This window comes from Pristiophorus japonicus, chromosome 23 (genome assembly GCF_044704955.1).
Source record: "Pristiophorus japonicus isolate sPriJap1 chromosome 23, sPriJap1.hap1, whole genome shotgun sequence".
NCBI lineage: Eukaryota > Metazoa > Chordata > Chondrichthyes > Pristiophoridae > Pristiophorus > Pristiophorus japonicus.
Window position 1 is genome coordinate 61,787,643 of NC_091999.1, and position 144,179 is coordinate 61,931,821.

A 144,179-nucleotide genomic window follows, 5' to 3' on the forward strand; every position below is an offset into this window, starting at 1 on the left:
TAACAATAAGAAATAGGAGCAGGAGTAGGCCATTGGATCCCTCGAGCCTGTTCTGACATTCAATAAAATCATGGCTGATCTGATCTTGACCTCAACTCCACTTTCCTGCCTGCTCCCCATAACTCTTGACTCCCCTGTACTTCAAAAATCTGTCTAACTCCCCTTTAAATATATTGACTGACTCAGCCTCCACAGCTCTCTGGGGTAGAGAATTCCAAAGATTCACGACCCTCAGAGAAGAAATTCCTCTGCATCTCCGTTTTAAATGGGCGACCGCTTATTCTGAAACTAGTTCGAGATTCCCCCACGAGGGGAAACATCCTCTCTTCATCTACCCTGTCAAGCCCCCTCAGAATCTTACACGTTTCAATAAGATCACCTTTCATTCTTCGAAACTGCAATGAGTACAGGCCCAACCTGCTCAATCTTACTTCATAAGACAACCCCTTCATCTCAGGAATCAACCTCGTGAACCTTCTCTGAACTGCCTCCAATGCAAGTATAGCCCTCCTTAAATAAGGAGACCAAAACTGTACGCAGTACTCCAGGTGTGGTCTCACGAACACCCTGTACAGTTGCAGCAAGACTTCTCTACTTTTCTACTCCATTTCCCTTCAATAAAGGCCAACATTCCATTTGCCTTCCTGATTACTTGCTGTACCTGCACGCTAACTTTTTGTGTTTCATGCACAAGGACCCCCAGATCCCTCTGTACCGCAGCATTTTGTAGTCGCCATTTAAATAATAATTTGCTTTTTTATTCTTCCAACCAAAGTGCATAACCTCACATTTTCCCTCATTATACTCCATCTGCCAAATTTTTGCCCACTCACTGAACCTGTCCATAACCCTTTGCTGATTCTTTGTGTCCTCCTCACAACTTGCTTTCCCACCTATCTTTGTATCAGCAGCATATTTGGCTGCAGTGCACTCCGTCCCTTCATCCAAGTCATTAATATAGATTGTAAATAGTTGAGGCCCCAGCACTGATCCCTGTGGCACCCCACTAGTTATAGTTTGCCAATCTGAAAATGACCCATTTATCCTGACTCTCTGTTTTCTCTTAGTTAGCCAATCCTACATCTATGCTAATATATTACCCCCAACCCTGTGAGCTCTTATATTGTGCCGTAACCTTTTATCTGGCACCTTATCGAATGACTTCTGGAAATCCAAATACACAACTGCTACTGGTTCCTCTTCATCCACCCTGCTCGTTACATCCTCAAAGAACTCCAGCAAATTTGTCAAACGTGATTTCCCTTTCATAAAACCATGCCGTCTCTGCTTGACTATTATGATTTTCTAAATGTCCTGCTACTATTTCTTTAATAATGGCCTCCAGCATTTTCACAATGATAGATGTTAGGCTAACTGCTCTATAGTTTCCTGCTTTCTCTCTCCCTCCCTCCCTTGTTGAAAAGAGGTGTTGCATTTGAGGTTTTCCAAAACACTGGGACCTTGCCAGAATCCAGGGAATTTTGGTAGATTACAAACAATCCATCCACTTCCTCTGCAGCCACTTTTAAGACCCCAGGATGCAGGCCATTAGGTCCAGGAGACGTCCACCTTTAGTCCCAGTAGTTTGTCTAGTACTTTTTCTCCAGTGATAGTAATTGTTTTAAGTTCCTCGCTCCCTGTGACCCCTTAATTATCTATTATTATTGTGATGCTTTTAGTGTCTTCCACCGTGAAGACCACACAAAATATTTGTTTCAAGTCTCTGCCATTTCCCCTTTTAATCCTCTCAGGGACCAATGTTTATTTTAGCTATCTCTTCCTTTTTATATATCTGTAGAAGCTCTGATTGTATTTACATTTCTTGCCAGTTTAATCTCAGTCTATCTTCTCCCTCTTTATTATTTTTTAAAACAATACTTAAAACCACACAGCAGAAGGAAAGAATGTTCCATAGAAACTCGAATTGTCTCTTCTGAATTTCAATCCTGTACTTACAGTGATGACTTTTGTAAACTCCTTTTGCAGGGTGTTAGAAGGGGAGGATTTGAAGAAGGGAAACTCAAACTAAACATCACGTCGTGATCAGATAGAGTCACTCGATGCATCAGAACTTGAATATCATCGGCCTTTGAATGTGGAAGGAGAAATGTTTGTTTATTCTGTCTGTGGGGAAAGATTACAAACATCAGTGTGACTGAAAAAGCAGAGACACACACACCCGAGTGAGAGTGTTTCAGTGCACTGATTGTGGAAAGAGCTTTAACCAGTTACACAGCCTGAAAAACCATCGCACCATTCACAGCGGGGGAAAACTGTAAACGTGTTGTGTGTGGAGGAGGATTCAACTGATCATCCAACCTGGAGAGACGGAAGCACACCCGCACCACGGAGAAACCGTGGAAATGTGGGGACTGTGGGAAGGGATTCAGCTACCCATATGCGCTGGAAATTCATCAACACATTCACACTGGGGAGAGGCCGTTCACCTGCCCCGTCTGTGGGAAGCGATTCACTCAGTCATCCAGCCTGGTGAAACACCAGCTTGTTCACACTGGGGAGAGGCCGTTCACCTGCTCTGAATGTGGGAAAGGATTCACTCAGTCATCCGACCTGGTGGCACACCAGCGAGTTCACACTGGGGAGAGGCCGTTCACCTGCCCCGTGTGTGGGAAGCAATTCACTCAGTCATCCAGCCTGGTGAAACACCAGCTTGTTCACACTTGAGAGAGGCCATTCACCTGCTCTGAATGTGGGAAAGGATTCACGCAGTCATCCAGCCTACTGACACACCAGCTTGTTCACACTGGGGAGAGGCTGTACATCTGTTCAGAGTGTGGGAAGGGATTCACTTGGCCATCCCACCTGCTGACACACCAGCGAGTTCACACTGGGGAGATGCCGTTCTCCTGCTCTGAGTGTGGGAAGGGATTCACTCGGTCATCCCACCTGCTGAGACACCAGCAAGTTCACAAGTGACTGCAGTGGTTGGATTCTGCTATCATTGCTGCTGTTAATCACATCCTGACTGAATCGTGTCCATTCCGACAGTTGAAGTTTGTTTCTGATGATAACAGCCCTATAACTGGGCTGGAATATAATATTTTGATATTTCAATAACAGAGTGTGTCGGTATTTAATGTTCCAAGATAAGAGGAGACTAATTGATGTCCTGTTACTGACTGCACCATTTTGGGGTTTTTTCTCCTTTCTAACTCTGGATTATTTCAGTTTTCATACCTTTGGTTACTCTCGTGGACTAGTTCAAGTTCCCCATATCTTCCAGAGTGCCTCTCCTAGCCTTGGTATTGTGGGAAGGTGTCGGTAACATGCCCGGGATCACCAAACACTAAACCCAGTCTGTGAATCACTTTCAGATACTGGACTTAGTGTGTGCCCCACAGCATCTCTCTCACCTTCGATGTGTGAATGGAGCATCACGCCTGCAAACCTGGGTTCAATTTAAATTTGAATCCATTCAGGAAATGTATTTAAGAAAATACAGGTCACATCAAATAATTGGCAACGGTTTAGAGTCAACAAGATGAACAAGTAAATACATCCCGGCCCAATATTCCAGCTCTACATTCACAGGAAAAATCTGTTATCACACTCCTCGAGTAGACAGAATGTAGAACAATGCTAACTCTAAGAATATCGAGCATCTATTGTAAATATCTTTCAAATTCCGACTGATGCAATCTGGTGTTTTCCTTTCAGGTGAAGTGAAAGGAAGATGTGAGGGGTGTTGGTATAGGGAACTCGGTTAATTCAGCTTCTGAAAGGTGTTCATGTTTAGTTCATTCCATATCGGGGAAAATGTGGTTGTTATCATTAGAGAAAGATTTCACTGAGCAACAGTTGGTGTTTCCAACCAACTGGCCATGGATATTTTCATCATCGAATGTTTAGATTAGAAATATTATGTTAGAATAAGTAAAGTTCAGAGACTAGTGGTTTGTGCTTGCCACAGGAAGACCAGTGTTTTACGTGCTTCTAACATTGTTGATAGATGTTGAAGAAAATGCAGACTTGTGTCTCTGGACTATGCCATAGCCAAAGACTACCATATCAGGCAATGCCAGTTCCAGTTGGATAAGAGGTTGATGGCATAGCATAAGATCCAGCAGTTAAAACAAAATTATCTCCAGTTATCTGCAGACATCGAATGTCGCAGCATGCTGACAAAGTTGGACTTAAGAATTTAAAGTATTGAGTTAAATTATTGGAATCGATTGTTTTAGAATTGAATTGTTATCGAATGGAAAAGTGGTGAAGTTATGCTAAACTTGTATCGAACCTTGGTTAGACTTTGTGTGTGCAATTCTGGTCACCATATTATAAAAAGGGTATGGAGGCACTGGAGAGGGTGCAGAGAAGATTTACAAGGATGATACCAGAAAGATGCGTGTGTACCTATCGGGAAAGAATGGACAGGCCGGGTCTCTTTTCTCTTGAAAAAAGAAGGCTGAGGGGTGACATAATGTCTCTAAAATGATGAAAGGTTTTGATTGAGTAGACACAGTGTTCCCACTTGTGGGGAGCAGCATAATTAGAGGCCATCAACATAAGATAGTCACCAAGAAATCAAATGGGGAATTCAGAAGAAACCTCTACCCAGAGAGTGGTGAGAATGTGGAACTCACTGCCACAGGGAGTTGTTGAAGCGAATAGTATCGATGCATTTAAGGGGAGGCTAGAGAAACATATGAGGGAGTAGGGTATCGAGGGTTATGTGGATATAGTTAGATGAGGAAAGAACGGAGGAGGCTCGAGTGGAGCATAAACGCTGGCATGGACTGGTTGGGCCGAATGGCCTGTTTCTGTGTCGTATATCCGATGTAATCCTATTGTCCAAGTCACACTGCTCGAAGGGGAAGATAAATGACTTGCATTCAAACGCAATTGTTACTTTAGTCTTCTTTGTAAAATGACAAAGTCTGGGCATAATTTGTTTGTGAAATTAAAACTGATTGTATATATATATATATATATATTGCTAAGCTTCGCTGGTCAAACCCATGGGAAGGAAAATTTACTGAAAATTGAGATAAATATGTTTTATTTTTGAATAAGTCCCGTCTCTGTGGTTCTGTCCAAACTATGTATTCAGAAATAAGTTTTTGGGGGTGACTGTTATGCCAAAGGTAACTAACATGCTTCCTCTTGGAGACTGATTTGCTCTCTGGCATATTTTGGAGAATAAAAGGTCCAAGAAGAGGTTCGGTTAAATAAAATTAAACAAAGAAACTGGGTCAAAACTTGGACCAAGTGGGATTATTTGATCGATGTTTAAAGACAGTATGATATTGTATCAGACAGTAAAGTTCCTCCGGGCTCATGAATGAAATGGTGAACACTATAAAATGTAATGAGAGGAAATGAGTGAGGATATAAAAGGAAAACAGGAAAGTTACACCTCCAAATAGAAATGTTTCTTCACTCATTGTTCCTGGGCGAATTGTCATAAATCACCTGGGTACAATCTGGTGTTAATGTAAATTCTTGTTAAAGTCAGGGAAGTGTAGGAAATTGCTAAGATTTCTCTCAGATGTTTGTGTCATTGCCTACACTGAACAATAAGAAAACTGAATTTGATCGCCTGGCCACTACCCCAGACATCGGGACCGTGCAGAGGGAGATGAGCAAAGATCTTCAGACACCCCACGATCTTTTGATAAGATCACCTCAAATGGCTTGGATCAGATGTCACATGTGGCATGATACTGGGATACCGCTGCGTGTGTGTGTGAACGAGTCTCAGGCATGCTCAGTTATCGACAACAGCACAACATGAAATAGCTAATGTGCCACAGGAGAGCGAGACAACTTTTTAAACCATCAAGGTCGTGACACATTCTCCATAGAGAAAGCGACTTTGAAATAATCCGGATAGAGTTAAACACACTGCTACCTGTCAGAGGCATTAGAATTAACAGGAGCGAGAATGCTGATCAAATGAGGATTTCCTTACAGCTGGAATGGTCATCAGTTTCAAGGCCTCCACTAAGTACTGAACAAAGAAAGCTTGTAGAGAGGCTAAAAACAAAAAAAGTCAGCCTGTCTCTGTCTGGACAAGGTGGCCATGGCTGTGTACAGATCAGCTACAAGCTGAAGGTGGGAGATAAGGAGGCCAGACCTCTCAGGCTCCATAACAAAACATGGATCCAAGTGAGAGGCGATCTCCAGGAGGAAGCAGAGGACCTCAAAAGGGTTAGTTTTGGAATCCTTGATAAACCGAGAAGAGACCCTCAAAAGCATAATTTTGGTGGTAATAGAGAAAGAACCCTAAAGCCTGCTCCTTGGGAAGATTGGGAGACCAGGAAGATTCCCCTGAACCAGGTGGGTTGGGACACATCCTGACCCCAAACACTAAATTTATAGTGTTCACTTAAAGAGTTAGTATCACACCAGGACAATAAGTAATTCAAGACCATTATAAAATACTTCAATAGTGATCATCATATGCGGGACTTAAATAAAATGACATCCCACCTCACAAAAAGAACTCGACCTGTCCGATCCAGTAAAAGAACCCACATTTAATGGACTAGAAGTAACTGAATCAGGAAATGTATTATATAACAATGTGTATTTTTAAATTGTTAATTGAAATCAAAAGTTTTAAACATGAGCTTGAATCTATCAACTAGATTTTGTGAAGGGAGATAATCACAATTAATAGATAAAATGGGAAGAGAATTTGTAAAAGGATGTATTAGGAAAGAATAGAAAACAGGAACCAAGGGATGAAGAAGATGGGGAACACAAGGAGAATCAGTTTAAATCGCAAGGAAAGTGAGAGCTGACAGGATAGCTCAGAATAGGAGCCACAGTAAGGTTAACAGGAGTAAACAAAATAGATATAGAAAGTGAATGGGAACACGATGTGGCTCACTGGTGGTATTGTGTGTCGCCTCTGTGACATTTATGATGGATGTGGTACAGAAGGGACTGGACGAGAGAGAGTAATCAAATCCCTTTGTTTATTCATGAAGAACAACTGAGAAAATGGTTTAGGGGAACCAAGTCATAGGCTTTGATGTGATGCAGCCAATAGGAATGGGGATTTTGGCCCCGAGGGAAGGAGAAAGAAGTGAAGATATTAGACCAGTGGGATTGATCTTGCATTTGCTCAGGAAAAATGGAAATGAAACGAAACCTTGGACGGTGTATAGGGTGGAATCTTTTGCAAGGGTGGAAGACTGAGTTAGGTCCGATCCATAAACAGTATGAGGAATATCCAAGATATCTGATTAAGAGGGAAGGAACTTGGATAGCACCAGATATGCAGTGTTGTACTCTGAAAGGGACAACATGGGTTTGTAGATGTTGCAGCTTCTGGGTTCACCCTCGACAAAGAATCTCCAGAATGCCAGATTGAAATAAGTAAATGGGGCGAAGGCCAAACTAATACTGTGTATAAAGGAAAAGGACAGTATTGTGTGACTACTACTGTCACGTATATGACTGTGGGTTCAACCCGATGCCCCATACTAGAACATCACTTTAGCTTGATTCCACCGAGGAACACATGTATCGGGGCTAAACGTTGGTTCTGGTACATCATCATAACGCAACTTATCTGCAGACAAGACTGCCTCTGGAGGATGAAGCCATTCGAGTCATTCCACATATTGGACACTATATGTTCCCTGTTTCTGGCTTTAAAGCTCATAATTCTGCGAATTAGGACATCCCAGAAACACACAGTGCAAATCATATAGAGGAATAGAGAGACAGAACAGGCAATCCCGAGACTTGCCAATCAGGAATGGTGGAAAGTCGGATCTAGTTAGATTGTTCCAGCTGGGATTGGTGATAGCACGGATAATAGCTTCAGGGATTCTGGTCATTGCATTATGCTGTAAGGAAGTTAATAAGGGACATTGAAAATATAAGGAAAGGGAAGGACGCTGAGAGGAAACCAGGATTAGTAAAGACAAAGAAAGATATAAAACACTTTGTCAACAGGTAATGTAACCCATAAAAAAAAACCTGTGGGACTGGTTGACATGTGGACCCTGGTTAATTCAGCTTCTGAAAAGGGTTTATGTTTCATTCATTCGATAGAGGAAAAAATGTGGTTCGTATTATTAGGGAGAGAGAGACAGATTTCACTGAGCAACAGCTGGTGTTTTGCGACCAACCAGGCTTCGATATTAATAATAGAATTGATTAGAAATATTGTTTGGATAAGAAAAGTCAAGAACTGGTGGTTTATAATCACCGTAGCCAGGCCGCAATGCTTCTAAATGTGTTGCTGATGTCAACTTGTGTCTCTGGACAATGCAGTAGCCAGAGACTACCAGATTAGGCAATGCCGGCTCCAGTTTGAAAAGAAAACAGTCAATAAATGTAAGCTTTTTCCTTTGTTTGTTAGCGTGGAGATACCCGTGCCTGGTTACACGTGCTCCATCTGTGACTATACTCCACTTGTAAATTGATTATAAGCAGAAGACTGAATTCGTTACTACTCAAGTGAACAAACAGAAGTTTGTTTTAAATCAACACTTGATTCTTTTTTTTAAGTTTGGAACTTCAAAACTTCCTTCGGAATTAAAAATTCGTTAAAACAGCAGAAATCATTCGTAAAGCTATCATTATTGACCTTGAATAAAACATAGCTTAGTTAATTTCAATAACTCCAATTTAATTCAGATTAATATTTTATGAACTAAACACAATACAGTGCAGAAAAAATAAAACAAAATAGCACATGCTTACAGAACACAGTAAATTACATCATTGTTACCTTCAGGTGCTTTTAAGGAAAGATAAACTTGCTATAGAGGGAGTGCAATGAAGATTGACCAGATTGATTCCTGGGATGGGGGATTGTCCTATGAGAGATTGAGTAGACCAGGCCTATATTCTCCAGCGTTTAGAAGAATGAGAGGTGAGAGGTGACACCCACATCCCATGAACGAATGTTTAAAAAGAGATGAGGTATTTAAATTTGATCAAGGACACCAGCCAAATTAATAGAGACACTCCCTGTCCTTCAGGACCTATGTCCAGGGGAGAAGCTGATGGGTTTGTCTGATCATCTTTGAGTTAAATGTTGTGCTCATCGAGCTGAGCAGCCCATGCCAGCATCAAACAATCTCCAGTCAGGCACAACACAGGTCAGATACAGAGTGAACCCATTGGTCGCTACCTGACACAGATACTGAGGGACAGGGAGTGTCCGGGACACTGACATTTCTCATTCAATAAGGTATAAATTGATCCTGTACCTTTCCCCATTAATCCTGGGCTCCACACGGCTCGAATCCTGCTCCTGTTTCCCTTCCTGCAACAGCACTGAGCTCAACCCAGCCCATAATGATCAGGGCTCAGGGAGGCTGGTTGCTCGGCACTGCAGTGATGTCATAAAGCAGAGCCATTCAGCCCAGCTGGTCCTCTCCTTGTCCCTTTAAAGGTGGAGAGCTGGGGCATCCTGTCTCAACACACATCCCCCTGTTCATACTGAGAGTCCCCGGGGAAGGCCCAAGGCCCAGAGTGTGGAACACAACCAAGGGGGAAAGAGGAGGAGAGAAGGGGAGGTAAATCAAGGAGTGTGGACTGAGGGCCACCAAGCTTCAGTTTTAGAGCCTGTAGAATTCAGGAGGGATCAGTGAGTTCTGTAGTTTCAGGATCCAGGGAGAGAACAAGGAGCAGATGGGGAGACTGCTGTGGATTCCAGCACAGTGAGGATGTCGGGGGAGGGAGATTGTGTCGGGCCGTGTATTAGGGATGTAGGAGGGACAAGAGAGGAAAGGTCAGAGGAGCAATTACTGCAGCAGTGTCCATCAATAGTGAGAGAGAGAAGGTGGGGGTCAGAGTTGGCCTGGACAGGCCGGGAAACTGTTTGTTTGCTGTGACCAGCTTTCCTTCTGTCTCAAATAGCCTACTGTAGCCCAGTGACACAAACAGCCCATTAAACGCCACCAATGTCCTTTCGTCTGGTGAGGTCTCCCTTTGTGAAACATCGGCTGTGGTTAAAGCTTCTCATTCTGACTCGCTCACAGTGAGACAGTATCCACTGTCCCTTTTATTCCATGGGCTTCATCTTTGCTGGTAGTGGTAACATGCCCGGGATCACTAAGCACAAAACCCAGTCTGTTAATCACTTTCAGCTACTGGACTGAGCGTGTGCCCCACAGCATCTCTCTCACCTTCAATGTGTGAATAGAGCATCACGCCTGCAAAGCTGGTTAAGTTTATATCCAGGCAGAAAATCTATTTAAGAAACACCTGTAGGCCAATGAAACACTGTTCAGGTGCCAATGTGCTGCTGGTTTGTCCGGAATTTTGCAGTAATGGAAAATAACTGATCATTTCTCCCAGTGTAACCTTTGCTGTAATGAAATATGTATTTTAATAAGCCTCAGGGCCTTGCTCATGTCTGCTGCAATTGTGTAGAAAGGGGATGTGTGAAGAGATGGTGTTTGTATGGAGATGTGAAACAAGGAAACGGTATCTGTGTGTGGCAGTGACACAGCCTTGTGGTCAGAGGCAGAACCATGCACCGATATCCTTGAGCTTATGGTTTGAGCAGGGTCAGTTCATGAATGCTCAAGCTCAGAGGTGTCAGGGATCGGGAGCAGCGGCAGTAAATAAAATCGAAATGTAAATTCCGATGTAGTTTATCTTCAATTATTCCTATTTTAATAGCTTTTGCTGAATGTGTCCCATGCCAAGTGCCAGGATATTGGATCAGGCCCACCCTAGAAAATGAGTTTGACACCTTGAGGTAGACAATGTCAACCAGATTCCCCCATCCACCAACCTAACAACTTCTTTACAGACTCAAGCTAGTTTGTAAGACGTGACCTTGTTTTCCGGAATCCATGTTCAGTATCTCTAATGGCCCCTTCACTTTCCCCATGATGGAAAACAGCATCTCTCTGGATCCCTTCAAGCACCTTCGCAGTGATCGAGGTCACGTTGATGGGCCTTCAGTTCCCGAGCTCTGACTTGTGCACAATTGAAAAATGGGAACTACATGTGCTACCTTCCAATCTCAGGGAACAACCCATGAATCCACTGAGCTGTTGGCGATATGAGCAAGAGGCTGGCAGAGCTCCCATCCTATCTCTTTTAGCACCCTTGGGTGGATATCATCCGCACCTTACACTGTCAAGATTAACCCGCACGGGTTGCTGTCAGTGAAGAGAGTTGAGAAAGAACAAAGTGCCATTTGCCCCTCTCAGTATGACCCTGAAGGACTGTGTCCATGCTGAAGTTCTTCACCCATATGATCCTCCCCACAGATTGTCCTCTCTGAGCTCCAGCCAGGTGATGCTAAACATTCGAGTGGGAAAGAGAAAAGCCTGCAGCAATGTGTTGAAAGCAACATGAATTTGTTTGTCTATATCCCGAATATTACAGGAGTTTTCATCAGCAGAAACAAACCCCAATTGTCAGAATGAACATGGTTCAGTTGGGTTATGATTAACAGCAGCAATAACAGCATAATCCAACCCCTATAATCATTTGTGAACTCGCTGGTGCCTCAACAGGTGGGATGACTGAGTGAATCCCTTCCCACACTCAGAGAAGGTGAACGGCCTCTCCCCAGTGTGAATTTGCTGGTGCCTCAACAGATGGGATGACCGAGTGAATCCCTTCCCACATTCAGAACAGGTGAATGGCCTCTCCCCAGTGTGAACTCGCTCGTGCCTCAACAGGTGCGATGACTGAATGAATCCCTTCCCGCACTCATAGCAGGTGAACGGCCTCTCCCCGGTGTGAATTCTCTGGTGTGCCAGCAGGTTGGATGACTCATTGAATCCCTTCCCACACTCAGAGCAGCTGAACGGCCTCTCCCCAGTGTGAATTCGCTGGTGTGTCAGCAGGGCGGATGACTGAGTGAATCCCTTCCCACACACGGAACAGGTGAACGGCCTCTCCCCAGTGTGAATTCGCTGATGTGTCAGCAGGTTGGATGACTGAGTGAATCCCTCCTGACACTCAGAGCAGGTGAACAGCCTCTCCCCAGTGTGAACTCGTTGGTGTGTTTCCAGCTGGGACGGGTAGTTGAAACGTTTCCCACAGTCCCCACATTTACACAGTTTCTCCCCAGTGTGACTGCGCTTATGTCTCTCCAGGTTGGATGATCGGCTGAAGCCTTGTCCACACGCAGAGCATGTGTACACTTTCTCCCCGCTATGAACAGTGCTTTTTGCATACATAGCTGCTGGATGATATTCCATTCCCGATGAATCGAGTGATTTCGTCAGATGTTAATGTGATGTTTGAGCCTCCGGTCGATAAATCCTCCCCTTTTAACACCCTGTAAAGTGAATTTCATTCATGAAAAAGGGTGGATGAGAGAGAACCCACAAAAACACAAAGGCACTTTGAGAAATTGAACTTAATGAACTTGGTAATTTCTGGCACCAGCACTAGAAATAGTAGCCATGAAAGCTGCCAGTTTGTGGTAAAACCTAACTGGTTCATTAATGTCCTTCAGGAAAGGGAACCCACCTCCATTGACAGCCCCACATGGGGAATTGTTGGTCCCACTGGGCCCAGAAATACTGGGGGTGAAACCCAGCAGCTTCTCCTCCATCTCCACTCCAGCTCAAACAGATGCAACAAACAGACCCACACAGGAGGCCAGGTATCCAAAGCATCTTTCTAACATTTGCAGCATAGTTGAGAGGCGATTTATTCTAAATTGCCCTAGATTTGTAGACTTGTGATTCTAGATTTTGCTTTGTACCGGAATCCAGGTCAGCGATTGGAGCATGGACAGGATCATCAGAACGGCCCAGGTACAGCAGGTGGTGTGGCAAGCAGCAGAGGAGTGGTGAGGTCCAGGTGGAGTAGCGCCGGGAGATCGGGGCTGCGAGATTGTGGCCCACAAGGCCGAGAATTCGGGGCTGAGAGATTGGGGCCAAGGAGAAGAAAGAGTTCGGGGCTGAGAGATTGGGGCCAAGGAGAGGGAAGATTTCGGAATGGAGAGATTGGGGCCAAGGAGAAGTGAGTGTTCAGGGAGGAGAGATTGTGGCCAAGGAGAAGGAAGAGTTCGGGGCTGAGAGATTGGGGCCCAGGAGAAGGAAGAGTTCGGGGCTGAGAGATTGGGGCCAAGGAGAGGGAAGAGTTCGGAATGGAGAGATTGGGGCCAAGGAGAAGTGAGTGTTCAGGGAGGAGAGATTGTGGCCAAGGAGAGATGAGAGTTCAGGGCGGAGAGATTGGGGCCCAGGAGAGGTGAGGGATTGGGGCGGTGAGATTGGGGCCCACAAGCAGCGAGAGTTCTGGGCGGTGAGATTGGGCCCCACGAGAGGCGAGAGTTCAATGGGGGAAGAGATTGGGGCCAACGAAAGGCGAGAGTTCGGGGTGGAGAGATTGGGCCCCACAAGAGATAGGAGTTTGGGGTGAAGAGATTGGGGCCACAAGAGGCGCGAGTTCGGGGCCCGGGATAGACAAGGGCCCAGGGACAGCATGGGCCAGATCACACTGCGATCTATGGGCAGTAGGAGTATGTGCACCAGGTCTGCGCAGCAGAACTTGGTCTCCAGTCATCTTGGTTAACCCTTCCCACTGGACCAAGACCTCGTAATGTTCAGCCCGTGTGGTGGCTGGTATGCAACGGACACACGCGTTAAAAGAATCCACGCACAGGCATCTCCCACCCTTCAATATGTAGTACGGGACCTGGAATATCAAGTCTCATATTGAAACATCTGTGAACTCATCACGTTTTGGTGTGGAAGTGGGTCATCCTCGATTCAAGGGACTGCCTAATATTATACTGTACAGGAGACCAGGGAGTGACTTCCGCATCCAGCACCCACCCTGATACGGAGCGGCTGGGAATTGCTGGGCATGCTGTATTTCATGGTGTGGGGGAGGCACTGCCCCTGGGGTTTGCTGGTGTCGGGCCTGGAGGCTTTGACACGCAGGCTGAGAGCCGCAATCGGTGTTGCCCGGGACCTGAGAGCCACACCCGGTGTTGCCCGGGGCCTGAGAGCCACACTCGGTGTTGCCCGGGGCCTGAGAGCCGCATTCTATGATGCATGCGACCTGGTGCATGAGGCCTGGGAGCCACAATCGGTGCTGCCCGGGACTGAGAGTCACACTTGGTGTTGCCTGGTGCCTGAGAGCCACACTTGGTGATGCTGATGCCATGCTCGCTCCAATCAGTCCACGGGAGCCTCTCCACACAGGGGCATACTCTCCAGGGACCAGGCCTACCCACGTTGCCCCCCTGCTGATGGAGATAGGGCATATTCGGAGCACTCTGGGTAAGATCATCCACCATTGTCACGGAGAGTACGGCACAGGAGGCCATGCAGCCCATCCTGTCTGTGCCGGCTCTTTGGTGGAGCTGTTCAATGAGTCTCACTCCTCTGCTCTTTACCCATTGCTAGATATATTTTTCCCAGCAAGTATTTATCCAATTCCCTTTTAAAAGTTACAATTCAATCCACCACCCTTTAAGACCGTGCAATCTGGATTAGAACAATTTGCTGAGTAACAAATGATCCCACATCTCACCTCTCGTTATTTTGCCAATCATCGGAAGTCTGACTCCTCTGGTTACCTTCCCTAATGCCACTAGAAACACTTTCTCCACATTTACTCTACCTAAATCGTTCATAAATTTGTACATCTCCATCAAATCTCCTTTTACCCTTTCCTGCTCTCTGGAGAAAACTTCAGCAGGCTCTCCACATCACGGAAGTCCCATCTCCCTGGCACCATTCCTTCTGCACCTTCTCTAAAAGCTTGCCATCATTATGAAAGTTTGGAGCCCAAACTTGAACACAATTCTCCAGCTGAGGCCTAACCAGTGTTTTATAAAGGTTTAGCAAATTAAACATCAAATGCTGATATTTCTCTGATGGGGTTTAAAGGGCGAGGTCCATCTAGTCAGTTGGATGTGTCAATGAGACTGTGAACCTAAAGAAGTGCATTTAGAGTGCAGAGCCAGGGACATGCTGTGTAACCGGGCGCAAACACTCCTGCACAGCCCACACATCACTTGTTTCCCATTTGGCATGGAAGTAATGTGTTAATTGCAACAATTCATTTGATTTGATTTCAAATAGTTTAGGATAGAAATTGAATCATGTTTCTATGATTTTTCCCCAACTCAGATTCAAGGCCTCAATTGTTCTCTTCATCTGTGTGCAGTCACAGGATTCCAAACCTGAGACTGTACATTGGGATTCCAATTCTGGGACTGCACATGGGGATTCGAACCCTTGGCGAGTACTTGGGCATTCTAACATTGGGAGAGTACATGGGGATTCTAACCCTGGGACCATACATGGGGGTTCTAACCCAGGCACTGTAAATAGGGATTCTAACCCTGGGACTGGAAATGGGGATTTTATCCCTGGGCGAGTATGTGGGCATTCTAACCCTAGGAGAGTACATGGGGAATCTAACCCTGGGACTGTAATGGGGATTCTAACACTGGCATTGTACATGGGGATTCTAACACTGGGAATGTACATGGCGTCCAGGCATTCGGTCCCCCTTCAGAGATGACTGAGCCTCTACTTTCTCGCAGTCCTCCAGGTGTGCTCTAGCCAGGGCTTTGTGCAGCTGCAGTGGAATGGCAGCACCCATAGAACAGTATGAAGGCAGGTAGCTTACTACTGAGTTTCATTTTAAACTTTTAATCAACTTGGGAAAACTTTTAAAACCTCTGGAATAAATGTTAAATAACTTGGCAAACCATTTTTAAAACTCCGGGAGAAACTTAAAACTTCTGAAGAAACTTTTAAACAATGTGGAGGAACCTTTAAGAATAATTTTATTTTAAAAATGTTTTATTAAGCAATTGAATACTGTACCCCAATCTAAATAGAAAATAGTTTGGTGTGCTTTATTAGCATTATTTTCAGCCATTTGAAACTAGGTTACTCACGACGACGCCCAGCAAGCAGGTGTGCCTCCGACCCGGCGACCGCGACATCACCCGGCCCCTCCTGCGGCGGGCCGACATCCCTCGAGCGGCGGGTTTTCATCCCTGCAGCAGCGGGCCTGCATTCCTCTCCTCATCGACGGCTGGACCTCCTCTTCCCCACTGGTGACCTGGCTATGATTCTTTCACCCTCCTACTCCTTGCTGACCTCCCACTTGGAACTCCAGCGGACAACTGACTTCCTAATGCCTGTCCCCAACCAAGCCTCGGACCACTTACCAACAAGGGTGCTACTCAGCACCGAGCTTGCAGCCAACATTTTGCCTTCGGCAATTAGGCTCATACAGAAGTGCCTGGTCTCCAGTCGTCTTGGATCCCTTGCCACTGGACCAAGACCTTGCTCAGCTATGCCGCCCCACGTTAAAAGAACTGACACACAGGCATCTTCCACTCCGTTAACATGAAGTTCGGGACCTGAAACGACAGGACTCCCATTGGACAGGCCAGAATGCCGCACCACCATAGTTGCCCGGGAACTTAGAAGCTTTGACATCGACATCGCCACCCTAAGCGAGATCCGGCAGGCAGGGGAAGGCTAGCTCAAGGAACAAGATGGAGGTTACACCTTTTTCTGGAAAAGAATACCAGAGGAAGAACGCCACCTTCATAAAGTCGGCTTCGCCATCAAAATGAGCTGGTCGACAGCCGCAAGGACACCCCCTGTGGGGTTAACGAACACCTCTTGATGCCTCAACTCACCCTATCCCGGAACCAATGCGCCATAGTCATCGGTGCGTATGCCCCAACACTGGATGCAATGGATGATACCAAAGAGGATTTTTATTCCAACCTCGAAACATCCCTGTCCTGTGTCCCCGCAGGTGACAAACTGATCCTCCTCGGTGACTTCAATGCCAGGGTCGGCAAAGATACAGCCCACTGGGGAGGCGTGATTGGCAGTGAGGGGGTAGGGAAAGCCAACTCCAGCAGTATTCTACTCCTGACAAAATATCTAGAACATGAACTTCTCATCACCAACACCTTGTTCCGCCAGACAGAAAAATACAAGGCATCGTGGTAATACCCTTGCTCCAAACGCTGGCACCTGCTCGACTATGTCATCATCCGAGACAGGGATCGCAAGGTTGTGCGCATCACCCACATCATGACAGGAGCTGACGACTGTTGGCCGGACGACCGCCTGGCCCATCATCGACATTAACCCCAAAGTGGAGGGGACAGCAGAAGCAGTGCCGCAAGAACGTCAATGCCGGGGCACTTAAAGTCCCAGCTAAGAGAGTCCTATACAGCCAACGCTTCACAGCTAACCTGACGTGCCTTGATGACGCTGAGATGCTGAATGCCCACAGTGCTTGGTCTGCCCTCCAGGCCTCATAACCAGTGCCTGTGAAGAGACACTTGGTCATTCAACCAGAACACACGAGGACTGGTTTGATGAGAATGATCAGAGATCCAAGAATTTATATTTCTGAGGCTCAAGCAACAACCCAACTCAGGAGCAGCAAAGCAACACTACAGGCGGCTCAAAGCTGAGGTCCAACAAAAAACCTGGCACCTAAAGAACAGGTGGTGGATGGAGAAAGCACAGGAGATACAATAACTGGCCAACAGCCATGATGTGCGAGGATTCTTCATATCAGTCAAGGCCACCTACGGTCCAAACTCCCAAGGCCCCACCCCACTGCTGGCCAAGAATGGGGAAACACTCAACAAGGACACCGAGGTTGTCAAGGCCCACTGGAAGGAGCACTTCGAAGATCTCCTCAATCGAGATTCTGACTTTAACTTGAGTGTTCTCGACTCCATCCCACAGTATGCGTCCCGCCCCCACTTCAGTGAAACACCAACGTTACATGAGTAGGAAAAGCCATAAGACAACTCAAGAACAACAAGGCTACGGGAGCGGATGGAATCCCTACTGAGGCGCTAAAGCATGGCGGAGAAGTGTTGTTGGCACGAATACATGACCTCATCACTCTCATCTGGAGGGAGGAGAGCATGACGGGAGATCACAGAGATGCAGTGATCGTGACCATCTTTAAAAAAGGGGGGCAAGTCCAACTGCAGCAACTACAGAGGAATCTCCCTGCTAATCAGCCACTGGGAAAGTTTTTGTTCGAGTCCTCTTCAACCGTCTTCTCCCTGTGACCGGGGAGCTCCTCCTGAAGTCACAGTGCCCCACGGGGCACATCGGACATGATCTTTGCAGCGCGACAGCTGCAGGAAAAATGCAGGGACCAGCGCCAGCCGTGATACATGGGCTTTTTCAACCTTACGAAGGGATTTGACACTGTGAACCATGAGGTTCCATGGAGCATCCTCCTCCATTTTAGATGCCCTCAAAAATGTCTCAACATCCTTCGCCTGCTCCATGATGACATGCAGGTGATAATCCTTACCAACGGATCCATTACAGACCCAATCCACGTCGGGACCAGGGTCAAACAGGGCTGCGTCATTGCTCCCACCCTCTTCTCAATCTTCCTCGTTGCCATGCTCTACCTCACAGTCAACAAATTCCCTGCTGGAGTGGAACAAAACTACAGAACCAGCAGGAAGCTGTTTAATCTTCGCCGCCTCCAGGACAAAGTCCAAGATAACCCCAACCTCTGTCGTTGAGCTACAGTACGTGGACAACACCTGTGTCTGCGCACATTCTGAGGCTGAACTCCAGGATATAGTCGACGTATTTACTGAGGAACACGAAAGCATGGGCCTAACGCTAAATATCCGTAAGACAAAGATCCTCCACCAGCCAGTACTCGACGTACAACACTGCCACCCAGTCATCAAGATCCACGGTGCAGCCCTCGACAACATGGAGCATTTCCCATACTGCGGGAGCGTCTTATCAACAAAAAGCAGACATTGATGAGGAGATTCAACACCACCTCCAGTGCAGCAGTGCAGCCTTCAGCCGGCGGAGGAAAAGAGTGCTCAAAGACCAGGCCCTCAAAGCTACCACCAAGCTCATGGTCTACAGGGCTGTAGTAATACCCACCATCCTGAATGGCTCAGAGGCACGGACCATGTACAGTAGACACCTCAAGTCGTTGGAGATATATCACCAATGATGTCTCCACAAGATCCTACAAATCCCCTGGAATGACAGGTGCACCAACATCAGTGTGCTCGTCTAGGCTAACATCCCCAGCATTGAAGCACTGACCACAATCGATCAGTTCCACTGGGCAGGCCACACAGTTTGCATGCCAGACATGAGACTCCCGAAGCAAGTGCTCTTTTGTGGAGGTCCTTCATGGCAAACGAGCCAAACGTGGGCAGCGGAAACGTTACAAGGACATCCTCAAAGCCTCCCTGATAAAGTGCGACATCCCCACTGACACGTGGGAGTCCCTGGCCAAAGACCGGCCTTAGTGGAGGAAGTGCATCCGGGAGGGCGCTGAGCACCTCGAGTCTCAATGCAGAGAGCATGCAGAAATCAAGTGCAGGCAGCGGAAAGAGCGTGCGGCAAACCAGTCCTTCCCACCCATTCCCTCAACGACTATCTGTCCCACCTGTGACAGAATCTGTGGCTCTCGTATTCGACTGGACAGCCGCCAATAAACTCAGTTCAGGAGTGGAAGCAAGTCTTCCTCGATTCCGAGGGACTGCCTATGATAATGATGAGATGGAGATTCTAACCCTGGGACTGAACATGGGGATTCTAACCCAAGGATTGAATATTTCTGGCCCTTCTCTGTTACAATTATGTAGGACTTAACCCACAAGGTCGGTACTAAGCATCGCCTTTAGGGGAGATGTTGAGAAATTCGAGGTGTGGACAGTGAGAATAAAATATGTGACCAATTCCTTTACCCACTGGGACCCGGTTGGAAACACACTGTCATCGCTCACTTTGTTCCTGAACCAAGATGGCCGCGCATGCGCGGTGCGACTCACCGAATCAAGCTGGCCGAGCGCTGAGCCCGCCTTCCTGCACGAAGATGGCCGCCGTTAGCCTGGGCCTGTGACCGGGAGAAAGCCCCAAAACTGCAACCGCCGATATGCCGGTTGTTATTCCGGGCTTGCGGCGGGCACCGGTGCTTTATGAAGCCTTCCAAGCGACCCGCTGGTCCATTGCTCCCCTCCACCCGCTCAAATGGAGCCCTTCTGCGGAGGTCATGTTGCCCGTTTCTCCTTCGCCACTACATTCGCCGCGCATGCTCCAAAACCAGACACGACGCGCGCCTGCGCACTGAACTCCTGTAGTTTGGGTTCGGCACCTTCTCGCCCGTGGTGCATACTGGGTAAATAACCCGCCATTTAAAAGCTGTATTGGTGAATAGAACAGGATATAATTTGATTGCATTGGGCATTGAACGATATTCATTCTGGCAGATATTGTTTGTTTCTGCTGATCTTAATAACCCCTATACCTGAGCTGGAGATTAATGTTCTATACAAATATTGAATAAATCAGCTTGGTTCAAACACAGTGTGTCGAATGTTTGATTTCTCCATAATAATATCTACTTAATGTTCTGTTACCGACTGTTCCATTTCGGGCCTTTTCTTAATGTAGATTATTTCACTTCTCACCCAGTTCATCTTTTATGACATCAAATCCCAAGGTTGTTCTGTTTGAGTATTCGGCTTGTGGGTGTCATAAACTGAACCGGAGTGTCTCATGTTACACTCATATAACGTTCCTTTCAACCAACTATTGATTGAACTATGGTGCTTTCGACTTGAAATCTATTATTTTGTACATTGTTTAACGATTTTTGAATGTTGTTACTATATGTAATAGTCTTTGAAATGTGTGATCTTTGTAACTATCTTTGCTGATTTTGAAAGTTTTGTTGATATAATTTCTTGTTACTTACATAGCTTGCAGAATTTCTTGCATCAAGATAATTGTTTAAATATTTCCATTATCGGGTCTTTAGCTCCTCCACTGATCCCTGTGAACAACCTTTGGTTCGGGACTGGGTTTGGGTGCGAGTTTAGGGTTAGTGGTTGTGGTTATTTGTTAGGATTGGGGTTAGTGGTTGGGATCGTCAGTAGGATATTAGGCACCTTGGAATCCCTGGCCAAAGACCACCGGAAGTGGAGGAAGAGCATCCAGGAGGGCGCTGAACACCTCGAGTCTCATCGCCGAGAGCATGCTGCAAACAAACGAAGGTAGCGGAAGGAGCATCTGAGAAACCAGACTCCTCACCCAGACTTTCCATCAACGACTGTCTGTCCTACCAGTGACAGTGACTATAATTCCCACATTACACTGTACAATCACCTGAGAACTCACTTTTAGAGTGGAAGCAATTCTTCCTCAATTTCGAGGGATTGTCTATGATGATGATGATGAGGCTTAGGAGATAGTAATTCTCTGAACACCTCGAGTCTCAACGCCGAGAGCATGCAGAAGTCAAGTGTAGGCAGCAGAAAGAGCGTATACAAACCAGTCCCACCCACCCGTTCCCTCAACAACTATCTGTCCCATCTGTGACAAATCAGTGGCTCTCGTATCGGACTGTTCAGCCACCAAAGAACTCACTACAGGAGTGGAAGCATGTCTTCCTTGATTCCGAGGAACTGCCTATGATGATGAGTAATTAACATAGAAACCATTATTGACAATATAAGTGTCACTGGACGTGTCCTTTTCCATTTCATGCCTTTAACCTCATGCAGACGAGTCACAAAACTGCCTCACAAACTGTTCATTCAAAGAACCTTCTTTCCTGCAAGCCTCATTTTATCCCTTCTTCCACATCTCTACAAATCTCACCGAACATTTAATTAGTGACATTAGATTTTGGTATTTTGGAACAAGAACAGACGGATACATTTGCTGCGCTGGTTACATCAAATTATCAGCCTGTCTGAAAAGTGCTTCTGACAATAACCTATTACAAAATTTAAAAAAATAGAAAAGCAAATTATAATTTAAATGGAGAAAAATTGCAAAGTGCTGCAATACAGAGGGAGTTGGGGGTCCTTGTGCATGAAACACAAAACGTTAGTATGCAGGTACAGCAAGTAAACAGAAAGGCAAATGGAATGATGACCTTTATTGCAAGGGGGATGGATTATAAAAGCTGAGAAGTCCTGCTACAACTGCACAAGGTATTGGTGAATCCAAACCAAGAGTACTGCATACAGTTTTCATCTCCGTATTTCGGGAGGAATATGCTTGCATTGGAGGCGGTTCAGAGAAAGTTCACTGGGTTGATTCCAGTGATGAGGTGATTGACTTATGAAGATAGGTTGAGTAGGTTGGGCCTATACTCATTGGAGTTCAGAAGAATGAGAGGTGATCTTATTGAAAAATACAGGATAATGAGGAAGCTCGACAATGTTCTTGCAGAGAGGATATTTCCACTCACAAGGGAAACTAAAACTAGGGGGCAAAGTCTCAGAATAAGGGGCCGCCAATTTAAAACTGAGATGAGGAGGTATTTCTTCTCTCAGAGGGTTGTAAATCTGTGGAATTCTCTGCCCCCGAGAGCTGTGGAGGCTAGGTCATTGAATATATTTAAGGCGGAGATACATTGATTTTTCAGCAATAAGGGAATAAAGGGTTATGGGGAACGGGCAGGAAAGTGGAGCTGAGTCCATGATCACATCGGCCATGAGACCGATGCCTGTTCCTACTGCTTATGTTCCTGTACCAGGCCCCACCAGTCACCATGTGATTCCACCGTGATATCTTCATCCATTACTCACCTTTTGCCCTCACTAGAGCTGGTTTCACCATCATGACCATTGCCCACACAAAGACTCTCTAATTCCCGAATGGTGCACAAACGCCAGCATGGACTGGTTATTCCGAATGGCCCATTTGTGTGCTGTATATCCTATGTAATTTTGTAGTCTCAGTGTAAGTGGTCCCTGGATTTGGTGCCTCAGTGTAACTGGTCCAAGGATCTCGTGTCGCAGTGTAAGTGGTCCCTGGATTTGGTGTCTCAGTGTAAGTGGTCCCTGGATTTGGTGCCTCAGTGTAAGTGGTCCCTGGATTTGGTGTCTCAGTGTAAGTGGTCCCTGGATTTGGTGTCACAATGCGAGTAGCTTTTGGATTTGTTGTCGAAAGCACCTCGTCACTGGGACTGAGTGCAAACCCGCAGCCCAGCATTGCATTCAGCACAGAATGATCCCACTCAGTCTATTCCCAATTAACACGGTCCACATTAATTCAACAGAAACAACCCAGTGCCCACAAGTAACTGCTGCCCCGCATTTAACTTCAGTGAAACACGCAATTCTAAACATTTTAAAATAAAAATGAACCGCATCAAAGCACAACAGAGGTGATTAATTTCAGTATACGCCCTCACTCATACACCTTCTTCACCCCGACTCTTCAACTCCCTCTCTAAATACAACTCCTCACCCCAGCTCCTCTTTCACCCATACAATTTCATTTTTACCATCACTTACAGCAATGATTCACACTGGAGGTAAATCTCAGGAGCTTCTGTGTGACGGTGCGATGATCACTGGACAATAAAGCGCAGAGACGGCGGGGAGGGGGGGCGGGGCTGCTCATTATCCTCGATGTGATTTAATCCGCTTTCCCACTGATTACTGCAGACAGACATGGTCACCTTGTAACAGAATGGCCAGTGTGACGTCACGTTCTGAACATGAGCACACAAGACAATGTGTTATCAATAAATGGTAAAGTTATTAAACACCCCGCAATTGCATTGTAAACAAAATGGAAATAAATTGTTGGAAAATAATTGGTGAAGATAATTATTTATCTCTGTGCAATTGACTAGCAAACATTAAGAGTGTCGTGTTTTGTTCACACACACACATACATATTTATATATATAGCAAAGACTGTTTGTGTGCCCTTTTCAATTGTGCTGCTCAACCCGACATTGATCGAGGTGGAATTTAGGAACCTGCGGCAGCCCATCCGGCGGTGCTTGCTGGGTCAGGATGCAAAGAGACCGTGCGCTGTTCCTCCTCCCACTGCCTGGGGGAATGGGGCAGATATTTAAAGGGACAGGGACTCCCCTTTCTCTGCTACTTTATCGTTAAAGTGACAGTCCAGTTTATCTTGGGGTGTCGGAGGACTTCACTAACAGAGCTTCCATTAACAGTCTCTCCCTTCTGTACTGTGCAGTGATTGGAAAGCTGTCCATTTCAGTTACTTGAACATTTCTACAATGACTCACTGATTTTGATGATCCAATTGTATAATTTGGAAAGAGTCCAGAATTGTGCAGTGTGAGGAAGATTTCATTTAAAGGTGGAGTAAAATTTGTTTCAAAATATTCTGTTCTAACCGTTCCCCAACCCCCCCAAATTTTAGAACACTACAATACTGACTGGGAAGGTCCCAAGTTCAATCCTTGATCTGGGCTGTTGGTTGACCTCAGACAAGGCAGCAGTTCAGGGGTTATAATTATCCTCAGTAGCATTGGGCTAAATAAGAGTAAAAATCAGCCACTGCCTCTGCTCTTCAGACCGATCAAGTGACGTCAACTGGGAAGTGTGTGGATGTCATTTGAGGACAGGATTTGGGGCTGTGATGCCTACCACAGTGGAAATCCTGCTGGCACTCACTGTGTCAACTGACGGTGAGGCACGAGAGGTTTACTAATGTCTGTGGAATTGCACCCAGCCAGATTCAGCACGTTCTGGAGATAATACATCTCAGGCGATGAAAGGAATGTTGATTTTAGAGAGTGAGGATGGAGGGGAGAGTCTTGAATAAGGAATTTACAACTTAGGGGACACACGAGAGGACAGGATGTTCTGTAGAATCTGGAATAGTGTGTTCTGAATTTCAATCCTTTACTTAAAGTAACAACGTTTGTAACCACCATTTGCATGGGTATTAGAAGAGGAGGATCTGCAGCTGGGAAACTCAAAACAGACATCACGTCAAGATTTGACAGATTCCCTGGATTGATCAGGATCACCTTATCATCAGCCTTTGTAAAAACACCAATCACAGCGGGGAGAAACAGGACACATGTTGTGTGTGTGGATGTACCTTAAACAATCGTTCAGCCTGTGAGACTCGTGCGCCCACCTGACTCAACACTGCAAATGTGGGGACAGTGGGAATGGATGCTGTTGCACATGGACAGTGATTCAGTCGCTCATCTCACCAATTGACATTCGAGGCGTGAGATAACAGACTTTCTCCTGTGAATATAGAGCTAGGTTATTAGGCTGTGATGTGTTTACTTATTCATCTAGTTGATTCTAAACCTTTGCCAATTATTTGATGTGATTGGTTTGGAGAGAGATGCTGTGAGGTGTTGTGGAAAAATATTTCCGAGACTGTATAATATATAAAGAGATGTTTATTAAATCGGAGACAAAGCTTTGGGAGAAGTATTAGATACCCCTGTCTCTGAACCAGCTTCTCAATTTGATATCTCCAGTGAGGTTCTTTTATCTTACAAATTACATCACTTTACATCACGTGCTTTAGCACTAGTCCTTAAGTCTAATCGTCGAATTACAAGGTTTACAAAGCTTTTCATACAATTACTGTCCAAGGCTGAGCTCTTGATATAAACCAGCCTCACATTGTGACAGGAATTATATACATCCAAGAGGACTAGTTCCCCTTTTATCAACAAAAAAACAAGTGGCAGGCTTTTTGGCACCGGTATAGACAAACATACCCCCACTTATCTCTCCAATCGTTCATTATCTCACTTTCCTATCTCCATAACTCAAGGTCAGCATACCTTGAAGTCTAACTGTGTTTTTTTGCAAAAACAAATTGCATCAGTATTGTCCCTTACAAAATTGATTCAAGGGGAAAATAAAAACAAATGTTTGGTCCTGTATACTAGTCAAGTATATGTCCAAAAATCCGCTCCAACAATATTCCCCCTTTTGGTCCTGGAGGATGTTCACGAAATCCAGATGACCACAATGATAGAAGCATGGTGTCATATATTCGTCCTTTGGGATATGTTACTTCCCTGATGTTCCATATGTCCACCTTGCCTGTAGCTCCAGGCTACCCTTCAAAGATAGTGGTCAGTGTCAACGTCGTCTGTTTCTTCATCCTTGGTGTTTTCAGGTATTTCCATCAGTTGTGCTGCTGCTTCTTCGGCGATTACACTGGCTACTGGATCAGTCGGGCCATCATAACTTTACAGCAGATATTAAAACACCCGATAATCAGACAGCAAGTAATTATTATTACAACCAGAATAATTACTCCATGCATAAGATAGGACCCCCAGGATTCCCCCAACAGCCAGTCAAACCAGCCAGATCCTTCTGCTGTCGTGGATAACTTATTTACCTTCCTTCTTATGTGATCAGCGAGGTTGGTTATGTTTTCTGAATTATCGGGAATGTAAGTGCAACATTCAGCTCCAATTAAAGCACATGTGCCCCCACTTTGTACTAGTATCTAGGGCCATTCGTTTCTGGAGTACCATTGTGCGTATGGCTACCATTTCAGCCGTTATGCCCTCCATTGCTTCAGCAGTGTCGTTAACTATCTCTTCCAGTAACCTCTCTAGGTTACGTAATTCATCCATGGTGCATCCTATCCCGAATGGGAGCATCATGACCCCAAATAGCCTCTCTACCGGGGTAAGAGCTCATCTTACTCGACCTGGTGTCTGTACTTCTGCTAAAGTATGTACCCATCTGACAAAGGGGACCACATATCCCAAATAACAGGACCCCCTCCAGTCCTGTGGCAACCAGGGGTAGGCCTTGTGCTCGCACACAAAATAAGTGCCATTGTATGCTGTTAGATTCGATCCCAATCTCTCTCTCTCAACCCCCGTCGCCACCTAATCTCAGGGTCCCAGTCCTGGCTACTTGTCTGATTCTTCAAACCCTCCATTTCAAGGAACCCCTGGTTTATTGTTTCGCTGTCTGTTATGTTCCACCTGGTGAGGTTAAAGTATTGCGTACAATTGCTATATCCTGCTCAAAACCTGTTTCCTCATCAGTCAGGTTTCGAGTGAAACAAATGTCAGCGGTGGGTCTTCCAACTCCTGAGGTGTTGGTCAAAACCAGGAACGGGGGTCGTACCGACCTATTGTATTCCGGCTGGTACCATCCGTCAATGCATCCAAAAGGTAACCCCCCCATCTCCATGTTTCTTTATTACCCACTCCGCTACTTCCGAAATGTTAAAGGAGATTGACCTCAAAGGGATGCCTCCTTTGCTATGTATGGGGATGTGCGAACATACTCAGCAAATGGAAAAGTTCCCATTTTGCGCATAAACATAAGACATGTACAAAAAGGTATTCACATGTAACTCTCGTTTCGGTCTAGCTAGCAGGCCGGACCAAACACGAACTATGATAATTGCACCGATCGCAATATATAGTTTCATCTTATTACTCTATAATTAACAAATAGTCAAAGGCAAAATGGCCATATGGCTTGCTTGAAGAATCTCTCGCTGTCAATCTGTAAATAGACAAACAACAACAACTAATACATGTGCTAAACGGCTGGTTCAAAAATCTTAAGCTGGGTCCAATGCTTCCATTGTCCGTTCCATTTAACATCGATGCAGGCACAAGTGTCCCCGCTGATTATAACCTCATATTGTCCTATCCATTTTGGGGCAAACCCCAGTTTTCCCGGGAGGACCCTTACCATAACGCGACTTCCCGCTAACGGGACTTCAGGGAGCTTTGTAAGCTCTGCTTCCACGTCTCTTTCTTCCTGATTGTCCCTAACTAATTTACACATCCCTTTTAATTCAGTACTTAGTTCCAAAACATACCGTTTTATTTTGTCTTTTAATGGGCCTACATCGGCACCCCCTGTTATGATGTTCTCTGGTAATTGCATCGCCCTACCTGTCATTAGTTCATAAGGGGTTAATCCGGTTGTCCGGTTTGTCGTGGCTCTTAACTTCATCAAAATAATGGGTAATACTTCCGTCCACGTTTTTCCTGACGTTTGCATGGACTTTGCCAGGGCGTTCTTAAGGGTATGGTTCATGCGCTCTACCATCCCAGAACTCTGCGGGTGGAAGGGGATGTGGAATTTTTGTTTTATGCCCATCAACTGGCATATTGTTTTTACAATCTTCCTGGTGAAGTGGGTGCCTTGGTCAGAATATCCTTACCACTGTTGAGGCAGTGCAATCACGTGTGGGGAAAGCTTCTACCCACCGGGTAAATTGATCTATAATCACTGGGCAATATCTTTTTTCCATGGGATGGGGGCAAAGGAACTGTGAAATCAATTTGTACGTGTTCCCATGGCCCCCGTTGACGGGGCTGGTGTCCCATTTTAATATTAATGGGCCGGCCTGGATTATATTGTGCGCACGTAACGCATCGATGGCAATGTTTGGTGATATCTCTCCCCATCCCTTTCCACCACCAATCTCTCCCAAGACTCCCGGTCATGGCCTCTCATCCTGATTGAGACAGGCCATGATGCAACTCCAACAAGATATTCTGTATGCATTCAGGCGCCACTACCTTGTCGTTTCATCTACAAACGTTATCCTTCCCTTGCGTTGCGCTCTGCTTTGTCCACATACTTATTTCCTCCTCAGAAGTGTCCTGGTGTAGTTTCTCATTACTTATCTGTTCGTCTCGGGTCCCAGCGGCACTGACTTAATTTTAATAATTTAAAATCATTATCAATGGAGAGTGTTTTTTACCTCTTCAAATTCTTTTTTTTTCCAATTAAACCGATATCTTTTTCACAGCTGATATCAACTGGTATTTAGTAAGTTATGTCTTTATCCATCGCAAACACCCCTTTTTTTTCCAGCACCTAATTAGTGCATTACGTCATTTTTTTATTAGATCGCCTTTCTTCAAATTAGGTTTTGTATTTAAAATCATCAGACAATCGAAGACACTTTTTCTTTCCAATCGTTCAATTTGTTTATTTTCAAAGTTGCGTCTTTATCTTTTTCTTTTCTAAACTGCTAAAGCTTACTGTTTTAGCCTTTTGCAAAAGTCCATTTTACACCTTCACAGATAGCTCACCACTAGCCCAGGAGTTTGACCTGATCCCTGAAGGTATTTCTAGATTTAAAACTTTTTTTTTTAAACTGAGCTAGAAGCTTTTGTGTCAAGGTTTTACACAAAGGAAAATGCGAGCGTTTTAAAAGGCATTCTTTATCTCATTCCTCGAATAAATTTATGTCTTTCAACCCAATTGCATGTTTTCTTTCGACAAGCAAGTGAGCGTGACAAATAAATTCTTTATTTTTTTACTACCAGGACCATGAATTTTTATCTTTTATTCAACAAACCTATCCTTTGTGCATTTCCTATCTCTGTAACTTATTATCCGTATATATCCACACCTGCGTTTCTAACTTAAAATGTAATACCAGAAGGTTCACACTTTCTTAAACTTCCCATATACAGGACAATACTACGAAATGTTAAAAAAACTTTCACTCTGTTTGGAAAAGGTGGGTGGAGCTAAAACAGTCAACCACTCCATACCTTCCCAAACAGGCTTTTCATTCATTCCGCTGTCAAAATCACTCAAGTATTCTCATTCAAAATAGACATCACAAAAGTCTCTCTTCATTCAACAAAGCTTAAGTCTGGCCAGTTCTATTTTTGGATCCATATGTCACTTAAGATAGTCACCATCAGCTTTTTTATGGCATTACGTAATTACGCAAGTTACAATTAATGATAGGAATTAATTAATGACCCGGGCAGCCCGCGTTTTACATTCCCTTCCTTACCTTCCATGTTCGCCAGTCTCGGACGTTTCCCTTTATTTCTGTAATACTCACGGCCATGACTACTCTGTGGAGACCCTTTGTCTTCGCAACAAAGCTAGCGTGTTTCCTTACCACCGGAGTTTCGCCTCTAGGTTGGAGTGATCAGTTCCCTTGTGCACCGACCTTATTTACTAAAGGGACAACTCAAACTGGTTAGTCAGCCTCCTACTGCTATTTACTTACTCGTATCTTATACACGATCCCATCGTGCTCATACACCTATCTTTCAGTCTCGAACACCAGATTCCAGATACTGTCTTAAGTGATCATGTCTGATCGGACAGTATCCTGTTTGTGACGCCATTTTGTTGTGGAAAAATATTTCCGAGACTGTATAATATATAAAGAGAGATTTATTAAATCGGAGACAAAGCTTTGGGAGAAGTGTTAGAGACCCCTGTCTCTGAACCAGCTTCTCAATTTGATATCTCCAGTGAGGTTTTTTATCTTACAAATTACGTCACTTTACATCACGTGCTTTAGCACTCGTCCTTAAGTCCATTCATCGCATTACAAGGTTTACAAAGCTTTTCATACAATTACTGTCCAAGGCTGAGCTCTTGATATAAACCAGCATCGCATTGTGACAGGAATTATATACATCCAAGAGGACTAGTTCCCCTTTTATCAACAAAAAAACAAGTGGCAGGCCTTTTGGCATCGGTAAAGACAAACATACCCCCACTTATCTCTCCAGTCGTTCATTATCTCACTTTCCTATCTCCATAACTCAAGGCCAGCATACCTTGAAGTCTAACTGTGTTTTTTTGTATAAAGCACAATGCATCAGTATTGTCCCTTACAAAATACATTCAAGGGGAAAATAAAAACAAATGTTTGGTCCCGTATACTAGTCAAGTATATGTCCAAAAATCCGCTCCAACAGGGGCACACACTCAGTCCAGTATCTGAAAGTGATTAAGAGACTGGGTTTTGTGTTTAGTGATCCCGGGCGTGTTTCTGACACCTTTGCTCGATACCAAGGCAAGGAGAGGTACTCTGGAAGGTAAGAGGAACTGGGACTTGTTCCTGAGAGTAACCAAAGATATGAGACTGAAATAATGTAGAGTTAGAAAGTAGAAAATGACAAAATGGTGCAGTCGGTAACAGGAAATAACTTAGTCCCCTCTTATCTTGGAGACATCAAATATCGACACACTCTGTTATTTAAAATATCTAATTATTAAACTCCAGCCCAGTTATAGGGGTTATTCACATCAGCAGAAAAAAATTCCAACCAACACAAGAAACAAGATTCAGTGAGGAAGCCATTAACACCAGCAATAACAGCAGAATCTAACCCCTGCAGTCACTTGTGAACTCGCTGGTGTGTCAGCAGGTTGGATGACTGAATGAATCACTTCCCACACTCAGAGCTAGTGAACGTCCTCTCCCCAATGTGACTGTGATGATGCATTTCCAGTTTACAAGGTTGGGTTCAGTTCTGCACCCGCTGTGCGCAGAGTGAGAATAAAATCAATGAGCTGCTGATTCTCTCTGCTGGACACTGCGTCTTTTGTGCTGGTCCAATAGGGTGAACCCATGCTGCCCCAATAAGGTGAGCCCGGGATGGCCAGTAGGCTGAGCCTTGGCTGGCCCAAAAGAGTGCAATTGAGTGGCCCAATAGGGTGAGCCCGTGCTTGCCCAATAGTGAGATCCTGGGCTGGACCAATAGGGTGAGCCCAGGTTGGCCCAATGGGGTTATCCCAGGCTGGCCCAATAAGGTGAGTCGGGCTGGCCCAGAGTCACCAGGCAACAATCAGCACAAGAAGACTCCCTTTCAGGGGCCACTGACCTGGTCACAAACATGTGGTCCAATCAAACTGACAGACAACCTGAAGCCCCGCCCACCCATTGTCCCTGCTGAAAAAGCCACGCATGCGCCGCGAGACCCGCCCAGACCAAGATGGCGGCCGCTCAGCACGATCTCCCACCCCCCCACCCTGACCAAGATGGCGAAGATGGCGGCCGATGAGCCCGCTCCCTCCACCTGACCAGTATGGCGGCCGCTGAGCCTGCTCGCCCCGCCCTGACCAAGATGATGGCCGCTGAGCCCACTCCCCCGGACGCTCATTGACCGTGTCTGTAACCGATGGGTAAACACGGGGTCTGCAGGCTGTGATTCGAGGCCTGGGGACGAGCCCGGGTGTGTGTGAAGCGGATGGTGTGGAGTGTTGTCTCTCGGGCCTGGGCCCACACTCCCCGGGTTTAGTAAGCCAGGGAACTATTGGTTCTGCACTTTGTGATTGACAAGTGGCAAGCCCCGCCCCCTCCTGGCCCGAATCATTCCATGCAGGTGGTGCAGGGAAATAGGACTGGGGTGAGGCACTTCGGCTGGGGGAGACATGTACTGGGACTGTGGGTAGGCAATTCGGCTGGGGGAGACATGTACTGGGACTGGGGGAAGGCACTTCAACTGGGCGAGGGATACACTTGGACTGGGGTAAGGCACTTCAAATGTTGGAGGGATACATTGGGACAGGAACAAGGTACTTCAACTGGGGGAGGCACACACTGGGACTGGGGTAAGGCACTTCCACAGAGGGAGGGTTAGAGTGGGACTGAGGTAAGGCACTACAGCTGGGGATGGCATATACTGGGATTGGGGTCGGGCACTTTGGCTGAGGAGGCATGCACTGGGACTGGGGTAAGGAACTACGGCTGGGGGAGGCATATACTGGGACTGGGGTAAGGCACTTCAACTGGGGGAGGGATAAACTGGCACTGGGGTAAGGCACTTCAACTGGGGGAGGCATACACTGGGACTGGAGTAAGACACTTCGGCTGGGGAGCGAAACACTGTAACTGGAGGAAAGGCACTTCAACTGTGGGAGGGATACACTGGATCTGGAATAAGGCACTTCAACTGCGGGAGGCTTACACCGGGACAGTGCTAAGGCACTTCAGCTGGGGAGGGATACCCTGGGACTGGGGTAAGGCACTAAGGCTGGGGGCTATATACTGGGACTGGGGTAAGGCACTTGAACTGGGGCAGGGATACACTGGACCGGGGTAAGGCACTTCAACTAAGGGAGGGATACACTGGCACTGGGATAAGGCACTTCAACTGGGGGAGGGATACACTGGGACTGGGGTAAGGCACTTCAACTGGGGGAGGGATTCCCTGGGACTGGAGGAAAGGCACTTCAACTGTGGGAGGGCTAAACTGGGTCTGGAATAAGACACTTCAAATGGGGGAGGCATAAACTGGTACTGGGCTAAGGCACTTCAACTGGGGGAGGCATGCACTGGGACTAGGGTAAGGCACTTCGGCTAGTGGAGAATATACTGGCACTGGGGTAGGGTACTTCGGTTGGGTGAGGTGTGCACTGGGACTGGGGTAAGGCACTTTGGCTGGGATTGGCATAAACTTTGACTGGTTTAAGGCACTTTGGTTGGTGGAGGCATATACTGGGACTGGGACAAGGCATTTTGGCTGCGAGAGGCATGCACTGGCACGGGTGTAAGGGACTTCGGCTGGCAGAGGTGTGCACTTGGACTGGAGTAAGGCACTTTAACTGGTGGAGGCATACACTGGGACTGTGGTTAGGCATTTCAACTGGTGGAGGGATACAGTGGGACTGGGGTAACGCACTTCAACTGGGGGAGGGTTACACTGGGACTGGGGTAAGGCACTTCTGCTGGGGAGGGATACACTGGGACTGAGGTAAGGCACTTCAAATGTGGGAGGGATACATTGGGACAGGAACAAGGTACTTCAACTGGGGGAGGCACACACTCGGACTGGGGTAAGGCACTCCAACAGAGGGAGGGTTACACTAGGACTGAGGTAAGGCACTACAGCTGGGGGAGGCATATACTGGGATTGGGGTAGGGCACTTTGGCTGAGGAGGAATGCACTGGGGTTAGGCACTTCGGATGGGGGAGGGCTACACTGGGACTAGGGTAACGCACTTCAAAGGGGGGAGGGATACCTGGAACTTGTGTAAGGTACTTCAACTGGGGGAGGCATGCACTGGGACTGGTTTAAGGCACTTTGGCTGGGGGAGGCATTCACTGGGACTGGGGTAGGGCACTTTGGCTGACGGAGGCATGCATTTGCACTGAGAAATGCTACTTCAGCTGGGGGAGGCATATATTGTGATTTGGGGAAGGCACTTCAACTGGGGAGGGATACTGTGGGACTGGGATAAGGCACATCGGCTCGGGGAGGGATACATTGCGACTGGGGTAATGCACTTCAACTGGGGGACGCTAACACTGGGACTGGGGTAAGGCACTTCAACTGGGGGAGGGATACACTGGGACTGTGATGAAGCACTTCAACTGGGGGACGCTAACCCTGGGACTGGGATAAGGCACTTCAACTGGGGGAGGCATGCACTGGGACTGGGGTAAGGCACTTCAACTGGGGGAGGGATAAACTGGGACTGGGGTAAGATACGTCGGCTGGGGGAGGCATTCACTTGGACTGCATTAATGCACTTCGGCTGGGGGAGGCATGCACTGTGACTGGGATCAGGCACTTCGGCTGGGGGAGGCATATGTTGTGACATGGGTAAGGCACTTCGGCTGGGGGACGCATGCAATGGGACTGGGGTAAGGCACTTCGGCTGGGGGAGGCACATACTGTGACTGGGTCAGGCACCACAGCTGGGGGAGGCATGCACTTGAACTTTGGTAAGGCACTTCGGCTGGGGGGCGAATGTGCTGGGACTGGGGTAAGGTGCTTCAACTGGGGGATGCTAACACTGGGACTGGAGTAAGACACTTCAACTGTGGGAGGCATAAACTGTGACTGGGCTAAGGCACGTCAACTGGGGGAGGGATACACTGGGACTGGGATAAGGCACTTCAGCTGGGGAAGGCATATACTGGGATTAGGGTAAGGCACTTCGGCTGGGCAAGGCATGCAGTGCGACTGGGGTAAAATACTTTGGCTGGGGGAGGCATGCACTCACACTGTGGCAAAGCACTTCGGTTGTGGGGAGCTGTGCACTGGGACTGGGGTAAGGCACTTCGGCTGGGGGAGGCATAAACTGCGACTGGTTTAAGGCACTTCGGTTGGTGGAGGCATATACTGGGACTGGGACAAGGTACTTTGGCTGGGAGAGGCATGCACTGGCATGGGTGTAAGGGACTTCGGCTGGCAGAGGTGTGCACTCGAACTGGAGTAAGGCACTTCAACTGGTGGAGGCATGCACTGGGACTGCGGTTCGGCATTTCAACTGGGAGAGGCATGCACTGGGACTGGGGTAAGGCACTTCATCTGGGGAGGGATACACTGCGACTCGGGTAATGCACTTCAACTGGGGGAGGGATACCTGGGACTTGTGCAAGGTACTTCAACTGGGGGATGCTAACACTGGGACTGCGGTAAGGCACTTCAACTGAGGGAGGGATAAACTGGGACTGGGGTAAGGCAATTCGGCTGGGGTGGCATTCACTGGGACTGGTGTAACGCACTTCAGCTGGGGGAGGCATATACTGGGACTGGGGTAAGACAATTCGGATGAGCGAGAAATGCAATGGGACTGGATTAAGCCACTTCGAGTGGGGGAGGCATGCACTTGAACTGGGGTAAGGCCCTTCGGCTGGGGGAGGCATATACTGGGACTGGGGTAAGGCACTTTGCCTGGGGGAGGCATCGACTAGGACTGGGGTAAGGCACTTCGGCTGGGGGAGGCTTATACTGGTACTTGGGTAAGGCACTTTGGCTGGGGGAGGCATGCACTTGAACTTTGGTAAGGCACTTCAGCTGGTGGAGGCATGCACTGTGACTGGGGTAAGGCACTTCGGCTGGAGGAGGCATGCACTTGAACTTTGATAAGGCACTTCAGCTGGGGGGGTGATACACTGGGACTGGGGTAAGGCACTTCAGCAGTGGGAGGCATATATTGGGACGGTGGTAAGACACTTCGGATGAGGGAGAAATGCAATAGGACTAGGGTAAGGCACTTTGGCTGGGGGAGGCCTGCACTGGGACTGGGGTAAGTCATTTTGGCTGGGGGACGCATGCACTCTGACTGGGGTAAGGCACTTTGGCTGGGGGAGGCATGCACTGTGACTGGGGTAAGGCACTTCGGCTGGGGGAGGCATGCACTTGAACTTTGGTAAGGCCCTTCGGCTGGGGGAGGCATATACTGGGACTGGGGTAAGGCACTTTGCCTGGGGGAGGCATCGACTAGGACTAGGGTAAGGCACTTCGGCTGGGGGAGGCTTATACTGGTACTTGGGTAAGGCACTTTGGCTGTGGGAGGCATATACTTGGACGGTGGTAAGATACTTCGGCGGGAGGAGAAATGCAATGGGACTAGTGTCGGGCACTACTGCTGGGTGAGGCATGCAGTGGTACTGGGGTAAGACATTCAGCTGGGGGAGGCATATCTTGGGACTGGGGTAAAGCCCTTCTGCTGGGGAGGCATGTATTGGGACTGGGGTAAAGTACTTCAGCTGGGGGAGGCATGCACTGGGATGGGGGTAATGCATTTTGACTGGGGGAGGCATGCACTGGGACTGGGGTAATGTACTTCGGCTGGGGGAGGCATGCACTGGGACTGGGGTAAAGCCCTTCTGCTGGGGGAGGCTTATCTTGGGACTGGGGTAAAGCACTTCGGCTGGGGGAGGCATGTATTGGACTGGGGTAAAGCACTTCAGCTGGGGGAGGCAGATCTTGGGACTGGGGTAATGTACTTCGGCTGGGGGAGGCATGCACTGGGATGGGGGCAAGGTACTTTGGCTGGCCCTTGCTATCTTATGGGGAGCTCTGTCCTCTGTCACTTCAGGAATTCAAAGTGGATCAAGTTACAATTTGCAAAGTAAGTGAGACCTTGGGATGGGCGGTTCCAGTTACACATTCCAGTGAAATCTCAGGGTGTGGCTTATCCTCCAAGGGACCAATCAGAGACAAACGGTGCGGCGTGGCGGCCATTTTGGCAGTACAAATAAGCGCGTTCTTTATTAACCCGCTCCCTCCCTCCGCCCATCTCTCACCTGCTGACTCACCCACTGTGCATGCTCAGCTCACACTGCCCGGCTGATTGACAGCAGCTCCCGACCAATAGGGAGAATGGGGGCGGGGCTGGAGCACCAGGCAGGCGGTTGATCCTCCAACCAATCACAGTGTACGAGAGGTGGGGCTTGCAGCCCCCAGTGGGCTGGGCTGGGTCTGGATCTCGCTCATTGGCTGAAACTCTGCCCCATTGTTAAAGCTGATGTCCCTCAAACTCCAGGAGGAAATGGGACATTTCTGTCGTGGCTTTAAACAGATGGAACTCTGTGGGGTGGAGGATACATTGAAGCATTTGGTAGTGACATGATTCATTCAGGCCAGACAGCGGGGATTATTTCTGGAAATAAAACAGTGTAGTTGTTTCTGTTGAAACAGATGAAACCCTGTCGTTGTGGAACAACCACACTTCTCGTGTCCTGGTCAATCACGTGTGCAACAAGTGTCGTCATGGAAGTAAAGGATGGTATCAAATTGGAAAAAATGGCATATAATGTTGTGAAGGACAGTGGAAGGCCAGAGGATTGGGAATTTTTAGAAACTTGCAAAGGACAACTAAAAAATGAAAAAGACAGAGAAGATAGCAGATGAGAGCAAACTAGCAAGAAATATAAAAACAGACAGTAAGAGCTTCTACCAGGATATAAAAAGGAAATGATTATCTAAAGTAAACATTGCTCGCTTAGAGGATGACATTGGAGAATTACTAATGGGAAACACGGAAATGGCAGAGATTTTGAATGAATATTTTGTATTAGGCTTCACGGTAGAGGACACTAAAAACATCCCAACAGTTGCTAACCAAGGAGCTATTGCGGAGGGGGAGTTGGGGGGGATGACTTAAAACAATCACTATCACTGCAGATAAAGTGCTAATCAAACTAATGTGACAAAAGGTGGACAAGTCCTCTGGACCTAATGGCATGCATCCTTGGGTCTTAAAATAATTAGTTGCAGAGATAGTGCATGCATTGGTTGCAATCTACCAAAATACCCTGAATTCTGGAGAGATCCCAGTGGACTGGAAAACTACAAATGTAACACCCCTATTCAAGTAAGGAGGGAGACAGAGAGCAGGAAACTATACATCAGTTAACTTATCATCTGTCAGTGGGAAAATACTCGAGTTCATTATTAAGGAAGTACTAGCAGGATATTTAGAAAATCATATTGCAGTTAGGCAGAGTTAGCATGGTTTTGTGAAAGGGAAATCATGTTTGACAAATTTGCTGTAGTTGTTTGAGGATGTAACGAGCAGAGTGGATAAGAGAGAATCACTTGATGTTGTATATTTTGATTTCCAGAAAACATTCAATAAGGTGCCACACAAAATATTACTGCACATGCTAAGAGCTCACGGGTTTGGGGGTAATATATCAACATGGATATGGGATTGCCAAACTAACAGAAAACAGAGAGTCCGGATAAATGGGTCATTTTCAGGTTGGCAAACACTAACTAGTGGGGTGCCGCAGTGATAAGTACTGGGGCCTCAACTAATTACAATTTATATTAATGATTTGAATGAAGGGACCGAGTGTAACATTTACCGATGGTACAAAGATAGGTGGGAAAGCAAGTTGTGAGGAGGACGCAAAAGAATCTACAAAGGGATATAGATAGGTTCAATGAGTGGGCAAAAGTCTAGCAGATGGACTATAATGTGATAAAATATCAGGTGATTTACTTTGGTAGGAAAAAAAAAGCAAATTATTATTTAGATGTGGACGATTATAAAATGCTGTTATACAGAGAGATCTGGGGATTCTTGTACATGAAACTCAAAAAGTTTGCATGCAGGTACAGCATTAATCAGGAAGGCAAACTGAATGCTGGCCTTTATTGCAAAGGGGATGGAATCTAAAAGTAGAGAAGTACTGCTACAACTGTCAGACCACACCTGGGCTACTGCACACAGTTTTGGTCTGGACTTGTCTCCATTCTCGTGCCGAGATGATTGATACACCCAGATGGGTACACTGATTCCCCACCAATTCCCATTCCCCTTCTTTCTGGTGGATATGGAGGGGCCACTGTGTGTAATAGGCAAGTCATTAAGAATTGTCAGCAAGCTATTTCCAATTGGAGATTATATTCAGTGGAAACTTTCACACACTATTGTAGATTTTGTACCAAAGATCAATTTAGGATTAAAGTAAAAGTTCATAATTTTATTGCAAACTAAATTTCCGTTGAGAGTTGCTGAATTAAGGGGTAAGATAACCCACAGTGTTTATTAAATGGACACTGCAGCCCCGAGAACACAATCAGCAATATATCCAGAATATTAAAGTCCAGCCCAGTTATATGGTTATTAACATCAGCAGAGACAAACCCCAACTGTCCGAATGAACATGGTTCAGTCGGGATGTGATTAACAGCCTCAATAACAACAGAATCCAACTCCTGCAGTCACTTGTGAACTCGCTGGTGTCTCAGTAGGGTGGATGATGTAGTGAATCCCTTCCCGCACTCAGAGCAGGTGAACGGCCTCTCCCCAGTGTGTACTCGCTGGTGTGTCAGCAGGTGTGATGACTGAGTGAATCCCTTCCCACATTCAGAGCAAGTGAATGGCCTCTCCCCAGTGTGTACTCGCTGGTGTGACTGCAGGTGGGATGACTGAGTGAATCTCTTCCCACACTCAGAGCAAGTGAATGGCCTCGCCCCAGTGTGAACTCGCTGGTGTGTCAGCAGCGTGGATGAACAAGTGAATCCTTTCCCGCACTCAGAGCAGGTGAACGGCCTCACCCCAGTGTGAACTCGCTGGTGTGTCAGAAGACGGGATGACCGAGTGAATCCCTTACCGCACTCAGAGCAGGTGAATGGCCTCTCCCCAGTGTGAACTCGATGGTGTTTCAGCAGGTAGGATGACGTAGTGGATCCCTTCCCACACTCAGAGTCGGTGCACAGCCTCTCCCCAGTGTGAACTCGCTGGTGTGTCAGCAGGTGGGATGAACAAGTGAATACCTTCCCACACTCATAGCAGGTGAATGGTCTCTCCCCAGTGTGAACTCGCTGGTGTGTCAGCAGGTGGGATGAACAAGTGAATCCCTTCCCACACTCAAAGCAGGTGAACGGCCTCTCCCCAGTGTGAACTCGCTGGTGTTTCAGCAGGTTGGATGAACAAGTGAATCCCTTCCCACACTCCGAGCAGGTGAACGGCCTCTCCCCAGTGTGAACTCGCTGGTGTTTCAGCAGGTCGGATGATGCAGTGAATCCCTTCCCACACTCCGAGCAGGTGAACGGCCTCTCCCCAGTGTGAACTCGCTGGTGCGTCAGCAGGCTGGATGATACAGTGAATCCCTTCCCACACACAGGGCAGGTGAACGGCCTCTCCCCAGTGTGACTGCGTTGATGAATTTCCAGCACAGATGGTGATCTGAATCCCTTCCAACAGTCCCCACATTTCCATGGTTTCTCCATGGTGCAGGTATCCTTGTGACTCTGGACGGTTGGACGATCAGTTGAAGCCTCGCCCACACACACACAACACGTTTACAGTTTCTTCCCGCTGTGAATTGTGTGATGTTTCTTCAGGCTGTGTAACTGGTTAAAGGTCTTTCCACAGGCAGTGCCCTGGAACACTCACTCGGGTGTGTGTGTCTCGGTGCTTTTCCAGTCACACAGATATTTGAAATCTTTTTACACAGACAGACAAACATTTCTCCTTCCACTTTCAAAGGCCGATGATATTCAGGTCCTGATGAATCGATTGACTCCGTCAGATCTTGACGCGATGTTTGGTTTGTGTTTCCTGTCTGAAAATCTCCCCTTCTAATACGCTGTAAAAGGAGATAACAAAACTCATCACTGTCAGTACAAGACACAAATTCAGGATAGATACATATAGTTTCCATGGAACATTCTTTCCTCTCTTGTTCTTCCAAAGCTGTAAATCCCTGTCCCACACATTGTCCCTCCTGCTGTGCTGAAATACAAATCAACACACATTTCTGGCCTGTTTCTCCTCCACTCCCAGTTTTCAACACCAATTCTGGTTGGCTTCAGTTCTACATTCAATGGTTCCCGCCCCTATCCTCCACTGAACGTTCTGACTGTGGCTGGGTTCAGTTCTACACTCACTGTTCCCCACCTCCCCTGAAGGTGCTGACTCTGGCTGGGTTCAGTTCTACAGTCACTGGTTCCCTTCCCCTGAAGGTACTGACTCTGGCTGGGTTCAGTTTGACACACATTGGTTCCGTTCCCCTGAAGGTACTGACTCTGGCTGGGTTCAGTTCTACACTCATTGGTTCCCTTCCCCTGAAGGTACTGACTCTGGCTGGGTTCAGTTCTACAGTCACTGGTTCCCTTCCCCTGAAGGTACTGACTCTGGCTGGGTTCAGTACTACACTCATTGGTTCCCTTCCCCTGAAGGTACTGACTCTGGCTGGGTTCAGTTCTACACTCACTGGTTCCCTTCCCCTGAAGGTGCTGACTCTGGCTGGGTTCAGTTCTACACTCATTGGTTCCCTTCCCCTGAAGGTGCTGACTCTGGCTGGGTTCAGTTCTACACTCACTGGTTCCCCTCCCCTGAAGGTACTGACTCTGGCTGGGTTCAGTTCTACACTCACTGGTTCCCCTCCCCTGAAGGTACTGACTCTGGCTGGGTTCAGTTCTACACTCACTGGTTCCCTTCCCCTGAAGGTACTGACTCTGGCTGGGTTCAGTTCTACACTCACTGGTTCCCCTCCCCTGAAGGTACTGACTCTGGCTGGGTTTAGTTCTACACTCACTGGTTCCCCTCCCCTGAAGGTACTGACTCTGGCTGGGTTCAGTTCTACAGTCACTGGTTCCCTTCCCCTGAAGGTACTGACTCTGGCTGGGTTCAGTTCGGGACACAGACATCTTTCACTTTGTTCCTGCACCAAGATGGCCACGCATGCGCTGTGCTGCTCAGTGAATCAAAATGACGGCGTGAACATGCCTTCCTGCACCAAGATGGCCACCGTTAGCCTGGGCCTGTGACCGGGAGAAAGCCCCGAAGCTGCAAACGCCGATATTCCGGTTATTATTCCGGGTTTGTGGGGGGCACCGATTGTTCATGAAGCCTCCTTGGCTCCCCACTGGTCCATTACTCCGCTCCGTCCCGCTGAAAAGCACACTTCTTCGGTGCCTGTACAAAACGTGTCACCTCCGCCATTACACGCACCGCGCATGCTCCAAACACAGCCAGATCGCGCGTGCGCACTGAGCTCCTGTAGTCTGGGTGCGGCTCATTCTCCCCCGCCGGGCATGCTGGGTACATTAGACCATGAGAAATAGGAGCAGGAATGGGCCACCCGGACCCCCGAGCCTGCTCCCCATTCAATAAGGTCATGGCTGGTCTGATCATAGACTCAACTCCATTCCCTGCCCGCTGCCCAGAACCCTTTACTCCCTTATCGCTCAAAAATCTGGCTATCTCCACCTTAATATATTCAATGAACCAGACTCCACTGCTCTCTGCTGCAGAGAATTCCACAGATTTACAACCCCCCGAGAGAAGAAATTCCTCCTCATCTGAGTTTTAAATAGGCTGAGGAGAAAGATTAGAACATCATTCAACTACCACAGAAAGTAGTTGAGGCCAATTCACTAAATATATTCAAAAGGGAGTTAGATGAAGTCCTTACTACTCGGGGGATCAAGGGTTATGGCGAGAAAGCAGGAAGGGGGTACTGAAGTTTCATGTTCAGCCATGAACTCATTGAATGGCGGTGCAGGCTAGATGGGCTGAATGGCCTGCTCCTGCACCTATTTTCTATGTTTCTATGTTTCTATGATTTACTGTGATTGCATTGGGCACTGAACCACGTTCATTCTGGCAGCTCTTGTTTTTTTCTGGTTATCTTAATAACCCCTATATCTCAACATAAGAACATAAGAAATAGCAACAGGAGCAGGCCATATGGCCCCTCGAGCCTACTCCGCCATTCAATAAGATCATGGCTGATCTGATCATGGACTCAGCTCCACTCCCTGCCCGCTCCCCATACCCATATCGTTTAGGAAACTGTCTATTTCTGTCTTAAATTTATTCAACGGCCCAGCTTCCACAGTTCTCTGAGGCAGTGAAGTCCATAGATTTACAACCCTCAGAGAAGAAATTTCTCCTCATCTCTATTTTAAATGGGCGGCCCCTTATTCTAAGATCATGCACTCTAATCCTAGACTCCCCATTATCAGTGGAAACATCCTCTCTGCATCCACCTTATCAAGCCCCCTCATAATCTTATACATTTTGATAAGATCACCTTTCATTCTTCTGAATTCCAGTGAGTAGAGGCCCAACCTACTTAATCGTTCCTCATAAGTGAAACCCTCATGCTCAGAATCAACCGAGTGAACCTTCGCTGAGCTGCCTCCAAAACAAGTATATCCTTTCATAAATATGGAAACCAAAACTGCACGCAGTTTTCACATACAGCTGTCGCAAGATTTCCCTGCTTTTATACCCCATCCCTTTTGCAATAAAGGCCAAGATACCTGTTGCGTTTCATGCACAAGTACCCCCAGGTCCCGCTGTACTGCGGTACTTTGCAATCTTTCGCCATTTAAATAATATGTTGCTTTGATTTTTTCTGCAAAGTGCATGACCTCACACTTTCCAACATTATAGTCCATCTGCCAAATTTTTGCTCACTCACTTAGCCTGTCTATGTCCTTTTGCAGATTTGTTGTGTCCTCCTCACATATTGCTTTTCCTTCGATCTTTGTATCATCAGCAAACTTGGCTATGTTACACTCAGTTCCTTTTTCCAAGTCGTTAATATAGATTGTAAAGCTGGAGATCAATACCCTCTATAAATGTTGAATAAATTATCTTTGTTTCAAACAGAGTTTGTTGAATATTTGATTCCTCCATGATCAGAGGAGATTAATTGATGTTCTGTTACAGACTGTTCCCTTTTCGGGCTTTTTCTTAATCTAACTTATATCACTTCTCATCTAGTTCGCTTTCTAGCATATCAAACCCCAAATTTGTTCCAGTTGCATACATGAGTTGTGGTTGTAGTAGACTTAACTGCAGTATCCCACTTTAAACTCAGCTGAAATCTTTTGAACCACCCCTTTATTGAACTGTCTTGCATAAGATTTGAAATCCGTTACTTTCTAGATCAGTTAACACATTTTTGAAACCGATTGAATATTAAAAACTCATCCACACATTTTGCACGTGATAGCCTGTGAAATATTCTGATATTTGTAATCATCATTACCACAAGCTCCATTCCCGAGTGACCGACTCCATCCCTCTCCCCAACTTCTGTCTGAGCCTGAACCAGACTGTTCACAACCTTGGTGACATACTTAACCCTGAAATAAGTTTTTGACCACATATCCACAAACTAACTAAGAATGCCTATTTCCACCTCTGTAACATCGCCCATCTCTGCTCATGCCTCAGCTCATCCACTGCTGAAGCCCTCATCCATGCCTTTTTTTACTTCTGGACTTGACTATTCCAATGCACTCCTCCCACATTCTGACCTACATAAACTAGTGTTTGTACCCAGTGCTGTACATGCCCGAGGAGTGTTTGATGGACAGTGTAGAGGGAGTTTTACTCTGTATCTAACCCGTGCTGTACCTGTGATGGGAGTTTTTGATAGATCGGTGTAGAGGGAACTTTCCTCTGTATCTAACCCGTGTTGTACCTGCCCTGGGAATGTCTGGTTGAACATTATAGAGGGAGATCGCCTCAATATCTAATAAATGCTGTATCTGCCCTGGAATGCCTGGGACGTTAGAGGGAGATGTACTCTATGTCTAAACTGTACTGTACTTGCCCTGGGAACTGTATAGCGGAAGCTTTGGTCTGTATTGAATCCATGTTGTACCTGCCCTGGGAGAGTGTGATGGGACAGTGCATTGGGATCCTTACTGTGTACCTACTCATATCCGTTATACCCCTTGGAGGACGAAATGTGCACTGTGACTCCGGGAGGAGCTCCTCAGCCAGAGTGACTGGAGTGCATCATCACCCCCAGCAACCAAATTTTAATTTGATTTAAGTTTACTGTCCAAAGTTTAATTGGTTTATTTTGTTGGTTATAGTGCCCCCCACCCCAGCTTTAATCTGGGGGCACTTGATTTACAGATCAACAACAAAATAGTTGTGCTATACCTGCCCTGGGATTTTTTTATTGGAACAGTGTAGAGGGAGAAATTACTCTGTAATTATCCCGTGCTGTTCCTGCCCTGGAGTGTTTGTGGGACATGTACTTCATATGTGCTGTACCGGCCCTCGTCTGTTTGTTGCGACAATGTTGAGGGAGCTTTATTCTGGATATAACCCATGCTGTACCTGCCCTGGGACTGTTTAATGGGACCGTGTAGTGAGAGTTTTACTCTCTGTTTAAACCGTGCTGTACTTCACCTGAGAGTATTTAATGTGGCAGAGTAGAGTAGCGGGAGCTCTACACTGTATCTAACCCATGTATCACATCATGGGCCACCCCAACCTGCGAGAGAACATCTCCACAGGTTGGGGCTATAAAAAGAGCAGGAGCGAGCCACTGCAGCTTCAGTGTGATCTGACACAAATGTGTGACGGCTTCGAGGTAGATGACTGGGTGACATCATCAGGGCCCAGATTGCCATTTGGAGCGTGGGCAGGAGCATCGGCAGGGCCCTGGTACAGCAGAGGAACATGGAAGGTTGTGGTGGACTTGTGACGAGTGATCGGGGCAGAGGAGTGATGAGGGAGCATGCCTGAGATTTGGTGGGTGATCGTGATGGAGGTTTAGTGAATGTTTGGTGCAGAGATGGGGCAGGAGATCGTGGCGGAGGTGCGGCGAGTGTTTTTTTGAGGAGGAGCGGAGAGGGATCGTGGCGGAGGTGAAGCGAATGTTTGTGGTGGAGGAGTGGCGAGAGATCATGGCGGAGGTGCGGCGAATGAGGGTACCGGGTGCAAAAGAGGCGAGAGCCCAGGGGCAGCACGGACCAGCCCACACTGTTATATTTGTGTACACTAGCTCCGTACAGCAAAACAGGTCTCAAGTAATCCTAATTAACCCTTGCCACTGGACCAATCCTAGCTCTGTCATGCCCGTGTCGTGGCTGGTGTGCAACAGTCACCACACGTTAAAAACAATCCACCCATCGGCATCTTCCACCTCCTCAATTGGAGGTCAGGACTGGAACATTGGGTCCTTCATTGAAACATCTGTGAACTCATGTGGAAGCAAATCATCCTCGTTCGAGGGACCGGCTATGATCATCTAACCCGTGCTTTACCTGCCCTGGGATTGTTCAGAACAGTGTAGAGGGAGCTTTATTCTGTATCTATCACATGCTGTAGTTTCCTCTGGCACTGACTCTCACTGGGATACAGTTCCTTTGGCACAGATTTACTGTATATTTAATTCGTGCTGTACCTATCCTGGGAGTGTTTGATAGGATAGTGTAGAGTGAGCTTTATTCATTATCTAACCAATGCAGTATCTGACAATGTGTAAAGAAGGGTTGCGAATGTGGTAGATGGATAGAGAATGTGGCAAATGGATAGAGAATGTGGCAAAAGGATGGAGATAGGGAATCATGGGAAAATAGCTAAAGAAATGTCAAGATGCAGACAACTGCAGAATCGACAGAAAAAAAGGGGTTACCAAGAGTTGAAGTTGAGGTTAAACACGGGTCATGAGAAAGACGCAAGGCGGCACAAAGAAAGAAAACAATCCTAGATAGAAGGGGAAAAGTAATAGCTTTTACTGATAAGGAGGAAGGGAAACTAATTGGGTTCTTTACTGATAAGGGAAGACAGTGTAGCAAAGCTATAACTAACCTTACCCTGACACCAGCCCTAATTGGGAGACTTTCTTGCCTGCCATTGGACGTACTCGGGGGGGGGGGGGGGGCTGGGAGGCAGAAAGGGATTGGATAGACCAAGTGCTAATCAAATGTGCTCTGTTTTGAAAATGTATAACTGTTGTGTCGCGCTGAAAAGGTGCTTGTCCAGGGGATGGTAAATAAGCTCTGATTGAGAGTGTCCCTTTGTCTTGACAAGTCCTGGCCAGAGAATCTTCAATAAAGGTCTTTTACGAAAAGGCAAGAAGGTGTTCGCATCAGTGTATTCGCTGAAACAGATTGAGGGAAAAAGAATATCCACTCTGGAATGCGTGGGACAGGTTGAGGGAGATATACTCCATATCTCACCTTGGAATGTCTAGTGGGATAGTGTTGAGGAAGCTTTACTCTGTATCTAAGCAAGGCAAGGATATCCTTACTTAGAGAAGGAGACCAAAACAGTGCACAATACTGCAGGTGTGGTAAGGGAGTGAAGGGTTCTGGGGAGCGGGCAGGGAATGGAGCTGATTCCATGATCAGACCAGCCATGACCTTATTGAATGGGGAGCATGCTCGGGGGTCAGGGTGGCCCCCTCCTGCTCCTATTTACCCAGCATGCCCCGCGAGGGAGAATGTGCCGCACCCAGACTACAGGAGCTCAGTGCGCAGGCGCGGGCCCTGGCTGTGTTTGTAGCATGCGCGGTGCGTGTAATGGCGGCGGCAACACGTTTAGTACAGGCTCCTCAGAAGTGTCCTTTTTAGTGGGATAGATTGGAGAAATGGACCAGCGGGGAGTCGGGGAGGCTTCATAAACAACCGGCGCCCGCTGCAAGCCCGGAATAATAACTGGAATATTGGCGGTTGCAGCTTCGGGGCTTTATCCCGGTCACAGGCCCAGACTAACAGCGGCCATCTTCATGCAGGAAGGCAGGTTCAGCGCTCCGCTATTTTGATTCAATGAGTAGCAGAGTGCATGTGTGGTCATCTTGGTGCAGGAACAAAGTGAATGATGTTAATGTCTGGAACTTAACACAGCCATTTAGGACCGAGATGAGGAGAGACTTCTTCACCCAGAGAGTGGTGAACCTGTGGAATTCTCTGCCACAGAAAGTTGTTGATGCCAATTCACTAAATATATTAAAAAAGGAGTTAGATGTAGTCCTTACTACTAGGGGGATCAAGGGGTATGGCGAGAAAGCAGGAATGGGGTACAGAAGTGGCATGTTCAGCCATGAACTCATTGAATGGCAGTGCAGGCTCGAAGGGCCGAATGGCCTACTCCTGCACCTATTTTCTATGTTTCTATGTTTCTATGAGGGGGTTGACTTTTGAGAAAAGGTTGAGGTTGTGCCTCTACTCATTGGAATTCAGAAGTATAAGGGGTGATCTTAACAAAATGTGTAAGATTATGAGGGGGCTTGACAAGGTGGATGCAGAGAGGAATTTCCACTGATAATGGGGAGACGAGAACTATGGGGCATAATCTAAGAATAACAGGCCGCCCACTTAAAAGAAGAAATTTCTTCTTGGAGAGTTGTGGATCTGCGGAATTCACTGCCTCAGAGAGCTGTGCAAGCCGGGACATTGAATAAATTTAAGACATAAATAGACAGATTTATAAACGATAAGGGAATAAGTGGTTATGGGGAGCGGACCTGATTCCATGATCGGATCAGCGATGATGGTATTAAATGGAGGAGCAGGCTCGAGGGGCCGGATGGGCTACACCTGCTCCTATTTCTTATGTTAACTAGTGAGTGCAGAACTGAAACCAGACAGATTCAGCATCTGCATTGGATGAGAGGGGAGCCAGTGAGTTTGGAACAGATTCCAGCCACATTCAGCACCTTAAGGGGAGGGGATCAGTGATTGTAGAACTTGTTCCAGCCAGAGCCAACACTTTTAGGGGAGGAGAGGGAGGGGAACCAGTGAGTGTAGAACTGAACCCAGACAGAGTCAGTACCTTCAGGGGAGGGGAACCAGTGAGTGTAGAATTGAACCCAGCCAGAGTCAGCACCTTCAGAGGAGGAATGCAAAGGGAACCAATGAGTGTATAGCTGAACCCAGACAGAGTGATCATTTTCAGGTTAGGGGAACCAGTGAGTATCGAACTGAACCCTGCCACAGTCAGCACGTTAAGGGGATGGGAGAGATGGGAGGGAGGGGAAGCATGGAGTATAGAACTGAACCCAGCCACAGAAGGTACCTTCAGGTTCACTCCCTGGTTCCTCTCCTGTCTGGTGTAGAAATCCCCTCGGCACGGGAATGGAGACAAGTCCAGACCAAAACTGTGCGCAGTACTTCAGCTGGGTCTCACCAATATCCTGTACAGTTGTAGCAGGACTTCGACTTTTATACTCCATTCCCCTTGCAATAAAGGCCAACATTCCATTTGCCTTCCTGATTACTTGCTGTACCTGCATACTAACTTTTTGAGTTTCATATACAAGAAACCCCAGATCCCTCTGTATAACAGTATTTTGTAACCATCCATTTAAATAATAATTTGCTTTGTTATTTTTCCTACCAAAGGAGATCACCTGACATTTTACCACATTGTCGTCCATCTGCCAGATTTTTGCCCACTCAGTGAGCCTGTCTATATCCCTTTGTATATTCTTTGCATCCTCCTCACAACTTGCTTTCCCACCTATCTTTGTATCATCAATAATTTGGTTGCGTTACACTCGGTCCCTTCATCCAAGTCATTAATATAAATTATAAATAGTTGAGGCCCCAGCACTGATCCCTGCGGCACCCCACTAGTTACAGTTTGCCAAACTGAAAATGACCCATTTATCCCGACTCTGTTTTGTGTGTTACCCAATCCTCGATCCATGCTGATATATTACCGACAACCCCGTGAGCACTTAGCCTGTGCAGTAACCTTAGCGAATACTTTCTGGAAATCCAAATATACATCAACGGGTTGTCCTTTATCCACTCTGCTCGTTACATCTTCAAACAACTCCAGCAAATTTGTCAAATATGATTTCCCTTTCATAAAACCATGCTGGCTCTGCTTGACTGCAATATGATTTTCTAAATGTCCTGCTACTACTTCCTAAATGATGGACTCCAGTATTTTCCCATTGACAGATGGTAGACTAACTGGTCTATAGTTTCCTGCTTTCTGTCTCCCTCCTTTCTTAAATAGGGATGTTACATTTGCAGTTTTCCAGTCCACTGGGACCTCTCCAGAATTCAGGGAATTTTGGTAGATTACAACCAGTGCATCCACTATCTCTGCAGCCACTTCTTTTAAGACCCTGGGATGCATGCCATCAGGTCCAGGAGACTTGTCCACCTTTAATCGCATTAGTTTGCTTCCTACTTTATCTCTAGTGATTCTTTTCAGGTCCCCACCCCCCACAATAACTCCTTTAACAACTATTGGGATGCTTTTAGTGTCCTCTCCTGTGAAGACCGATAGAAAATATCTGTTCAAAGTCTCTTCCATTTCCGTGTTTCCCATGATTAATTCTCCAGTCTCATCTTCTAAGGGACCAACGTTTACTTCAGCGACTAGTTTCTTTTTTTACATACCTGTAGAAGCTCTTACTGTCTGTTTTTATATTTCTTACTAGTTTGATCTCGTATGCTATCATCTCTGTCTTTCTTATTATTCGTCCTCCTTCGCTGGTTTCTAAACATTTCTCAATCCTCTGGCCTTCCACTGTCCTTCGCAACATTGTATGCTTTTTTTTCAATTTGATATCATCCTTTACTTCCTTCGTTAGCCAGGGATGGTTCATCCTTCTCTTAGCATCTTTATGTCTCTGCTGAGATTATGAAATATCTCATTAAATGTTTGCCACTGCATTTCTGCAGTCTTACCCTTGAACATATTTTCCCAGTCTACTTGGTGTCAGTGACAAGGATTGGTTTATATCACATGGGAGGAAATTGGTGTCAGTGACTGTGGAATTGGTTCAACCTTCTTTGACCTGACCAAGGCCTTTGACACTGTCAACCGTGAGGGATTATCGGGTGTACTTTTCAAATTCGGCTGTCCTCTAAAATGTGTCACCATCCTCCACTTGCTTGGTGATAACATGCAAGCTGTGATCCTGAGCAATGACTCCACCACAGACCCAATTCATGTACGGACCGGGGTGAAGCAAGGCTGTGTCACTGCACACACGCTCTTCTCCATCTTCCTTGCTGCATTGCTACATCTCACCGTCAGTAAGCTTCCTGCTGGAGTGGAGATAATCTGCAGAATAAATGGGAAACTGTTCAACCTCCATCACCTTCAGACCAGATCCAAGGTCGTGCCATCCTCTGTCATCGAATTACAATATGCAGATGATGCTTGTGTCTGCGCTCACTCAGAGAACGAGCTCTAAACCATCGTCAACACGTTCACCGTAGTGTCTGAGAGTATAGGCCTTACGCTAAACATCTCCGTAAAAGAAAGGTGCTCCATCAACCTATCCCCACCACACAGCACTGCCCTTCACCAAAACCCCACCCCACCCTGGATGATCAAAATCCACGATGAGGCCTTTGGTAAAATGGTCCATTTTTCATACCTCGAGAGCCTCCTGTCAACAAGGGCACATATCAATGACTAGGTCCAACACCACCTTCTGTGTGTCAGCACAGCCTTCGGTCGCCTAAGGCATAGAGTGTTTGAAGACCAGAACCGTAAAACCGGCACAAAGCTCATGGTCTACCGAGCAGTAGTGATACCTGCCCTCAGACACACTTCTCAGACATGGACTATGTACAGCAAGCACATCAAAGCACTGGAGAAATAACATCAACGCTGCCTCCAGAATATCCTGCAAATCCATTGGCAGGATAGACACACCAACGTCTGTTCTCGCACAGACCAACATCCTCAGCATTGAAGCATTGACCTCGCTCGATCAGCTACGATGGATGGGACACATCGTCCACATGCCCGATACGAGACTCCCAAAGCAAGCACTCTACTTGGAGCTTCAACATGGCAAGCGAGCCCCGGGGAGCAGAGGAAACGCTTCAAGGACACCCTCAAGGCCTCCTTGAAGTTCAACATCCCCGCCGACACCTGGGAATCCCTGGCACAAGATCGCTCAAAGTGGAAGAGAATAATCCGTGAGGGCGTCGAACACTTCGAGTCTCTCCACCTGGAGCAAGCGAAGACCAAGCGCTGACGGCGGGAGGAGCACACGACAACCCAAGCACTTCAAAAAACCGGCACTTCAACCAACGTACTTTCAACCACCGTCTGTCCAACCTGCGACAGAGACTGTAGCTCCCGCATTGGACCTAACAGACATCTGAGACCTCATTTGTAATATGGAAGACAGGAGGAGATTGGTGTCAGTGACTGTGGGGTGGGTTTATATCAGACAGGAGGAGATTGGTGTCAGTGACTGTGGGGTTGGTTTATATTAGACAGGAGGAGATTGGTGTCAGTGACTGTGGGGTGAGTTTATATCAGACAGGAGGGGATTGGGATCAGTGACTGTGGGGTTGGTTTATATCAGACAGGATGCGATTGGTGTCAGTGACAGTGGGGTGGGTTTATATCAGACAGGATGGGATTGGTGTCAGTGACTGTGGGGTGGGTTTATATCAGACAGGATGCGATTGGTGTCAGTGACTGTGGGGTGGGTTTATATCAGACAGGATGCGATTGGTGTCAGTGACTGTGGGGTGGGTTTATATCAGACAGGAGGGGATTGGGATCAGTGACTGTGGGGTGGGTTTATATCAGACAGGAAGAGATTGGTGTCAGTGACAGTGGGGTGGGTTTATATCAGACAGGATGGGATTGGTGTCAGTGACTGTGGGGTGGGTTTATATCAGACAGGAGGGGATTGGTGTCAGTGACTGTGGAGTGGGTTTATATCAGACAGGTGACATTGAATCATAGCAGTTTACAACACAGAAGGAAGCCATTTGGACCACTATGTCTGTGTGGCTGAAAAACAGCTATCCAGCCGAATCCCACTTTCCAGCTCTTGGTTCATAGCCCTGTAGGTTACGGCACTTCCAGTGCGTATCCAAGTACTTTGGCAAATGCGATGAGGGTTCCTGCCTCTACTATTCTTTCAGGCAGTAAGTTCCAGACTCTGGAGGTTATGCTCGGACCGTGTCAAACACTAGTTAGACCACAGCTAGAGTATTCGCACAGTCTGGTCACCACAGTGCAGGAAATATGGAGAGGGTACAGATGAGATTTACCTGGACTGGACTGAAGAATTTTAGCTGAAGAATGTTAAGATGGGCTGGTGTTGTTTTCTTTGGAATGGAGGAGGCTGAGGGTGGAACTGTGTACAAAATTATGAGGGTCCCAGATGGAGTGGATAGGAAGGACATAAGAACATAAGGACAAATAAATAGGAGTAGGCCATCGGACCCCTCGAGCCCGCTCCGCCATTCAATAAGATCATGGCTGATCTGATCTTGGTCCCAACTCCACTTCCCTGCACTCTCGCATAAACTGTCAACTCCCTTATCGATCAAAAATCTGTCTATCTCCACCTTAATTATGTTCAATGACCCAGCCTCCACAGTTCTCTCGGGTAGAGAATTCGAAAGATTCACCACCCTCTGGGAGATTAAATTAATCCTCATTTCCATTTTAAATGGACAACCCCTTATTCTGAAACTATGCACCCTAGTTCTAGTTACCCTCACGAGGGGAAACATCCTCTCTGCATCGACTCTGTCAAACCCCCTCAGCATCTGATACATTTCAATAAGATCACCTCTCAGTCTTCTAAACTCCAATGAGTACAGGCTCAATCTATCTTCATATGACAACCCCTTCACCTCAGGAATCAACCTTGTGAACCTTCTCTGAACTGACCTATTTCCCTCCGCAGAGAGGACAATAACCAGGGGGCACAGATTTAAAGTAATTGGTAGAAGGATTAGAGGGGAGTTGAGCAGAAACTTTTCACCCAGAGGGTGGTGGGGATCTGGAACTCACTGCCTGAAAGGGTGGTAGAGGCAGAAACCCTCACCACATTTGAAACATACTTGGATATGCACTGGAAGTGTCATAACCCACAAGGCTGTGGAGCAAGAGCTGGAAAGTGGGATTAGGCTGGATAGTTCTTTTTCGACCGGTACAGACACAGTGGGCCGAATGGCCTCCTTCTGTGCTGTAAATGTCTATGATTCTGTGGTAGTTGAAATCCCCGACTATTGCTGCCCTATTGGTTTTGGACTTCTCAGAAACCTTCCTCCATATTTGCTTTTCTATCTCCCTCTGACTGTTTATAGTACACTCCCAACACTGTGATTGGCCCGCTTTTGTTCATCAGTTCAACACATATGGCCTCATTTGATGATCCTTCCAACATCTCATCCCTCCTCACTGCTGTAACAACACCTCAGCTTATCTGCCTTATCCCCTAGACTTCTTGCATTGAAGTATATACCATTAAGCACGGCCAAACTACTTTGTTGTCGATTTTCTAGCCTTCCAAACTAATTTACGAATTTTCTGCTCCCATTTCCAAGCTTTGCTTCTCTCCCTCCTGAATCTACGCTCAGGTTCCCATCCCCCTGCCAAGCAAGTTTAAACCCTTCCCAACAGCATTAGCAAACCCCCGGGAGGATAATGGTAGGGGCCCTGTTGAGGTGTGACATTATCCGGCTTGTACAGTCCCCAGCCCCTCAGGAATCTGTCTGTTCACCCTCGCCCCTCAGAATATCCTGCAGCCTCTCAATGAAATCCTTGACCCTGGCACCAGGAAGACAACCTACCATCCTGGAGTTATGTCGGTGACCGCAGAAAGGTCAGTCTGTTCCTGTAACTATTGAAACCCCTTTCACTATTGCCGACCTGACCTTGCCCTTCCCCCCGTTCTGTACAGTTGAGCCACCCATGATGCCTTGAACTTGGCTCTGGCTGTACTCCCTGAGGATCCACCAGTACAGAGAGTGAGATGTATTGAGAGGTGTCCTGCACTACCTGCCTGGTCCTCCATGTCTGTCTGGGCAGTCACCCATTCCCTCTCTGCCTGCACACTCTTATGCTGCGAGGTGACGACCCCCTGAAAAGGTGCTATCCACGTAGCTCTCAGCCTCGCGGATGCAGTGACACTCGCTGCTGCTCAAGCTCCGAAACCCGGAGATCGAGCTCCTCCAGATGACGACAATTATTGCACACGTACTTGACCAGGACACGAGAAGCGTGGTTGTTCCACAATGACAGGGTTTCATCTGTTTAAACAAAAACAACTCCACTGTTATTCCCTGAAATAATCCCCACTGCCCGGCCTGAATGAATCCATGTCATTCCCAAACGCTGCAATGTTTGCTGCACCTCACAGGGTTCCATCTCTTTAAATGCACTCCCCAGCCAAAGTGCCTCCCCCAGCCAAAGTGCCTTGCCCAGTCCCAATATATGCCTCCCCCAGCCAAAGTGCCTTACCCCAGTCCCAATATATGACTCCCCCAGCTGAAGTGCCTTACCCCAGTCCCAGTACATTCCTCCCCCAGTCCTGTTTCTCAGCACCACCTGCATGGAATGATTCGGGGGGAGCGGGGGCTAGACAGTGGGAGGGGAATGTCGCCTGTCGGTCACAAAGTGCAGAACCAATAGTTCCTTTGGGTTAATAAACCCCGGGAGGCAGGGGGAGGGTTACACAGCCCGAGTGCAGATCCAGTCCCGAGTGACAACACTCCGCACCATCCGCTTCACACACACCCAGGCTCGGGCCCAGGCCACCAATCACAGCCCGCAGGCCCCGTGTTCACCCCCAGTTCCAGGCCCAGCACACCCTATTGGGCCAGCACAAAAGACCCAGTATAAACCGAGACAGGGTCTAGTGTAATATAAACAGGGACAGAGTCTAGTGTAATATAAACTGTAGAAGGAAACAATCCATGTCCTAGGTTAAAGGAAGGGTTAAGTTCGCTTTTGCTGATTCTGTAGAATTCACGGAGCTAGAGAAAATTACCGAAACTTATCAGCCTCAAAGAACAGAATGTTGTATATACATGACTGTCTGGTCTTTGCATGAGTTTCCAGATACCTTGTTTATCAGCATAGGGACAGAGAGAAACTATGCAAGAAACAGATAAAGTGTGCCTACCGGGGTGAACTTTGTACTCACAGTTTCGTATGAATAATGCTCATGTATAATAGATACAATGTTTATGTGTGGCGAGTTGTAGATAAAATTCCTGTTTCAACTGTATGAAGATAAACCGAGGTTGCTTGTAAAATTCAGAGTTCTGCCTTGGTGTGGACTAAGCAGGCTCTCCGAGATATTTCGTTAGTTTTAGAAATAAACTTCTCTCGAAGCTCATCTCTGAACGCCTCCGCCTGAGTTAATTTAACTTAGAAATTTCCTCGACAGTTTCTGGCGTAGTCGGCAGGATCTCTGATAACGAGATCCAAAAAGAACTAAATTTAACTTTTTTTAAAAAAAGAGGAATTTTAAAGCACCTTCCTAGCTGAAAGGAGGAAGGTGCCTGGGCAGTCTTAGTTAAAAAGGACAAGCCGCCGAGATCCCCAGGGGAGGGGTTGAGGCATAAGGTAGCTACCGTAAAGAAGCTAAAGTAACAAAAAGGCAAAAGGAGACCCCGAGCTGAGCAGAAAAGAGAACACCGGTGAGCGCTTTGTAAAATACTGTATATTTTGTAGGCGTGTACTAAACTCTCATTTCAGAAAGGATCGTGGGACATAACACCCGGACAAATGGGAAACGGCTCTAGTCGAGCAGAGCGCTCGCGCCCAGCTCCTAGAAAAGGAAAGAAAGACGATGCCTCGACTGAAAAAAATGAAATTAGATCCTCAAACCGAGAAAAAAATCCGTAAGGTAGTAAAGCAACGAGAGAAGGTAGGAGATCCCATTGTGCCGCCCGGCTCACCGGCAGACACTGTAATTAAAGAAACAGGAGACGACAGATATGCGGTAACGTTTAGTAGCGATTTGTACGGTTGGTCTGATGGGGATTGGCCATATGGAGGAAGTTTTAAGTTATCCTTGATAGAGGAATGGAGAAAAGTAACCAAAGAAGGAGGGGGAGATCCTACTTGGGATAAGGACTACATGGAAAACTGTTTTAAAAAATGGACAGAGGTTGCCAAAAGGCATCAACCCCCCCAAAAGTAAACCGGAAGAAAAAGAAAAACGAAAAGGTGGAAAACCTCCCTCTTACAGTCCTCCGGGTTTTCCTATCCCCTCAGCACCAGCAGTAGGACTTTACCCCCGTATAGAACCCCCAAAACAAGATAGTTGGCAGGAAATGAGAGAAATAATTGCGGCCCATAGAAATCAAGCTCCGAGGGAACTAGCAGCCCCTCCGGATCAGCCACCTAATGGAGGACCCGGTGGAGGAGATCCGGGAGCATCAGGATCAGGGGAAGCCGAAGCAGTAGAGGGAGGGGTAGCAAACCAGGACACAGGGAGGAGAGGTCCTCACCAAACAAGGCAACAAACGGCAAAAGAAGCGGCCGACTCTAGTTCCCAAACCCCCGTTGGCCAAAATCCTAGGGTAATGGTAGGAACTACAGCAGTCCTGAAACTCTGGTCTCCCGGAGAAGCCAGAGATATGATCTCGGCCGCCCCGAATCCGGTACAAAGACCAATAGTTTTTCACAACCGGCTTGAGCAGACATGTACAATTTACAATCCACTCCCAGGAGATGTTAAATTATTATTGCAAGCGGCCTATGGGTCTTCCTGGCAGGGGGTAAAAGATATGTTCCCTATACCCGCCGGTGAAAACGGAGATTGGCGAAAAAATGATGAGGAAGAAGGAAATGAGTCCCGGGAACATTGGTTGCAACACAGGGGCAAGGATGCCATATTAAAGGGAGCTAAAAAGCACGGAGATATAGGGGAAGTCACCCGCTGCTTGCAGAAGGCGGAAGAATCAATGATAGGCTTCGCAGGCAGATGGAGAAATAGTTGGGAGGAACATGCAGGAATACCTATGGATCAAAATGAACCTTTGGCAGTACAAACCTTGTTAAATTGTATGTTGCCACAACACGCGAGAACCTATAAAATAAAGGTTTTGGACTGGCAAGGAAAAAGTTGGAAAGAGACAATTACAGTACTAGCTAATATGGATAGGGAGGGACTATTCACCTATAAAGACAATGAGGCCAAAACGACAGGTCAATACTATCAGCAAAAAGGAAGAGGGTACACACAAAATAATAAAGGAGGGTTTGGGGAACAAGGACGTGGAAGGGGAAGAGGACAGTGGCCCCAACGAAATCGATCCCAAGATGAGTGTAGAAATTGCGGAAGAAAAGGGCATTGGGCCCGGGATTGCAGGTGCCCCCCGAAACAGGGTGGAGGATTGAAAGGGGGTTTCCCCGAACCTCCACCTCCCTTGGCCCCTCAGTCTTCATTCTCTAACCCCAACCCGCACCAATCAGCATAGGGATGCCCCGGAGGCTTAGTGGTACAAGCGGCAGCCCTCCGCTTATCAGCAAAGAAGAAAACCCTCTAGCAGTAGTAAAAGTGGGAAACACTTGTGAAGTTCCTGGTGGATACCGGTGCTACTATGTCTTCTGTACCACCCTCTGTGGGACTACCTGTAAGCAACACCACCGTCTTAAGTTTGGGCGTGGCCGGTATCCCCATGAAAGAATTTTTATCTGAACCTACCAGATTGATCATTGAAGGACAACAAGTTAATGACGAGGCTTTGATAGTCTCTAAAACAGCGCATCTCCCTTTATTAGGAAGGCAGATTTTATGCAAACTAGGAGCCACAATTTATTGTACACAAGAGGGAATGTTCATGGAACTCCCACCTAATAAAATCCATCAGTTCCTCAAGGGGATTGAGGGAGAAAAGAGGGAAGATAATGAAGAAAAGGCTACCCTCTATTATTGGCAGTTGAATAGCAACTCCTATTTCCCTTTGATACATGAAATTATACAAAACTTAAAAACTAAATTCAACTCTAATACCGAAGAATTGATGTATATAATTTTAACAAGCTTTGAGGCAGTTCAGCTTCACTGTACAGCCTGGTACACTCGACAAAAAGCTGAAACTTACCAGTGCTTAATACAGCCCTTTCTAAATAAAGAAGAAATAATAGAAGCTACACCCCGCATTTATTTCGGACCAGAAGGATTAGGGGTAGCCATGAATTTGACACCCTTACAGCAGAAGCGGTTTAAAGAAGAGACCTCGACACCCCATCTGACATTGGCTGTAAAACCGCCAGCGAAACCCAAAGATATGGGTCCGATGATTGTAGAAATTGAAAAGGAGAAACAGCAACCAGGCTATCGACCTTGGGCAGTAATAGAATTACAGAATGTTCAGATAGAATTCATCGCCTGCACCAGGGGGATTCTCTGGTGGAAGGGTAAGGGTCATGCCTCCACTTTTAAAAAAAACAGCAGCCCCCTGAACAACCAAGCCCTAAGCTGCCAATGGCATTGAATCAAGTATCTTCTGAACTTTGGGCAAAACATAAGAATCATGTTGGACAAGTGCGCTCTGCAGTACCCCATCGGGTACAGCTAATAAAGAATGCAGTGTTACCAAGCATTAAGCAGTACAGACTGCCTCCAGAGGCAGAAGATGGGATAAAGCCAGTCATTTCTGCATTGTTGGAACAAGGAGTTCTAGAAAAGACACAGAGCCCATGTAACACACCGATACTGCCCATACCAAAGGTTAATAGGCCGAATGAGTGGAGATTTGTGCAAGATCTGAGAGCTATTAACAAGATAGTAGTCCCTATCACCCCTGTGGTGCCGGACACCAACATTATACTATCTGCTATCCCACCAACAGCAACTGTCTTTACGGTGATAGATCTGTGTTCAGCCTTTTTCTCCATCCCACTAAGTCAGGAGAGTCAGTATCTGTTTGCCTTCACCTACAAGAAACAGCAGTACACCTGGACCAGGTTGCCCCAAGAGTATACAGAAAGCCCCGCTGTCTGTGCAGCAGCAGTAAAGAGAGACCGCGAAGACTGTACCTTATCAGACCAGTCCGTACTGCTGCAGTATGCGGAAGACTTGCTTGTGGCTTCCAGCCACAGATAGCGGTGTATGCAAGACTCCCTGAAACTATTACAACACCTGTGTGAAAGAGGGCATCGAGTGTCGTTACAAAAGTTACAGTTTTGTCAGACTCAAGTCCAGTACCTGGGTTTTATCATATCTCATGGGCAAAGGCAGCTAGGACCAGAAAGAATTCAGATAATTCAAAGAGCCACCATACCTAAGACAAAGAAGGATATCTTGTCATTTTTGGGGATGGTTGGGTACTGTAGACAATGGATCCCTGATTATCGGGAATGGGATGCAGTCCTAAGATCAGCTGCTCTAAATGATGCCCCACCCAAGGTGGAATGGACCCCTGAGAGAGAAGAAGCATTTAAACAGTTAAAGAAAGCGATCACTAATGCCCCGGCGTTGGGACTTCCGAATTATGGAAAACCTTTTCAAATGTATGTGAATGAAAAAGGAGGATTTGCAACAGCCGTACTGACCCAAGAACACGGTGGGGGAAATAGACCAGTGGCTTATTATTCGGTTTTGCTGCCTCCAGTGGTAAGGGGAATGCCAGCATGTCTACGTGCTGTAGCTGCTACTGCAGTCATGGTGGAGAAGTCGGTACCTATTGTTTTGGACTATCCATGTACTGTCATAACAGCCCACGCTGTGTTATTACTGTTGAATGCCGCTGCCACACAACACTTTACAGCGTCTCGAAGAACAGGTTATGAAGTATTACTACTGTCACACCCTAATTACACCTTTCGGCGCGCACCGGTAGTAAACCCAGCCACTTTCCTTCCTACTACTGACATAGAAGATCCAGACCAGCATGATTGTCTATTAACAGTGCAAGTAGCCACCTTATCAAGACCAGACTTGCTCACAGAACCTACGGACAATCCTGATCTCATTCTGTATACAGATGGATCATCGTACAGGCCGTCAGATGATTTACTTTTGACAGGCTATGCAATTGTAAACCCCCTTGAAATGGTCAAAGCATTTGCCCTGCCTCCCGGAACCTCGGCTCAGGCTGCTGAATTGTTTGCCCTCACCAGAGCTTGTATAATAGCAAAAGATCAAACTGCCAATATCTATACTGATTCTAGGTATGCATTTGGTGTGGTCCATGATTTTGGGCAACTATGGAAAAACAGAGGCTTTATCACCTCTGGAGGAAAGCATATTAAGCACTCTCAACTGGTGCTTAATCTATTAGACGCCATTCAGTTGCCAAGTAAGGTAGCTGTTATCAAATGTGCAGCTCACACAACCGGTGAGGATGAAGTGTCGGTAGGAAATAGGAGGGCTGACGAGGCAGCCAAACAGGCCGCTTCGGCACAGGCAGACTGCCTTCAAGCAGTCTCAGTCTCCCCTCCACAGACACTAGACATCCAACTACTTAAAACAGCCCAACAAGTTACTATGCAGGAAAGAAGGACTTGGGAAAACCAGGGTTGTTTTCTGAGAAACAACATTTGGTATCACCCTGATGGGCGATCTGTTTGCCCTAGGTCTCTATTTTTGCCCCTGTCTCGCCTGGCACACGGGCAGGCTCACATGGGCAAGGGAGGGATGATACATGCTATTAATGCACAGTGGTATGCACCAGGAATATCAATAATAATTGAGAAAGTTGCTAGAACATGCCAAATTTGTCAACAAAATAACAGAGGTAAAACACCTGCTGAATATGATCATCTACCCCAATCTAGTATGCCCTTTGAAAATTTGCAAATTGATTTTGTCCACATGCCTCCAGTATCAGGTTTTAAGTACCTATTGGTGATAATAGACATGTTCACAAGGTGGGTAGAAGCGTATGCCACTAGGAGAGACGATGCCCGAACAGTAGTAAAGATTCTATTTAAAGAAATAGTACCAAGATATGGGATACCTATGGGAATCAATAGTGATAGGGGAACACACTTCACAGGAAAGATAGTGCAAAATCTTGCAGAAGCATTAGGATTCCAGTGGAAGTTCCATCTCCCATATCAACCACAGTCCTCGGGAATGGTAGAGAGAGCGAATGGGATAGTAAAATCTACCCTCACCAAGGTATGTCAGGAAACAGGATTAAAATGGCCAGATGCCTTACCATTGGTACTGCATACAATGAGAAACCAAAGAAACCGAAATACTGGTTTGACACCACATGAAGCCTTGTTGGGAAGACCAATGCCTACCGGCGTAAAACCACCATTGTTGGCTGAAAAAATAGCATTAATTTGGAATGAAGAAAAATCACTAAAGTATGCTCAGGCCATGTGTGAAATAGCAAGGAGTCTGCATGAACAAATAAAGCAGACACCGGTGTCCCCGTCGGAAGGAAATATGCACCCTTTTATGCCTGGAGATCAAGTGTTGGTAAAAACATTAAACAAAGAATCCTTTTCTCCTAGGTGGAAAGGACCATATCAGATAATTCTCACAACACGAACCGCGCTGAAGTTGGCAAAGCACCCGAACTGGGTGCATGCAACCCGCTGTAAATATTATTTTCCCGACGAAATACAGACAAAAGAAAAGGCATTGAACCAGGACGTATTACGATTGCCTGACTAAGAAACAGGCCATCTTCTCGCTGAAGAACTGTACCTGCTCTTGTATTAAATATTTGGACTTGAAAGTACTGCCCAATAGTTCAGGAACAGATTATAACGACTTAATTCAAGAGTGGTATAGAAACAAACAAGAAAGGGAAGATGGGAAGGGATTCTTGGATAAATTATAAATGGACGTTAGGTATACTGATCATTTTAGCGACAGGGAACTCCCGGCAGGAGGTAGAGGTCCTAAAAGAAGGAAGAGTATGGAAGGGAAATATGGTATGGGAAAGCAGTAATAGTGCAAGGCGGCAAGGAAATTTTATATGCCCAGTAGGCCAAAGTTGTAAAGTAGGGAATTTTACGGCACGATGTGAGGCATGCGGAATGAAGGAAGAAACAGGGGAATTCCAATTTATATTGGGGAAAGGGTATCAGTTGTTCATACAGGCCGATGTGTGGATGAAGTGTACCCGGAACACAGGAAAAAACAAGAGATGGGGGTACATAGGAGGGCCGAACGAGAGAAAAGACTTCCTCCGTCATTCATTTACAAGTATGGTAGATGGGCAGCGGATGTTGTGCATGAATAACACCCCGGTGAATGGAGGAGACCCATTCGTGGTAAAATGGTCAGTAAAAGAATCCGGCCACCCAGAAGACCGGGACCCGGGACATTTAAAAAGGATACTGACCACTTGCATCCCAGTGGTAAGATCCCCAGGTGTATTAAATCTAACAATAAGAATTAAATATCCCCCAAAGAAAGAAGATGGTTGCCACACAACCAGTGTTAAGGTATCTTTTGAAAAAGAAAGACCCCAAAGAAAGAAACGGGATGTGTTAGGGACTGTGTTCGGCAGAGTGGGAGCAGGAATAGGAGCATTAAACACTATGGATATTGAGGCCCTACAAAATAAAATCAAGGTCATCGGAGGACTGATAGGGGAAGATATAAAGATCAGAAATGCCTGGGATGAAGGATTACAGCAATTACAGATATCAGGTTACGTCATAAATGAAATGACACTGAGATTGCAGAAATTGGACCGAATGAAATCTGTGTGACAGGAAGCAAATCTGTCTATCTGGATGGAATTCTATATAGGCCCCCCATTAATACATGCGTGAGAGGAGTATACACCTTGTATGACCCTGAAGAAAAAATAACTTATACCTTTGGGCAGTGGCAAAATGTAGAAAAATACCTGTCTGTGCGTAGGATTGACCCCCTACCCGCTATAATTAATTTGACCAGACTGCACAATTTGATACGTAATGACAAGCAAATTGAGGAAGCTCTGTCTAAACGAGACAGAGACATCCACCAATGGCCATACACCACATAGTAATCATGGGGGCAGTTCTGCTTGCGTTTTTGATAATCATTTGTGCAATGTGGATGAAATTGAAAAAATTAATTGGTCAAGTAATGGACCTAGTATCCCGCGTGGAAAGAAAAAGTGTGTTCATAAAAGAAAGGTTAAATCGCATAGAAGAAAATGCCTTGAAATGCGACCCTACCCTGAAGGGTATGAACCCCCTTTTAAACATGAAAAGAATATGAAAGCGTGTTGATCTGGAAAAGATCAACAAGGAGGGAGTTGTAGAAGAAAACAATCCATGTCCTAGGTTAAAGGAAGGGTTAAGTTCGCTTTTGCTGATTCTGTAGAATTCACGGAGCTAGAGAAAATTACCGAAACTTATCAGCCTCAAAGAACAGAATGTTGTATATACATGACTGTCTGGTCTTTGCATGAGTTTCCAGATACCTTGTTTATCAGCATAGGGACAGAGAGAAACTATGCAAGAAACAGATAAAGTGTGCCTACCGGGGTGAACTTTGGACTCACAGTTTCGTATGAATAATGCTCATGTATAATAGATACAATGTTTATGTGTGGCGAGTTGCAGATAAAATTCCTGTTTCAACTGTATAAAGATAAACCGAGGTTGCTTGTAAAATTCAGAGTTCTGCCTTGGTGTGGAGTAAGCAGGCTCTCCGAGATATTTCGTTAGTTTTAGATATAAACTTCTCTCGAAGCTCATCTCTGAACGCCTCCGCCTGAGTTAATTTAACTTAGAAATTTCCTCGACATAAACAGAGACAGGGTCTAGTGTAATATAAACCGAGACAGGGTCTAGTGTAATATAAACAGAGACAGGGTCTAGTGTAATATAAACAGAGACAGGGTCTAGTGTAATATAAACAGAGACAGGGTCTAGTGTAATATAAACAGAGACAGGATCTAGTGTAATATAAACAGAGACAGGGTCTAGTGTAATATAAACAGAGACAGGGTGTCGTGTAATATAAACAGAGAAAGGATCTAGTGTAATATAAACAGAGACAGGGTCTAGTGTAATATAAACAGAGACAGGGTCTAGTGTAATATAAACAGAGACAGGGTCTAGTGTAATATAAACAGAGACAGGATCTAGTGTAATATAAACAGAGACAGGGCCCAGGGTAATATAAACAGAGACAGGGCCCAGTGTAATATAAACAGAGATAGGGTCCAGTGTAATATAAACAGAGACAGTGTCCAGTGTAATATAAACAGAGACAGGGTCTAGTGTAATATAAACAGAGACAGGGCCTAGTGTAATATAAACCGAGACAGGGTCTAGTGTAATATAAACAGAGACAGGGTCTAATGTAATATAAACAGAGACAGGGTCTAGTGTAATATAAAAAGAGACAGGATCGAGTGTAATATAAACAGAGACAGGGTACAGGGTAATATAAACAGAGACAGGGCCCAGTGTAATATAAACAGAGACAGGGTCTAGTGTAATATAAACAGAGACAGGGTCTAGTGTAATATAAACAGAGACAGGGTCTAGTGTAATATAAACAGAGACAGGGTCTAGTGTAATATAAACAGAGACAGGGTCTAGTGTAATATAAACAGAGACAGGGTACAGGGTAATATAAACAGAGACAGGGCCCAGTGTAATATAAACAGAGACATGGCCCAGTGTAATATAAACAGAGACAGGGCCCAGTGTAATATAAACAGAGACAGGGTCTAGTGTAATATAAACAGAGACAGGGCCCAGTGTAATATAAACAGAGACAGGGTCTAGTGTAATATAAACAGGGACAGGGTACAGGGTAATATAAACAGAGACAGGGCCTAGTGTAATATAAACAGAGACAGGGCCTAGTGTAATATAAACAGGGACAGGGTACAGGGTAATATAAACAGAGACAGGGCCTAGTGTAATATAAACAGAGACAGGGCCCAGTGTAATATAAACAGAGACAGGGTCTAGTGTAATATAAACAGGGACAGGGTACAGGGTAATATAAACAGAGACAGGGCCTAGTGTAATATAAACAGAGACAGGGCCTAGTGTAATATAAACCGAGACAGGGCCTAGTGTAATATAAACAGAGACAGGGTCTAGTGTAATATAAACAGAGACAGGGTCTAGTGTAATATAAACAGAGACAGGGTCTAGTGTAATATAAACAGAGACAGGGTCTAGTGTAATATAAACAGAGACAGGGTCTAGTGTAATATAAACAGAGACAGGGCCCAGTGTAATATAAACAGAGACAGGGTCTAGTATAATATAAACAGAGACAGGGCCCAGTGTAATATAAACAGAGACATGGCCCAGTGTAATATAAACAGAGACATGGCCCAGTGTAATATAAACAGAGACACGGCCCAGTGTAATATAAACAGAGACAGGGCGTAGGGTAATATAAACAGAGACAGGGTCTAGTGTAATATAAACAGAGACAGGGTCTCGTGTAATATAAACAGAGACAGGGTCTCGTGTAATATAAACAGAGACAGGGCCCAGTGTAATAAAAACAGAGACAGGGCCCAGTGTAATATAAACAGAGACAGGGTCCAGTGTAATATAAACAGAGACAGGGTCCAGTGTAATATAAGGAGAGACAGGATCTGGTGTAATATAAACAGAGACAGGGTGCAGTGCAATATAAATAGAGACAGGGTCTAGTGTAATATAAACAGAGACAGGATCGAGTGTAATATAAACAGAGACAGGGCCCAGGGTAATATAAACAGAGACAGGGCCCAGTGTAATATAAACAGAGACAGGGCCCAGTGTAATATAAACAGAGACAGGGTCCAGTGTAATATAAACAGAGACAGTGTCCAGTGTAATATAAACAGAGACAGTGTCCAGTGTAATATAAACAGAGACAGGGTCTAGTGTAATATAAACCGAGACAGGGTCTAGTGTAATATAAACCGAGACAGGGTCTAGTGTAATATAAACAGAGACAGGGTCTAGTGTAATATAAACAGAGACAGGGTCTAATGTAATATAAACAGAGACAGGGTCTAGTGTAATATAAACAGAGACAGGATCGAGTGTAATATAAACAGAGACAGGGTCTAGTGTAATATAAACCGAGACAGGGTCTAGTGTAATATAAACAGAGACAGGGTCTAGTGTAATATAAACAGAGACAGGGCCTAGTGTAATATAAACAGAGACAGGGCCTAGTGTAATATAAACCGAGACAGGGTCTAGTGTAATATAAACAGAGACAGGGTCTAGTGTAATATAAACAGAGACAGGGTCTAGTGTAACATAAACAGAGACAGGGTCTAGTGTAATATAAACAGAGACAGGGTCTAGTGTAATATAAACAGAGACAGGGTCTAGTGTAATATAAACAGAGACAGGGTCTAGTGTAATATAAACAGAGACAGGGTACAGGGTAATATAAACAGAGACAGGGTCTAGTGTAATATAAACAGAGACAGGGCCCAGTGTAATATAAACAGAGACAGGGTCTAGTGTAATATAAACAGAGACAGGGTCTAGTGTAATATAAACAGAGACAGGGTCTAGTGTAATATAAACAGAGACAGGGTCTAGTGTAATATAAACAGAGACAGGGTCTAGTGTAATATAAACAGAGACAGGGTCTAGTGTAATATAAACAGAGACAGGGTACAGGGTAATATAAACAGAGACAGGGTCTAGTGTAATATAAACAGAGACAGGGCCCAGTGTAATATAAACAGAGACAGGGTCTAGTGTAATATAAACAGAGACCGGGTCTAGTGTAATATAAACAGAGACAGGGCCCAGTGTAATATAAACAGAGACAGGGTCTAGTGTAATATAAACAGAGACAGGGTCTAGTGTAATATAAACAGAGACAGGGTCTAGTGTAATATAAACAGAGACAGGGTACAGGGTAATATAAACAGAGACAGGGCCTAGTGTAATATAAACCGAGACAGGGTCTAGTGTAATATAAACAGAGACAGGGTCTAGTGTAATATAAACAGAGACCGGGTCTAGTGTAATATAAACAGAGACAGGGCCCAGTGCAATATAAACAGAGACAGGGTCTAGTGTAATATAAACAGAGACAGGGTCTAGTGTAATATAAACAGAGACAGGGTACAGGGTAATATAAACAGAGACAGGGCCTAGTGTAATATAAACCGAGACAGGGTCTAGTGTAATATAAACAGAGACAGGGTCTAGTGTAATATAAACAGAGACAGGGCCCAGTGTAATATAAACAGAGACAGGGCCCAGTGTAATATAAACAGAGACAGGGCCCAGTGTAATATCAACAGAGACAGGGTCCAGTGTAATATCAACAGAGACAGGGTCCAGTGTAATATAAACAGAGACAGGGTCTAGTGTAATATATACAGAGACAGGGTCTAGTGTAATATAAACAGAGACAGGGCCCAGTGTAATATAAACAGAGACAGGGCCCAGTGTAATATAAACAGAGACATGGCCCAGTGTAATATAAACAGAGACAGGGCCCAGTGTAATATAAACAGAGACAGGGCCCAGTGTAATATAAACAGAGACAGGGTCCAGGGTAATATAAACAGAGACAGAGCCCAGTGTAATATAAACAGAGACAGGGTCTAGTGTAATATAAACAGAGACAGGGCGTAGGGTAATATAAACAGAGACAGGGTCTAGTGTAATATAAACAGAGACAGGGCCCAGTGTAATATAAACAGAGACAGGGTCTAGTATAATATAAACAGAGACATGGCCCAGTGTAATATAAACAGAGACACGGCCCAGTGTAATATAAACAGAGACAGGGCGTAGGGTAATATAAACAGAGACAGGGTCTAGTGTAATATAAACAGAGACAGGGTCTCGTGTAATATAAACAGAGACAGGGTCTCGTGTAATATAAACAGAGACATGGTCTCGTGTAATATAAACAGAGACAGGGCCCAGTGTAATATAAACAGAGACAGGGTCCAGTGTAATATAAACAGAGACAGGGTCCAGTGTAATATAAACAGAGACAGGGTCCAGTGTAATATAAGGAGAGACAGGATCTGGTGTAATATAAACAGAGACAGGGTGCAGTGCAATATAAATAGAGACAGGGTCTAGTGTAATATAAACAGAGACAATGTCTGGTGCACTAATAACTGACACAAGGCCTAGTTTTACATTCGAAACAAGTCTTTAATATTGAAATAATTTTTTGGCAATAATAATTGAGAGGTGATAGTGTCACACTAACAGAAGCCTTTAACACTTTAACAATACCAGAAACATTCTCTATAGAATACAAGAGACACAATCTACATTTATAATAATAGAGGTGTGCACTAGAACTGGAACTACAGGGGCAGGTTATTTTCAGGTCTAGTGCAACAATTCCAGAGACAGGGTCTGGAGTAATAACAGCAAATGCATGACCCACTGAGAGTAACAAAGACAGTGTTTGATCCAATAATAACAGAGGCAGACTCTAGTGTAATACTGAACACAATGCTGGATCGAGTGTGATGGTCACACAGGCAGTGTCTAGTGCAACAAAACAAAGATTGGGTCTCCTCTAATAGTGTGTGCAAGTCAGGGCCTATTGCTATAACCTCATTCACCCATCCCCCTGTGCTCACTGACCTACATTGGCTCCTGGTTAAACAACGCCTCGATTTTAAAATTCTAATCTTTGGTTTTAAAACTCTCCCTGGCCTCGCCCCTCCCTATCTCTGTAAACTCTTACAGTCCCACCACCCTCCGAGTTTCTGCACTCCTCCAAATCTGTCCTTGCCCATCCCTGATTTTAATCGCCCCACCATTGGTGGCCGTGTCTTCAGCTGCTGAAGCTCTAAGCTCTGGAATTCCCCCTAAACCTCCACCTCCTCTTTCAAGGTTCTTTTTAAAAACTACCTCTTCGATCAACCTTTTGGGAATCTGTCCTGATATCTTTCTCTGTGGCTCTGTGTCAAAAATGTTTTCTTATTGATATCGATCGTGTTAAGCACCGTGAGATGTTTCATTGCATTAAAGGCGCTATATTAATGTAAGTTCTGGTTGTTTTCTTGTTGTAACAAATGCTTTGCCGAATGTCTGATAACAGAGTCAAGGCCCACTGCAGTATGAATGTGTGGGTCAGTGTAATAACACCGGCACGGTCTAGTGTAACGGGAACAGGGAACAGACCCTGTCAGCCTTGGCTCAGTGGTAGCACTCTCGGCCGAGTGAGGGTTCAATTCCCAATCCAGAGCCCGAGCACATCATCTAGGCCCAGACTCCAGGTGTCAGTACAGAGGGAGTGCTGCACTGTCAGAGGTGCCGTCTTTCAGGTGAGACATTAAACCGATGCACTGCCTAGATTTTAAGTTGGATGTAAAAGATCCCATGGCCACGATTCAGAGGAAGAACAGGCGGAGTTCACCCCAGTGTCCTGGGCAATGTGTATTCCTCAACTTACATCACTGAGAACGGATTGTCTTGTCATCATTACAGGGCTGTTTGTGGGATCCTGCTGTGCACAAATAGGCTGCTGCATTTCCTACATTACATCTCCTCCCCAAAACCCCCTCACCCCAACCCCTCCTTCACCCCTTCTCTCAAACCTCCCTCACCCCAACCCCTCCTTCACCCCTACTCTCCAACCCCCCTCACCCCAACCCCTCCTTCACCCCTACTCTCCAACCCCCCTCACCCCTACTCTCCAACCCCCCTCACCCCAACCCCTCCTTCACCCCTACTCTCCAACCCCCCTCACCCCGACTCTCCAACCCCCCTCACCCCAACCCCTCCTTCACCCCTACTCTCAAACCCCCCTCACCCCAACCCCTCCTTCACCCTTACTCTCCAACCCCCCTCACCCCTACTCTCCAACCCCCCTCACCCCTACTCTCCAACCCCCCTCACCCCATCCCCTCCTTCACCCCTATTCTCCAAACCCCCTCACCCCCGGGCCCCCTCCTTCACCCCTACTCCCGGCCCCTCTTGTGTCTTGAACTGCCTTCACTGTAATGGAAACTGACAATTGGAACTGGTCAGGATTTGAACGATATTTACAACAGATTCGAGATGTTCTGAGAGTCAGTATCTTTCTCTATTCTGCCCACTCGAGGAGTTAGATGACCAACTTTATCCTGTGAATATAGAGCTGGAGTATTGAGTCGTGATGTATTCACTAGTTCATCCTGTTGACTCTAAATATTGAGTCTTGTGGTTTCAGACACCAGATAATCAAGCTCAGGACACCAGACTGACTTTTACTGATGTTATTAACAGCACTGCAAACATACAGACAGTTTAGTTACCGGATCCGGAGAACAGGGATAATGGAGTGGGTTCCCAGGGCTCCTCTCCCCAGGTGTGTCTAACAAGCTGTGGATACACTGGCGATATTTATACTGAACTGGTTTGCTACATTCCAGATCTGACGCTGCTCAAACCATAACCACAAGGATATCGGTGCATGGTTCTGCCTGTGACCACAGGCTGTGTCACTGTCACACACAGATACCGTTTCCTTGTTTCACATCTCCATACAAACACCATCACTTCACACATCCTCTTTCCACACAATTACAGCCGACATGAGCAAGGACATGAGCCACATTAAACTACACACACATTTCATAATAGCAAAGGTTCAATTGGGATAAATGTTCAGTTATTTTCTGTTCAGGCAAATTGCAGAACAATCCAGCAGCTCACCAGCACCTTTACAGCGTCTCATCGGCCGACAGGCTTTCATTAAGTCGGGGTCGTCGGTGGGAGGGGGGGGTAGGGGCCGTTGCAGGGGGGGTGGGGGGGCCTGAGGGTCTGGGGGGGACGTGAGGTGGGGGGGGGGACGTGAGGGTCTGGGGGTGGGGGGGTCGTGAGGGTCTGGGGGTGGGGGGGCGTGAGGTGGGGGGGGCGTGAGGTTGGGGGGGGCGTGAGGGTCTGGGGGTGGGGGGGCGTGAGGTGGGGGGGGCGTGAGGTTGGGGGGGGCGTGAGGGTCTGGGGGTGGGGGGGCGTGAGGTGGGGGGGGCGTGAGTGTCTGGGGGTGGGGGGGGGCGTGAGGGTCTGGGGGTGGGGGGGGGCGTGAGGGTCTGGGGGTGGGGGGACGTGAGGGTCTGGGGGTGGGGGGACGTGAGGGTCTGGGGGTGGGGGGGCGTGAGGTGGGGGGGGCGTGAGGGTCTGGGGGTGGGGGGACGTGAGGGTCTGGGGGTGGGGGGACGTGAGGGTCTGGGGGTGGGGGGACGTGAGGGTCTGGGGGTGGGGGGACGTGAGGGTCTGGGGGTGGGGGGGGCGTGAGGGTTTGGGGGTGGGGGGGCGAGAGGGTTTGGGGGTGGGGGGGCGTGAGGGTCTGGGGGTGGGGGGGGGCGTGAGGGTCTGGGGGTGGGGGGCGTGAGGTGGGGGGGGCGTGAGGGTCTGGGGGTGGGGGGGGGCGTGAGGGTCTGGGGGTGGGGGGACGTGAGGGTCTGGGGGTGGGGGGACGTGAGTTGGGGAGCGGCGTGAGGGTCTGGGGGTGGGGGGACGTGAGGGTCTGGGGGTGGGGGGACGTGAGGGTCTGGGGGTGGGGGGGCGTGAGGGTCTGGGGGTGGGGGGGCGTGAGGGTCTGGGGGCGTGGGGTGGGGGGGCGTGAGGTGGGGGGGCGTGAGGTGGGGGGGCGTGAGGTGGGGGGGGCGTGAGGGTCTGGGGGTTGGGGGGGCGTGAGGGTCTGGGGGTGGGGGGACGTGAGGGTCTGGGGGTGGGGGGGGGCGTGAGGGTCTGGGGGTGGGGGGACGTGAGGGTCTGGGGGTGGGGGGGCGTGAGGTGGGGGGGGCATGAGGGTCTGGGGCTGGGGGGGGCGTGAGGGTCTGGGGGTGGGGGGACGTGAGGGTCTGGAGGAGGAGGGGGGTCGTGAGGGTTTGGGGGTGGGGGGGCGTGAGGGTTTGGGGGTGGGGGGGCGTGAGGTGGGGGGGCGTGAGGGACTGGGGGTGGGGGGGCGTGAGGGACTGGGGGTGGGGGGGGGCGTGTGTTGGGGAGGGGCGTGAGGGTCTGGGGGTGGGGGGACGTGAGGGTCTGGGGGTAGGGGGGCGTGAGGTGGGGGGGGGCGTGAGGGTCTGGGGGTGGGGGGGGCGTGAGGGTCTGGGGGTGGGGGGACGTGAGGGTCTGGGGTGGGGGGGCGTGAGGTGGGGGGGGCGTGAGGGTCTGGGGGTGGGGGGGGCGTGAGGGTCTGGGGGTGGGGGGGGGCGTGAGGGTCTGGGGGTGGGGGGACGTGAGGGTCTGGGGGTGGGGGGACGTGAGGGTCTGGGGGTGGGGGGGCGTGAGGTGGGGGGGGCGTGAGGGTCTGGGGGTGGGGGGGGGCGTGAGGGTCTGGGGGGACGTGAGGGTCTGGGGGTGGGGGGATGTGAGGGTCTGGGGGTGGGGGGGGGCGTGAGGGTCTGGGGGTGGGGGGACGTGAGGGTCTGGGGGTGGGGGGACGTGAGGGTCTGGGGGTGGGGGGACGTGAGGGTCTGGGGGTGGGGGGGGGCGTGAGGGTTTGGGGGTGGGGGGGCGTGAGGGTTTGGGGGTGGGGGGGCGTGAGGTGGGGGGGCGTGAGGGACTGGGGGTGGGGGGGCGTGAGGTGGGGGGCGTGAGGGACTGGGGGTGGGGGGGGGCGTGTGTTGGGGAGGGGCGTGAGGGTCTGGGGGTGGGGGGGGGGCATGAGTGGTCTCGGAGGATGGGGAGGGGTTTGGGAGGAACCGGCTGGTGCAGGGTCACAGCCCAGCGGGTCAGTGATTGGCTGGTGGATTGGTAAATCTTTTTCTTTTGCTTTTCAGCAGGAAACCTTTGTCATTGTTGTAAGTCGGATCTGCCAGTAAATATATGTGAACTTTATTATCTAAGGAGAGCCAGTTAATTAAATCAGCGGATTGCTGAGTAGTTGCTGGGTGTATTTCTCTCAGGTTTAGAAGTTCGACTTGATAGTTGTGAGTGTAACTAGAGGGATGACAGGACAGCTCAGTCCCGTGGATAACACATCCTTGGCATGTGGGAAATCCTGGAAGCTTCACACAGCCGGGACGACCACATGTGCTGGAGGTGTCTCCAGCTGCACCAACTCCAGCTCCGCGTTTTGGAGCTTGAGCGGCGGCTGGAGTCACTGCGGTGCATCCATGAGACTGAGAGCTACGGGGATCTCACGTTTCTAGAGGTGGTCACCCCGCAGCTTAAGAATGTGCAGGCAGATAGGGATTAGGTGACCCCTGGACAGAAGAGGAGGACTAGGCAGGTAGTGCAGGAGTCCCCTGAGCCCATCTCACTCTCCAACTGGTTCTCTGTTCTGAGTACCGGTGAGGGCGATGGTGGCTCTGGGGAGTGCAGCCAGAGCCAAATCCACGGCACCACGGGTGTCTCAGCTGCACGGGGGGGGAGGGGGGGAGGAAGAAGAATGGAAGATCTATAGTGGTAGGGGATTCAATAGTCAGAGGAACAGACAGTTGTTTCTGCGGCCGTAGACGTGACTCCAGGATGGTATGTTGCCTCCCTGGTGCCAGAGTCAAGGATGTCACTGAGCAGCTGCAGGGCATTCTGGGGGGGAGAGGGTGAACAGCCGGAGATTGTGGTCCACATCGGGACCAATGACATGGGTAGAGGAAACTAACAATATTCCGATAGTGGATAGTCAAGAGGCTGTAGGGTGGGGGAGGAACGTAACACAATTACAATCACTAAGGAGGTGGTACTCAGTAAGATAATGGGACTGAAGACAGATAAATCCCCTGGACCTGATGGATTACATCCTCGGGTCTTCAGAGAAGTAACGGCAGGGATTGTGGATGCATTGGTTGTAATTTACCAAAATTCCCTGGATTCTGCGGAGGTCCCAGCAAATTGGAAAATTGCGTATGTAACGCCCCTTTTCAAAACAGAAGGCAGACAAAAAGCAGGAAACTATCGACCAGTTAGTCTAACATCTGTGGTTGGGAAAATGTTCGGGTCCATTATTCAAATAGCAGTTGCAGGACATTTGGAAAAGCAAAATTCAGTCAGGCAGAGTCAGCATGGATTTATGAAGGGGAAGTCATGTTTGACAAATTTGCTGGAGTTATTTAGGATGTAACGAACAGGGTGGATAAAGGGGAACCAGTGGATGTGGTGTGCTTGAATTTCCAGAAGGCATTTGACAATGTGCCACATAAAAGGTTAGAGAAAAGGGGGGGGGGGGGGCGAGGCCAGGGAGAGTTTGAAACCAAAGATTAGAATTTTAAAATCGAGGCATTGCTTAACCGGGAGCCAATGTAGGTCAGTGAGCACAGGGGGATGGGTGAATGAGGTTATAGCAATAGGCCCTGACTTGCACACTCTATTAGAGGAGACCCAATCTTTGTTTTGTTGCACTGGACACTGCCTGTGTGACCATCACACTCGATCCAGCATTGTGTTCAGTATTACACTAGAGTCTGCCTCTGTTATTATTGGATCAAACACTGTCTTTGTTACTCTCACAGTGGGCCATGCATTTGCTGTTATTACTCCAGACCCTGTCTCTGGAATTGTTACATTAGACCTGAAAATAACCTGCCCCTGCAGTTCCAGTTCTAGTGCACACCTCTATTATTATAACTGTAGATCGTGTCTCTGTTGTATTCTACAGAGTATGTTTCTGGTGTTGTTAAAGTGTTAAAGGCTTCTGTTAGAGGGGATAGTGTCACACTTTGTTATTATTGCAAAAACGCTGTTTCAATTATTAAATACTTGTTTATAGTGTAAAACTAGGCCTTGTCTCTGTTTGTGTTACGCCGAACCCTGTCTCCGTTTGTGTTACGCTGGACCCTGTCTCCGTTTATGTTACGCCGGACCCTGTCTCCGTTTGTGTTACGCCGAACCCTGTCTCCGTTTGTGTTACACCTGACTCTGGGTCTTTTGTGCTGCCCAATAGTGTGTGCCCAGGCTGGAACCGGGGTGCAAACACGGGGCCTGCGGGCTGTGATTCGGGGCCTGGGACCGAGCCCCGGTGTGTGTGTACCGGATGGTGCGGAGTGTTGTCTCTCGAGCCTGATCCCGCGCTCGGGCTGCGTGACCCCCCCGGGGTTTATTAACGCAGGGAACTATTTGTTCTGCACTTTTCTGATGGATAGGCGACAAGCCCCGCCCCCTCTAAGCCCGAATCATTCCATGCAGGTGGTGCCGAGAAACAGGACTGGCGTTAGGCACTTCGGCTGGGGGAGGCATAAACTGGGACTGGGGTAAGGCACTTCGGCTGCGGGAGTCATGCACTGGGAGTTGGGTAAGGCACTTCAGCTGCGGGAGTCATGCACTGGGAGTTGGGTAAGGCACTTCGGCTGGGGGAGGCATGCTTGAGCATGGGGTTTCAGAGCTTGAGTAGCAGCGAGTGTCAGTGCATCCGCGAGGCTGAGAGCTACGTGGATAGCACTTTTCAGGGGGTCGTCACCTCGCAGCATAAGAGTGTGCAGGCAGAGAGGGAATGGGTGACTGCCCAGACAGACATGGAGGACCAGGCAGGTAGTGCAGGACACCTCTCAGTGCATCTCACTCTCTGTACTGGTGGTTCCTCAGGGAGTACAGCCAGAGCCAAGTCCAAGGCATCATGGGTGGCTCAACTGTAAAGAAGGGTCAGTGGGAAGAGGAAGGTGAGAGATACGGAGGGGTGTCGGGCTGGAGGAGGTTAGAGAGATAGAGAGGTGTGTAGGTGCTGGAGGAGGTTAGAGGGATAGGGAGGGTGTAAAAGCTGGAGGACGTTACAGAGGGGGAGGGGTCTAGTGCTGGAGGAGGTTACAAAGGGGAGGATTGTAGTGATGGAGGGGGTTACAGAGATAGGGAGAGGTGTAGAACCTGCAGGAGGTTAGAGATAGGGCGGGGTTTAGGGCTGGAGGAGATTACAGAGTTAGGGAGGGATGTAGGGGCTGGAGGTTACAGAGATAGGGAGGGGTTTAGGGCTGAAGGAGATTACAGAGATAGGGAGGGATGTAGGGGCTGGAGGTTACAGAGATAGGGAAGGGTTTAGGGCTGGAGAAGCTTTGAGAGATCAGGATGAGTTTAAGGGCTGGAGGAGGTTAGAGATAGAGATGTTTGTAGGGTCTGGAGGAGGTTACAGAGATAGGGAGGGTTGTAGGGCTGCAGCTGGTTACGGAGATAGGGAGGTGTGCAGTGCTGGATGAGGTTACAGAGATAAGAAGGGGCTGGAGGAGATTGCAGAGATAGGGAAGGTTCTGGTATTGGAGGTGGTTATGGAGATAGGGAGGGATGGAGGACTGGAGGAGATAACAGAGATAGGGAAAGGTGTAGGGGCTGTAGGTTACAGAGAGAGGAAGGGTTTAGGGGCTGTAGGTTACAGAGAGAGGAAGGGGTGTAGGAGCTGGACGAAGTTACAGAGATTGGGAGGGGTTTCGGGGCTGGACGAGGTTAGAGATAGGGAGGAATGAAGGGGATGGAGGAGCTTACAGAGATAAGGAGGTGTGTAGGGGCTGGAGGAGGTTAGAGATTGGGAGGGGTGTAGGGGCTGGAGGTGGTTAGAGATTGGGAGGGGTGTAGGGGCTGGAGGAGGTTGCAGAGATTGGGAGGGGTGTAGGGGCTCGAGGAGGTTACAGAGAAAGTTGGGTTGTCGGGCTGGAGCTGGTTACGGAGATAGAGAGGGGTGTAGGGGCTGGAGGAGGTTAGAGATCGGGACGCGTATCGGGTCTGGAAGAGGTTACAGAGATAGGGAGGGGTGTAGGGGCAGGAGCAGGTTACAGAGAAAGGGAGGGGTGTAGGGGCAGGAGGAGGTTCCAGCGAAAGGGAGGTGTGTAGGGGCTGGAGGAAATTAGAGATAGGGATGGGGTCAGGGCTGGAGGAGGTTCGAGATAAGGAGGGGTGTAGGATTGGAGGAGGTTACAGAAATAAGCAGATGCTGGAGAAGGTTGCAGAGATATGGAGGGGTGTCGGGGCTGGAGGAAGTTAGAGAGATATGGATTGTGTAGGGCGGGAGGAGGTTAGAGAGATATGGAGGAGTGTAGGGCTGGAGGAGGTTAGAGTGATATAGAGGAGTGTAGGGCTGGAAGAGCTTATAGATATAGGGAGGCTTGTAGGGGCTGGAGGTTGTTACAAGGATAGGGAGGGTTGTCGGGTCTGGAGGTGGTTGCAGAGATTGGGAGCGTTGTGTGGGATCGAGGAGGTAAGAGATAGGGAGTGGTGTAGGGGCTGGAGGAGGTTACACGGATAGGAAGAGGTGTAGTGCTGAAGGAGCTTACAGATAAAGGGAGGGGTGTAGGGGCTGGAGGAGGTTACAGAGATAGGGAGGGTGTAGGGGCTGTAGGTGGTTGCAGAGATTGGGAGCGTTGTGCGGGCTCGAGGAGGTAAGAGATAGGGGGTGGTGTAGGGGCTGGAGGAGGTTACACGGATAGGAAGAGGTGTAGTGCTGAAGGAGCTTACAGATAAAGGGAGGGGTGTAGGGGCTGGAGGAGGTTACAGAGATAGGGAGGGTGTAGGGGCTGGAAGAGACAACAGAGATAGGGAGGGTTGTAGAGGATGAAGGAGGTTCCATAGATACGGAGGGCTGTAGGGCTAGAGAAGGTTACAGAGATAAGTAGGGGTGTAGGGGCTGGAGGTTACAGAGATAGGGAGGGTTGTAGGAACAGGAGGTGTTTACGGAGATAGGGAGGGGTGTTGGGCCTGGAGGAGATTAGAGGTAGGGAGAGATTTAGGGCTGGAGGAGGTGATAGACATAGGGAGGGGTTTAGGGGCTGGAGTTGCTTAGAGATAGAGAGAGGTGTAGTGCTGGAGGAGGTTACAGAGATAGGGAGCTGTGCAGGTGCTGAAGGTTACAGCGATAGGGACGGGTGTCGGGGCTGGAGGAGGTTAGAGAGATGTGGAGGTGTGTTGCACTGGAGGAGGTTACAGATGGGGAGGGGCGCAGGGCTGGAGGGGCGTAGGGCTGGAGGGGTGGAGGGCTGGAGGAGATTGCAGAGATAGCGAGGGGTGTAGGGTCTGGAGGAAGTTAAAGAGATAGGGAGGGGTGTAGGGTCTGGAGGAGGTTACAGATGTAGGGAGGGGTGTAGGGTCTGGAGGAGGTTACAGAGATAGGGAGGGGTGTAGGGGCAGGGGGAGGTTAGAGAGATAGCAAGGGGTGTAGGGGCAGGGGGAGGTTAGAGAGATAGCAAGGGGTGTAGGGCTGGAGGAGGTTACAGAGATAGGGAGGTGTATAGGGGCTGGATGGGGTTAGAGATAGGGAGGTGTGTAGGGGCTGGAGGAGGTTTAGAGAGATAGGGAGGGATGTAGGGCTGGGGCTTTGGGGCTAGTGGAGGTTTAGAGAGATATGAGAGGTGTCGGTGCTGGAGGAGGTTTAGAGAGATAGGGAGGGGTGCAGGGCTGGAGGAGCTTACAGAGATTGGGAGGGGTGTAGGGCTGGAAGGGGTTACAGAGATAGGGAGGTGTATAGGGGCTGGCGGAGGTTAGAGATGGGATGGGGAGGGGAGGGGAGGGGAGGGGAGGGGAGGGGATTTGAACAGGAGGCTGAGAATTTTAAATCAGCGCCTCGCTGGGGCCGAGGAGGGGGGAGAAGTGCAGGAACACAACCCCCTCACTACCTACCCTGCACTAACCCCCATCATCTGTTACATCACCTGGAGTTCCAGCGACACTCCTCCCCCTCTCTCTCGGTATTTATCTACTCACTGCCTCACTCAAAGCTTATCTCCCATTGACAGTCCGTGCGAGTGCCCTCGTTGTCCCAGAATTGCTCCCCGTGGACACCAACTGACCTTCCCCGTGCCTCCGCCGCCCTCCTCCTGTTCCGTGACGGCCAACAAATTCAGGTTGTGTTCCAGTCATCAAGCGAAAGATCGGGAGTGGTGGTGTATAAATTAAAACACGTGGCAGCCGGAGGAAGGGACTTGGGGGGGCCGTGTCCGGCCCATGGGCCGTATGTTTGACACCCCTGAGCTACACTGTCAAGCCCTGTAAGAATTTTCGATGTGGAAAAGGGGAAATGAATGACCTTTAAACACCTGGTCCACTTGGCACTGAAGTGTCTGAAACTCATAAAAGGAACTCCAGGGAAAAAAAATACTGACAAATGTTGAACTGTTTTGTTGACAAAAGAAATCTCGATTTAACTTTAAGAGATAAATTGTTTAACAGAGGTTCACACAGACTCACCTGATAGGCCGACTTAGGATCCACCCCTCAAGCACCACGATTGGTTGCAGAACACGCTGCTCCCTGGGCCCTCCGGCCTCTGACCTCTCTTCCTGTTGGTTCCCAGGGCAATCAATCACCACTCGCCAACATTACACTGCCAGATTAAGTTGAGGGGCTCGAAGGGAAAAATAAAATGAGGCCGTGAATCTAAGAAAAGAAATAAAATACGAAAAGCGTGATTAAATAAACAAGGAGGCAATATAAACTAAAGGGTACAATCCTAAAGGGGGTGCATGAACAGTGAGACCTGCGGGTATATGTGCACAAAATGCTGAAGGTGGCAGGACAGGTTGAGAAAGCAGTTAAAAAAACTTACAGGATCCTGGGCATCACAGAGTACAAAAGCAAGGAGGTTATGATGAATGTTTTCAAACATTGGTTCGGCCTCAACTGGAACATTGTGTCCAATTCTGGGCACCACACATTAGGATGTGAAGGCCTGAGAGAGGGTGCAGAAAAGATTGACAAGAATGATTCACGAGATGAGGGACTTCAGTTCCGTGGATTGACTGGAGAAGCTGGGGTTGTTCTCCTTGGAGCAGAGATGGTTGAGAGGAGAATTGATCGAGGTGTTCAAAATCATGAGGGGTCAGGACAGATTAGATAGAGAGATACTGTTCCCACTGGCAGAAGGGTAGAGAACCAGAGGAGACGGAATTAAGGTGAATGGCAAAAGAACCAAAGGTCACATCAGTAAAATCTATTTTACGCAGAGTGGTTAGGATCCGGAATGCACAGCCTGAAAGGGTGGTGGAGGCAGACTCAATCACAGCTTTCTAAAAAAAAGGAAGTTGGATAAGTATCTGGAAAAACAACATTTGCAGGGCCGGGGGAAAGGGAGGGGAGTAGGCAAGGGTACGACGGGCCGAATGGCCTTCCGTGCTGTAACCATTCTCTGATTGTGTGAGCAGAACCACTCTGTTCCCTGACTCAATCTAAAGCCTTCCTGATTGTGAGCACCTCTGTTAAACCTGCCCTGCACCTTCACTGCTCCAAGGAGAACCACCCCAAATGCTGCAGCCATCATCTTATTGAATGGCGGCAGGCTCGAGGGGCCAAAGGGCCGACTCATCTCCTATTTCTGATGTTCTCATGTGTTCATGTCACTGGTCCCCATCCTGCACCTGCTCCCTGCAGTAAGATGGCCGCCGCGCATGCTCCATGCCCTGCAGCGGGACAATGGAAAGTATTGTGACGTCGAGGAAGCCCCGCCCCCCATGGCGGGCGGCCCCATGCTGCCCAAAGATGGCGGCCGAACTCCCGGCAAACCCCGACAGTAACCAAGGCCCGTCCCCGCCCGAAGGTACCCCACCCGCCGCCACCCAAATCTCACCGCCCGCACGTGTCCGTGAGTCCTCAGGGAGGCTGGGAGCACTGCCCGGGCTGCTCATCCGTCCTCCGCTAGGGGGGGGGGGCAAAACCTCGTCCGTCCGCAGATAATCTCCCACAATAGGCTGGCCCCGCGCCTGCGCACAACTCCGCCCCGCCTCACCTGGGCACCGAGCTCAAAGGCTGCGAGCGGAGCCCACCAACAAACCCCCAACCGCCCGCCCGCAACACTCAGCCCGCAGCCAATGGCGAGGCAACATGGGGCACTAGCTCACCCAGCGCGCTGCTCCGCACCAATCAGTGGCGGGGGGCGGGGTCGCGGCACCAATCAATCACTGGTCCCTGAAGGTGCTGACTCTGGCTGGGTTCAGTTCTACACTCACTGGTTCCCCTCCCCTGAAGGTACTGACTCTGGCTGGGTTCAGTTCTACACTCACTGGTTCCCCTCCCCTGAAGGTACTGACCCTGGCTGGGTTCAGTTCTACACTCACTGGTTCCCCTCCCCTGAAGGTACTGACTCTGGCTGGGTTCAGTTCTACACTCACTGGTTCCCCTCCCCTGAAGGTACTGACTCTGTCTGGGTTCAGTTCTACACTCACTGGTTCCCCTCCCTTGAAGGTACTGACTCTGGCTGGGTTCAGTTCTACACTCACTGGTTCCCCTCCCCTGAAGGTACTGACTCTGGCTGGGTTCAGTTCTACACTCACTGGTTCCCCTCCCCTGAAGGTACTGACTCTGGCTGGGTTCAGTTCTACACTCACTGGTTCCCCTCCCCTGAAGGTGCTGACTCTGGCTGGGTTCAGTTCCAGACACTGACATCTTTCACTTTGTTCCTGCACCAAGATGGCTGCGCATGCGCTGTGCTACTCACTGAATCAAGATGGCGGAACGCGGAACCTGCCTTCCTGTACAAAGATGGCCGCCGTTAGCCTGGGCCTGTGACCTGGAGAAAGCTCCGAAGCTGCAACCGCCGATATTCCGGTTATTATTCCGGGCTTGCGGCGGGCACCGGTTGTTTATGAAGCCTCCCCCGCTCCCCGCTGGTCCCTTACCCCGCTCCGTCCCGCTGAAAAAGAGAATTCTGAGGAGACTGTCCAAAACACGTCTGCTCCGCCATTACACGCACCGCGCATGCTCCAAACACAACCTTGACCCGCGCCTGCGCACTGAGCTCCTGAAGTCTGGGAGCGGCACATTGTCCCCCGCGGGGCACGCTGGGTACATAAGACCATGAGGAATCGGAGCAGGAGTGGGCCAGATACTGCACGGGTTATATACAGCGTAAAGCTTCCTCTGTACTGTCCTAAACAATCCCAGGGCAGGTACAGCACGGGTTAGTTACAATTTAAAGCTTGCTGTACGCTGACTCATCAAACACTCCCAGGGCAGGTAGAGCACATGTTAAATACACAGTGAGGGTCCCTGCACACTGTCCCACCAGGTATTCCCAGGGCATGTACAGCACGGGTTTGATACAGAATACAGCTCCCTCTGCACTGTCCCAAGAAACAATCACAGGGGAGGTACAGCACAACTATTTTGTTGTTGACCTGCAAAACAAATGCCCCCTGATTAAAGGGAGGAGGGCACGAAAACCAACAAAATAAACTCATTAAACTTTGGATGGTAAATTTAAATCAAACTAAAATTTGGTTGCTCAAGGTGACGATGCACTCCAGTCCCTCCGGTGCCGACCTCTTACAGAAGGCTGAAAGTGTACCGGTAGCAGGTACACCAGGGGTTTGATACAGAGTGAAGCTCCCTCTACACTGTCCCATCAAACACTCCCAGGGCAAGTACAGCATAATTTAAATGCAGGGTAAACGTCTTTCTAAACAGCCAACCAAAAATTCACAGGACAAGCACAACACAGGTTAGGTACACGTTATCATCATCATAGGCAGTCCCTTGAAATTAAGGAAGACTTGCTTCCACTCTAAAGGTGAGTTCTTAGCTGACTAAACATTCCAATACGGAATTACAGTCTCTGTCACAGGTGGGACAGCCAGTCATTGAAGGAAAGGGTGGGTGGGTCTGGATTGCCGCATGCTCCTCTGCTTGGTTTCTGCATGCTCTCAGCGATGAGACTCATGGTGCTCAGCACCCTCCCGGATGCACTTGCTCCACTTAGGGTGGAATTTGGCCAGGGATTCCCAGGTATCAGTGGGGATGCTGCATTTTATCAAGGACGCTTTGAAGGTGTCCTTGATTTGTTTCCTCTGATCACCTTGGGCTCACTTGCCATGTAGGAGTTCTGAGCAGAATGCTTGCTTTGGGAGTCTTGTGTCAGCCATGTGAACAATGTGGCGAGCCAGGGTATCCTTGGAGGTGGAGCACGCCGTGTCCACAAGAGATGGACACTGCAGAGATTGGAGTGCATCATTTCAAGAGAGAACAGAATTTTTATTAAAATTAATTTGATTTGATTTGACAAAGGTTCCTTTTATGTTGAATTATTAAGTTGTGTTTTTGGTGCCCTCAATACAAAAAACAAGGGGGCACTTTAATGAAAGTTTCTTGAGTGTGACCTCCCCTTTAATCAGGGGGGCACTTGATTATTGTTCTACTTAAAATAGTTGTGAACAATGTGGCCCACCCAATGCAGCTGGTCGAGTGTGGTCAGTGCTTCGATGCTGAGGATGTTGGCCTGATCGAGGAAACACTGGGACTGGTTTGATGAAAATGATCAGGAGATCCAAGAGCTAATAAATCGCAAGCACAGCGCATTTCTGAGCCTAAAACAACAACCCAACTCGGGACCAGCAAAGCAGCATTACAGGTGGCTTAAGGCCGAGGTCCAAGAAAAAACCTGTGACCTAAAGCATAGATGGTGGGTGGAGAAATGTCAGGAGGTTCAGCAGCTGGCTGACAGCCATGATGTGCGAGGATCCTTCACAGCAGTCAAGGCCACCTACAGCCCAGCCACCCAAGGCACCACCCCACTGTTGGCCAAGAATGGGGAAACACTCATCAAGGACACCGAGGCAGTCAGGACCCGCTGGAAGGAGCACTTCGAAGATCTCCTTAACCGAGACTCTGCCTTTGACTCGAGTGTCCTCGACTCCAACCCACAGCATGCTATCCACCACCATCTCAGCAAAACCCCAGCCCTGTACGAGGTAGAAAAGGCCATCCGCCAGCTCAAGACCAACAAGGCAATGGGAGTGGATGAAATAAGTGGATGAGGCACGAAAGTATGGCGGAGAGGCACTATTGGCACAAATGCATCACCTCATCTCTCTCATCTGGAAGAAGGAGGTCATGCCTGGAGATCTCAGAGATGCAGTAATCGTGACCATCTTTTACAAAGGGGACATGTCCAACTGCGGCAATTACAGATGATTCACCCTGGAAATGCCATCGCTTGAATCCTCCTCAACCGTCTTCTCCCTGTGGCTGAGGAGCTCCTCCCGGAGTCACAGTGTGGATTTCATCCTCTACGGAGTATAACGGACATGAGTAGGTACACATTAAGGATCTCAATACATTCTCCCACCAGACACTTGTAGGGAAGGTACAGCATGGCTTAGATACAGAGTAAAGCTCCCTCTATACTGTTCCATCAGACGTTCCCAGGGCAAGTACAGCACAGGTTAGACACAGACTACACCTCCCTCTGACTTGTCCAGCCATTCCAGGGCAGATACAGCATCAGTTCGATACAGAGAAAATCTCCCTCTATACTGTTCTGCCGGACATTCCCAGGGCAGGTACAGCACTGGTTAGATATAGAGTTAAGCTCTCCTTACACTGTCCCATCAACCATTCCCAGGGCAGGTACCACCAAACTCATGGTCTTCAGGGCTGTAGTAATACCCGCCCTCCTGTATGACTCAGAGGAATGGACCATGTACAGTAGTCACCTCAAGTCGCTGGAGATATATCACTAATGATGTCTCCGCTCGATCCTGCAAATCCCCTGGGAGGACTGGCACAGCAACATCAGCGTCCTTGTCCAGGCTAATGTCCCCAGCATTGAAGCACTGACCACACTTGATCAGCTCCGCTGGGCAGGCCGCATAGTTCGTATGCCAGACACGAGACTCCCAAAGCAAGTGCTCTATGTGGAGCTCCTTCACAACAAATGAGCCAAAGGCGGGCAGCGGAAACATTACAAGGACACCCTCAAAGCCTCCCTGATACAGTGCAACATCCCCACTGACACCTGGGAGTCCCTGACCAAAGACTGCCCTAAGTGGAGACAGTGAATCCGGGAGGACGCTGAGCACTTCGAGTCTCAATGTCGAGAGCATGCAGAAATTAAGCGCAGGCAGTGGAAGGAGCATACGGCAAAGCAGTCCCACCCACCCCTTCTCTCAATGACGATCTGTCCAACCTGTGACAGAGTCTGTGGCTCTCATATTGGACTGGTCAGCCACCAAATAACTCACTTCAGGAGTGGAAGCAAGTCTTCCTTCTATTTTTCCTCGATTCTGAGGAACTTACTATGATGATGATGATGACAACACAGGTTAAATGCAGAGTAAAGCTACCTCTACACTGTCTCACCAGACATTCCCAGGTCGGTACAGCGTGGGTTATTAAAGGTTAAATCTCACTCTAGCCTGCCCAAAACACTCCCAGGGTAGGTACAGCATAGGTTAGATACAGCGTTAATCTCCCTCTACACTGTCCGATCAAACATTCGCACAACAGACACAGCACGGGTTAGTCAGAGAGCAAAGCTCTCCATATACTGATCCATCAAACACTCCCATCGCAGGTACAGCACGAGTTAGATACTGAGTAAAGCTCACTCTACACTGTCCCATCAAACAGACCAAGGGCAGGAACAACACAGGTTAGATACAGAGTAATACTCACTCTACACTGTCCCATCAAACACTACGAGGGAAGATACAGCATGGATTAGATAAGAGAGAAAAGCTTGCTCTACACTATCCCATCAAAAACTGCCAGAGCAGGTACAGCATGGGTTCGACAGAAAGGTTTAGGCTGGGTTTTCCAGAACTTGGGACCTGGGCAACAGAAGGCACCGTCACCAATTATAATCAGGGATGCTCAGGAAGACAGATATCTCATGGGTGGGGGACAGGATGGTGGTTGTGGGGCTGGAGGAATTTACAGAGCTAGGGAGGGATGACGCCATGGAGTGCTTTAAAAATATTAGAATTTTCAAATCAAGGCGTTGCTTAACTAGAAGCCAATGTAGGTCAGTGAGGACAGGGGTGATGGGTGAGCTGGACTTGGTGCGAGTTAGGGCATGGGCAGCCGAATTTTTGATTAACTCTCGTTTATCTAGAGTCGAATGTGGGAGGAGTGCGTTGGAATAGTCAAGTCCAGAAGTAACAAAAGCATTGATGAGGGCTTCAGCAGTGGATGAGCTGAGGCAAGAGCGGAGACGGATGATGTTACAGAGATTGAAATAGGCAGTCTTAATTATGCCGTGGATATCTGGTTAAAAAACCTATTTCAGGGTTAAGTATGACACCAAGGTTGCAAACAGTCTGGTTCAGGCTCAGACAGAAGTTGGGGAGAGGGACAGAGTCTGTGGCTAGGGAACGGAGTTTGTGGCAATGACAATTACAAATATCAGTATATTTGACAGGCCATCACGTGCAAAATGTGTGGATGAGTTTGTAAAATTCAATCGGTTACAAAAACAGGTTACAGAAAGTAACGGATTTCGAACCTTATGCAAGATGGTTCAATAAAGGGGTGGTTCAAAGGATTTCAGTTGAGTTAAAACTGACACACTGCAGTTAAGTCTACTACAACTACAACTTGTACTCAAATGGAACAAGTTTGGGGTTTTATAGAAGGCGAACTAGGTGAGAAATGACATAAGTTAGATTAAGAAAAAGCACTAAAATGGAACAGTCAGTAACAGAACATCAATTAGTCTCCTCTGATCATCGAGGAATCAAATATTCGACACACTGTGTTTGAAACAAAGATAATTTATTCAACATTTATACACAATATTAATCTCCAGCTCAGGTATAGGGGTTATTAAGATCATCAGAAACAAAGTAGAGCTGCCAGAGTGAACATGTTTCAGTGCCCAATGCAATCACAGTAAATCATGTTCTATTTACAAATGCAGCCTTTCTCCTCAGCCCATTCAAAACTGAGATAAGGAGAAATGTCTTCTCTCAGAGGGTGTAAATATGTGGAATTCTCTGCCCCAGAGAGCAGTGGAGGCTGTGTCATTGAATATATTTAAGGCGGAGATAGCCATATTTTTGAGCGATAATGGAGTATCGGGTTCTGGGGAGCGGGCAGAGAAGTGGAGCTGAGTCTATGATCAGACCAGCCATGATCTTATTGAATGGGGAGCAGGCTCGGGGGTTCGGGTGGCCCACTCCTGCTCCAATTTCTCATGGTCTTATGTACCCAGCATGCCCCGCGCGGAAGAATGAGCCGCATCCAGACTAGAGGAGCTTAGTGCGCAGGCGCGGATCTTGGATGTTTTGGAGCATGCGCGGTGCGTGTAATGGCGGAGGAGACACGGTTTGCACAGGCTCCGCAGAAGTCTCCTTTTCAGCGGGACGGAGCGGAATAATGGACCAGCGGGGAGCCGGAGAGGCTTCATAAACATCCGGTGCCCGCCGCAAGCCCGGAATAATAACCGGAATATCGGCGATTGCAGCTTCGGGGCTTTCTCCCAGTCACAGGCCCAGACTAACGGCGGCCATCTTCGTATAGGAAGGCAGATTCATCGCTCCGCCATCTTGGTTCAGTGAGTAGCATAGCGCATGCGCTGCTATCTTGGTGTCGGAACCAAGTGAATGATGTCAATGTCTGGAACTGCACCCAACCAGAGTCAGTACCTTCAGGGGAGGGGAACCAGTGAGTGTAGAACTGAACCCAGCCAGAGTCAGTACCTTCAGGGGAGGGGAACCAGTGAGTGTAGAACTGAACCCAGCCAGAGTCAGTACCTTCAGGGGAGGGGAAGCAGTGAGTGTAGAACTGAACCCAGCCAGAGTCAGTACCTTCAGGGGAGGGGAACCAGTGAGTGTAGAACTGAACCCAGCCAGAGTCAGTCCCTTCAGGGGAGGGGAACCAGTGAGTGTAGAACTGAACCCAGCCAGAGTCAGTACCTTCAGGGGAGGGGAACCAGTGAGTGTAGAACTGAACCCAGGCAGAGTCAGTACCTTCAGGGGAGGGGAACCAGTGAGTGTAGAACTGAACCCAGCCAGGGTCAGTACCTTCAGGGGAGGGGAACCAGTGAGTGTAGAACTGAACCCAGCCAGAGTCAGTACCTTCAGGGGAGGGGAACCAGTGAGTGTAGAACTGAACCCAGCCACAGTCAGCACCTTCAGGGGAGGGGAACCAGTGAGTGTAGAACTGAACCCAGCCACAGTCAGCACCTTCAGGGGAGGGGAACCAGTGAGTGTAGAACTGAACCCAGCCAGATTCAGCACCTTCACGGGAGGGGAACCAGTGAGTGTAGAACTGAACCCAGCCAGTCAGCACCCTCTGGTAATGAGAGGGAGGGGAACAAGTGAGTGCAGAACTGAACCCAGCCAGGGTCAGCACCTTCACGGGAGGGGAACCAGTGAGTGCAGAACTGAACCCAGCCAGGGTCAGCACCATCAGCGGAGGTGAGCTAGGGGAACCAGTGAGTGTGGAACTGAACCCAGACAGAACCAGCGTCTTCAGCGGAGGAGAGGCGAACCAGTGAGTGTGGAACTGTTCCCAGCCACAGTCAGCATCTTGAGGGAAGTGAGGAGAACCAGTGAGTGTAGAACTGAACCCAGCCAGAGCCAGCACTTTCAGGGAAGGAGATGGAGGGGAGCCAGTGAGTGTCGAACTGAACGCAGCCAGAATTGGTGGTGAAAATTGGGAGTGGAGGGAAAACAGTCTATAACATAAGAACATAAGAAATAGGAGCAGGAATAGGCCATTTGGCCCCTCGAGCCTGCTCCCCATTCAATAAGATCATGGCTGATCTGATCATGGACTCGGCTCCACTTCCCTGCCCGCTCTCCATAACCCTTTATTCTCTTATCATTCAAAAATGTGTCTATCTCCACCTTTAATTATTCAATGACTCAGCTTGCACAGCTCTTTGGGGCAGAGAATTCCAGGGATTTGCCACCCTCAGAGAGGAAATTCCTCCTCATCTCACTTTTAAATGGGCGGCTCCTTATTCTGAGACTATGTCCCCCTAGTTTTAGTTTCCCCTATGAGTGGAAATATCCTCTCTGCATCCATCTTGGCGAGCCCCCTCATTATCATTAAGTTTCAATAAGATAACCTCTCATTTCTTCGAGACTCCAATGTGTATAGGCCCAACCTACTCAACCTATCCTCAGAAGTCAACCCCCCATCTCCGGAATCAACCTCGTGAACCTTCTCTGAACAGCCTTCAATGCAAGTATATCCTTCCTTCAATACGGAGACCAAAACTGTACACAGTACTCAAGGTGTGGCCTCACCAATACTCTTTACAGTTGCAGCAGGACTTCTCTGCTTTTATACTCTATCCCCCTTGCAATGCAGGCCAACATTCCATTTGCCTTCCTGATTACTTGCCGTACCTGCATACTAACTTTTTGTGTTTCATGCACAAGGCCCCCAAGTCTCTCTGTAATGCAGCTCTTTGCAATTTTTCTCCATTTAAATTATAATTTGCTTTTCTGTTATTTCTGCCAAAGTGGATAACTTCACATTTTCCCACATTATACTCCATCTGCCAAATGTTTGCCCTCTCACTTAACATGTCTATATCCCTTTGCAGATTTTTTGTGTCCTCCGCACAATTTTTGTAACAACAGCAAACTCGGTCCCTCATCCAAGTCATTAATATGGATTGTAATTAGTTGAAGACCCATCACCGATCCCTGTAGCACCCCACTAGTCATGTTTGCTAACTGGAAAATTACCAGTTATCCCAACCCTCTGTTGGTTTGCCAATCCTCTATCCACGTTAATACATAACCTCCAACCCTGTGAGCTTTTATCTTGTGCAGTAACCTCTTATGTGGCACCTTATCGAATGCCTTCTGGAAATCCAAATACACCATACCCACTGCTTCCCCCTAATCCACCCTGCTCGTTACATCCTCAAAGTGCTCCAGCGAATTTGTCAAACATGATTTCCCTTTCATAAAACCATGTTGAATCTGCTTGATTGAATCATGCTTTTCCAAATGTCCTGCTACTGCTTCCTTAATAATCGACTCCAGCATTTTCCCAATGACAGATGTTAGACTAACTGGTCTCAATTGTCCTGCTTTTTGTCTGCCTCCTTTTTCAAATAGGCACGTTACATTGGCGGCTTTCCAATCTGTTGGGACCGCCCTAGAATCCAGGGAATTTTGGTAGATTACAACCAATGCATTCACTATCTCTGCAGCCACTTCTCTTAAGACCCTAGGATGCAAGCCATCAAGTCCAGGGGACTTGTCTGCCTTTCGTCCTATTATTTTACCTAGTACTACATCATTAGTGATCGTGATTGTATTGCGTTCCTCCCGATCTCTCGCCTCTCGCTTATCCACTGCTGGGATGTTTTTAGTGTCTTCTACCATGAAGGACTCTTACTATCTGTTTTTATATTTTGTGCTAGTTTTCTTTCATAATCTATCTTCCCTCTCAATCATGTCTGCCACTGCTCATCAACCGTCCCATTCTTTAATCTATTTTCCCAGTCCGCTTTAGCCAACTCTGCCCTCATACCATTGTAGTCTCCTTTATTTCAGCTTGGGACCCTGGTTTGAGAACCAACTTTCTCACCAACCATTTTAGTACGAGATCATTTATTAATCCTGCCTCATTACACAGTACTAGATCTAAGAAAGCCTGCTCCCTGGTTGGTTCCACAACATACTGTTCAAGGAAACTATCCCAGATACACTCCATGGACTCCTCCTCAAGGCTACCCTGCCAATTTGCTTTGTCCAATCAATATGAAGTTTAAAATCACCCATAAATATTGCCGTTCCTTTATTACAAGCCTCCATTATTTCTTGATTTATACTCCGTCCAACAGTGTAGCTACTGTTAGGGGCCTATAGACTCTGCCCACCAGTGACTTTCCCTTTATTATTCCCCATCTCCACCCAAACTGATTCAATATCTTGATCCTCTGAGCAAATATCGTTTCTCACTAACGCACTGATCTAATTCTTTATTAACAGAGCTACCCCACCTCCTTTTCCTTTCTGTCTGTCCTTCCGAATTGTCAAATACCCCTGAATATTTAGTTCCCAGTCCTGGTCACCTTGCAACCACGTCTCTGTAATGGCTATCAGATCGTACCCATTTGTGCCGTCAACTCATCTATTTTGTTACAAATGTTATGTGCATTTAGACAAAGAGCTTTAAATTTGTTATTTTTACCTGTTTTTCCTGCTTTTTTCCTCTGTCCAACAGCACTGACAAACCCCCCCCCCCCCGGACGAGGATATTGGTCCCGGCTCTGTTGAGGTGCAACCCGTCCGGTTTGTACAGGTCCCACCTCCCTCCAGAAGCGGTCCCAATGCATCAGGAATCTAAAGCCCTCCCTCCTGCACCATCTCTCCAGCCAGGCATTCATCCGCTCTATCCTCCTATTTCTGTACTCACTAGTTCATGGCGCCAGGAGTCATTCTAAATATTACCCTAGACCATGTCACTGTTTATAATTACACATGACCCAGTCTCGGTTTATATTACATTCGACCCTGCCTCTGTTTATATTACACTAGACCCTGTCCCTGTTTATACTACACTTGACAGTATCCCTGTTTATAAATAGAAGTATAGAGTACAAACGCATGGATATTATGATGAACCTGTACAAAACACTGGTTCGGCCTCAACTGGAGTATTATGCCCAATTGTGGGCAACACACTTTAGGAATAATGTGAAGGCCTTGGTGAGGGTGCAGAAAAGATTTACGAGAATGATTCCAGGGATGAGGGACTTCAGTTACCTTGACAGACTGGAGCAGCTGGGGTTGCAAGGGGGATAGAGTACAAAAGAAGAGAAGTCCTGCTACGACTGTAGGGTATTGGTGAGGCCACACCTGGAGTACTGTGAACAGTTTTGGTCTCTGTATTTAAGGAAGGATATACTTTCATTGGAGGCAGTTCAGAGAAGGTTCATTTGGGTGATTCCTGAGATGAGGGGGTTGACTTATGAAGAAAGGTTGAGTAGTTTGGGCCTATACTCATTGGAGTTCAGAATAATGAGAGGTGATCTTATTGAAACATAATAGATACTGGAGGGCTTGACAAGGTGGATGCAGAGAGGGTGTTTCCATTCATAGGAGAATCTAGAACTGGGGGCATAGTTTCAGAATAAGGGGTTGCCCATTTAAAACTGAGATGAGGAGGAATTTCTTCTCTGAGGGTTCTAATTCTGTGGAATTCTCTGCCCCAGAAAGCTGTGGAGGCTGGATCATTGAATATATTTAAGGCGGAGATAGACAGATTTTTTGAGCGATATGGGAGTAAAGGTTTATGGGAGCGAGGGGTAAGTGGAGTTGAGTCCAGGATCAGATCAGCCATGATTTTATTGAATGATGGAGCAGGCTCGAGGGGCCAAATGGTCTACTCCCGCTCTTATTTCTTGTGTTCTCCTTAGAGCAGGGAAGATTGAGAGGAAATTTGATAGAGGTGTTCAAAATCATGAGTGGTCGAGAGATACTGTTCCCATTGGCAGAAGGTTCGAGAACCAGAGGACACAGATTTAAGGTGATTGGCAAAAGAACCAAAGGCGACACAAGAAAAAACCTTTTTGCGTGGCGAGTGGTTAATATCTGGATTGCACGGCCTGAAAGGGTGGTGGAGGCAGTCTCAATTGTGGCTTTCAAAAGGGAGTTGGATAAGTACCTGAAAGAAAAACATTTGCAGGGCTGTGGGGTAAGGGCGGGGGAGTGGGACTAGCTGAGGTGCTCTTGCAGAGAGCTGGCACGTGCTCGACGGGCCGAATGGTCTTGTTCCGTGCTGTAACCATTCTCTGATTCTATGGTTCTAACTCTCTCATCATCAGCCTCTATTCACCTCCCTCATATGCTGATCTTCAGTGCATCGATACTGGAAACACAGAGCGACCAATCCAGAGCCGCTCTGTATCAGGGTGGGCGCTGGATACGGAAGTCGCTCCCTGGCCTCCTGTGTGGGTCTGTTTGTTGCATCAGTTTGAGCTGGAGTGGAGAGGGGGAGAAGCTGCTGGGTTTAACCCCCAGTACCTCTGGGCCCAGTCGTGCCCAACAATTTCCGATGAGAGAGTGTCAACAGCGGTGGATTCTCGGGGAGATTAGGTTGTGAAACAGACACTGCCCGCACAATGTAGAAGAGTATTGTTTTAGGAACAAATATTTCTGTAGGGGCTTTCAATATACAGATTTGTTTTAATCCATTCTTGGGATGTGGATGTCACCAGTCGGGCCAGAATATATTTCCAATTTCCATTTGCCCCTTGACAAGGTGATGGTGGGCCTTCTCGAACTGCTGCAGTCCGTGTGGTGAAGGCCCTCCCACAATGCTGTTAGGTGAGGAGTTCCAGGATTTTCACCCAGTGATGATGTAGGAACGGTGATATATGCCCAAGTCAGGATGGTGTGAGACTTGGAGAGGAACTTGGAGGTGATGGATTTCCCATACACCTGCTGCCCTGGTCCATCTTGGCGGGAGAGGTTGTGGGTTTGGGAGGTTCTGTCAAAGTTCTGGTCGAGTTACAGATGTTTAAATTCCCTCCCCTTCACCCCGCCCACCCCTCCCTCCTCGCATAGAGACCAGAGTCTTGTGTCGGCCCAGACCGGGTGGTGAGTTCCTGTCCCTGAAGGACATGTAGGGGGTGGTGGGTGTGTCAGCCTTTTCTGACCTTGATGGTCCGAATCATCCCACTCCCTGGTTCTCGGGCTTGGAATTATTTAGCAGATGTGATAGATGTAGACAGACAACTGTTTGGTGCAAGAACAAATATTTTATTTAGGAAATAGCACACCACACTAATTACCTGAATAGCATATAACAAAATGTACAGAAAAAGGGGGAAAACATATACGCAACGGGTACAGAGGCTATGCAGTGGAATAAAAACACCTCCCACCACTACACTAACTGAGCTCGGCTCAGAAATTGCAGGGACTATGCTCACCAAAGGATTTCTCCACAGTTTAGACCAGTTGCACACTGCTTTCTCTCTTCAGCAGTTATCATGGGCAACTTTAATCTACATATTGATTGGGCTAACCAAACTGGTAGCAATGTGGTGAAGGAGTATTTCTTGGAATGTATTAGGGATGGTTTTCTCGACCAATGTATCAAGGACCTAACTAGAGGGCTGGCCATCCGAGACTGGGTGATGTGTAATGAGAAAGAACTAATTATCAATCTTGTTGTGCGAGGCCCCTTGGGGAAGAGTGACCATAATATGGTAGAATTCTTTATTGAGATGGAAAGTGACACAGTTAATTCAGAGACTAGGGTCCTGAACTTAAGGAAAGGTAACTTTGATGGTATGAGACATGAATTGGCTAGAATAGACTGATGAATGATACTTAAAGGGATGACGGTGGATAGGCAATGGCAAACATTTAAAGATCACATGGATGAACTTCAACAATTGTACATCCCTGTCTGGAGTAAAAATAAAACAGGGAAGATGGCTCAACCGTGGCTAACAAGTGAAATTAAGGATAGTGTTAAATCCAAGGAAGGGGCTTATAAATTGGCCAGAAAAAGCAGCAAACCTGAAGACTGGGATAATTTTGTAACAAAGCAGAGGAGGACAAATGGTTTAATTAGGAGGTGGAAAATAGAGTATGAGAGGAAGCTTGCTGGCAACATAAGAACTGACTGCAAAAGCTTCTATATATATATGTGAAAGATTAGTGAAAACAAACGTAGGTCCCTTGCAGTCAGATTCATGTGAATTTATACTGTGTAACAAAGAAATAGTGGACCAGTTAAACAAATACTTTGGTTCTGTCTTCACAAAGGAAGACACAAATAACCTTCCGGAAATACTAGGGGACCGAGGGTCGAGTAAGAAGGAGGAACTGAAGGAAATCCTTATTAGGTGGGAAATTGTGTCAGGGAAATTGATGGGATTGAAGGCCAATACATCCCCGGGGCTTGATAGTCTGCATCCCAGAGTACTTAAGGAAGTAGCCCTAGAAATAGTGGATGCATTGGTGACCATTTCACAACAGTCGATCGACTCTGGATCGGTTCCTATTGACTGGAGGGTAGCTAATGTAACACCACTTTTTTAAAAAAGGAGGGAGAGAGAAAATTGGTAATTATAGACTGGTTAGCCTGACATCAGTAATGGGGAAAATCTTGGAATCAATTATGAAAGATGAAATAGCAGCACATTTGGAAAGCAGTGACGTGATCGGCCCAAGTCAGCGTGGATTTATGAAAGGGAAATCCTGCTTGACAAATCTTCTAGAATTTTTTGAGGATGTAACTTGTAGAGTGGACAAGGGAGAACTAGTAGATGTGGTGTATTTGGACTTTCAAAAGGCTTTTGACAAGGTCCCACACAAGAGATTGGTGTGCAAAATTAAAGCACATAGTATTGGGGGTAATGTACTGACGTGGATAGAGAACTGGTTGGCAGACAGGAAGCAGAGAGTCGGGATAAATGGGTCCTTTTCAGAATGGCAGGCAGTGACTAGTAGGGTACTGCAGGGCTCAGTGCTAGGACCACAGCTATTTACAATATATATTAATGATTTGGATGAAGGAATTGAGTGCAATATCTCCTAGTTTGCAGATGATACTAAGCTGGGTGGCAGTGTGAGCTGTGAGGAGGACGCTAAAAGGCTGCAGGGTGACTTGGACAGGTTAGGTGAATGGGCAAACATGTGGCAGAAGCAGTATAAGGTGAGGTTATTCACTTTCGTGGCAAAAACACGAAGGCAGAATATTATCTGAATGATGGCAGATTAGGAAAAGGGGAGGTGCAGCGAGACCTGGGTGTCATGGTACATCAGTCATTGAAAGTTAGCATGCAGGTTCAGCAGGCGGTGAAAAAGGCAAATGCTTTGTTGGCCTTCATAGTGAGGGGATTTGAGTATAGGGACAGGGAGGTCTTACTGCAGTTGTACAGGGCCGTAGTGCGGCCTCACCTGGAATATTGTGTTCAGTTTTGTTCTCCTAATCTGAGGAAGGACGTTCTTGCTATTGAGGGAGTGTAGCGAAGGTTCACCAGATTGATTCCCAGGATGGCAGGACTGACATATAAGGAGAAACTAGATTCACTGGGCCTGTATTCACTCGTGTTTAGAAGGATGAGAGGGGTTCTCATAGATATATAGAAAATTCTGACGGGACTGGACAGGTGAGATGCAGGAAGAATGTTCCCGATGTTGCGGAAGTCCAGAACTTGGGAACATAGTCCAAGGATAAGGGGTAGGCCATCTAGGACTGAGATGAGGAGAAACTTCTTCACTCAGAGTTGTTAACCTGTGGAATTCCCTACCGCAGAGAGTTGTTGATGCCAGTTCATTTGATATATCCAAGGGGAAGTTAGATATGGCCCTTACGGCGAAAGGGATCAAGGGATATGGAGCGAAAGCAGGAAAGGGGTACTGAGGTGAATGATCAGCCATGATCCTGTTGCATGGTGGTGCAGGCTCGAAGGACTGAATGGCCTACTCCTGCACCTACTTTCTATGCCCAAAAGGTACCACAGCCCAAAAGTCACCACCAAGGCCCCCAGTTATACCTGAGTGCACAATTGATTTCTGATGACTGCTTTTGTGCGATGTTGGCAGGCTGATCAACTCTAATGTGATCCCTTTGTGAGATATTTTGGTGGGCTGATTGAGTATTAGCCTGATACAAGATTCCCAAAGGTGTTGATGGGGTTTTCAAATGGTGCCGTTAGAATGTAATCAGGTCTTGATACTGTCCATTGTGTGTTTTGCTGAATCCAGGGTTTTTCTGTATAGCCGTTTTAAGAACTATTAAAATATGTATGTATCTGGGTCCCTGGTAAGTGGGCTTTTGTTAGACTGCTAATGTCTCCCTGGGGCCTGCCTCCCAGGTGGGTTAGCAGCCCTATGCAGACCCAGCATACAATTTAAAATGTCCAAACTCAATCTAAAAGGCCCTAGTTTAGTCCAAAGGCACCTAATAGTGAGATATTTCTGTCCACATTTCTCCTCCAAAAGTCTAACACAGTTCCAATTTAAATTCCAGACACATGTCCATTGAGTAGGGGGTCCCAGAATTTTGTGAATCCTATAGACATTAGTGACCAGTTGGGTTATTACGACAATCCAACAGCTTTCATGGTCACTTATTTTCTGCTGATGGCCGCACAAATAGCCAGGTTCATTCAGCTCAATTTCACAACCTGCCTTTGTGTTTTTGTGGGTTCTCTCTCACCCACCCTTTTTCCTGTTTGAAACTCACTTTACAGGGTATTAAAAGGGGAGGATTTGTCGACCAGAGGCTCAAACCAAACATCACATTAAGATGTGACAGAGTCACTCGATTCATCGGGAACGGAATATCATCGGCCTTTGACCATGGAAGGGAAAAGCACTGTTCACAGCGGGGAGAAACAGTACACGTGCTCTGTGTGTGGACAAGGCTTCAGCCGATCATCCAACCTGGAGAGACACAAGTGCAGTCACACTGGGGAGAAACTGTGTAAATGTGAGGACTGTGGGAAATGTTTCAACTACCCGTCCCAGTTGGAAATACATTGGCGAGTTCACACCGGGGAGAGGCCATTCAGCTGCTCAGAGTGTGGGAAGGGATTCAGTTGTTCATCCCACCTGTTGAGGCACCAGCAAGTTCACACGAGGGAGAGGCCGTTCACCTGCTCCGAGTGTGAGGAGGGATTCACTCATTCATCTACCCTGCTGAAACACCACCGAGTTCACACTGGGGAGAGGCTGTTCATCTGCTCTGAGTGTGGGAAGGGATTCAGTACATCATCCCATTTGCTGACACACCAGCGAGTTCACACGAGGGAGAGGCCGTTCACCTGCTCTGAGTGCGGGAAGGGATTCACTACATCATCCCATTTGCTGACACACCAGCGAGTTCACACCGGGGAGAGGCCGTTCACCTGCTCTGAGTGCGGGAAGGGATTCACTACATCATCCCACCTGCTGAGACACCAGCGAGTTCACACTGGGGAGAGGCTGTTCACCTGCTCTGAGTGTGGGAAGGGATTCACTCAGTCATCTAACCTGCTAACACATCAGCGAGTTCACACTGGGGAGAGGCCATTCACCTGCTCTGAGTGTGGGAAGGGATTCAGTACGTTAGCCCATGTGTTGAGACACCAGCAAGTTCACAAGTGACTGCAGGGGTTGGGATCTGCTGTTAATGCTGCTGTTAATCACATCCCGACTGAACCATGTTCATTCTGACAGTTGGGGTTTGTTTCTGCTGATGTCAATAACTCCAGTAACTGGACTGGAGTTTAATATTTGGGTTATAGACAAATAAATTCGTGTTGCTTTCAACACATTGCTGTAGATTTTTGTCTTTCCCACCTGTGTGTTTATCATCACCTGGCTGGAGCTCAGAGAGGACACACTGGGGGGAGGATCATATGGGGGGAGAACTTCAGCCTGGACACAGCCCTTCAGGGTCACACTGAGAGGGGCAAATGGCACTTTGGTCTTTCTCATCTCTCTTCACTGACAGCAAAGTCACTGCGTGGGTTAACCTTGACGTGTAAGGTGCAGATGATATCCACCCAAGGGTGTTTAAAGAGATGGGACGGGTGCTCTGCCAGCCCCTTGCCCATATCTCCAACAGCTCAGTAGAGTCATGGGTTGTTCCCTGAGATTGGAAGGTAGCACATGTCGTTCCTATTTTGCAAATTGGGCACAAGTCAGAGCTCGGGAACTGAAGGCCCATCAACGTGACCTCGATCACCGGGAAGGTGCTTGAAGGGATCCTGAGAGATGCTGTTTTCCATCATGGGGAAAGGGAAGGGGCCATTACAGATACTGAACACGGATTCTGGTAAACATGGTCACGTCTTACAAACTAGCTTGAGTTTGTAAAGAAGTTGTTCGGTTGGTGGATGGGGGAATCCGGTTGACATTGTCTACCTCAAGGTGTCAAACTCATTTTCTATGGTGGGCCCGATCCAATATCCTGGCACTTGGCTTGGGCCACATTCAGCAAAAGCTATTAAAATAGCAATAAATGAAGATAAACTACATCGGAATTTACATTTAGATTTTATTTACTGCCGCTGCTCCCGATCCCTGGCACCTCTTAGCTTGAGCATTCATGAACTGACCCTGCTCAAACCATAACCACAAGGATATCGGTGCATGGTTCTGCCTGTAACCACAAGGCTGTGTCACTGCCACACACAGATACCGTTTCCTTGTTTCACATCTCCATACAAACACCATCACTTCACACATCTTCTTTCTACACAATTGCAGCAGACATGAGCAAGGACATGAGGCTTATTAAAAGACACATTTCATTACAGCAAAGGTTACACTGGGAGAAATGTTCAGTTATCTTCCATTGCAGGCAAAATGCCAGACAAACCAGCAGCACACTGGCACCTGAACAGAGTCTCATCGGCCTACAGGCTTTTCTTAAATAGATTTTCTGCCTGGATATAAACTTAAACCAGCTTTGCAGGCGTGATGCTCTATTCACACATTGAAGGTGAGAGAGATGCTGTGGGGCACACACTAAGTCCAGTAGCTGAAAGTGATTAACAGACTGGGTTTTGTGTTTAGTGATCCCGGGCGTGTTACCAATACCAGCAAAGATGAAGCCCATGGAATAAAAGGGACAGTGGATACTGTCTCACTGTGAGCGAGTTAGAATGAGAAGCTTTAACAACAACCGATGTTTCACAAAGGGAGACCTCACCAGACCAAAGGACATTGGTGGCGTTTAATGGGCTGTTTTTGTCACTGGGCGACAGGAGGCTATTTGTGACAGAAGGAAAGCTGGTCACAGCAAACAAACACTTTACCGGCCTGTCCAGGGCCCACTCTGACCCCCACCTTCTCTCTCTCACTATTGATGGACACTGCTGCAGTAATTGCTCCTCTGACCTTTCCTCTCTTGTCCCTCCTACATCCCTAATACACGGCCCGACACAATCTCCCTCCCACTACATCCTCACTGTGCTGGAATCCACACCAGTCTCCCCATCTGCTCCTTGTTCTCTCCCTGAAGGTGAGAGAGGTGCAGTGGGGCACACACTAAGTCATGTAGCTGAAAGTGATTAACAGACTGGGTCAGAACTCACTGATCCCTCCTGAAGTCTGCTGGCTCTAAAACTGAAGCTTGATGCCCCTCAGTTCCCACTCCTTGATTTACCTCCTCCTCTTTCCCCCTTGGTTGTGTTCCACACTCTGGGCCTTGGGCCTTCCCCCTTCCCCAGGGATTCTCAGTATGAACAGGGGGATGTGTGTTGAGACAGGATGTCCCAGCTCTCCACCTTGAAAGGGACAAGGAGAGGACCAGCTGGGCTGAATTGCCCTGCTTTATGACATCACTGCAGTGCCGAGCAACCAACCTCCCTGAGCCCTGCTCATTATGGGCTGGGTTGAGCTCAGTGCTGTTACAGGAAGGGAAACAGGAGCAGGATTCGAGCCGTGTGGAGCCCAGGATTAATGGGGAGAGGTACAGGATCAATTTATCTGTATCTGTGTCGGGGAGTGACCGATAGGTTCACTCTGTATCTAACTCGTGCTGTGCCCGACTGGAGAGTGTTTGATGCTGGCATGAGCTGCTCAGCTCGATGAACTCAACATTTAACCCAAAGATGATCAGATAAACCCATCAGCTTCTCCCCTGGACACAGGTCCTGAAGGACAGGGAGTGTCTCTATTAATTTGGCTGGTGTCCTTGATCAAATTTAAACATCTCACATCTTTTTAAAAATTTGTTCATGGGATGTGGGTGTCGCCTCTCACCTCTCATTCTTCTAAACACTGGAGAATATAGGCCTAGTCTACTCAATCTCTCAAAGGACAATCCCCCCATCCCAGGAATCAGTCTGGTGAATCTTCATTGCACTCCCTCTATAGCAAGTTTATCTTTCCTTAAAAGCACCTGAAGGTAACAATGATGTAATTTACTGTGTTCTGTAAGCATGTGCTATTTTGTTTTATTTTATCTGTTCTGTATTGTGTTTAGTTAATAAAATATTGGTCCGAATTAAATTGGAGTTATTGAAATTAACTAAGTTATGTTTTATTCAAGGTTAATGATGATAGCTTTACGAATGATTTTTGCTGTTTTAACGGATTTTTAATTCCGAAGGAAGTTTTGAAGTTCCAAACTTAAAAAAAGAACCAAGTGTTGATTTAAAACAAACTTCTGTTTGTTCACTTGAGTAGTAACGAATTCAGTCTTCTGTTTATAATCAATTGACAAGTGGAGTATAGTCACAGATGGAGCACGTGTAACTAGGCACGGGTATCTCCACGCTAACGAGCAAAGGAAAAAGCTTACATTTATAGACTGTTTTCTTATTAAACTGGAGCCGGCTTTGCCTAATATGGTAGTCTCTGGCTACTGCATAATCCAGAGACACAAGTTTACATCAGCAACACATTTAGAAGCATTGCGGCCTGGCCACGGTGATCATAAACCACTAGTTCTGGACTTATCTTATCCAAACAATATTTCTAATCCATTTTATTATGAATATCGAAGCCTGGTTGGTCGCAAAACACCAGCTGTTGCTGAGTGAAATCTGTCTCTCTCTCTCTCCCGAATAATACGAACCACATTTTTCCCTCTATCGAATGAATGAAACATAAACCCCTTTCAGAAGCTGAATTAACCAGGGTCCACATGTCAACCTGTCCCACAGGTTTTTTTATGGGTTACATTACCTGTTGACAAAGTGTTTTATATCTTTTTTTGTCTTTACTAATCCTGGTTTCCTCTCAACGTCCTTCCCTTTTCTTATATTTTCAATGTCCCTTATTGACTTCCTTACAGCATAATGCAATGACCAGAATCCCTGAAGCTATTATCCGTGCTATTACCAATCCCAGCTAGAACAATCTAACTAGATGCTACTTTCCACCATTCCTGATTCTCATGTCTCGGGATTGCCCGTTCTGTCTCTCTCTTCCTCTATATGATTTACACTGTGTGTTTCTGGGATGTCCTAATTCGCTGAATTATGAGCTTTAAAGCCAGAAACAGGGAGAATATAGTGTCCAATATGTGGAATGACTCGAATGGCTTCATCCTCCAGAGGCAGTCTCATCTGCAGATAAGTTGCGTTATGATGATGTACCAGAACCAATGTTTAGCACCGATAAATGTGTTCCTCGGTGGAATCAAGCTAAAGTGATGTTCTAGTATGGGGCATCGGGTTGAACCCACAGTCATATACGTGACAGTAGTAGTCACACAATACTGTCCTTTTCCTTTATACACGGTATTAGTTTGGCCTTCGCCCCATTTATTTATTTCAATCTGGCATTCTGGAGATTCTTTGTCGAAGGTGAACCCACAAGCTGGAACATCTACAAACCCATGTTGTCCCTTTCAGAGTACAACACTGCATATCTGGTGCTATCCAAGTTCCTCCCCTCTCAATCAGATATCTTGGATATTCCTCATACTGTTTATGGATCGGACCTAACTCAGTCTTCCACCCTTGCAAATGATTTTACCCTATACACCGGCCAAGGTTTCGTTTCATTTCCATTTTTCCTCAGCAAAGGCAAGACCAATCCCACTGGTCTAATATCTTCACTTCTTTCTCCTTCCCTCGGGGTCAAAATCCCCATTCCTATTGGCTGCATCACATCAAAGCCTATGACTTGGTTCCCCTAAACCATTTTCTCAGTTGTTCTTCATGAATAAACAAAGGGATTTGATTACTCTCTCTCTTGTCCAGTCCCTTCTGTACCACATTCATCATAAATGTCACAGAGGCTACACACAATACCACCAGTGAGCCACATCGTGTTCCCATTCACTTTCTATATCTATTCTGTTTACTCCTGCTAACCTTGCTGTGGCTCCTATTCTGAGCTATCCTGTCAGCTCTCACTTTCCTTGCGATTTAAACTGATTCTCCTTGTGTTCCCCATCTTCCTCATCCCTTGGTTCCTGTTTTCTATTCTTTACTAACACATCCTTTACTAATTCTCTTCCCATTTTATCTATTAACTGTGAATATCTCCCTTCACATAATCTAGTTGATAGATTCAAGCTCATGTTTAAAACTTTTGATTTCAATGAACAATTTAAAAACACACATTGTTATATAATACATTTCCTGATTCAGTTACTTCTAGTCCATTAAATGTGGGTTAATTTACTGGATCGGACAGGTCGAGTTCTTTTTGTGAGGTGGGATGTCATTTTATTTAAGTCCCACATATGATGATCACTATCAGCATTTGTACTTGGCAAACCAATAGTTAACATTACTGATCAACATACAACATTTCTTACTTTAAAATAATCTGCTGTCATTATCTTTTAAGTTTGTATTGAAGTATTTTATAATGTTCTTGAATTACTTATTGCCCTGGAGTGATACTAACTCTTTAAGTGAACACTATTAATTTAATGTTTGGGGTCAGGATGTGTCCCAACCCAGCTGGTTCAGGGGAGTCTTCCTGGTCTCCCAATCTTCCCAAGGAGCACGCTTTAGGGTTCTTTCTCCATTACCACCAAAATTATGCTTTTGAGGGTCTATACCTCGGTTTATCACAGATTCCAAAACTAACCCTTTTGAGGTCCTCTGCTTCCTCCTGGAGATCGCCTCTCACTTGGATCCATGCTTTGTTATGGAACCTGTAAGGTCTGGCCTCCTTATCTCCCTCCTTCAGCTTGTAACTGATCTGTACACAGCCATGGCCACCTTGTCCAGACAGAGACCGGCTGACTTTTTTTGTTTTTAGCCTCTCTACAAGCTTTCTTTGTTCAGTACTTAGTGGAGGCCTTGAAACTGACGACCATACCAGCTGTAAGGAAATCCTAATTTGGTCAGCATTCTCGCTACTGTTAATTCTAATGCCTCTGACAGGTAGCAGTGTGTTTAACTCTATCCGGATTATTTCAAAGTCGCTTTCTCTATGGAGATTGTGTCACGGCCTTGATGGTTTAAAATGTGTTCTCACTCTCCTGAGCCACATTAGCCATTTCATGTTGTGCTGTTGTCGATAACTGAGCATGCCTGAGACTCGTTCACACACACGCAGCGGTATCCCAGTATCATGCCACATGTGACATCTGATCCAAGCCTTTTGAGGTGATCTTATCAAAAGATCGTGGGGTGTCTGAAGATCTTTGCTCATCTCCCTCTGCATGGTCCCGATGTCTCGGGTAGTGGCCAGGCGATCAAATTCAGTTTTCGTATTGTTCAGTATAGGCAATGACACAAACATCTCAGAGAAATATTAGCAATTTCCTACACTTCCCTGACTTTAACAAGAATTTACATTAACACCAGATTGTACCTAGGTGATTTATGACAATTCGCACAGGAACAATGAGTTAAGAAACATTTCTATTTGGAGGTGTAACTTTCCTGTTTTCCTCTTATATCCTCACTCATTTCCTCTCATAACATTTTATACAGTGTTCACCATTTCATTTATGAGCCCGGAGGAACTTTACTGTCGAATACAACATTATCATACTGTCTTTAAACATCGATCAAACATTCCCACTTGGTCCAAGTTTTGACCCAGTTTCTTTCTTTAATTTTATTTAACCGAACTTCTTCTTGGACCTTTTATTCTCCAAAATATGCCAGAGAGCAATTCAGTCTCCAAGAGGAAGGATGTTAGTTACCTTTAGCATAACAGTCGCCCCCAAAAACTTATTTCTGAATACATAGTTTGGACAGAACCACAGAGACGGGACTTTTTCAAAAATAAAACTTAATTATCTCAATTTTGAGCTAAATTTTCCTTCCCATGTGTTTGACCAGCGACGGTTAGCAATATATATACATATATATATATATAAAATCAGTTTTAATTTCACAAACAAATTATGCCCAGACTTTGTCATTTTACAAAGAAGACAAAAGTAACAATTGCGTTTGGATGCAAGTCATTTATCTTCCCCTTCGAGCAGTGTGTCCTGGACAATAGGATTATATCGGATATACGACACAGAAACAGGCCATTCGGCCCAACCAGTCCATGCCGGCGTTTATGCTCCACTCGAGCCTCCTCCCTTCTTTCCTCATCTAACTATATCCACATAACCCTCGATTCCCTTCTCCCTCATATACTTGTCTAGCCTCCCCTTAAATGCATCGATACTATTCGCTTCAACCCCTCCCTGTGGCAGTGAGTTCACATTCTCACCACTGTCTGGGTAGAGGTTTCTTCTGAATTCCCGATTTGATTTCTTGGTGACTATCTTATGTTGATGGCCTCTAATTATGCTGGTCCCCACAAGTGGAAACAGTGTGTCTACTCTATCAAAACCTTTCATCATTTTAAAGACATTAGGTCATCCCTCAGCCTTCTTTTTTCAAGAGAAAAGAGACCTGTCCTGTCCATCCTTTCCCGATAGGTATACGCTCGCCTTTCTGGCATCTTCCTTGTAAATCTTATCTGCACCCTCTCCAGTGCCTCCATATCCTTTTTATAATATGGTGACCAGAATTGCACACACAAAGTCTAACCAAGGTTCGATACAAGTTTAGCATAACTTCACCACTTTTCCATTCTAAAACAATTCAATTCTATAACAATCGATCCCAATAATTTAACTCAACACTTTAAATTCTTAAGTCCAACTTTGTCAGCATGCTGCGACATTCGATGTCTGCAGATAACTGGAGATAATTTTGTTTTAACTGCTGGATCTTTTGCTGTGCCATCAACCTCTTATCCAACTGGAACTGGCATTGCCTGATATGGTAGTCTTTGGCTCCGGCATAGTCCAGAAACACGAGTCTGCATTTTCTTCAACATACATCAACAATATTCGAAGCACGTAAAACACTGGTCTTCCTGTGGCAAGCACAAACCACGAGTCTCTGAACTTTTCTTATTCGAACATAATAGTTCTAATCTAAACATTCTATGATGAAAATATCCACGGCCAGTTGGTTGCAAATACCAACTGTTGCTCAGTGAAATCTCTCTCTAATGATAACAACCACATTTTCCCCGATATGGAATGAACTAAACATGAACACCTTTCAGCAGCTGAATTAACCGAGTTCCCTATGTCAACACCCCTCACATCTTCCATTCACTTCAACTGAAAGGAAAACGCCAGATTTTATCAGTCGGGATTTGAAAGATATTTACAACAGATGCTAGATATTCTTAGAGTTAGCATTGTTCTCTATTCTGTCTACTCGAGGAGTTTGATAACAGACTTTCTCCTGTGAATGTAGAGCTGGAATATTGGACCGGAATGTATTTACTTGTTCATCTTGTTGACTCTAAACCGTTGCCAATTATTTCATGTGATCTGTATTTTCTTAAATACATTTCCTGAATAAATTCAAATTTAAATTGAACCCAGGTTTGCAGGCGTGATGCTCCATTCACACATCGAAGGTGAGAGAGATGCTGTGGGGCACACGCTAAGTCCAGTATCTGAAAGTGATTCACAGACTGGGTTTTGTGTTCAGGGCTCCCAGGCATGTTACCGACACCTTCCCACAATACCAAGGCTAGGAGAGGCACTCTGGAAGGTAAGGGGAACTGGCATTTGTCCACGAGAGTAACCGAAGGTATGAGAACTGAAAAAATCCAGAGCTCGAATGGAGAAAAGGCCCCAAAATGGTGCAGTCAGTAACAGGACATCAATTAGTCTCCTCTTATCTTGGAACATTAAATGTCGACACACTCTGTTATTGAAACATCAAATATTATATTCCAGCCCAGTTATAGGGGCTATTATCATCAGAAACAAACTTCAACTGTCGGAATGGACACGATTCAGTCGGGATGTGATTAACAGCTGCAATGATAGCAGAATCCAACCCCTGCAGTCACTTGTGAACTCGCTGGTGTGTCAGCAGGCGGGATGACACAGTGAATCTCTTCCCACACTCCGAGCAGGTGAACGGCCTCTCCCCAGTGTGAACTCGCTGGTGTATCACCAGGCTGGATGACTGAGTGAATCGCTTCCCACACACTGGGCAGGTGAATGGCCTCTCCCCAGTGTGAATGTGTTGATGAATTTTCAGCGCAGACGGGTGAATGTGTTGATGAATTTTCAGCGCAGACGGGTGTGCTTCCGTCTCTCCAGGTTGGATGATCAGTTGAAGCCTCCTCCACACACAACACGTTTACAGTTTCTCCCCGCTGTGAATGGTACGATGGTTTTTCAGGCTATGTAACTGGTTAAAGCTCTTTCCACAATCAGTGCACTGAAACACTCACTCGGGTGTGTGTGTCTCAGTGCTTTTACAGTCACATTGATGTTTGTAATCTTTCCCCACAGACAGAATAAACAAACATTTCTCCTTCCACATTCAATGGCCGATGATATTCAAGTCCTGATGAATCGAGTGACTCTATCTGATCTTGACGTGACGTTTAGTTTGAGTTTCCCTCCTTCAAATCCTCCCCTTCTAACACCCTGCAAAAGGAGTTTACAAAAGTCGTCACTAAGTACAGGATCGAAATTCAGAAGAGACAATTCTAGTTTCTATGGAACATTCTTTCCTTCTGCTGTGTGGTTTTATATATTGACTTAATAAAAATAATAAAGAGGGAGAAGATAGATTGAGAGTAAACTGGCAAGAAATATAAATACAATCAGAGCTTCTACAGATATATAAAAAGGAAGAGGTAGCTAAAATAAACGTTGGTCCCTGAGAGGATTAAACGGGGAAATGGCAGAGACTTTAAACAAATATTTTGTATGGTCTTCACGGTGGAAGACACTAAAAGCATCCCAATAATAATAGATAATCAAGGGGTCACAGGGAGCGAGGAACTTAAACAATCACTATCACTGGAGAAAAAGTACGAGACAAACTATTGGGACTAAAGGTGGACGTCCCCTGGACCTGATGGCCTGCATCCTGGGGTCTTAAAAGAAGTGGCTGCAGAGAAAGTGGATGGATTGGTTGTAATCTACTAAAATTCCCTGGATTCTGGCAAGGTCCCAGTGGATTGTAAAACCTCAAATGCAACACCCCTATTCAACAAGGGAGGGAGGGAGAGAGAAAGCAGGAAACTATAGAGCAGTTAGCCTCACATCTATCATTGGGAAAATGCTGGAGTCCATTATTAAGGAAATATTAGCAGGACATTTAGAAAACCATAATAGTCAAGCAGAGACAGCATGGTTTTATGAAAGGGAAATCACGTTTGAAAAATTTGCTGGAGTTCTTTGAGGATGGATGAAGAGGAACCAGTAGCAGTTGTGTATTTGCATTTCCAGAAGGCATTCGATAAGGTCCCAGATAAAAGGTTACTGCACAATATAAGAGCTCACAGGATTGGGGGTAATATATTAGCATAGATGTAGGATTAGCGAACTAACAGAAAACACAGTCGGGATAAATGGGTCATTTTCAGGTTGGCAAACTGTAACTATTGGGGTGCCACAGGGATCAGTGCTGGGGCCTCAACTATTTACAATCTATATTAATGACTTGGATGAAGGGACGGAGTGCACTGCAGCCAAATATGCTGCTGATACAAAGATAGGTGGGAAAGCAAGTTGTGAGGAGGACACAAAGAATCTGCAAAGGGTTATAGACAGGCTCAGTAGGTAAAAATTTGGCAGATGGAGTATAATTTGGGAAAATGTGAGGTTATGCACTTTGGTAGGAATAATAAAAAAGCAAATTATTATTTAAATAGCGACTGCAAAATGCTGCGGTACAGAGGGATCTGGAGGTCCTTATGCATGAAACACAAAAAGTTAGCATGCAGGTACAGCAAGTAATCAGGAAGGCAAATTGAATGTTGGCCTTTATTGAAGGGGAATGGAGTATAAAAGTAGAGAAGTCTTGCTACAATTGTACAGGGTGTTGGTGAGACCACACCTGGAGTACTGCGTACAGTTTTGGTCTCCTTATTTAAGGAGGGATATACTTGCATTGGAGGCAGTTCACAGAAGGTTCACGAGGTTGATTCCTGAGATGAGGTGGTTGTCTTATGAAGTAAGCTTGAGCAGGTTAGGCCTGTACTCATTGGAGTTTCGAAGAATGAGTGGTGATCTTATTGAAACATGTAAGATTCTGAGGGAGCTTGACAGGGTAGATGCAGAGAGGATGTTTGCCCTCGTGGGGGAATCTAGAACTCGGGTGTATAGTTTCAGAATAAGGGGTCGCCCATTTAAAACGGAGATGCGGAGGAATTTCTTCTCTGAGGGTCGTGAATCTTTGGAATTCTCTACCCCAGAGAGCTGTGGAGGCTGAGTCAGTCAATATATTTAAAGGGGAGATAGACAGATTTTTGAATTATAAGGGAGTCAAGAGTTATGTGGAGCAGGCAGGAAAGTGGAGATGAAGTCAAGATCAGATCAGCCATGATTTTATTGAATGTCAGAGCAGGCTCGAGGGATCCAATGGCGTCCTCCTGCTCCTATTTCTTATTGTTAATCTGTGAACCTTGACCTGAAGCTTCCAAAATGTTACTGATTTTGAGGAATAGACAAAATATCTAAGCATTGATAAATGCATCATCTAACATCTCCAACTGAGCTAACCTGCTTTAACTATGTCAGTATTTGTGTCAGCTGTGACTCAGTGGGTAACACACTTGCCTCTGGGTAACAAGGTTGTGGGTTGATGTCGCACTCCAGAGACATGAACACAAAAATCTCGGCTGATGCTCCAGTGCAGTGCTGAGGGACTGCTGTACTGGCAGAGGTGCTGTCTTTTGGATAAGATGTTAAACCGAGACCCCGTCTGCTCCCTCAGGTGGACGTAAAAGGTCCCATTGCACTATTTCAAGCAGAACAGGGGAGTTATCCCCGATGTCCTGGCCAATATTTTCCCTTAACATCAGTGAAGCAGATTATCTGGTCATTATCACATTGTAAATTGGTTGCTGCGTTTCCTACATTACGATAGTGACTACACTTCAAAAAGAACTTAATTGACTGTAAAGTGCTTTGGGGCATCTGGTGGTGGTGAAAGGTGCGAAATAAATGCAAGTGTTTTTATTTTCTATGTGTCTTTTATTACTCTCCCTTCTCCCATTGTGCCTCCTTTTGTCTGCTGTCACTTCCCCACCTCCTCTTCCCCACCCAACTTTACAGTTCATTTCTTGTGTACATGGTCACTCTCTCTCTCTGCTTTCCCTCACTCTATCGCTCCCTATAAGCTGTCCATCTGCCATATCTCCCAGTCCTGATCAAATACTCTCCCTGACCCATCACCATTTCTCCTTCCTTAATAGACAACAACAACTTTCATTTATATAGCACCTTTAAGAACATAAGAGTTATGAGCAGGAATAGGCCATACGGCCCCTCGAGCCTGCTCCACCATTCAATAACATCATTACTGATCATCAACCTCAACTCCACTTTCCCGCCCGATCTCCATATCCCTCGATTCCCGAAACACCAAAAATGTATCTATCTCAGCCTTGAAATAACTCTGTAAAATGGCCCCTGGTGCTTCACAGGAGCATTATCAGATAGCATGACACAGAGGGTCAAAGAGGCACATTTTAAAGAGGGTTAAAAAGGAAAAGAGTGGCTAAAGTAAATGTTGGTCCCCTGGAGGAGGAGACTGGGGAATTAATAATGGAGAACAGGGAAATGGCAGAGACGTTGAACAAATATTTTGTATCGGTCTTCACGGGAGAAGACACTAAAAACATCCCAATAGTGGATAATCAAGGGGCGATAGGTAGGGAGGAACTTAATACAATCACTATCAGTAATGAAGTGGTACTAGGTAAAATAATGGGACTAAAGGTGGACAAGTCCCCTGGACCTGATGCCTTACATCCCAGGGTCTTAAGAGAAATGGCTGCAGAGATAGTGGATGCATTGGTTTTAATCTACCGAAATTCCATGGATTCTGGGGCGGTCCCAGCAGATTGGAAAACCACAAATAACGCCCCGATTTAAAAAAGGAGGCAGACAAAAAGCAGGAAACTACAGACCAGTTTGCCTAACATCTGTCGTTGGGAAAATGTTGGAGTCCATTATTAAGGAAGCAGTAATGGGACATTTGGAAAAGCATGATTCAATCAAGCAGAGTCAGCGTGGTTTTATGAAAGGGAAATCATGTTTGACAAATTCACTGGAGTACTTTGAGGATGTAACAAGCAGAGTGGATCAGGGGGAACCAGTGGATGTGGTGTATTTGGATTTCCAGAAGGCATTCGATAAGGTGCCACATAACAGGTTACTACACAAGATAAAAGCTCACTGGGTTGGGGGTAATATATTAGAATGGATAGAGAATTGGCGAACTAACAGAAAACAGAGTCGGGATAAATGGGTCTTTTTCCAGTTGGCAAACAGTGACTAGTGGGGTGCCGCAGGGATCGGTGCTGGGTCCTCAACTATTAACAATTTATATTAATTACATGGATGAAGGGACAGTGTGTAATGTAGCCAAGTTTGCTGATGATACAAAGATGGGTGGGAAAGCAAATTGTGAGGAGGACACAAAAAATCTGCAAAGGCTCAGTGAGTGGGCAAATATTTGGCAGATGGAGTATAATGTGAGAAACTGAGATTATCCACGTTGGCAGAAATAATAGAAAAACAAATTGTAATTTAAATGGAGAAAAATTGCAAAGTGCTGCAGTACAGAGAGACCTGGGGGTCCTTGTGCATGAAACACAAAAAGTTAGTATGTAGGTACAGCAAGTAATCAGGAAGGCAAATGGAATGTTGGCCTTTATTGCAAGGGGGATAGAGTATAAAAGCAGAGAAGTCCTGCTACACCTGTACAGGGTATTGGTGAGGCCACACCTGGAGTACTGCGTACAGTTTTAGTCTCCTTATTTAAGGAGGGATATACTTGCATTGGAGGCTGTCAGAGAAAGTTCACTAGGTTGATTCCGGATATGAGGGGGCTGTCTTATGAAGATAGGTTGAATAGGTTGGGTTATACTCATTGGAGTTCAGAAGAATGAGAGGTGATCTTATTGAAACATATAAGATAATGAGGGGGCTCGATAAGGTGGATGCAGAGAGGATATTTGCATCCACTCATAGGGGAAACTAAAACTAGAGGACATAGTCTTAGAATAAGGGGCCGCCCATTTAGAACTGAGATGGGGAGAAATTTCTTCTCTCAGAGGGTTGTAAATCTGTGGAATTCTCTGCCCCAGAGAGCTGTGGAGGCTGTGTCATTGAATATATTTAAGGTGGAGATAGACAGATTTTTGAACAATAAGGGAGTAAAGGGTTATGGGGAGCGGGCAGGGAAGTGGAGCTGAGTCCATGATCAGATGAGCCATAATCTTATTGAATGGCGGAGCAGGCTCGAGGGGCCAAATGGCCGACTCCTGCTCCTATTTCTTTTGTTCTTAGGGTCTTAAAGGAGGAGGGAGAGGTTTAGGGAGGGAATTCTGGAGCTTAGGGCCTAGGCAGCTGAAGGCATGGCCACCAATGGTGGTGTGATTAAAACCAGGAATGCGAGGGAGGCCAGAGATCCTGGAGGGTTGTAGGGCTGGAGGAGGTTACAGAGATAGGGAGGGGCGAGGCCACGGAGCAATTTGAAAACAAGGATGAGAATTTTAAAATTGAGCTTCGTGCCCAGTCACCATTTCACCTTTCTTTACAGACGCTCCCTGACCACTCTCCATTTCTCCTTCCTTTACAGACGCTCCCTGACCACTCTCCATTTCTCCTTCCTTTACAGACGCTGCCTGACCACTCTCCATTTCTCCTTCCTTTACAGACGCTGCCTGACCACTCTCCATTTCTCCTTCCTTTACAGACGCTCCCTGACCACTCTCCATTTCTCCTTCCTTTACAGACGCTCCCTGACCATTCTCCATTTCTCCTTCCTTTACAGACGCTCCCTGACCACTCTCCATTTCTCCTTCCTTTACAGACGCTCCCTGACCACTCTCCATTTCTCCTTCCTTTACAGACGCTCCCTGACCACTCTCCATTTCTCCTTCCTTTACAGACGCTCCCTGACCACTCTCCATTTCTCCTTCCTTTACAGACGCTCCCTGACCATTCTCCATTTCTCCTTCCTTTACAGACGCTCCCTGACCACTCCCCATTTCTCCTTCCTTTACAGACGCTCCCTGACCACTCTCCATTTCTGCTACATTTTTTGAAATGTTTAAAGAGTTTAATAAATCTTTGAAGGTCACAGGACAGGTTAACAAAGCTGTTAATAAAGCGTAAAGGGTCCTGGGCTTTATAAATCGAGGCATAGAGTACTAAAGCCGGGAAGTTATGCTAAAGCGATATAAAACACTAGCTCGACCCCAGCTGGAGGATTGGGTCCAATTCTGGGCACACTTCAGGAAGGACACAAAGGCTTTGGAGAGGGGACAGAAGAGATTTACTGGAATGGTGCCAGGGATGAGGAACTTCATTTATGTAGAGACTGGAGAAGCTGGGATTGTTCTCCTTGGGGCAGAGAAGGCTAAGACGAGATTTGATGGAGGTGTTAAAAATCATGAAGATGAGATAGAAACATTTCACTATATTTATTCTATCAGCTGATAACCAGAGGGCACAGATTTGAGGCGATTGGCAAAAACAGAGGTCACATGAGGAAAACCATTTTCACACAAGGAGTGGTTAGGGTTTGGAATGCACTGCCTGACGGAGCGGTGGAGACAGAGTCAATAGTAGCCTTCAAAAGTGAACTGGACAAACACTTGAAGCAGAATGATATTGCAGGGATTTGGGGAAAGTGGGATAACCGGATTGCTCCCCGAAAGTATCGGCGCAGACTCGATGGGCCGAATGGCCCCCATCTTTGCTGTAATATTCTGTGATTCTAGAATTCTTTACAGATGCTCCCTGCTCAGTCACCATTGCTCCTTCATTTACAGACGCTCCCTGGTCCATTACTATTTCTCGTTGATTTACAGACGCTCCCTGAGAGTTTGACGCAGAAACAGTGCGAGCAGAGCCGGGACCCGGCAGGCAGGAGGAGAATGTTCCCCGGTTTATATCCCCCCCCCCGCCCCACCCCACCCCGGTGTGGGGAGAATGTTCCCCGGTTTATATCCCCCCCTCCCCCCCCCCCGGTGTGGGGAGAATGTTCCACGGTTTATATCCCCCCCCCCCGGTGTGGGGAGAATGTTCCCCTGTTTATATCCCCCCCCCCAGTGTGGGGAGAATGTTCCCTGGTTTATATCCCCCCTCCCCCCGGTGTGGGGAGAATATTCTCCGGTGTGGGGAGAATGTTCGCCTGTTTATATCCCCCCCCGGTGTGGGGAGAATGTTCCCCGGTTTATATCCCCCCCCCCCGGTGTGGGGAGAATGTTCCCCGGTTTATATCCCCCCCGGTGTGGGGAGAATGTTCCCCGGTTTATATCCCCCCCCCCGTGTGGGGAGAATGTTCCCCGGTTTATATCCCCCCCCCCCCCCGGTGTGGGGAGAATGTTCCCCGGTTTATATCCCCCCCCCAGTGTGGGGAGAATGTTCCCCGGTTTATATCCCCCCCCCCCCCCGGTGTGGGGAGAATGTTCCCCGGTTTATATCCCCCCCCGGTGTGGGGAGAATGTTCCCCGGTTTATATCCCCCCCCCCGGTGTGGGGAGAATGTTCCCCGGTTTATATCCCCCCCCCGGTGTGGGGAGAATGTTCCCCGGTTTATATCCCCCCCCCCCGGTGTGGGGAGAATGTTCCCCGGTTTATATCCCCCCCCCGGTGTGGGGAGAATGTTCCCCGGTTTATATCCCCCCCCCCGGTGTGGGGAGAATGTTCCCCGGTTTATATCCCCCCCCCCGGTGTGGGGAGAATGTTCCCCGGTTTATATCCCCCCCCCCGGTGTGGGGAGAATGTTCCCCGGTTTATATCCCCCCCCCCGGTGTGGGGAGAATGTTCCCCGGTTTATATCCCCCCGGTGTGGGGAGAATGTTCCCCGGTTTATATCCCCCCCACCCCGGTGTGGGGAGAATGTTCCCCGGTTTATATCCCCCGCACCCCGGTGTGGGGAGAATGTTCCCCGGTTTATATTCCCCCCCGGTGTGGGGAGAATGTTCCCCGGTTTATATCCCCCCCCCCCCGGTGTGGGGAGAATGTTCCCCGGTTTATATCCCACCCCCGGTGTGGGGAGAATGTTCCCCGGTTTATATCCCCCCCGGTGTGGGGAGAATGTTCCCCGGTTTATATCCCCCCCCCGGTGTGGGGAGAATGTTCCCCGGTTTATATCCCCCCCCGGTGTGGGGAGAATGTTCCCCGGTTTATATCCCCCCCGGTGTGGGGAGAATGTTCCCCGGTTTATATCCCCCCCCGGTGTGGGGAGAATGTTCCCCGGTTTATATCCCCCCCGGTGTGGGGAGAATGTTCCCCGGTTTATATCCCCCCCGGTGTGGGGAGAATGTTCCCCGGTTTATATCCCCCCCGGTGTGGGGAGAATGTTCCCCGGTTTATATCCCCCCCCCGGTGTGGGGAGAATGTTCCCCGGTTTATATCCCCCCCGGTGTGGGGAGAATGTTCCCCGGTTTATATCCCCCCCGGTGTGGGGAGAATGTTCCCCGGTTTATATCCCCCCCCGGTGTGGGGAGAATGTTCCCCGGTTTATATCCCCCCCGGTGTGGGGAGAATGTTCCCCGGTTTATATCCCCCCCGGTGTGGGGAGAATGTTCCCCGGTTTATATCCTCCCCCCGGTGTGGGGTGAATGTTCCCCGGTTTATATCCCCCCCCCGGTGTGGGGAGAATGTTCCCCGGTTTATATCCCCCCCGGTGTGGGGAGAATGTTCCCCGGTTTATATCCCCCCCCCGGTGTGGGGAGAATGTTCCCCGGTTTATATCCCCCCCCCGGTGTGGGGAGAATGTTCCCCGGTTTATATCTGGGCGCGGGGCTGCACTCGGTGTTGTTGCCCCCAGTGTTTCTTTAACCCGCTCCCTGGATCTCGCTCACCTCCTGCGTCAGCGTCTGCCACCGCCGCCTGCACATGCTCAGCTCACACTGCCCGGGTGATTGACGGCAGCTCCCCACCTATAGGAAGAGTGGGGCGGGGCTGGAGGACAGAATGGGCAGTTGGTCCTCCAACCAATTGGAGTGTGTGAGGGGCGGGGCTTCCGGCAGGCTGTAACTAGTGGGGTGCAGCAAGGATCAGTGCTGGGGCCTCAGCTATTTACAATCTATATTAATGACCGAGATAAAGGGACCCAGTGTAATATTTGCTGACGATACAAAGCTCGGTGAGACAGTAAGCTGTGAGTAGAACACAAGAGTGCAAAGATATATAGACAGACGATGTGAATGGGCGGTAAGGTGGCAGATTGAGTATAATGTCGGGAAATGTGAGGTTATTCACTTTGGTAGGAAGAATAGAAAAAGAGAATATATTTTAAATGGTGAGAAACTTTAAATGTTGGTGTTGAGAGAGATTTGGGTGTCCTTGTGCAAGAAACACAGAAAGCGAGCATGCAGGTACAGCAAGCAGTAAGGGGGTGGAGTATAAGAGTAAGGATCTATTGCTACAATTGTACAGGGCCTTGGTGAGACCACACCTGGAGTACTGGACAGTTTCGGTCTCCTTATCTAAGGAAAGATATACTTGCCTTGGAGATGGTACAATGGAGGTTCACAAGATTGATTCCTGGGATGAGAGAGCCGTCTTACGATGAGAGATTGTGTAGAATGGACCTATACTCTCTGGAGTTTAGAAGAATGAGAGGTGATCTCATTGAAACATACAAGATTCTGAAGGGTATTGACAGGGTAGATGCTGAGAGCTCGATTACCCCGGGCTGGAGTGACTAGAACTTGGGGGCTCAAGATAAGGGGGAGGACATTTAAGACAGAGATGGGAAATGTCTTCACTCAGAGGGTTGTGAATCTTTGGAATTCTCTGCCCCAGAGGGCTGTGGATGCTCAGTCTATTCAAGGCTGAGATAGTTAGATTTTTGGAATCTCGGGGAATCAAGCGATATGGAGATCAGGTGGGAAAGTGGAGTTGAGGGCAATGATCTTATTGAATGGTGGAGCAGGCTCGAGGGGCCGTATGACCGACTCCTGCTCCTATCTCGGATATTCTAATATTGACATCTAAGGGGCTCTGGATTTATTAGTCCCACCCTTTATCTGAATGGAACACACTTGCTCTGAACCCTCACTATCTCCTCCTTGAATGCCTCCCACTGCTCTGACACTAATTTACCTTCAAGTAGCTGTTTCCAGTCCACTTTGATTAAATCACATCTCCGCTTAGTAAAATTAGCTTTACCCCAATTGAGAACTTTTATTCCTGGTCCATCTTTGTCCTTTTCCATAACTACGCTAAATCTAACTGAATTATGATCACCAGCACCAAAATGCTCTCCCTTCCACCTGCCCAAGATTCATTCATTAAACCTAAGTCCAGAACCAGCCCTCTCTTGTTGGGCTTGCTACGTAATAGCTAAAAAAGTTCTCCTGAATGCATTTTAAGAATTCTGCTCCTTCTATATCTTTCATACTAATTCTATCCCAGTTAATATTTGGGTCGTTGAAATCCCCGACTATTACTGCCCTATTATTTTTTTGCCCGTATCAGAAATGTGCCGACATATTTGCTCTTCTGTCTCCCTCTGACTGTTTGGGGGTCTATAGTACATCCCCAGCAGTGTGATTGCCCCTTTTTTGTTCTTCACTTCTGCCATGTGGCCTCATTTGATGATCTTTCGAACATATCATTCCTCCCCACAGCTGGAATTGTTTCTTTAATCAACACTGCGACGCGCCCACCTTTTTTTTATCCCCTTCTCTATCTCGTCTTAAAACCCTGTAACCAGGAATGTTGAGCTGCCATTCCTGCAGTTCTTTTAGCCGTGTTTCACTAATAGTTACAATATCATACCCCCACATGTCTGTCTGTGACCTCAGCTTACCTGCCTTAATCCCTAGACTCCTTGCACTGGCATTGAAGTATTTCTAGATTGATTCCTGTGATGAGAGGGTTGTCTTATGATGAGAGTTTGTGTAGAAGGGCCTATACTCTCTGGAGTTTAGATGAACGAGAGGTGATCTCATTGAAACACACTGGCACTGGCATTTAGCGCTGCTAAACTCCCCTATTGTCTATTTTCCAGCCTTTGTTTCCTCTGCCTTCCAAACACTAGCAAAACCCCAGTGAGGATATTGTCCGGTCCTGTTGAGGTGCAACCTGTCCGGCTTGTACTGGTCCCACCTCCCCCAGAAACACTCCCAATGCCTCAGGAATCTAAAGCCCTCCCTCCTGCACCAAACTCCAGCCATGCATTCATCTGCTCTATCCTCTTATTTCTGTACTCACCAGCACGGGGCACCGGGAGTAATCCGGACATTACTACCTTTGAGATCCTGTTTTTAATCTCTTTCCTAGATCCCTAAAATCTGCCTGCAGGATCTCATCCCTCTTTCTACCGATGTCATTGGTCCCGACATGGACCACAACCTCTGGATGTTCATCCTCCCCCCTCAACAATGTCCTGCAGCCACTCAGTGACATCCTTGACCCTGGCACCAGGGAGGCAACATACCATCCTGGAATCATGTCTGTGCCTGCAGAAGCGCTTGTTTGTTCCCCGAACTATCAAATCCACCACCACTATTGCTCTTCCACTCTTCTTCCTCCCCGCCCTGTGCAGCTGAGCCACCCACGGTGTCGTGGACATGGCTCTGGCTGCACTCTCAAGAGAAACCATCGCCCTCATCAGTATCCAGAACTGAAAACCGGTTAGCGAGCGAGATGCACTCAGGGGACTCCTGTCCTACTCTTGCCCCATAACGCTGAAAATTTTTTCAACTCATGTTTATCTCTTTCGAAAGTTACAAGTGAATCTGCTTCCACCACCCGAACAGGCAGTGTGTTCCAGGCCAGAACATCTCGCTGCTTCATTAGTCCCCTCATGTAGCATCTGGTTCATTTGCCAATCACATTCAATCTGTGCCTCTGGTTACTGAACTTTCTGACACTGGAAATTGTTTCTCCTTATTAAGAGGATTGGCGGGCTGGAGGAGGTTCCAGAGATAGGGAGGGGTGAGGCCTTGTAGGGATTTGAACAAGAGGATGAGAATTTTAAAGCCTGAAGCCACCAGCCGTCTCCCCCAGTGCAGAATGTGACTCACTGCTAACAGAAAGGATTTTTGTTTACTTCCAAAAGATGCATAATGGAGGGAAATCAATCTCTGTATCTTTAAATAACAGCGACATGGGGGAAATGAATGATCTTTAAACACCTGGTCCACTTGGCACTGAAGTGTCTGAAACTCATAATATTTTGTTTCCCTGGAGTTCCTATTGACAAATGTTAAACTGTTTTGCTGACAAAAGAAATCTCGATTTAACTTTAAAACATAAATTGTTTAACAGGGGTTCACACAGACTCACCTGACAGGCCGACTCAGGATCCACCCCTCAAGCACCGCGATTGGTTGCAGAACACATTGCTCCCTGGGCCCTCCGGCTTCTGACCTCTCTTCCTGTTGGTTCCCAAGGCAATCAATCACCACTCGCCAACATTACGCTGACAGATTAAGTTGAGAGGCTCAGAGGAAGAAATAAAATGGGGCCGTGAATCTGAGTTAAAAAATAAAATTAAAGAAGCATAATTAAATTTATGAACAAAACTATTTAAAGTCAAATCAAATGAATTGTTGCATTTAATACATCCTTCTGGGCCAAGTGGAAACAAGTGATGTGTGGCCTGTGCAGAGTGTCTGTGCCCGGTTACACAGCGTGTCCCTGGCTCCCCGCTCCAAGTGCACATGTTTCAACTCACATCCAACTGACTGGATAAACCTCGCCCGTCTAAACCCCATCACACAAATAGCAGCATTTGATGTTTCGTTCTGCTCAACCTTTATAAACACTGGTTAGGCCTCAGCTGACACATTGTGCTCAATTCTGGGCACCACACTTTCAGAAGGGTATCTACACCTTAGAGAGGGACCAGAAGAGATTTACTAGAATGGTACGAAGGAGGAGGGACTTCAGTTATGTGGAGATACTGGAGAAGCTGCGGTAATTCTCCTTGGAGCAGAAAAGGTTAAGAGGAGATTTGATAGTGTTCAAAATCATGAATGGTTTTAATAGACTAAATAAGGAGAAACACTTTCCAGTGGCAGAAGGGTCAGTAACCAGAGGACACAGAGTTCAGGTGATTGGTAAAAGAAGCAGAGGCGACATGAGGAACCATTGTATAAGCAGCGAGTTGTTGCAATCTGGAATGCACTGCCTGATAGGGCGGTGGAAGCAGATTCAATAGTGGCTTTCAAAAGTGAATTGGATAAATACTAAAGGGACAATATTTGCAGAGCTATGGAGAAAGAGCAGGGGAGTGGAACTAACTGGATAGCTCGACCATAGAGCCAGCACAGGCACGATGGGCCGAATGGTCTCCTGCCCTTTCATTCTATGAAAATGGCGGATGATCTTATCCAGAATGCTGTGACCACATATCCCCAGAAAACCAAGACCGCCTATTTCCACCTGTGTAATATCGGCCGTCTCCACCCCTGCCTCAGCTCGCCCTCTGCTGAAACCCTCATCCATTCCTCGGTTACCTCTAGACTTGACTATTCCAACACACTCCTGGCTGGCTTCCCACATTCTACCCCACGTAATCTTCACCTCATCCAAAACTCGGCTGCCCGTGTCCTAACTCGCACCAAGTCTCGTTCACCCATCACCCCCTGTGCTCGCTGACCTACATTGGCTCCCGGTTAAGCAACACTTCGATTTCAAAATTATCATCCATTGTTTACAAATCCCTCCATGGCCTCGCCCCTCCCCATCTCTGTATTCTCCTCCAGCCTCACAACCCCCAGAGATGTCTGCTCCCCTCTAATTCTGCCCTCCTGAGCATCCCTGATTATAATCGCTCCACCATTGGTGGCCTTGTCTTCTGCTGCCCAGGCCCCAAACTCTGGAACTCCCTCCCTAAACCTCTACCTCCTCCCTGAAAGCACTGATTCTGGCTGGTTTAAATTCTACACTCACTGGTTCCCCTCCCCTGAAGGTACTGACTCTGGCTGGGTTCAGTTCTACACTCACTGGTTCCCCTCCCCTGAAGGTACTGACTCTGGCTGGGTTCAGTTCTACACTCACTGGTTCACCTCCCCTGAAGGTACTGACTCTGGCTGGGTTCAGTTCTGCACTCACTGGTTCCCCTCCCCTGAAGGTACTGACTCTGGCTGGGTTCAGTTCTACACTCACTGGTTCCCCTCCCCTGAAGGTACTGACTCTGGCTGGGTTCAGTTCTGCACTCACTGGTTCTCCTCCCCTGAAGGTACTGACTCTGGCTGGGTTCAGTTCTACACTCACTGGTTCCCCTCCCCTGAAGGTACTGACTCTGGCTGGGATCAGTTCTACGTTCACTGGTTCCCCTCCCCTGAAAGCACTGACTAAGTCTGGTTTCAGTTCCACACTCACTGGTTCCCCTCTCCTCCCCTGAAGATGCTGACTCTGTCTTGTTTCAGTTCTACACTCACTGGTTAACATTAGATATAGGAACAGCAGCAGGCCATGCGGCCCCTCGAACCTGCTCCGCCATTTAATACGATCATGGCTGATCCGATCAAGGACTCAGGTCCCCTTCCCTGCCCGCTCCCCATAACCCCTTATCATTTAAGGAAGTGTCTATTTCTGTCTGAAATTTATACAATGTCCCAGCTTCCACAGCTCTCTGAGGCAGTGAATTCCACACATCCACAACCCTCAGAAGAAATTTCTCCTCATCTCAGTTTTAGATGGAGGCCCCTTATTCTAAGATTATGCGCTCTAGTTCTAGTCTCCCCCATCAGTGAAACATCCTCTCTGCATCCACCTTTTCACAGCCCCTCATAATTTTAAATGTTTCGATACGATCACCTTTCTATCTTCTGAATTCCAATGAGTAGAGGCCCAACCCACTCAATCATTTCACATAAATCAACCCCCTCATCCCTGGAATCAACCGAGTGAACCTTCTCTGAATTGCCTCCAAAGCAAGTATATCCTTTCGTAAATACAGAAACCAAAACTGCATGCAGTATTCCAAGTGTGGCCTCACCAATACCCTGTACAACTGTAGCAAGACTTCCCAGCTTTTATATTCCATCCCCTTTGTAATAAAGGCCAAGATTCCATTGGCCTTCCTGATCACTTGCTGTACCTGCATACTGATCTTTTGTGTTTCATGCACAAGTCCCCCCAGGTCCCGCTGTACATTAGCACTTGGTAATCTTTCTACATTTAATAATAATTTGCTCTTTGATTTTTTTTTCTGCCCATGTGCATGACCTCACACTTTTCAACATTATACTCCATCTGCCAAGTTTTTGCCAACTCACTTAGCCTGTTAATGTCGTTTTGCAGATTTTGTGTGTCCTCCTCACACATTGGTCTTCCTCCCATCTTTGTATCATCAGCAATCTTTGCTACACTACACTCGGTCCCTTCTTCCAAGTCGTTAATATAGATTGTAAATAGTTGGGGTCCCAGCACTGATCCCTGCTGCAACCCGCAAGTTACTGATTGCCAAACTGAGAATCAACCATTTATCCCGACTCAATATTTCATTATAAGTCAACCCTCTCATCTCAGGAATCAACCTTTTCTCAACTGTCTCTACTTTCCTCCCCTGAACATGCTGATTCTGTCTGTTTTCAGTTCTGCACTCCCTGGTTCCCCTCCCTCCACTCTGTCCCCTCCCCTTAAGGTGCTGTCTCGGGCTGCAATCAGTTTTACACTCACTGGTTCCCCTCTCATCCCCTGAAGGTACTGACTCTGGCTGGGTTCAGTTCTACACTCACCGGTTTTCCTCCCTCTCCTAAAGGAGCTGACTCTGGCTGGGTTCAGTTCTACACTCACTGGTTCCCCTCCCTCTCCTCACCTGATGGTGCTGACTCTGGCTGGGTTCAGTTCTACACTCACTGGTTCCCCTCCCCTGAAGGTACTGACTCTGCCTGGGTCCAGTTGTATACTCAGTGGTTCCCCTCCCTCCCATCTGCCCCGTCCCTTAAGGCGCTAACTCTGACTGTGTTCAATTCCACGCTCACTGTTTCCCCTCCCTCCCCTCTCCAGCAGGCAGAGTTTAGGGAGCTAGGAGAGAGATTAAAAAGCAGGACCTCAAAAGGTCGTAATCTCCGGATTCCTCCCGATGTCACAAGTTAGTGACTTCAGAAACAGGAGGTTAGAACAGATGAATACCTGGCTGGAGAGATGGTGCAGGCGGGAGGGCGTTACTTTCCTGAGGCACTGGGACGGCTTCTGAGGCAGGTGGGACAAGGCCAAACCAGACGGGTTGCACCTCAACAGAGCCGGGACCAATATCCTCGCGGGGGGGGGGGTTTGCTAGTGCTGTTGGGGAGAGTTTAAACTAGCTTGGCAGGGGGATGGGAACCTGAAAATAGAGTCAGTAGGGAGGGGAGTAACGCTGGAATTAGAAAGCAAAAATAAAGAAAGTGAGTTTGAAGGAGAGAGGAAACAAGCAGCATAAAAGTGTAAAAAAGCAAACTTAAAGGCACTTTGTCTAATTGCACGTAGCATTTGTAACAAAATAGATGATTTGACGGCACAAATAGATACAAATGTGTATGATCTGATAGCCATTACAGAAACGTGGTGGCAAGGTGACCAGGACTGGGAATTAAATATTCAGCGGTACTGGACAATCCAGGAGGACAGACAGAAAGGAAAAGGAGGTGGGGTAGCTCTATTGAAAAACGATGGAATCACTGCAATAGTAAAAAACGATATTGGCTCAAATGATAAGGATGTTGAAACAGTTTGGGTGGAGATAAGGAACAATAAGTCACTAGTGGAAAAAGTCACTGGTGGGTGTAGTCTATAGGCACTGTAACAATAGCTACGCTGTTGGTCAGCGCATAAACCGTGAAATAGTGGGGGCTTGTAAAAATGGAACAGCAATAATCATGGGTGATTTTAACCTCCATTTTGATTGGACAAATCAAATTGGTCAGGGTAGCCTTGAGGAGTTGTTCATAGAGTGCATAAGGGACAGGTTCCTTCAGCAGTATGTAACGGAACCAACCAGGGGGCAGGCCATCTTAGATCTGGTCATGTGTAATGAGACAGGATTAATAAACAATTTCCAAGTAAAGGATCCCTTGGAATGAGTGATCATAGCATGATCTGAATTTGAAATTCAGATGGTGGGTGAGAAAGTTGGATCTCTAACCAGCGTACTAATCTTAAATAAAGGAGACTATGTAGGTATGAGGGCAGAGTTGGGTAAAGTGGACTGGGAAAATAGATTAAAGTGTAGGACGGTTGATGAACAGTGTTGTACATTTAAGGAGATCTTGCACATCTCTCAAGAAAAATATATTCCAGTGAGGAGGAAAGGGTGTAAAATAAAAGCTAGCCATCCGGGGCTAACTAAAGAAATAAAGGACGGCATCCTATTAAAAACAAGGGAATACAAAGTGGTCAAAACTAGTGGGAGGACAGAAGACTGGGAAGCTTTCAAAAGCCAGCAAAGAATGACTAAAAAAATGAATAAGAAAGGGAAGATAGACTATGAAAGTAAACTAGCACAAAATATAAAAACAGATAGCAAGAGTTTCTATAGGTATATAAAAAGGAAAATTGTGGCTAAAGTCAATGTTGGTCCCTTAGAGGACTAGACCGGGGAATTAGTGATGGGGAACATGGAGATGGCAGAAATTCTGAACAAATATATTCTATCAGTCTTTACGGTCGAGGACACTAACAATATCCCAACAGTGGACAGTCAAGGGGCTACAGGGGGGAGGAACTTAATACAATCACTAAGAAGGTGATACTCAGTAAGATAATGGGATAAAAGGTGGATAAATCCCCTGACATGATGGCTTGCATCCTAGGGTCTTAAGAGAAGTAGCAGCAGGGACAGTGGATGCATTGGCTGTAATTTACCAAAATTCCCTGGATTCTGGGGAGGTCCCAGCGATTGGAAAACTGCAAATGTAACGTCCTTATTTAAAAAAGGAGGCAGACAAAAAGCAGAAAGCTCGAGACCAGTTCGCCTAACTTCTGTTGTTGGGAAAATGTTGGAGTCCATCATTAAAGAAGCAGTAGCAGGATATTTGGAAAAGCAAAATTCGGTCAGGCAGAGTCAGCATGGATTTATGAAGGGGAAGGCATGTTTGACAAATTTGCTGGAATTCTTTGAGGATGTAACAAACAGGGTGGATAAAGGGGAACCAGTGAGTGTGGTGTATTTCGACTTCCAGAAGGCATTTGACAAGGTGCCACGTAAAAGGTTACTGCACAAAATAAAAGTTCACAGGGTTGGGGGTAATATATCAGCAAGGATAGAGGATTGGCTATTTAACAGAAAACAGAGTCGGATAAATGGTTAATTCTCTGGTTGGCAACCAGTAACTAGTGGGTTGCTGCAAGGATCAGTGCTGGGACCCCAACTATTTACATTCTATATTAAAGAACTTGGAAGAAGGGACTGAATGTCATGTTGCTGAGTTTGCTGACGATACAAAGGATGGGAGGAAAAGTAATATGTGAGTGCACATATAATCTGCAAAATGACATAGACAGGCTAAGTGAATGGGAAAACATTTGGCAGATGGAGTATAATATTAGAAAGTGTGAAGTGATGCACCTTGGCAGAAAAAAATCAAAGAGCAAGTTATTATTTAAATGGAGTAAGATTGCAAAGTGCTGCAGTACAGCGGGACCTGGGGGTACTTGTGCATGAAACACAAAAGGATAGTATCAGGTACAGCAAGTGATCAGGAAGGCGAACGGAATCTTGGCCTTCCTGATCCATGTTTATGAAAGGATATACTTGCTTTGGAGGCAGTTCAGAGAAGGTTTCGGGGATGAGGGGGATGACTTATGAGGAAAGGTTGAGTAGTTTGGGCCTCTACCCATTGGAATTCAGAAGAATGAGAGGTGATCTTATCGAAACGTATAAGATTATGAGGGGGCGGGACAAGGTGGAGGCAGAGAGGATGTTTCCACTGATGGGGGAGACTCGAACTCGAGCGCATAATCTTAGAATCAGGGGCCACCCATTTAAAACTGAGATGAGGAGGAATGTCTTCTCTCAAAGGGTTGTAAATCTGTGGAATTTGCTGCCTCAGAGAGCTGTGAAAGTTGGGTCATAGAAACATAGAAAATAGTTGCAGGAGTGGGCCATTCGTTATTTTTGTGACTGGAAGGCTGTTTCCAGTGGGGTTCTGCAGGGCTCAGTGCTGGGTCCCTTGTTTTTTGTGGTATATATCAATGACTTGGACTTCAATGTTAGGGGTATGATTAAGAAGTTTGCAGGTGACACTAAAATAGGCTGTGTGGTTGAGAATTAAGAAGAAAACTACACACTGCAGGAAGCTATAAATGTACTGGTCAGGTGGGCAGTAAAGTGGCAAATGGAATTTAATCCGGAATAGTGTGAGGTAATGCATTTGGGGAGGTCTAACAAGGCAAGGGATTACACATTAAATGCTACAACACTGAAAATTGTAGAGGAACAAAGGGACCTTGGAATGTAGGTCCACAGATCCCTGAAAGTGGCAGGCCAGGTAGATAAGGTGGTTAAGAAGGCATATGGAATACTCGCCTTTATTAGTCGAGGCATGGAATACAAGAGCTAGGAGGTTATGCTTGAACTGGTTAGGCCGCAGTTGGAATACTGTGTGCAGTTCTGGTCATCACATTACAGGAAAGATGTGATTGTACTGGAAAGGGTACAGAGGAGATTTACAAGAATGTTGCCTGGACTGGAGAATTTTGGCTATGAGGAAAGATTGGAGATGCAGAGTCCATTTTCTTTGGAACAGAGGACACTGAGGGGAGACCTGATGAAAGGGTATTAAATTATCTGGATAGAGTGCATAGGAAGGACCTGTTTCCCTTGGCAGAGTGGTCAATAACAAGGGGGCACAGATTTAAAGTAATTGGTTTAGAGGAGATACGAAGGGAATTTTCTTCACCTCGATGTTTGTGCGGGTCTGGAACTCACTGCCTGAAAGGGCGGTAGAGGCAGAAACACTCAGCACATTTGAAAAATACTCGGATGTGCACTTCAAGTGTCATCACCGACAGGGCTACGGACCGAGAGCTGGAGAGTGGGATTAGGCTGGATAGCTGTTTGTCGGCCGGCACGGACACGGTGGGCTGAAATGGTCTCCTGCCATGCTGTAAATTTCGATGATTTTATGATTAATGACCTAGATGAAGGGACCGAGTGTAATGTATCCAAATTTGCTTATGATACAAAACTAGGCGGGACAGTAAGCTGTGTGAACACAAGAGTCTGCAAGATATATATATATAAATAGACTATGTGAGTGGGCAGTAAGGTGGCAGATGGAGTATAATGTAGGGAAATGTGAGGTTATTCACTTTGGTAGGAACAACAGAAGAACAGAGTATCTTTTAAATTATGGGAAACTTTTAAACGTTGGTGTTTGGAGAGATTTGGGGTGCCCTTGTGCAAGACACACAGAAAGTGAGCATGCAGGTACGCAAGCAACAAGGAAGGCAAATGGTTTGTCCTTTATTGCAAGGGGTTCGAGTATAAGAGTAAGGAGGTCTTGCTACAATTGGTGAGACCACACCTGGAGTACTGGGCACAGTTTTGGTCTCCTTATCGAAGGCCGGAACTTCTTGCCTTGATGACGGTGCAACAAAGGTTCACAAGATTGATTCCTGGGCTGCTTATGATGAGATAGTGTGTAGAATGGCCCTATACACTCTCGAGTTTAGAATAATGAGAGGTGATCTCATTGAAACATATAAGGTTCTGAATGGGATTGACAGGTTAGATGCTAAGAGGTTGATTCGCCTGGCTGGACTGTTTGGAACTTGGGGGCACAGTCTCAGGATAAGTGGTATGCCTTAATATAACATAAGAACATAAGATTTCAGAGCAGGAGTATGCCATTCGCCCAAAAGCCTGCTCTGCCATTCAATGAGATCATGGCTGATCTTCGACCTCAACTCCACTTTCCTGCACTATTCCATATCTCTTGATTCCCTTAATTTACAAAAATCTATCGATCTCTGTCTTAAATATGCTCAAAGACAGAGCCTCCAAAGCCCTCTGGGGTCGAGAATTACAAAGATTAATGAGTAAAGAAGTTTCTGCTCTTCTCAGTCCTAAATGGCCAACCCCTTATTTTGAGACTGTGACCCCTGGTTCGAGACTCCTCAGCCAGAGGAAACATCCTCCCTGCATCTATCCTGTCACGCTTTGTAAGAATTTTGTATGTTTCAATGAGATCATCTCTCATTCTTCTAAACTCTAGCGAGCACATGCCAAGTCTACTCAATCTCTCCTCATAGGACAATCCTCCCACCCCAGGAACTCAGTTTGGTGAACCTTCGTTGCCATCTTCAACGGCAAGTACATCCTTCCTTTGGTAAGCAGCCAAAACTGTGCTCAATACTCCTGCTGCAATCTCACCAGGGCCCTATATAATTGCAGTAAGACGTCTTTACTCCTGTACTCAAATCCTCTTGTAATAAAGACCAACATACCATTTGCTTTCTTCGTTGCTTACTGTATCTGCATATTAACTTTCAGTGATTCGTGTACAAGGACACCAAGGTCCCTCTGAACACCAACGTTTCCCAATCTCTCACCATTTCAAATAGCTGTTTCCAGTCCACTTTGGCTCAATCACATCTCAGCTTAGTAAAATTGGCTTTTCCCCAATTGAGAACTTTTATTCCTGGTCTATCTTTGTCCTTTTCCATAACTACCCTAAATCTAACTGAATTATGATCACTGGCACCAAAATGCTCTCCCACTGATACCCCTTCCACCTGCCCAGCTTCAGTCCCTAATACTAAGTCCAGAACTTCCCACTCTCTTGTTGGGCTTGCTATGTACTGGCTAAAAATTTCTGCTGGTTGCTGACCCCTCTGTGAAGGGAAATAGCTCCTTCCTATCCACTCTATCTAGGCCCCTCATAATTTTATACACCTCATTAAGGTCTCCCCTCAGCCTCCTTTGTTCCAAAGAAATCAAACTATTCAGAGGTTTGGTGGGCTGGAGGAGGTTACAGAGATAGCGAAGGGTGAGACCCTGGAGAGATCTGAACAAGAGAATTCGTATTTTAAAGGCTGATGCCACCAGCCATCTCACCCAGCACAGAATATGACTCACTACTAACAGGAAGGATGTTACTTTAACTAGTACGAATGCATAATGCGGGGAAATCAATCTCTGTCCCTTTAACTAACAGCGTCATGGAAAGAGGGAAATGAATGAACTTCAAACACCTGATTAACTTGGCACTGAAGTGTCAGAAACTCATAATAGGAACTCCAGGAAAACAAAATACTGAGCAATGTTACGTTGTTTTGTTAACAAAAGAAATCTCGATTTAACTTTTAAAAGATAAATTGTTTCACAGGGGTTAACACAGACTCACCCGACAGGCTGACTCAGGATCCACCCCTCAAGCACCACGATTGGTTGCAGAACACGCTGCTCCCTGTGCACTCCGGCCTCTGACCTCTCTTCCTGTTGGTTCCCAGGGCAATCAATCACTACTCGCCAACAATACACTGCCAGATTAAGTTGAGGGGCTTGGAGGAAGAAATAAAACAAGACCGTGAACCTGAGTGAAGAAATAAAATTAGAGAAGCATGATGAAATAAACAAGGATAGACAATATAACTGAAGGGTACAATCCGAAAGGGGGTGCATGAACAGTGAGACCTGCGGGTATATGTGGACAAATCACTGAAGGTGACAGGACAGGTTGGGAAAGCAGTTAAAAAAGCTTAAACAGGTTGCTGGGCATGACAGAGCAAGGAAGTTATGAAGAACCTTTGTAAAACACTGGTTCGGTCTCAACTGGAGCATTGTGTCCAATTCTGGGCATCGCACATTAGGATGTGATGGCCTGAGAGGGTGCAGAAAAGATTGACAAGAATGATTGATGAGATGAGGGACTTCGGTTACATGGATTGTCTGGAGAAGCTGGGGTTGTTCCCCTTGGAGCAGAGAAGGTGGAGAGGAGAATTGATAGAAGTGTTCACAATCATTAGGGATCTGGACAGAGTAGATAGAGAGATACTGTTCCCACTGGCAGAAGGGTAGAGAATCAGAGGAGATGGATTTGAGGTGAATGGCAAAAGAACCAAAGGTGACATCAGAAAATCTATTTTACGCAGCGAGTGGTTAGGATCCGGAAAGCACGGCCTGAAAGGGTGGTGGAGGAAGACTCAATCACAGCTTTCAAAAAAAAAGTTGGATATTATCTGAAAGAAAACATTTGCAGGGCCGGGGGAAAGGGAGGGGAGTAGACAAGGGTTCGACGGGCTGAATGTCCTTCCGTGCTGTAACCATTCTCTGATTGTGTGAGCAGAACCACTCTGTTCCCTGACTCAATCTAAAGCCTTCCTGATTGTGAGCACCTGTTAAACCTGCCCTGTACCTTCACTGCTCCAAGGAGAACCACCCCAGATGCTGCAGCCATCATCTTATTGAATGACAGCAGGCTCGAGGGGCCAAAGGGCCGACTCATCTCCTATTTCTGATGTTCTCATGTATTCATGTCACTGGTCCCCATCCTGCACCTGCTCCCTGCAGTAAGATGGCCGCCGCGCATGCTCCCTGCCCTGCAGCGGGACAATGGAAAGTATTGTGACATCGAGGAAGCCCCGCCCCCCCGTGGTGGGCGGCCCCATGCTGCCCAAAGATGGCGGCCAAACTCCCGGCAAACCCCGACAGTAACCAAGGTCCGTCCCCGCCCGAAGGTGCCCCACCCGCCGACTCGGCGGCAAATCTCACCGCCCGCACGTGTCCGTGAGAATGTGAGTCCTCAGGGAGGCTGGGCGCACTGCCCGGGCTGCTCATCCATCCTCCGTGGGGGAGGGGACAAAACGTCATCCGTCCGCAGCTAATCCCCCACAATAGGCTGGCCCCGCGCCTGAGCACAACTCCGCCTCGCCTCACCTGGGCCCCGAGCTCAAAGGCTGCGACCGGAGCCCCCCAACAAACCCCCCAACCGCCCGCCCGCAACACTCAGCCCGCAGCCAATGGCGAGGCGGCGTGGGGCACCAGCTCACCCAGCGCGCTGCTCCGCACCAATCAGTGGTGGGGGGGCGGGGCCGCGGCACCAATCAATCACTGGTCCCTGAAGGTACTGACTCTGGCTGGGTTCAGTTCCACACTCACTGGTTCCCCTCCCCTGAAGGTACTGACTCTGGCTGGGTTCAGTTCTACACTCACTGGTTCCCCTCCCCTCCCCTGAAGGTACTGACTCTGGCTGGGTTCAGGTCGACACTCACTGGTTCCCCTCCCTTGAAGGTACTGACTCTGGCTGGGTTCAGTTCTACACTCACTGGTTCCCCTCCCCTGAAGGTACTGACTCTGGCTGGGTTCAGTTCTACACTCACTGGTTCCCTTCCCCTGAAGGTGCTGACTCTGGCTGGGTTCAGTTCTACACTCACTGGTTCCCCTCCCCTGAAGGTACTGACTCTGGCTGGGTTCAGTTCTACACTCACTGGTTCCCTTCCCCTGAAGGTGCTGACTCTGGCTGGGTTCAGTTCTACACTCACTGGTTCCCCTCCCCAGAAGGTGCTGACTCTGGCTGGGTTCAGTTCTACACTCACTGGTTCCCCTCCCCTGAAGGTGCTGACTCTGGCTGGGTTCAGTTCTACACTCACTGGTTCCCCTCCCCTGAAGGTCCTGACTCTGGCTGGGTTCAGTTCTACACTCACTGGTTCCCTTCCCCTGAAGGTGCTGACTCTGGCTGGGTTCAGTTCTACACTCACTGGTTCCCCTCCCCTGAAGGTGCTGACTCTGGCTGGGTTCAGTTCTACACTCACTGGTTCCCCTCCCCTGAAGGTGCTGACTCTGGCTGGGTTCAGTTCTACACTCACTGGTTCCCTCCCCTGAAGGTACTGACTCTGGCTGGGTTCAGTTCTACACTCACTGGTTCCCCTCCCCTGAAGGTACTGACTCTGGCTGGGTTCAGTTCTACACTCACTGGTTCCCCTCCCCTGAAGGTACTGACTCTGGCTGGGTTCAGTTCTACACTCACTAGTTCCCCTCCCCTGAAGGTACTGACTCTGGCTGGGTTCAGTTCTACACTCACTGGTTCCCCTCCCCTGAAGGTACTGACTCTGGCTGAGTTCAGTTCTACACTCACTGGTTCCCCTCCCCTGAAGGTACTGACTCTGGCTGGGTTCAGTTCTACACTCACTGGTTCCCCTCCCCTGAAGGTACTGACTCTGGCTGGGTTCAGTTCTACACTCACTGGTTCCCCTCCCCTGAAGGTACTGACTCTGGCTGAGTTCAGTTCTACACTCACTGGTTCCCCTCCCCTGAAGGTACTGACTCTGGCTGGGTTCAGTTCTACACTCACTAGTTCCCCTCCCCTGAAGGTACTGACTCTGGCTGGGTTCAGTTCTACACTCACTGGTTCCCCTCCCCTGAAGGTACTGACTCTGGCTGGGTTCAGTTCTACACTCACTGGTTCCCCTCCCCTGAAGGTACTGACTCTGGCTGGGTTCAGTTCTACACTCACTGGTTCCCCTCCCCTGAAGGTACTGACTCTGGCTGGGTTCAGTTCTGCACTCACTGGTTCCCCTCCCCTGAAGGTGCTGACTCTGGCTGGGTTCAGAACCAGACACTGACATCATTTACTTTGTTCCTGCACCAAGATGGCCGCGCATGCGCGCTGCTACTCACTGAATCAAAATGGGGGAACGCGGAACCTATCTTCCTGTACGAAGATGGCCGCCGTCAGCCTGGACTTGTGACCGGGAGAAAGCCCCGAAGCTGCAACCGCCGATATTCCGGTTCTTATTCCGGGCTTGCGGCGAGCACCGGTTGTTTATGAAGCCTCCACGACTCCCTGCTGGTCGATTACTCCCCTCCGCTCCGCCGAAATGGACATTTCTCAGGAACATCTCAAAAACATGTCTCCTTCGCCATTACATGCACCGCGCATGCTCCAAACACTGCCTGGGCCCGCGCCTGCGCACTGTGCTCCTGTAGACAGGGTGTGGCACATTCTCTCCCGCGGGGCATGCTGGGTACATAGGACCATGAGAAATAGGAGCAGGAGTGGGCTAGGTTCTGCACGGTTATATACAGAGTAAAGCTCCCTCTATTCTGTCCTGAAGAATCCCAGGGCAAGTACAGCACGGGTTAGTAACAATTTAAAGCTTGCTGTTCGCTGACTCATCAATCACTCCCAGGGCAGGTACAGCACATGTTAAATACACAGTAAGGATCCATCTGCACTGTCCCACCAGGTATTCCCAGGGTATGCACAGCACAGGTTACACACAGAATAAAGCTCCCTCTGCACTATCCCAAGAAACAATCCCAGGGCAGGTACAGCACAACTATTTTGTTGTTGACCTGTAAATCAAATGCATACTGATTAAAGGAGGGAGGGGAACTATAACCGACAAAATAAACCAATTAAACTTTGGAAGGTAAACTTAAATCAAATTAAAATTTGGTTGCTGGAGGTGATGATGCACTCCAGTCCCTCCGGTGCCGACCTCTTACAGAAGGCTGCAAGAGTACTGGTGGCAGGTACAGCACATGTCAGATACAGAGTAAAGCTCCCTCTACAGTGACCTATCAAACACTCCCAGGGCAGGTACAGCACGGGTTAGATACAGAGTTAAGCTCCCTCTGCACTGTCCCATCAAACACTGCCAGGCTATGTACAGCACATGTTAGATACAGAGTAAAGCTCCATCTACAGTGATGAATCAAACACTCACCGGTCAGGTACAGCACCGGTTAGATACGGAGTAAAGCTGCCTCTACACTGTCCCATTAAACACTCCCAGTGCAGGTACAGCATGGGTTAGATACAGAGTGAAGCTCCGTCTACACTGTCCCATCAAACACTCCCAGGGCAAGTACAGCATAATTTAGATGCAGCGTAAACTTCTCTCGAAACAGCCAATCCAAAAATGCACAGGACAGGCACAACACAGGTTAGGTACACATGATCATCATCACAGGCAGTCCGTCAAAATCGAGGAAGACTTGCTTACACTTGAAAGGTGAGTTCTTACGGGACTAAGCAATCCAGTACGGCAATTACAGTCTCTGTCACAGGTGGGACATCCACTCGTTCAATGACAGGATGTGTGGGACTGGTTTGTCGCATGCTCCTACGCTTGGTTTCTGCATGCTCTCGGCGATGAGACTCGAGGTGCTCAGAGCCCTCCCGGATGCACTTCCTCAACTTAGGGCAGACGTTTGTCAGGGACTCCCAGGTATCGGGGGGTTGTTGAATTTTATCAAGGAGGCTTTGAGGGTGTCGTTGAAAGGTTTCCTCTGCCCAATGTAGGCTCGCTTGCCATGTAAGAGTTCCGAGTAGAGCCTTGCATGTGAGTCTTGTGTCAGACATATGAAAAATGTGTTGAGCCAGGGTATCCCTGGAGATTGAGCATGCAGTGTCCACCGGTAGACTCGTGGCCTTCCATGAGAGGTGAGCACCAGAGAGACTGGAGTGCATCATTCCAGAGGGAACAGAATTGTATTTTTAATTCATTTGATTTGATTTGACAAAAGTTACCTTTATGTTGATTTGTTAATTTGTGTTTTTAGTTCCCCAAAAAAACAAGGGGGCACTTTTATGAAAGTTTCTGGAGTGTGACGCCCCTCCACCCTTTAATCAGGGGGAACCTGATTATTGTTCTACTTAAAATAGTTGTGAACAATGTGGCCCACCCAATGCAGCTGGTCGAGTGTGGTCAGTCCTTCGATGCTGGGGATGTTACCCTGATCGAGGAAACACCAGGACTGGTTTGATGAGAATGGCCAGGAGATGCAAGAGCAAATTAATCACAAGCACAGGGTATTTCGAACCTAAAATAACAACCCAACTCGGGAGCAGCAAAGCAGCATTACAGACGGCTTAAGGCCGAATCCAAGAAAAAACCTGTGACCGAAAGCATAGATGGTGGGTGGAGAAATCACAGGAGTTTCAGCAGCTGGCCGACAGCCATGATGTGCGAGGATTCTTCATCGCAGTCAAGGCCACTTATGGCCCAAGCACCCAAGGCACCGCCCCATTGCTGGCCAAGAATGGGGAAACACTCATCAAGGACACTGAGGCAGACAGGACCAGCTGGAAGGAACACTTCGAAGATGTCCTTAACCGAGACTCTGCCTTTGACTCGAGTGACCTCGACTCCATCCTGCAGCATGCTAACCGCCACCATCTCAGCAAAACCTAAGCCCTGCACGAGATAGAAAAGGCCATCCGCCAGCTCAAGAACAAAAGGCAATGGGAGCGGATGGAATCCCCGCTGAGGCACTAAAGTATGGTGGAGAGGCAATATTGGCATGAATGCATGACCTCATCTCTCTCATCTGGAAGGAGGAGAGCAGGTCTGGAGATCTCAGAGATGCAGTAATCGTGACCATCTTTAACAAAGGGGACAAGTCCGACTGTGACAATTACAGATGAGTCTCCCTGTTACCAGCCACTGGGAAAGCCATCGCTAGAATCCTCCTCAACCGTCTTCCCCTATGGCTGAGGACCTCCTCCTGGATTCACAATGTGGATTTCGTCCTCTACAGAGTACAACGGACATGGAGTAGATACAGATTAAAGCTCCCTCTGCACTGTCCCATCAGACACTCCCAGGGCAAGTACAACATGGGTTATGTTATGTATGCAACCCTATGTAACCAGCAATCTACCGCCATCAGAGGGCATATCTGTTGGAGTACCAAGGGATCCCAGCATCCCTTGGGAGCACTGTATATAACCAGGCCTCCCATGCTGTACGTGCACTCTGGAGTTAGAAAAAAGAGACCAAGATCACACTTACTCATGTCTACAGTACTCAATCACATTACTTTATTCTGGACATAACAATTGGCGACGAGATAATGAACCATCATGCGAAAATGCAGAGAACTGTTGGTATCCTGGAGAAATTCTCAGAAGGGGACGATTGGGAGGTCTTCATGCAGCGACTCGACTAATACTTCATGGCCAACGAGCTGGCAGGGAATGTGAATGCTGCCAAACAAAGGGCGATCCTCTTCACTCTCTGTGGGGCAACAACCTATGGCCTCATGAAGAATTTTCTTGCTCCGGTGAAACCAACAACCAAATCGTATGAAGAACTGTGTACGCTGGTCCAGGAGCACCTAAATCGGAAGGAGAGCATTCTGATGGCAAGGTATCGATTTTACACATGTCAACGGTCTGAAGGCCAGGATGTGGCGAGCTACGTCGGTGACATAAGGCACCTTGCAGGACATTGCGAATTTGATGGATGCGTGGAGTAAATGCTGAGAGATTTTTTGTGCTTGGCATTGGCCATGAGGATATCCTTCGCAAACTATTGACTGTTGAAACACCCCACCTGAGCAAAGCCATAACGATAGCCTAGGCATTTATGTCCACCAGCGACAACACCAAACAGATTTCACAGCATACAGATGTTTCGGCAAGTACTGTACACAAAGTAACATCGATTTCAGGCAGGAATGCATATGGCACAATGTGCACGCCTGCAGCTGCATGATCTCAGACGACTCAGAGTCTGCCATAAAGCGTTAATGCGAGGCAGTTAACAGCTTGTTGACACTGCGGAGGTGATCCTCGAGCCCATTAATGCAGCTTAAAACACTATGCGTTCAAAGGCTGTGGAGCAATGGGACACCTCCAGCGAATGTGCAGATGAGCTGCAAACACTGCAAAGCATCACATTGCATTGGAAGACCGATCCATGGTGGATCAAACTGAATTAGAGACTCAAACTGAGGAGGCAGAAGTGTACGGGGTACATACCTTCATCAGGAAATGTCCACCGATCATGTTAAATATTGAACTGAATGGAATTCCGGTATCCATGGAATTGGACATGGGTGCGATTCAGTCCATCATGGGAAAAGGGCCTTCGACAGGCCCAAGCTGAGCCCCATTCACACCAAACTGAAAACTTACACTAAAGAGCTGATCCCTGTCATTGTCAGCACAGTATTACAAGTCTCTTATGATGGAACAGTACACGAACTACCACTAAGGATAGTGTCAGTAGATGGCCCCACACTATTCGGCAGAAGCTGGCTGAGAAAAATATGCTGGAACTGGGATGGCATCTGAGCGCTTTCATCCATCGATGATGCCTCATGTTCCCAGCATCTGAGCAAGTTTCCATTGTTGTTTGAGCCAGAGATCGGAAGTTTCTTGAGGGCGAAGGTGCAGAACCACTTGATTCACCGTACATGACCCATCCATCACAAGGCAAGGACAGTGACATATATGATGCGAGAGAAAGTGGAGATCGAGTTAGACAGGCTGCAACGAGAGGGCCAGTCAGGTTGTTCTGGTTCTCATGGGCGATGTCACGGTCAGAATTTGTGGGGACTATAAAGTAATGATTAACCATTTTTCGCTGCAGGACCAGTACCCGCAACCCAAGGCAGACAAACTATTTGTGACACTGGCAGTAGAAAAGACATTTACCAAGTTGGACCTGACCTCGGCCCACATGATGCAGGAGCTGGCGGAATCTTAAAAAGGCCTCACCTGCATCAACACGCAAAGGTCTGTTCATCGACATTAGATGCACGTTTGGAATTCGATCGACAGTGGCTATTTTTCAAATGGACATGGAGAGTCTGGTAAAGTCGGTTCTGCACATTATGGTTTTCCAGGATGATATACTGGTCACAGGTCGGGACACCATCGAGCACGTGCAGAACGTGGAAGAGGTTCTAAGTCGGCTAGATCATGTGGGACTCAGGTTGAAACGCTCGAAGTGTGTTTTCTTGGCGCCAAAGGTCGCGTTCTTAGGGAGAAGAATCGTGGCCGATGGCATCAGACCCACTGACACCAAGACGGAGGCCATCAAGAATGCGCTGAGTCCACAGAACGTGACGGAGCTGTGGTCCTTCCTGGGGCTCCTCAATTATTTTGGTAATGTCCTACCCGGGTTAAGCACCTTGCTAGAACCTCTACACATATGGCTGCGCAAAGGAGATTATTAGGCATGGGGGAGATCAAAAGAGACTGCTTTTGAGAAAGCCCAAAATCTGTTATGTTCCAACAAACTGCTTGTCCTGTATGATTCATGAAAATGTTTAGTACTAGCTTGCGATGCATCTTTGTACGAGCACAGGCGTGTGTTACAATATGTAAACGAATTGGGAACATTGCAACCGGTCGCCTATGCGTCCAGGAGCTCGTCCAAGGCCGAAAGGACCTACAGCATGATTGAAAAAGAAGGTCTGGCATGCGTTTACGGGGTGAAAAAATGCACCAGTATCTGTTTGGGCTTTAGTTCGAGTTAGAAACTCACCATAAGTCGCTCATATCGCTATTCACAGAGAGAAAAGGTATTAACACAAATGCTTCTGCTCACATCCAAAGATGGGTGCTCACGCTGTATGCATATACGTATGTAATTCATCACTGGCCAGGCACAGAGAACTGCGCTGATGCCCTCAGTCGGCTACTTTTCCCACCACCGGCGTGGAAATGGCACAGCCTGCAGACTTGCTCTTGGTGATGGATGCATTTGAAAATGAAAAGTCACCCATTACGGCCGCGAGTTGAGGACCTGGACCAGCCAGGATCCTTTACTGTCCCTTGTAAAAACGGTGTCCTCCATGGGAGCTAGTCCTGCGCCCCAGCGGAGATGCATGAAGAGATCAAGCTGTTCCAGCAGCGTAAAGACGAAATGCCCATACGGACTGTCTTTTGTGGGGTAATCACGTAGTTTTGCCCAAGAAAGGCAGGGAAATGTTCAATCGCGACCTACACTGTGCCCACCCAGGCATAGTAAAGATGAAAGCTATAGCCAGACCCCATGCGTGGTGGCCTGATATCGACTCAGATTTGGAGTCTTGCGTGTGCCAAGGCACGACTTGCTCGTAACTCAGCAGTGCACCGAGGGCCACCCAAGTTTGTGGTCATGGCCCTCCAAACCGTGGTCTAGGATCCACGTTGACTTTGCCGGCCCATTTCGAGGCAAAATATTCTTCGTTCTTGTGGATGTTTATTCTAACTGGATTGAGTGTGTAATAATGTCTGTAAGCACGTCCACTGCCACCCTAGAAAACCTACGAACCACGCACGGCCTGCCTGATGTCCTTGTCAGCGACAACGGGCCGTGCTTCACCAGCGCTGAATTCAAGAAATTCATGACACGCAATGGGATCAAGCACATCACATCTTCACCGTTCAAGCCCGCATCCAATGGCCAGACAGAACGTGCAGTCCAACGCATCAAGCAAAGCTTGAAATACATGTCAAAAGGCTCCCTGCCGAACAACCTGTCCCGAGTGCTGCTCAGCCACTGCACCAGACACCATTCCCTCACCGGGGTTCCCCAGCTGAGCTGCTCCAGAACAGGGTGCTCAAAACAAGGCTTTCTCTCGTTCACCCTGATCTCCATGATCAAGTCGAGGGCAGGCAGCATCAACAAAGCATGTACCATGATCACACAAATTTGTCACGCGATATTGAAGTCAATGACCCTGTATTTGTGCTCAACTATGGATCTGGTCCCAAATAACTTGCTGGCACTGTCATAGCCAAAGAAGGGAGGAGGGTGTTTCAGGTCAAACTCGCAAATGAAATAACTTGCAGAAAGCATTTGGACCAAACCAAACTGCGATTCACAAACAGCCACAAGCAACCAAGTTCGACCATCCGACACACACGCAAGTGGCAACCAACATCATGGTTGACCACGTAGCTGAACTCATCATCCCCAGCAGCCCGGCAAGGTCAGCTGCGCAGCAGACCAGTGAAGAACCAACCAACTCACCTGCACCTGTATTTGTACCGAGACGATCGACTTGGGAGCGAAAAGCCCCAGATCGCCTCAACTTGCAAATAAGTGTACTTTGACTTTAGGAGGGAGTGATGTTATGTATATAACTCTATGTAACCAGAATTCTACCACAACCACAGGGCGTATCTGTTGGAGTCCCAAGGGATCACAGCGTCGCTTGGGAGCACTGTATATATGCAGACATTCCATGTTGTACGTGCACTCTGAAGTTAGAATAAAGAGACAGGTCACACTTATTCACGTCTACAGTACTCAATCACTTTACTTTTTCTGGACTTAACAGGTTAAATATAGAATAAAGCTCCCTCTATACTGTTCCGTCAAACGTTTCCAGTGCAAGTACAGCACAGGTTAGACACAGACTACATCTCCCTCTAACTTGTCCCAGCCATTCCAGGGCAGATACAGCATCTGTTAGATGTCGAGAAAATTTCCCTCTATACTGTTCCAGTGGATATTCGTGGGGCTGGTGTAGCACGGGTGAGATACAGAGTAAATCTCCCTCTACACTGTCCCATCAAACACTCCCAGGACAGATACAGCATAGGTTAGAGACAGAGTAAAGATTCCTCTACACTGTCTCAGTAACCATTCCCTGGGCAGGTACAACCAAGCTCATGGTCTTTAGGGCTGTAGTAATACCCGCCCTCCTGTATGGCTCAGAGGCATGGACACTGTGCAGTAGACAATTTTTCTCGCTGGAGATTTATCACCAATGATGTCTCCGCAAAATCCTACAAATCACCTGGCAGTACAGGCACACCAACATCAGCGACCTCGTCCAGGCTAACGTCCCCAGCATTGAAGCACTGAACACACTCGATTAGCTGCGCTGCACAGACCACATAGTTCGCATGCCAGACACGAGACTCCCAAAGCAAGTGCTCTATGCGGAGCTTCTTCACGGAAAATGAGCCAAAGGTGGGCAGCGGAAACGTTACAAGGACACCCTCAAAGCCTCCCTGATAAAGTGTGAGATCCCCACTGACATCTGGGAGTCCCTGGCCAAAGACCACTCTAAGTGGAGGAAATGCATCCGGGAATCTCATCGCCAAGAGCATGCAGAAAACAAGTGCAGGCAGTGGAAAGAGCGTGCTGCAAAGCACTCCCTTCCTTCAACGACTATGTGTCCCACCTGTGACAGAGTCTGTGGCTTTCGTATTAGACTGTTCAGCTACCAAATAATTCACTTCATGTGTGGAAGAAAGTCTTCCTCGATTCCGAGGGACTGCCTATGATGATGATGAGGACAACACAGGTTAGATGCAGAGTAAAGCTCCCTCTACAATGTCTCACCAGACATTCCCAGGCAGATACAGCTTTGGTTCTTGAAGGTTAAATCTCCCTCTAGCCTGTCCCAAACACTCCCAGGGTAGGTACAGCATTGGTTAGATACAGAGTTAATCTCCCTCTACACTGTCCCATCAAACACTCGCAAAATAGGCACAGCATGGGTTAGTCAGAGAGTAAAACTCCCCATAGACTTATCCATCAAACACTCCCATCGCAGTTACGGCATGGGTTAGATATAGAGGACAACTCCTGCGACATTGTCCCATCAAATACTCCCAGCGCAGGTACAGCACAGGTTACATACACTGTAAAGCTCCCCCGACCCTGTCCATCAAACACTTCCAGGACAGTAAAGCACGGGTTAGATACAGAGTAAATCTCCCTCTACACCGTCCCATTAAACACACCCAGGGGATGAACAACACGGGTTAGATACTGAGTAAAGCTCACCCTACACTCTTCTATCAAACACTCCGTGGAAAGATGCAGCACGGATTAGCTAAGAGAGAAAAGCTTGCTTTCCACTATCGCATCAAGAACTGCCAGAGCAGGTACAGCATGGGTTAGACAGAAAGGTTTAGGCTGGGTTTTCCAGAACTTGGGGCCTGGGCAACAGAAGGCACAGCCACCAATTATAATCAGGGATGCTCAGGAAGACAGATATTTCAAGGGTGGGGTGGGGTGGGGGGCGGTGGGCGGAGGGGTGGGGGGCGGGGCTGGTGGCGGTGTGGTGCTGGTTGGGGCTGGAGGTGTTTACAGAGCTCGGGAGGGGCGAGGCCATGGAGAGTTTTGAAAATAAGTATTGAATTCTGAAATCAAAGCGTTTCTGAACCAGAATCCAATGTAGTTCAGCGAGCACAGGGCTGATGGGTGAGCTGGACTTGGTGAGAGTTAGGGCACGGGCAACCGAATTTTGGATCAACTTAAGTTTATGCAGGTGAGAATGTGGCAGGAGTGCGTTGTAATAGTCAAGTCCAGAAGTAACAAAGGCAGGGATGAGGTGTCAGCAGCGGATGAGCTGAGGCAAGGGCGATGTTACAGAGCTGCAAATATGCATTTTTAATTATGGTGTGGATTTATGGTCAAAAACATACTTCAGGGTTAAGTATGGCACCAAGGTTGCAAACATTCCGGTTCAGGCGCAGACACAAGTTGGGGAGAGGGATTGAGTCGGTGGCCAGGGAACTGAGTTTGTGGCAATGAAAATTACAAATTTAGAATATTTCACAGACTATCACGTGCAAAATGTGTGGATGCATTTTAAAATTCAATCGGTTCCACAACCAGGTTACAGAAAGTAACTGATTTCAAATCTTATGCAAGGCAGTTCAATAAAGGGGCGGTTCAAAGGATTTCAGCTGAGTTTAAAGTAAGAAACTGCAGTTAAGTCTACTACAACTACAACTCGTGTACTCAAACGGAACAAGTTTGGGGTTTGATATAATAGAAGGTGAACTAGGTGAGAAATGATGTAAGTGAGATGAAGAAAAAGCCCTAAAATGGAACAGTCGGTAACAGAACATCAATTAGTCTCCTCTGATCATGGAGGAATCAAATATTCGACACACTGTGTTTGAAAGGAAGATAATTTGTTCAACATTTATACAAGATATTAATCTCCAGCCCCCATATATAGGGGTTATTAAGAGAATTAGAAACAAACAAGAGCTGCCACAATGAACATGGTTCAGTGCCCAAAGTAATCCCAGTAAATCCTGTTCTAGTTACAAATGCAGCTTTTCTCCTCAGACCATTTAAAACTGAGATGAGGAGGAATTTCTTCTCTCAGAGGGTTGTAATCTGTGGAATTCTCTGCCCCAGAGAGCTGTGGAGGCTTGGTCATTGAATATATTTAAAGTTGAGGTAGACAGGTTTAACAGAGTTGCTCACACTTAGGAAGGCTTTAGATTGAGTCAAGGAACAGAGTGGTTCTGCTCACACAATCGGAGAATGGTTACAGCACGGAAAGCCATTCGGCCCGTCGAGCCCTTGCCGGCTCCCAGCTAGTCCCATTGCCCGCCCTTTCCCCCGATCCAGCAAATGTTTTCTTTCAGATACTTATCCAATTCCCTTTTGAAAGCTGTGATTGAGTCTGCCTCCACCACCGTTTCAGGCGGCGCATTCCAGATCCTAACGACTCACTGCATAAAATAGATTTTTCTTCCATTATCTTTGGTTCTTCTCCTCATCCACTTTAAATCCGTCTCCTCTGGTTCTCGACCCCTCCACCAATGGGAACAGTATCTCTCTATCTACTCTGTCCGGACCCCTCATGATTTTGAACTCCTCTGTCAATTCTCCTCTCAACCTTCTCTGCTTCAAGGAGAGAAACCCCAGCTTCTCCAGTCAATCCACGGAACTGAAGTCCCTCATCTCGTGAATCATTCTTGTCAATCTTTTCTGCACCCTCTCCAAGGCCTTCACATCCTAATCTGCGGTGCCCAGAATTGGACACAACGCTCCAGTTGAGACCGAACCAGTGTTTTACAAAGGTTCATCATAACCTCTTGGGTTTTGTACTCTGTGATGCTCAGGATCCTGCAAGCATTTTTAACTGCTTTCCCAACCTGTCCTGCCACCTTCAGCGATTTGTCCACATATACCCGCAGGTCTCATTGTTCATGCATCCCCTTTAGGATTGTACCCTTTAGTTTATATTGTCTCTCCTAGTTAAAAAAAATCATGCTTTTCTAATTGTATTTTTCAACTCAGTTTCATGGCCTCATTTTATTTCTTCCTCCGAGCCCCTCAACTTAATCTGGCAGTGTAATGTTGGCGAGTGGTGATTGATTGCCCTGGGAACCAACAGGAAGAGAGGTCAGAGACCGGAGGGCCAAGGAAGCAGCGTATTCTGCAACCAATCACGGTGCTTGAGGGGTGGATCCTGAGTCGGCCTATCGGGTGAGTTAAACAATTTATCTTTTAAAAGTTAAATCGAGATTTCTTTTGTCAAAAAAACAGTTTAACATCTGTCAATAATTGATTTCCATTTATGAGTTCCTATTATGAGTTTCAGACACTTCAGTGCCAAGTGGACCAGGTATTTAAAGATCATTCATTTCCCTCTTTCCATGCCGCTGTTAGTTAATGGGACAGAGATTGATTTCCTCTCATTATGCATGCGTAGTAATAAACGTAACATCCTTCCTGTGGAAGTGAGTTACATTCTGTGTTGGCGAGATGGCTGGTGGCATCAGTCTTTAAAATACACATTCTCTTGTTCAAATCTCTCCACGGTCTCTCCCTTCCCTATCTCTGTAACCTCCTCCAGCCCACCAACCCTCTTAATAGTTTGTTTTCTTTGGAACAGAGGAGGCTGAGGGCAGACATTAATGAGTTGCATAAAATTATGAGGGGCCTAGATAGAGTGGATAGGAAGGACCTATTTCCCTTCGCAGAGAGGTCAGCAACCAGCAGAACCTTTTAGTCAGTATATAGCAAGCCCAGCAAGAGAGGGGGAAGTTCTGGACTTAGTATTAGGGACTGAAGCTGGGCAGGTGGAAGGGGTATCATTGGGAGAGCATTGGTGCTAGTGATCGGAATTCAGTTAGATTTAGGGTAGCTATGGAAAAGGACAAAGATAGACCAGGAATAAAAGTTCTCAATTGGGGAAAAGCCAATTTTACAAAACTGAGATGTGGTTTAGCCAAAGTGGACTGGAAACAGCTACTTGAAATGGTGAGAGATTAGGAAATGTTGCTGTTCAGAGGGACCTTTGTGTCCATGTACAC

The 144,179-nt window shown here is 47.3% G+C and overlaps 1 protein-coding gene across 1 annotated transcript; it reads right to left on the minus strand.

Annotated features, from left to right (window-relative positions):
- Positions 1-11,519: 11,519 nt before the first annotated feature.
- Positions 11,520-79,228, minus strand: LOC139235385 (zinc finger protein 420-like; the record flags this gene model as incomplete). The annotated part of the gene is made up of 3 exons (XM_070866523.1): positions 79,103-79,228; positions 38,909-40,274; positions 11,520-12,111 (listed from the first exon to the last, which is right to left on the minus strand). Coding segments are annotated over exons 2-3 (1,599 nt in total), but the record flags the coding sequence as incomplete, so codon positions are not given.
- Positions 79,229-144,179: the final 64,951 nt, after the last annotated feature.